This window comes from Medicago truncatula, chromosome 2 (assembly GCF_003473485.1).
Source record: "Medicago truncatula cultivar Jemalong A17 chromosome 2, MtrunA17r5.0-ANR, whole genome shotgun sequence".
NCBI classification, from domain to species: Eukaryota; Viridiplantae; Streptophyta; class Magnoliopsida; order Fabales; family Fabaceae; genus Medicago; species Medicago truncatula.
The window spans coordinates 6,389,593-6,533,076 of NC_053043.1; the positions used below are offsets into that span (position 1 = coordinate 6,389,593).

Below are 143,484 nucleotides of genomic sequence, written 5' to 3' on the forward strand. Positions count from 1 at the left end.
ATAATGGAATAAATTAGGGGGAAAAAAATCATCAAATAGAAATAATTAAGAATCTAAAATGTTACGTGAAAACAATTCCCGGTAGATGGGTTCAAATCCAATGTATGCCGCATCAAATTTACATATTCCTCTTTACCTAGTCTAGTTTGAGCACCATTTTTCTCTAAATAAACCACTGTCCTATGGTGTAGGAAAATGATATGAAAATGTTTTTTTTTTTTTTTTTTTTTTTTAAATCTAAACTGTTTAATAATGTATTCCTTATTATTTAATGGGTTAATAGTGTTTTTCACTCCAGTAATATAGGTCATTTTTTATTTTCGCCCCTATAAAATTTTTGATTTGATTTGCATCCTTGCAAAACTTTTTTTTTTCGGAAAACACCCCTCCCCTATATGACTGTGCATATTAGCTAACGTGGCATGCTAACTGTATAATTATTTTTATTTTTTATTTTTTTAAGGGTACACGTGGCATTTGTACCTTTTTTTTAAAAAAAATATAATATAAATTAATTTAGAAATAAAAATAATTTAAAAAATTTGAAAATTAATTTTTCAAAATAAAAAAATTCAGGAAATTTTTTATTACGAAAAATATTTTCCAAATTTCATATTTTTTGCTTAAAAAATGAACTTTTTTATTTCAAAAATTTCGTAAAAAAATTGATTTTTTTTTCTAAAATTTTAATTTCAAATTTTTTTTTTTAAAATCTGGAATAAAATTTTTGAAAAAAAAACTGAATTTTTTCTAAATTGCATACAGATTTTTAAAAATAAATATTTTCCATATTTTTTCGAAAAAAAAAAATCTGACTTTTTTTTTAAAAAATTTTGAAAATTAAACTCCAGAATCTTTAAACAAATTTAATTTCGAAAAAAAACAAAATATTTTTTCAAATTTTTTAATATTTGAATTTCAGAAAAAAAAAAACAACAAATTTTGAAAAAACCTTATCGTTTTTTCTCATTTTTTAATTTGATTTTTTTTTGGAACAAAATCTGAATATTTTATATTTTTGAAAATTAATTTTCAAATATTTAAAAAAAAAAACTAATCTGGACAATTAAAAATAAATAAAATTTTTAAAAAAAGCCAAGTAAGCGCCACATATGCACATTTGATGAGTTGGATGGAGGACGGATGTTTTCCTGAAGAAAAAAAAAAGTTATACAATGATGCAAATCAAACCGAAAATTTTATAGGGGCGAAAACAAGAAATGACCTATATTACAGGGGTGAAAAACACTATTAACCCTTATTTAATCTATTGTAATTAATTTTGAAAAATCAATTAACTTTGATCAATATTATAAAAATTAAAAAGTCATAATCATTAAATAGATTAATTAAATGAACCAATTAAAAAATCATTTAATCAAACGAATTATTTAAAAATATATATTATTTTATTTGTGCAAACTGGATATCCTCCGCACGCAACTGTAAAGACTAATCTCTCGACTTTTGTGGAATCCAAATGGACGAAAATTTTTGTCTAAAAGTTTTAACTTTGTTGCATGTCCAAAGCTCGATTTAAACCCATGACATTGGTTAAGCTAAAAGAGATTCATGTCATCTGATTTAAGTTTGAATAAGATCACTCCTATATTGAAAGATCCTTCCATTTATTTCCTTCCAAATGACACAAAAAACTGATATCCACATGATATTAAAATCCAAGCAAGAATGTTTAAAGAACCCACATAGGATGCCAAAATAATAAATTAAATTGGTTGATTCTTTTTGGAAATATTTTTATAGATAAATATATTAAAAAACCAATTTAAATGAATTACATGTGTCATTTAGGTCAAAATTTAGCAGGCTTAATTATAATTTTGGTCCTCTTATTTTAACCCATTAACGAAATTGGTTATATTATTTTAAAATTACTCAGTTTTGGTTTCTCCCCCATAGTTTCAATTTTAATATTTTGAATAACAGTACATACGCATTGATGATGTAGAATGAACAACACCTATAAAATTACAAGAAAATCCTCTATAAACTCCAATTTTGACTTCATAAATTATTCATTTTTATGATTTAATTACAATTTAAGGTCTCTTATTTTTACCCACTCATGAAATTGATCCTCATATTTGAAGATCCACCAATTTTGACCCCTTACCCAAATTTCTAAAAAATTGTGATTTTATATGAATTAATTGACATAACCATGGGCGGTTCTATGGCCCGGCACTCGCCTAGGCTCCGGCCCAATTTTTTTTTCAATTTCTTATGTAAATCCCTATGAATTTCTTATATAAATCCCTATAAATTGGGCAATTTCTTTAGATTTTTTTTATTATTTGCTTGCAATTTCAAATGTAAGCCCCTATAAATGTGTTGCAATTTTTTTTTGCCCGGGCTTTACAATAATCCTAACTCCGCCACTGGACATAACATATGATCGAATGATGAAGAATATCCAGATGGATAATTTTTTTTTGCATGTGATAAATTAAATTAAACAAATGAATAATTTTTAAATTTGAATTTGAAGTTTTTAAAGAGTTTTCTATAATTTTACGAGTGTTGATCCTTAAACATCATTGTGTCGTATGTCATCATTTAAAATATGTTAGATCACTATTATTTAAAATGTGAGAGAGGACAAAATTAATGGATTTTAAAATCAAAGGACCAATTATGTGAACGAATATGAAAGTAAGAGGATTAATATCAAAGTAAGAGGATTAAAATTTTAATCAAGCATTTAAATAATAAATGTAAATAATTAATCCATCTAGACGATTCTACATCATTAAATTGTAAGTCTAGTCATTTAAATATGTCATATCATTGTTTTTAAGAAAAAAAATATGAGGGAGGTAAAAAAAATGGATGACTTTAAAATGAGACACCAAATCCGAGTGAAAATAGGGAATAAAAATTGTGTATTTAATCTAATTTATTAATATAGAAATAAATTAAATTCTTTAACAAATACATCAAATCTAATAATTGTGCATGTGCATATCTTAAATAATTTATCAAACGTGATGATTATCTAAAATAATTTATAAACCAAACACTCCAATTTTGATTTTTTCTACATTACCCTCTCTTGTTTAGCGGGGATTTACCCCTTCAAAATATCAACCAATCAAAATGTAATATACAAATATAACATTAAATGTCAAATAAATGAGTCAATTTTTCTATAAAAAAAAATCAATTTTAATAAGGTAACTTTTAATTTTAATTTAATTATATTTAGGTATACAATCTTAATTAATTTACACTATAGGGCTTGTAACAATTAAAATTTCACATCAAATTCAACCCATCAAGGATGTGTTTGGTAACAAGAATAAGCTAGCTTACAGCTTGTTGGACTAGCTTATAAGCTTGTTTTGATATAATTGGTAAAAAACTTTTTTCACTTGCTTATAACGTTTTTTGAGAAGCTATTTCAAGTGGCTTTTGAGCTTGTAGCTGATAGTTTTTTTATATTTTCTTCCAATTTTAACCCTATTAATTTAATTTAATTATTTTTTAATAAAGCAACATGTTCATGGCTTAAAAAATAACGGCCAAGTTCATAGCTTATTTTTTAATAAAACAACTGCCACGTTTTCTCCTTTAAAAAAAACTATCATACTTTATTTTATTTTTTTAATGAACGCTTTATATATATATTACTTAAAAGAAATGCTTTATATTTAACTATAACTAGCCTACGGTACGTTGTAAAATTTTATATATTCTTGCTTTCATTTTTTTTTTCCACATTCCTCTTATTTTTGGGATTCATAAAAGTAGAGATCAATGAGATTTTGCCGTCTTTTGTACAAAAAATAAAAGCAGAGATCAAAATTGTCTGTGAAATTTTATTGGAGGCTAAAACCAAAAGTTTGAATATTTATAGGGATCCAAAACATAGTTAACCATAAATTAAAATATTAAAAATAAATACATTAGAAAAAATGCCTATATATATATATCAACGTGTCCTTTTATGCCATTTTATACTTATCAGCCACTTCAACAACTAATTTTATCAAACACTTAAATTTTAATAAACCATCTTTTCAGCTATAAGCTATCGGTTATAAGACATCAGCTATAAGCTAGTTTTTCAGCTTTCAGCTAGCTTATAGCTTATTTTTACCAAATACACCCCACATACGTTCATAAATTTTGTTCCATTCTAAAACCTATAACACACATAACGTGCAATTTCTTCTTCATTCTTTTTCCCATCTTTATTGTTCAATTCTTTCGTTACAGAATTGCCGTTGTTTCCAATTATCGTGAGAATCGTTGTCGTCCATTTGATTCCAGACATTGTGAGAATCGGTTTTGTTTCCAAAAGCTATATCCACGAATTGCTCACGAACTAACACCCACCTTATGAAATTCATGTTTGTATTAGCATTATTTATTATTTATTTATTTGACTTTGTCTTCTCTTCCATAGCTTTAACCAACCTCACACCGTGTTCACAATCTCAACAAATGTTCATTTCGGCAACACAAAATTCACCAGGAACAGAAACAACATAACAACACAATATAATGATTTGAATAAAACAAATTCCAAAAGTAAATTTATTGTACCAAAAATAAAATTAATAATCAACGCATTGAAGATTCATTTATCTTAATCAAATGCAAAATATGTGTGATAAAATACAATTTTATATAATCTCAAACAACTCAATCAAACTCAAAACCCAAATAAAAAAGAAAGCATTATTGGAATTCATGCCAAAGTTGAAAGTCACCAATGTCGCATTATAAGTGTGAAACGGTTGCAATCAAGTCACGATAGTAGTGAGAAAGAAACGAAAATGAAAAATCAAATCAAGAAGAAAAATCAAGTCATGATATCGATGTGATTATGGAAAGAACACCGATTCTGACAATGTCTGGAATCAAAAGGACGACAACGATTCTCATGATAATTGGAAACAACGGCAATTCTTGAACGGGAGAATTGAACAATCAAGATGGGAAGAAGAATGAAGAAGAAATTGCACGTTATGTGTATTCTATGTTTTGGAATGGAACAAAATTTATGAACGTATGTGGTGTGTGTTTGGTAAAAATAAGCTATAAACTAGCTGAAAGCTGAAAAACAAGCTTATAGCTGATGTCTTATAACTGATAGCTTATAGTTGAAAAGATGGTTTATTAAAATTGAAGTGTTTGATAAAATTAGCTGTTGAAGTGGCTGATAAGTATAAAATGACATAAAAGGACATGTTTATATATATATATATATATATATATATATATAGAGAGAGAGAGAGAGAGAGAGAGAGAGAGAGAGAGAGAGAGAGAGAGAGAGAGAGAGAGAGAGAGAGAGAGAGAGAGAGAGAGAGAGAGAGAGAGAGAGAGAGAGAGAGAGAGAGATTTTTTTTCTAATGTATTTATTTTTTATATTTTAATTTATGGTTAACTATATTTTGGATCCTATAAATATTCAAACTTTTGGTTTTAGTCTCCAATAAAATTTCACCGACAATCTCTTTTTTTTTTTTTTTTGTACAAAAGGGGAAAAAAGCTCATTGATCTCTACTTTTATGAATCCCAAAAATAAGAGGAAGGTGGAAAAAATGCAAGCAAGAATATATAAAATTTTACAACGTACCGTAGGCTAGTTATAGTTAAATATAAAGCATTTCTTTTAAGAAATATATATAAAGCGTTCATTAAAAAATAAAATAAAGCATGATAGTTTTTTTTTGAAAGGAGAAAACGTGGCAGTTGTTTTATTAAAAAATAAGCTATGAACTTGGCCATTATTTTTTAAGCCATGAACATGTTGTTTTATTAAAAAATAATTAAATTAAATTAATAGGGTTAAAATTGGATGAAAATATAAAAACTACCAGCTATAAGCTCAAAAATTACTTGAAATAGCTTCTCAAAACACGCTATAAGCTAGTGAAAAAAGTTTTTTACCAAACACATCTTATTATATCAAAACAAGTTTCTAAGCTAGTCCAACAAGCTATAAGCTAGCTTATTCGTGTTACCAAACACAACCATGATGGGTTGAATTTGATATGAAATTTTAATTGTTACAAGCCCTATAGTGTAAATTAATTAAGATTGTATACCTAAATATAATTAAATAAAAATTAAAAGTTACCTTATTAAAATTGATTTTTTTTATTGAAAATTTGACTCATTTATTTGACATTTAATGTTACATTTATATATTATATTTTGATTGGTTGATATCTTAAAAGGGTAAATACTCTCTAAACAAGAGAGGGTAATTTAGGCATCACCTCCAATTTTTGAAGGGAAACCAATCACTTAGTTAATCCATATTAAGCACCAATCACTTAATTAATCCATATAAAGCATTTGTTTATATAATGGAAACTACTATATGAATTCAAACTTTCCCTAATAAACTTATATCAATAAAATAAATGTGTTGTGGATTCAAGCATTAAACCTCTAAAAAATGAAATCGAGGGATCTATGTGAATATTGAAGTTTCTGACGTTTTCCTTATATTCGATATCTGTAAAAAAAAACTCTATTTAGACTAAAGACATACATACTAGTGAGGATTATTTGGTTTTGATACTAGTGAGAATATGCATAAGTTTATTTGAGTATATACTCATGTCTTTTTAATAAAAGAATGAGAATCCAAAATTCCCAAACATATATATATATATATATATGAATCTGCCAAATCAACTAATATAATAAGAAATGTTTGTGCATATCAAACATTTTTTAAGAAGCAAAAATGATATTTAATATTAAACAAGTATCATCCCAGTATAAAGGTTTGCTCAACATTGTTTTATATTATGGTATTCATACGAAGTTTATAAAAGTTTTTGTTATTGTTTAACAATGATTAATCACCGTCGAAATTTTTATGAGCCACACCAATCACTTACTTAACGAGTTCAAATCTCAAACTAGTTGAAGAACCAAACTCTCCATACTCATTGCACATAATATATATATACTTTTTTTTTTGTTGTACAATATAAATCATATTCTAATATATTTGTCTTGCTTATTCTTGTTTTGTTGTGTTTGCATATATAATGGTGTTGAAATAGAAAAATGGAAACGCTAACATTTGGCTAGAAAGTGTAAACGAAAAGAATGATCAATATATGCGATTTGTTTTGTTGAGAAAACCGTGCTTAACGTATACAAAAATTCTGTGGTGTATTTTGAAGTTTTGTTAGATATCGATACTCTAATTCCCTGTAGATATAATTAGTTTAAAATATTCAAATCTATTTTAAAATAATTAAATGTAAATAAGTGACACGACTTTAGATGATTGAACGATAAGTATATACCAAATCAAACTTCAAATAATTCAGGTATATTATTAAATGAAAATAAATTGCTGAAAGTTGGTAGCGGTAGAACTTAGAATATTTTTCTATTGCAATGTCATAATCTAAGTAAGAATCGTGGCCATTTGGAGAAAGAAATAGAAGCCTGAATTACTTGCAAACCTTCCTAAAGAATTATATTGCAATTGAACTATGACGTAGATATTCTTAAACTAAGCCTTTCTCTCACGATCCCATATATTTTCCAGGTCACGTCCTACGATATATGTTTGATTCCATTTTTATATCTGCATGTGGTAAAAATAAACTATGAAGTTGCTTCGTCATTTTCCCCCACAAATTATACACTAATGTTTCTGTATTTTATAATAAATAGACTACCAAAAAAAAAGTTAGAATATTAACAATAAAAATTATATAGTATTGCCCTTCAACTCATAATGTAAACTAGGATTGCGAGATGAAATGCTAATTGGAATGTTACAATTACCATTGAGAATGAAATATGAAACTTTTTGAGTTAAGGCGAGAACAAAAGTTGTATAGTATTGCCATTACCGACAATTACCCTTTGATTTATACAAACACTACTAAATCTTGTAGTCTCACTGTAACATTTTTTTGCCACGAAATAATTATCACTTTAAAATATCAATTCAGCATTTATTATAGTTTTTCACTAATATACATTTCTTTATTAAATAACGAATATATTAAAATAACAATTATTAATTTTCGCACTTTACACTTTACTCTACGCATTATAGAGGATTCAAATTCACAAGTAAAGCTATTGTTAACTTTTTTAATTAGTTAAGTTTAATGGATTAATTTTAAATGTGTGTATGTTGGATGACACTTAACCAAACATTAATGTACATCTTTTTATAGTTAAACAGAATGACAATAACCATTTAAAAACTCATCTACAAAAGTGAAGAATCATTAATTTGAAACATGTTTAAAGTGTTCTATCTATCGATATCGATATTTGACAGTTGAGTTAAAAATTGTGGCTTAAATGAACATTATTGTCACACGCTATGATTCATTAATTTTCTTATCCTAACCCATATGCAGTAAATGAAAGCGAAGGGTCTTTCATTCTTGTCATCAAGATGTCGTTGTATAGAAGCAAGACAAGTTCTCTTGGATTTATTGCTGTATATGAGTACATATTTCATAGTACTTAATATGGCTGACCTTACAAAGAACTAATACTTCGAATAATTAAGTAAAAAAACGTCTTATTCATGAAGACAAAATAGTTAGGCTGAAACACATATAGTTTGACTAAATAACACAACAAAGATCTCTAAGAATTTCACTAGGAAGCGATAATATTGTGTTATAGACAGAAAACTGTAGATTTTTTTATTTTGGCTTGCACTTTTCCCCCCTATAGTTTGCCAATTGTGCGATTTTGCATCCCATAGTTTTAAACGAGCGATTTTGTCCCCTATAGTTTTCCCTCTTTCTGATTTTATGGCCCCCATGACATTTAGTGCTGGTTTTTTTATCAATTAATGTATGTCGCGTGTGTAATTCCATTTTTAAAAAAAATAAAAAATGATATTTTTCAGATTTTGAGAGAAGGAGCACGTGATTTTTCAGATTTTAAGAAGAAATATCACGTGCCTCCTTCTTTCAAAATCTGAAAAATACCATTTTTTTTTTAAAAATGGAATTACACACGTGACACACATTAATTGATAAAAAACATACATATCAGCACTAAATATCCTAGGGACCATAAAGTCAGAAATGGGGAAAACTATAGGGGGCAAAATCGCTCGTTTAATACTATGAGGTGCAAAATCGCACAATTGGCAAACTATATGGGGGAAAAGTGCAATTAAGTCTTTTATTTTTTTTAAATAAACCATTGCATCCTGTAAAAACTATAGCTTGTCGTATGAAAATTACTAAACTATAATAAACTCCTAACGCGTTTTTCATTTTGACAAGATAAGCCTAGGATTTGCTTATATTTGATTGAAATAGTCAATCTTTTTCACATCGGTATAGATGTCTAATTACTAAACTATAATAATAAACTATGTCTCGAGAAATACTAAGAATGTATAGTTCCATATCATAGTTGATACTCGGAGATAAACTAAGAATTTTAAGATATTTTCACTAATGATAATTTAAGTGAGTTAATTTAACTTCTTTAAAAAATTGATAAAATGATCAAACCTGAATATTTCATCAAACTTTTCAAATTATGGCGAGTATCGTCGTTCTTCCCTCAAGTTTTAATTGTTACAATCAAGTTCCTGGACCTCCTTTCATTAATTAAAACTCTCAAATTATCTTAATCAATTAAAAAAATTCATAATTTGGATCGATTAAACTGTTTTATACAATACATTTTTTCTAATCTAGTTTCGCATCCGTATGCGGTTCAATATTGTGCTTGCGATCGGTGCTCGTTTATTAGAAATGATTAGAGTTAGTTCAACATTTATTGTTTTGTATGTTTGTGTTATCCATTTGGATTGACCTAAACTTTCATATGTGGTTTCTTGAGTCAAACCCAGTGTTTGTATTTCCTTGTTTTTTTTTTATTTAATCAACTTTTTCTTTTGCTTTAAAAAATAAATATAAAGAAAATCTTTTAATAAAAAAAATGAGACTTACGTGGACTTAGTAAAGAAAATCGATGGTATAATATTTCATTAATTTGTGAGATTAAATTAGGCTGAAATTGCTGGAAAAGAGACCAAAATCACATGTTAGTTAACTAAAAATAAATTTTAATACCAAAAGTTTCAAAATATTACTTATTTACATTGTGTGACAAAAGAAAAAACTCTGACAAAGGTATGCACATGTTTACATATACATATTTAATATTGCCCATTCCATTTAATAATCGAATGTCATGAAATCGTTGGCTAGATATACCAAAACATTAAAAAGTATAGACAATATATCGACAATATGTTTTATGTGGCCATTTGTTTAAGCAACGCCTTAGCATATATACACACACACACTGACATACACACGTTCACAAACAAGACAAAGTAAATGGAAGTATACCAAAATTTTACTTGGTCAAATTAGAAGACCAATTTGACCCTTAGCTAGAGTGAGTATCTTCTAATTATATGCCTAAAATCAAGAGGGTTATGACAAAAGCTTAAGGCAAATGGCAATCACTTTCTTGATCTAACTAATGATAGTGATACTTCTAAGTGCATAATTGAATAGCAAAAGAAAAATACTCTTTGCCGTTTGAACAGTATATTAATTCTTTTGCTCGTGTGAATTTAGATTAAGACCTCTCAAGTTTCAAAGTTTGAACCATTTCTCAGTCAAGGCCTGCCTGTAAAAATGCATATTGAGTGGTCTCTGATTGACTGACTCACTTGATTATGAAGCTGAAATATGTGTTCGAGTTTGTCACGGCTTCGTACCTGAGACATTGTGTGAGTTTGGTTGTGCGACCATTCCAATAAAATTGATTTTGATTAAAAATAATTTTGAATAAAAGTGGTTTGTGTTTGGATGCATCCGTCTAAAAGTGAGTTGAAACTTTAAATTTATATGTTAGAATTAATTTTAGAATCAAAAACTACAAATTTTAGTTTCAAGTAGAATCAATTCTAGAAACATAATCAATTTTAATCAACAACAACCAAACATGTCAGATTCTAAACCTCTAGAATCAATTTTGTTTTCTCTAAAAGTGAAACCAAACATACACATTGTCATTGTAGTCATTAAATACTTTTGTTGTCTCAAAATAACTAATCTCTTTGTAAAAACAACCGTTTCTAAATAACCGACATTTCTAATTTTTAATACAACAATATTAAAATTATCTTTTTTAAGTTGTATCACTTAATTAATTATCTTTATTTTATTCATATATTTTTCTTATTGTTTTTGAAATTGTCTCGTATTACACTTCATTTTAGAACGTAGAGAGAATATCAATAATACAAACGAATCTTTTAGTTTAAGTGTATCTTCTATTAGTAATTTAATGGATCATAGATATAAGAATGACTTCATGGTTGGAGAAGCTGAAAAGTTGGGTGAGAAGTGTTGGTCACGAGGGGTGTTAGAAGATCATTTTATAAATTGAACTTAAAGCATCCATACAAGTTAAACTAAACACCACATTTGAACTTAAAATTTTAAAACATTGAATTTATGAGATATTCATAGATATATGATGTTCAACATCCACTTTTTTATTGAGAATTTTACTCACATTTGATATACAATAAAAAATAAAGTTGTCGCTCATCATCTTCTACATAAGAAATTATCTTCTAATATCTTTATCGCAGGAGTCTGATGGTTTTGGAGAAATTAGAACTCTATTTGTTTCTCTAATATTCGTAACTTATCTGCCACCCTAATATCTTGCTTCTCTAGCTCTCCAACCCCGACGATTGCAGATAAATGGATTTGATGGAACTCCTCTAATCAATCTTGTATCATTCTTAATGTTGATGACGGTTGTTTAGGAAATCCTATCAGAGCAGGATTTGGAGGTTTACTTCGACCGTTGGATTGCAGGTTTTTCTGGTTTACATTGCAGACACATCTAACATTCTACTTGTTGAGTTTCCATTCATCATCGGTTGTTACTTGCTAAGGAGATGAACTTTCAAGAGGTTTTCTACTATACGAATTCTCTCCATTGTGTTCAAATCCTTAAAGAGTTAACCCCTATATTTCACAAGTATGCTACGTTGATTCAAGATGCCAAGGATCTCCTAAATTTTGACTGACTAGCTTCCATTGATCACACTCTTAAAGAAGGAAGTAACTGTGTAGATTTTCTAGTTATGATTGGTGCTTCTTCTACCTTAGATTATGTTGTTCACACCTCTCCTCCGACAAGAATATTTAATCTCTTAGTCTTTTTTTATTGTGTTTTTGTTCTATTCTTTTTCTTTTGTTTCTGTTAGCTTTGTAAAAAAAAAAAAAAGAAATTAACAACATTAATTAAATTCGTTTAAAAAGTTAATTTAATGAATTAAAATAACTCTAACCAAATTGATCAACAAAAAGACACATTTGAATACTAACTTCAGTAACGGAATCCACTTTTGAGGATTTTTTTTTTACTTTGGATAAATTAATGGACTATAGTCTATGAGAAATGATATTTGTACAACCATTTTGGTATAATTTTTGTACAACTTTCTCTCTCATATTCACATTATGTTTTTATTCTCTCTCTTCTTTTTTCTCTTTCTATTATTTTTAACAAATGAGAAGAGATAACAATAAATTATCCCAAAGGTTATACCAAAATGATTGTCAAAATATCACTGCTCATAAGCTATAGCCCCATAGATCCACATTCAATTCAAAGACCAAAGTGTACTCGTTTCCTATATATTTGGATTTGGATGATGAGCTGTCCTGTCCATAGTACATGAAGCTAAGATAAGATGTGTGCCTTGTACGAAGAATCATTGTCCTTTTACTTTTACCCAAAAGATACACATTTTTCCTCAAAAGAAAAAAGATATTTATTCAGATTTACCAATGAATGTGTACGATCTAGTTAACTCAAACATCGAATATTCCAAGATTATCTATCGTTAATTTCTCGGTTATAGCTAAGAACTTGTTATAAGTGAGAAGATAAAGTGAATGTGACTTGCATAAAAAAAAAAATGTGAATGTGACTTGTAAGAATGATTGGTTCTTATATAAGAGAACTCGTTGAATTAATTTTAGGTTCTTAAGCAATTGCTATGTTAGAATAAAAAGTTGATAAAGTTGCGTGTGACCTAATCCCATAGAAATGAATTCAATTGTAGTCATAATTTTGGAGATGTCTAGCTATAATTGCATAGTGGACGAATTGACGAATGACAATAAATTAGATAGTCAAGACTCAAGAATCTGGCTAGTGCAATCGAAAATCAGAAAATGACAAGTTTAGTTTGGCTAGATGAGAAAGTTAGTCATAGTTTGTTCGTTTACCATTCGATCTTTGTTTGAGAATTTCACTTGCCACATCGTCCTTTTGGAGAGAGTAATTTTTATTTCAATTTTTTTTATCCATCTAGTTTCTAAGGAGATGAGTCCGATAATTAGGGTTTGTTTGTGAGATAAGTAAAGTCTAACAAAAAGTTATTTCACATAAAAATTGAAGTCAAATTATCCCAAACAATCTGGCGGACCTCAAAAACAAGCTTAATCACGTGGTTAATTAATTTATATTTTAAATTTCGAATATCACAATTGGTGAAAGTTCATCTTGAATATTTTTTTTTGGTCCAATAGAAGGTCAAAGTTCAACAAAAAAACGAAGCTAAAAAACTAGACGAACAATTCTAGATATAAACATAAAATAAATATCATTAAAAAGCAAACGACAAAGCTCACTAAGGGGAGATTCCACATCATAGAAACGACAAAACTCATCAAGAGGAGATTTAACAATAAAGCAACTAAAATAATTCCAAAAATGACTATAATTAGCATTCATCACTTTTGTTACCCTCCTAGCAAGTATGACGAACTTATACTTGTCAATCCAAAGTCAAAAGAATGTAAATACGCCTCACCAAAGAGGAAACTACCTCGCCAAGATTGGAATTATATATAATCATGTCAATCACGAATTTTTTAATCACTCTCCATAACAAGTTGCAAAATATGATTTCTCTAAGGCATACCATGGTACAATCTTCACATCTTCGCTTGAGGTGTATCACATGAACCAATTTTCTTATTGTAGTATTTGATCCAATGCTCGTCTAAATTGCAAAAGAGACCTCCACACCCCGGAGTCTCACTATTCCTCTTGCATTCATCATCACCGTTGAGTTTGATCTAATCATACGTCCTCAGATTAGTTGGGGGTTCACTATATTTCTCAAAATAAATATAGAGACCTCTATTTTAAGAGATAAAGATAGAAAATAAATAATCGGTCTCACCATCAAGTAGGTTCCTGCTGTAAACGAAATGACAAACAATATTTAAACTTATGCGCAATTGTAAAGTTTTGGATGATAGATATTGAATCTATTAATATCAACATTGTGAATTAAAGAGTGATATGACAATGCAACACTTTAAATTCACCATATGAGATGGTATGTTGGTCCTCTTACCCGACAGCCAAGAAAGCTATGTACATATATATTTTGTTAGTAGGGCTTGACATTTGATGGCCCTTATTTAGGAGCACATGAAGGTGCTTATAAATAGTTGTTGTTGTCATTACAAGTCCCACGTTGAAGTCCCATTCCTTTTTAAATTTTTTGCAGAATGTGCTTGCGTGTGGTGTGGGGTGGGGTGGGGTGCCTTCTCTCTATCAATCACTTTTAGATTCCTTCCTTCCTTCCCCCCAGCTCTTTTTTTTTCTTAGGTGAGGTGGGATCCTAAAGCAACGTCCACATTAGTTCCTTTCTCTGAAATTTGCCTCAACACGTGGCGCAACTACATATTATCTGCCCACAGTCCCCTTCCTTACCCATCAATTAACACGTGGACACATATTGTTTTTCTGGGACAACACGTGGATACATATACTGTTATTAATGCATTATTATTATTATATATTCTTATTCTTGGTATATATATATCAATGTTGAGTTAGATATATGATACTACTAACTGTGGTCCTAAAACACTATAGAAAGGACTCTGTTATTAATTGGTGACATTTCGATACAGCTTTCTAGTAGAAGAAAATAAGGAGACTCACTTGTATAAGTTAGATATATTCTTCTTATTAAGGGTGTTGATAAGGCATGTAAGGAGAGTCACACGTAAACAATGGTGTTCATATGCATGTAAACTAATCATCCACAATCCGTTTTGATGGATAAAAATGATATTTGCATATAGTCCATGCATAACCATATGGATAAATATCCGCAATACATATATTTAACAAGTATATCGGCGAGTGTAATTGATGATATAAACTTTTTTTAAAAAAAAATGAATATTATTATATATGTAGTAATCGGCGATTGTAATCGATAAAATATTAAGTTAATAAATATATCATTTTATTATCCCCGTGAGCATAGCTCAGTTGGTAGGGATATTGCATATTATATGCAGGAGCCGGGTTCGAACCCCGGACACTCCACTTCTCCACAATTAAATTGTGTGAGCTCTAGCCACTAGGCTACTTGACCAAAAAAGAAAATATATCATTTTATTTTATCCGTGAATATTTATTAACTTTCTTAATGAAAATAATAATAATAATAATGCGTTCCTATATATGAGAGATAGGATAGGAAGGACCGACAGAGTATATGTGATTTTTTTCTTCTTCTTTTATTTGATAAAAGGGGCATAAGTCAATTTTAAACTTTAAAATAAATAGGCCGTACTATATTATATATATTACAAATTTAACATGTTGCTTTTGGTTTTTCATAATGAGCCCCCCAGTTACTTTGTGCACTATGGTTGCGAGACATAGTTTTCATGCCCACATTTGTGTTAAAATAGACTGAGATATACAAATGATTTTCCTTTTTATTTTCACTTTCATGGATTCGGTGGCCATGCATGTCATACATCCTTTATGAACGGACCCTTATATGCTTTATTTGAAAACCATATGGAAATGTTTATCGTACTTAGATTCGAATTTGGCTTTAAAAAGACTTCAAGAGCCATTGTGTGTGATGTTCATAAACAAAAATTATAATCCACTGATGATATATATATATATATATATATATATATATATATATGGGATTTTTATGTGAGAGTGTTTTAGCAAGTTATAACTAAAAAGTTAATAAATACACCTTAAGGTGTATGTTGCTATAACACACCTTCTAAAAAAACAAGTGGGTGTGTTCTAGCAAATCCTATAGACATTTGCTAGAATACACCCACTTATTTTTTAAAAGGAGTATTTTAGCAAATGAATAACTAAAAAGTAGTTAAATACACCCTAAGGTGTAGCTTTGCTAAAACACTCCCACATAAAAATTAGTGGGTGTGTTCTAGCAAACCCATATATATGTTATTGATGTTCCATATACTATCAGTTCATTTTTGAAGGAATATAATATACTATCAGTTCATAAAAGTCCCTTTTCAGCCACAAATATTCAAACAATAATAGAGATAATGTGGTTGACGTGAAAAAACCATGCAAGTACTGTTTTTTTTTTTTTAATTATTTATAAAGTTCCTTTTTTGTGGGGTATATCTGCAAAGTTTTCAGTTGCTTATTGATCATATATAATTTGTTAAGATTTATTGTTATTTGATTAGACCAAGTGTACTCATCTGATTGGTTGTTTGGATTTATCTCATCTTAATTAATAATTTTTTTTTGGTTACAATCTTAATTAATAATTTGAACTCAATTATTTCATTATAAATTAATTTTTTTAAAAAATTTTTTATACCAAAATTCATAATTTTTTTTTTTACCTATAAATAGAGATTTGGTTCATTTGATTTGGACACAGAAAAAAAACTAAGTTTTTCACTATTATTATTAGCTTTTCTTTTGAAGTTTTAATCTTTTTTTAGTGAAATGAGCCAAAAGCTGTTTGGAAATTAATTTCAATCAAATATTTGTCTGTATTTTGAAGTTTGTTGTCTTGCATTTTAAGTTATTTGTGTGTCGCGTGCTTAGTTTATTTTATTGCATTTTAAGTTAAGAAAATAAAAATAAATTATTTAAATAAATTTTGTTTTTACAAAACACTAAAAAATAAATTGTTAAGTGTTTTTTATTTTAATTTAATTTAATTATAATTGATAATTGTAATTTTATGTAATTATAAAAACAAAAATATAAAATTAAATAAGAATAAGAAATAAAAGATGGTAGGGTAGAGTGTTGAATGAAAAATCATTGGAGAGGATAAAAGTTGAATAAGAGAGAGAAAATGATATGGAATATTAGGAATTGAAAAAGTGGATGTTGAATGTTGTTGAATAGAAAAACTATTGTAAATGATCTTAGTGCTATAAAGGAAAAAAGGTCGAACTAAAAATTAAATAAAATCATAAAAAGTCGCAATCTCTTTTAATGTATACTGTAGTACTTTCTCTTTAATTGGGAAATGGAATAATTATTTATATTTTTTGAAAGGAAAATATTTTTATTTTCTATGTTCCTATATTTTTCACATGTAAAGGCATACTTAACCAGGGTTATAAATATTAGTGATCTTGGTTATATTTGTTACGTAATAAATATTAATATATATTTTATATACACCCTTAATTACATTTAATTTAAGAAATGATACCCTTTAAAAAAAAATGACATTGAATGTTTATCCAATTTAAAATTGTAGCAAATACTGTTCTTTGAGGCAAGGTAATTTTATTACAGGTCAAACAACTTCATTCTCCCCTTCTCACGATGTAGAGATGGGGAAACGTTAATTAGACTTTTACAAACAATTTAGTAAGTGAAAAATCTTAACCAGATAAATATGAATTTTGAAACAGACTCCAAAATTGTAAAATATAGTATTTATTTTTAGGATGGTGTCTTTGATTTTATGGCTATAATTCATGATTTTAGACATTTATGGATGACTGATTTAGTGAACTCTGATGTAAAAGTTTAGGGTTAATTAAGTAAATGGTCCTTATAAATATTCAGAATTTTATTTTTAGTCCTTACAAAATAAAATCACACTTTTTAGTCCCTATAAGATTTTCCGTCAGCATTTTTAGTCCTTATAAAATTTTTCTATCATCATTTTTAGTCCTTGTCAAAAATTTCTGTCAACATTTTTTGTCCCTAAAATACTTAAGAAAAATATCATAGAGACTAAAAAGTGTGATTTTATTTTATTGGGATTAAAAACAAAATTTTGAATATTTATAGAAATCATTTACTTAATTAACCCAATAGTGTTGCCCATATTTTAACTAGGGAAGCACTATGTCATATCTTAATATTTTGCATTGTGTAACTCTACTTTGATTAATAATGAAAAACTATAAACTTCTTTCTCTATAAAAAAAAGAATTTCTTTGAAGCTTTTCGGAAAAGGTTAGTTAGAACTTTATTCAAAATCATTTTAATAACTAACTTTATTGGCATTCTTTCTAGCTTTATTATTAATTGGAAAAGTTTTCAATTTTTTTTCCAACTATCCATTTTTGGATAGAATCTAAAGTGCCCTAAGGGTTTTAAATGATAACTTTTTACAAAAGTTTATATAATCAATGCATTGGAAATTGAAAACTTTGACATTTTTAAAAAATAATTTTTTAATTTAGCATGTTTAAAGAGTGTTCCGAGGACACTCGTTAACAATATTTTTTTAATGGATAGAGGCCAAAATATCATTAGGCTATAAAGAATGAATTTTAATTACTCCATTATCTTTATAGGTAGAAGCTAAAATGTCAATTAAGCTAAGAAAAATTATTTGTGGTTACTTAACTATATCTATTATTTTTTATGGATATAGAAGCTAAAATTTCAATTAGGCTGAAAAATGAATTTTAATTGCTTAACTATCCATGTTTTTTTTTTGGATAGAAGCTAAAATGCCAGATAGACTAAAAATAAATTAATTTTGATTGTTTGACTATACACGCTCTTTAGAAATATCAACTAAAATGCAATGAGGCTCTGAAAATGACTATCAATCAATTTTTTGTGCTCTTGAAATTGTTTAACAAATGACTATAAAGTCCTACTCTCCATAAACTCTCTATTTATTTCTATTTCACTTCCTTCTTTTTTTTCTTTTTTTTAATACCCATAATGGATGCCAAACTTCAAGATGCCACAAAATGATTCCAAAAGATAGCTTGAGTGTGTGTTGCTTATTGAATAAAGAAGATTTTAAATTAGCATGATGAAGTTGTGTTGTTGTTAACCCTTCTGATTGATTAGGGAGTTAAATCACACCCCAATAAATCTAGGAATGCATACTTTTGGCTACAGAAAGAAAATTGTCAATGTTTGTGGAGATCTGTTGAAAAAAAAATGTTGCTTCATTGGGAACAATTCCTATATATATACTCCAAATAAAATTCAAAAGGGTTTTTGAGTATTTATGTATGCATTCAGGTGGGAGAGCGGTTACTTGAGGCTAAAGAAACGGGATGTTGGAGCCATAAAAAATGACTCTAGATGTCCTACATATATAGAAATAAAAGGGGGGTGTAGTTTGAAGACACGGTGTGGCAAATTGGCTTTGGAAATTGGAAGCCTAGCTGACGTGAAGCCTTATATTACCATTGCATGGAGGGATATAAATTAGGGTATTGCTATTTAAGCTTCTGAAATTGCTCTTACGTATCCAAAATTACCTTCAAAATCTCCAACAACATTTAACTGCTGGTTGGGGTATTAAGGTAATTTTTTGGTGCGTGAGATCAATTTTCTATAAATTATGAACGGTGTGTTATACTTCTTGGACTTTGTTTGACTTGCATAATAAGTGTGCAATGAAAATGTTGTATGCCTGCAACAATGATTTATATTGTAATATGATGAATAAGTTATGGAAGAAAAAATAATCATGTTAAAAAACCGCATCTACAAATGTTTTTTTTTTTTTTTTTAAAGTATATCTTAAAATTATTGTTTAAAAAAGTATATGTAAAAGAAATTAGAAACTTATCAATTATGTATTAAATATATCATTGTTGTCAAGGATGATATTTTAGACTATAAGCTTCCTGCCTAACCCTTAAATTATACCAAAAACTAAAAAAATGCATTTTTTTAGACGAGCAATATTACAAAGAGAAATGATATTTGTACAACCATTTTCTAACAACTTTTGTGACAACTTTCTCTCTCATACTCATATTATATTTTTATTTTCTCTCTATCGCTTTGGTTTTTGTGCCAACACATACTTTTCTTTGTAAAAATATGGTTGTCAACCAAATTGATGTTCAAATAATATTGCTCTATCACAAAACATACATGTCAAGCGAATTTCTTTTTGTTTTTTTGGGTTGTGTTTGGAGAGTTCAGTAGTTTATGCACCGAAAAGAATTGCAAAGCTATTGAAATACTTATCAATTTGCTACTCCGGTCTCTATTATAAGATAAACTTTACTTTTATAGTCATTCAATAACAATGTATCTAGACTATATTAGATATTAGATACATTCAATAACAATGTATAGTCTATATTAGGCATTAGATACATCATTTATTGAATGAATCTAAAAAGTAGATTTTCTTTTATAATAAAGACCAAGAGTTCATAGTAATAACCAACATGAAATACAATGGTACAAAAAGGATGAGTTTGTTATGAAGAGAAGTGTGAATAAAAAATTGCACATCTTGTAGATACAACTCATTGGTAGCTGCAAAGACAATATGCATGAGGCCAGAGTTCAAAACCGAGATTCTCCACTTGTCCACACTTGTGTGAGTCTAGCCATTTGTCATTGTCTATCAACACCTCCAAGTAACAATACATCTAATCAAAATGTGTATTACTTGTCAGAATAAATGACGATCGCGTAACTCGAATCAACGAATGTTATTAGGAGGTATGAAGTTAAGTGGATGTGTTTCTGGAGTGGCAGTGTCATCTTCTTTCCACATTTTTATGGTCTTGTCAGCTTCACATGATATAAGCCTCGTACCCGTGACATCATACGTTAAAGCATAAATAGCAGCCTCATTGTCCATTGAACCTGTAAGAAGGGGTTTGGGAAATATGAAACAGATAAAAGTAGTTAGTTATACATGATTGTTAATCTTGTGTATACAGTAGAACTAACTAGCATCAAACTAAACGTGTAAAAGCAGCCAAATATGCAGCATACCAGGTTGTACAATTGTTTGAGAATATTGCTGGAAATTATGACCACTCTTCCAATCCCAGAACCACATACTGCCATTGTCACCTGAAACATGGAAAAGTCAAGATTATCAGAAAAATCGGGACAAAGATTTATTTAATTTATTCCATGAAACATAATCCTAACCAGAAATTTACTTAGTTCTAGGTCAATACCTCCGGTAACCATAACACCCTTATCATTGACAGCCATTGCATCGACAGTAGTTTTCTGTTGAGACCTGCACGTGCAACAAATAATGAAAACACATCAATTCTAGCCTTTTCTGTTTTCTAGCATTTGCACCGGTTGCAGCTTATATATTTTCAATTTTATGTTTACAAGTTTCATTAGAAGCTCGGCTCATTCTAAAATATTCTGATCTGTAACTAATTGAAACCAATTAGAATGGTCACTAGTAGCATAGTCTATATATATCAGATTCAATAACAGTTTACAATTACAGTCCACCTTCATTTTTCTCTTCTACAATATACGGTAAACCTTATAGTTAACGATCCTCCTAATCACACAAGTTTGATAAGAATAAGTTTATGAAATCACACCATATTGTGACGAAAATTTCATTCTGGAAGGGTGAACTTTTTAATATTATCAGCCGATGCAGATGCAAAAGCTTGCATGCAGCCAACAAATAAGAAGGAGTGAGAGTGTGAGACGGAGAAGAAAAAAATGAAATAACAGATTTAAATATAAAAATAAGCCAATCATTCTACAAGTAACAATCAACTGATACTGAACACATACTCCGTAGGATGTGGAACCATTGCCCGAACCGACTGTTTATGGTTTTTAAGAGCTAACATTGTTTTACCTGCAATAATGAATTGTGTAAAGTTGGTAAAAAACACATTACCGAAAACGAGTTCAAGTGCATATATCACAGCACAAGCATAGAAAAACAAGAAGATATGAAAAATCAACAATAAATTACCATATCTAAGGTCCCACATCTTAATTGTAGAATCATGAGAACTGGTGACAACGTGAGAGTCCTATGAACAAAAATGAGCAGAATAAGTCCCCCCAAAGTAAGGAAAAAAGAAGATTTAAAAGTATAAAACTATATTAAGACATGTTTCAAAGCCACATTTGAATGCTGAAGTTTCTCTACACAATTATCATATCAAAAACTTGTGGTCCAAGTCACTCAGATAACCTACATGCCAGTTTTACAGACATGGGTATGTGTGTGTCAGAGGACAGAAACAAAAAATATAGACAACAGGAGAAGAATCTGCATACCGTTGGCCGGATAAACAAAGAGCTGATAGCGTTATCATGACCTGAAAGAGTTTGAACCGGCATTTCACTACGTATGTCCCAGACCTGAATTTGGTATCACCAAAACATAGTGATCACATTTATTTTCTACATATTGGAAATAGATGAGCAGAAAGTACTCCATCCACCTAAATCTCAATATACCATATCAAAACAAGTCCATACCCGGCAAACAGAATTGTGTCCTCCAGTCACTAAAATGTCAAATGTGGGATGAAGAGCCAAGCAATAAACACTACTAAGATGACCATGATAAGAACTAATAACCTAAATAAAATAATATAACGTTCATTAGTGGCTCGATATATCTGATAAGTTCAGTGATTGCTGAAATATTCACCTGAAAATCATGAGGATTTTACCTCATTTTGTTTAAGATCCCAACATTTAACTTGCTTATCATCACCAGCAGAAAACATGTAAGTATGTTTGTTGCTAATAGCAAGGCCTGTAGAGAAAGCACAATGTTATTATTAATCCAATTCACAATTGCTGCCAGCACTAATAAATAATTATACTTTAGCTCCTCACCTCTTACTTGATCACTGTGTAACCTACTAATGTGTGCTTTAGAATACCACTTGCCATGTCCCATATCTGTCCAAATGAACAACTTAGCAAAAATACATCCAAGACTTTGAATAGAACAGAGGAAAAATAATAAACTCAGCATGATAAGCTAATAAACTATTTCAAAGTTCCTAGCTTCATTTATAGCAAATACATGGTAATAAATATATAGTGTTTAACAAAAAAAAAATAGTAGTTCAAAATTTGAATAGGGAAATTAACTGACAGTAGGCATAAGCCTAGTTAAGCAGTTCACAAGCTAACATACATGGAAAGTAATATATCTGTTTTAGATTAAATTGTAAAGGAGATCCACATAATCAATAATTCAACATGGTTCTCCAAGTTTTGAGTCTTATATACAAATTTTCTCATAACAAGCAACTATAACATGCATTTTGTGATCAATTGATTAAATACCTTGATAGTTCGATCTGCAGAACCAGTACAAAACCATGTATTACTGGGATCAACTGCAACAAATCTCATGCATTTTTAAAAATTTTCCTTGATCAGTTTAATCCTTCAGTGGTATCTCGAATGATTTTCGGTCTGAGGATTCTTGTATCTCCCACTTCTGACCAACATAAAGGCGTCACGCAATGATAACTTGTTATTGAACTATATTTTAAGTTACGTTTTATTTAATAAATTAATGTTTTTATTTATATTTTATTTGCATTTTACTACATTTCCATTTGTTTTTGTTTTTTTTTTGCTCAAGTACCTTTAAGGTGAGTAAGTGAGGTGTTTGTGGTTCGAACCCCAATCCCTATATATTACAATGCATTATCTCTACCGACTGAGTTAAGTTTACGGGTACCATTTCCTTTTGTTTTTAATAGATAGATAATTCAAAAGAAACATAAAGAAATGGTGCAAAAAGATGAAAAACACTTCAAAGGTAGAAAACTTGTTGACCAAGCCAAGTCATGGAGCACTAAAGACTTCTTTCAATGATCAAGAAGTGCAAAATTACATATCAACTCTTCAAAATTCATGTCATTTAGTTCCAAAAACGTTATCAAAGATCAAAATAACAATGGCTGTTACAGCGGTAACAACCTTAAGACTTTAATTTTATTGGTTTTTCTTTATAGAATTTGAATGATCACATGTAAATGCCACACATCTCTGCCTTGCAACAATAGGAATATAGGATAGAAAATAAAAGGCATGTGGAAAACAAACCAAAAGCCCTGCAACTACTACTAACACAAAAGTGCCCTACAAACCAGCTCATACAGTATACAAATTTGTACACATACACATTTGTGGACCAGGACGAATAATCTCCAATTTTCTCTCAAGCAAACTATTACATTATGTTAATTTGGATATTTAATGGATTATGAAATAAAATGGAATTAAAGTAAATTATCCATTCCTTGTATTCTTCAAAAGTAATTCGGAGAAGGATTCTTGACAAAAGGATATATACATTTCTTTACCTATTTGTCAAGACTAGAATCATAATTATGCTTGAAGACAATTCACAAACTATATATATAGCAATATCTATATGGCTTTCACTTTGTGTGCTAAATGATTTGGTAGGAACATTCATCTAAATAGTTCTTTTTCTTTGTGGAAAACGAATACAACTCAAGTATGAATCAACTGGCAGAAAAGTTGATCAATTTATCCCTTTCTTCAAATTATCATGAAGATATGCGAAAATTCATCTTAGCTTTCATATCTAAGTATGATTTAAATATTAAGACGGCAACACTGGCCGTTGTTATTGTCATCCTTGGGAGTCTCTATCTTTCGACTTATGGGTCAAACCGAAGGTCGAAGGTCAAGCTCAAGCCCAAGTCCGAACACTTTGACCGTACAAGGTCATGGATCGTAAGAGAAATTCATAGTGGAAAACCCATATTGGATAGATTGAAAGAGGATTTCAATAAAGCTCGAGTAAATCCTGCAACATTAAAACACACTAAGAAAGTTTTGAAGGCTTTACTCAATGAAGAATATCTTGATTTAATAAAGATTCAGGTAACATATTTTACAAGTTCCTTCATACTAAGATTTATTGTTAACAATATCCTAAGTAGGTTACATAATTGTTTTAACACTTAGAAATGACAATGTGATTCATATTCTAACTAAGAGATTTGTTGCAGCAAGCTGCGGAAAAGCTGGAAATGAGTGGAAGTGAAGATTCTGCGGTGGAAGTACTGGAAAGGGCCGTAGAGAAGGCTGAAAATGCGAACAAACCACATGAAGTTTACGAAATTGAAATGTTCCTAGTAGAAATGCTCATCTATAAGGTTGAAAAATCTCAACTTCTCACTATACTCTATCAACATATTTATTTTTTACCGACTGTAGTTTCTCACTTGTCTAATTTTTGCATTTCAGTCCCTTCAAAAAATGACCTAAATGGATCTATACAAAATTTATGTTAAATCTTAGCCTAATAACTTGAAATTTTAATGACCTAAAACAAATCATTAGACGATGATGTTGCAAATGACATAGGGTGTGTACTTTGTTGTGAATTCTTTATCTATTTATGAAAAGAAAACTTCAATTGGCAGGGAGAGCTGGACAGAGCCTTGAACCGTACATGCTTGAAAGATGATTCGCTTAAAGATGCTCGACGCCCACTGTACAAGGTACACGTTCCGTATCATTTCAACTTGCATACCTCTCATCTAAATTATCAAATAATCTCAAAAACCTTGTGCTTTATTGGAAACTGCTATATGCTACTCGTGGATTGTTCAACCTTTGAAATAAGTTGATCGTGATAAACGGTTGATTCTTTGATTAAAAATGTAGAAAAGACTTGTCAAATTAAGTTTTCTCATTGATTCTCTTTTCTTTTTTACAGGCTATTATATACCAAATGAAGGGAAACACGGAAAAAGCCGATGAATGTTGGAATGAATTCCTTACGGTACAAGATCCTCCTTGCACCGGATTTTCTCTTTATAAGTTCAAAAAAAATGTGGAACGACTTCAAAGTGCAATACAAGAATTATCGAGGACGAAGGGACAATAAAACATGTCATTGTGATCATTATATGATAGATAATAGGCTATTTGTTGATTTACTGTTTTTAAGAGTAGTTTAGTTTTTTACTATAATAATGTTTACTGTGAGGTTAATTACGATAAGAGTAAATGTAAAATGTTTACACTGTCAACAAATCACAGTTACTTTATAATTGAAGTCGGGCAGATTTTATAATCTGATAGTTATGATTAATTGACACAGTAAAAAAATTATATAAATGAATTATCTATCCTCTAATATTTGTATGAGTTTGACATAAAAATATATATTTGTGTGAGTTTCATTTTGATGCATTGTCAATGAATCACAAGCATCCATATGTTCGACTTTATAAGTGGTTGTGATTAAAACTTAAAATCAAAGAATATATATGATTAGACAGTTTTGATTAATTGACAGCGAAAAACATTTTTACCACCGACAATGTATATTTCCTCTTTCTTTTTGGGTCACTATGCATTGTAATCAAATTATGCGTATTTGCGCGGTGAGTGTTCCACTTTTACTACAAAACTAGTTACAAACCCGTGCTTCGCACGGGTTTAATAACGTTTTTGATAAAAAAAAATTGAAAGAAGATATGTTAAAACGACGGAACATTATGATTCATCATAAAATATGTATGGGCTGGTTCCAAAGCATTATAAAGATCTGCTGTAGAAAAAGGGTATGTTCTATTTTGTTCAAAAGATTAGGAAAACAACATTATAATTAACATGATACTAATTTGAACCAATGAAGGAACCAACAATGTGTAGATTAACGTTACATAATAGTTAGGTTTATAAAAGAGACTCCAGGTGTCAAAGACTAACTAAAAAGAGATTTTTGCCAATATTTACATCAGACAAAATGAAAAGAACAAATGACATCCCAAAGTCAAAATAGTTTACGATTACAGCCCAAAGCGATACGTCAAAATAGTAGAAGTTCAAATAGTTCAACAGCAAATATCTACTTTAGAACAACTCGAACGTGCAAGTTCTTCGGTGACTTTTCGAGACCAAATATGAGCTTACCACCTTCTATCATCACACGTTCTCTGCAGAAATTGATCCATAGCCCACCCAAGTATTTTTCATAGCTTGCTCTTTCGGCGGTAATGAGGCGACACTTATACTTTCTCTGTATGCGAATATAGTTACATATAATTTATAAAATAAAGGTAGCTTAACTGATTTAAGCTAAAGAAAATGTATCATGACTTCTAATTTATCTTCCTATTATCTTCCTATAAAGTCTAGATAAATACATGTATGTGCATTATATGAACCCCGTTGACCAATTAACATTGTTGAAACAAATGGAAATTAAGCATCACTCCCGCATGTGCATCTATAGCTAGCACCATTTGACATTGATGTCTTCGAACATTTGGTGCAACTCTTATAATACCATCCAAACTGGTTAGGATTGAATTTAGTTGTTTTCCAAATAGTGATGAAGTATGTATCCTAACCCAAATTATGCACATGAAATAAAGAATAATGCAATATGTATTTTTAACTTGTGCATCAAAAAACTCAAAGCATGTTCGTGCATAAAAAAAGTAGACCATGACTAAGTTTATAAATTCAGTAATTGGCCTAACCTGAGGCAGATTGAAAAAATCGTTGTACAAAGTACGTTGAGAAGAAGCCGAACTCTAACTTAAGTTATGACTGATACTTTGACTCTGAGCTTGAGAAGTGTTAAGGTCACAACAACAATTCAAGAAACATGGTCAAAAAACAATCAAATCAGATTGTGAAATTATAAGTTACTCTAATACTATATTTTGAAATCATAATGCAAACTTACTAAGTCTTAAACTTCTCAACAACCGGATAATGTAGGTTGATGAGCAGCCTCGAACCTGACCAATTGTTACATATATTTGGGTTGCCAATGACTACAAAATGGAAGAACTCAATGTAAATAGATGGTAAATGATCAAGCTACGGAGTATTTTTCCCATAGTGTTACATCAACTATATTCCCACTGCATAAGGAAAGACATCTTTCAGGTCATTGTCAAACTTATACAAAATTCTATCATCTGATGTTGACAAATTAGAAAATAATACCTTTTATCTTTCAACACAATGTTCGTACACGGTTTCTTTCTAGTCCCAATTGGTGTTGTCTTGACAATCTCATGAAGAAGCCCGATGATTTCTTAAAAAAAATATTACATCTATAATAATATTATAATCGGAGAAAACAAAGAAATAAATTAAAGCACATAACTATATCATATAAAATGTCAGATTTGAATTTTCCATCTTGAATTTCCTTAAATGACTTAAAACGAAATTCATGAGTAAGAACGTTAGTTAACTTGTCATACTTCTGCACCTTTGTATCAGAACCAAAAACAACCCTAAAGAGATTAAATACAATGTCATTATCAAACACATGACAATTATACAAAGTATAAGTCTTGTTTTCCTCGATCAAAGCCTTTCAATGCTCCAATTATCTATACCGAGTTATTACATGAACTCGATCACCCTAAATTCGAGAAAGAAACCAAAAAATGTAAATAAATCAAAATGTACACTAATAAGTAACATTGATAAATCATAAAGGAAATTACAACAAATCTTAACTAACTCATCTAATCTTTGCATCACAAATAATGAGCTTCATATGTTGATTCTCATTACTACCATTTACAATCCAAGAATCCAGCACTCCAAATCCTATTTTCCAAATGTCCAAATCATTTTTTAGATCCTTAATGTAGTCATAATCCCTTGACATCGAAAGTCCTATATAAAGATACAATAATACATCATTTAATTTTATTCCCTTTGTTCATTCTGATATCGAAAGAAGCTAACATATTCCTATGTGATCAATTTTTGTATCATCAAATCAACCTGATCTTAAATGCACAAATTTCTGAATCATCAACTTTTTGGACGTCAATGATATGACCAAAACAAATTTCACCAATCAACTTTTGTACGGCTCAATCATATAGGAAATAATAAACCAAATATGAAAATTGTTATGGCTTTATGATTACTCACAAAAACTAAAATAACCCACATACATCAATTTTTTTTCAACCACAGTACCAGAAGCCAAAATAACAATTGTGTCAAAACCTTATCATGAGCTAAAATTCAATCATCATGATTTATCAATGTTACTTATTAGTGAACATTTTGGTGTCTTTCAAAAAGATAAGAATTTATATTATATGATATTATATTTGTTACATTGTTGGTGCCATGGAAACATATATGTTTAGTTTTTTCGAATAAGAAAAAGATATGCATAGTTGGTTACAATATAAGGGTGCAAAATATATATATAAGTATAATTTTTCTAGGCATCTAGACCTTTTTTGAAGATAAGAATAAAAATAATCATACACATTATGCAACGTTAAAAAAAATTATACGCAGTAGCGTAACAAAAAAACAGACACATATAAAATATTACTCTAAGCGCTAATATGTGTGTTCGTATATATTTGCGAGGTTGAAGAAAGAAATAAAAATATTTGGTATCATTAAATGATAGCGTGAATAAAAATATTTGTGAGGTTGTGATGATTAAACGATATTGAATTTAAATGTATAAGTGATAAAAAGATAATAAAATTCCTTTGAAAAAAAGGTGATAAAATTAAATGGGACCTCCTTAAAAAAAATTAAATGGAACGATTCCAAAAAAAATTAAATGGAAGAAAAAATCATATTTAAATATAATATTAAAAAATAAAAGAAAAGGTTCCCAGTGTGAGTTGAAAAGATGTGCTTTTGAAATAAATTGTCGAGAAGTAGTTTTTTAAAGTAACATTCAACAACTTTTGGCCAAAGCTCATTCCATTCAATTTTATGCATTAAAAAAAATTACTTTTTGTAGTAAGTACTTAATTGATATTGTGTTTGTGTTTGACCTAACTTCTCCTTAAAAATGTAGAAAAGTTGGAAAAAAGCCGGGTCAAACGATACCTTATTCTCCTACAACGGCAATGTAGAAGCAACTGAATTTGGGACAAAAAATTGAAAAATAGTTAAAAACATAAAAATTGGAAATAAAATATTTGGTATCATTTAATGACAGTGTGAATAAAAATATTTGTGGAGATGTGATGATTAAACAATATTGAAATTAAATATATAAGCGATAAAAAGATAATAAAATTAAATGGAACATCCTTAAAAAATTAAATGGAACGGTTCAACAAAAAGTTAAATGGAAGGAAAAAAAACATATTGAAATATAATATTAAACAATAAAAGAAAAGGTTCCCAGCGTGAGTTAAAAAGAGGTGCTTGTGAAATAAATTGTCGAGAAGTAGTTTTTTTAAAGTAACATTGAACAACTTTTGGCCAAAGCTCATTCCATTCAATTTTATGCATTCAAAAAAATTACTATTTTTTAGTAAGTAAACAGCGTGAGTTAAAAAGAGGTGCTTGTGAAATAAATTATCAAGAAGTAGTTTTTAAAGTAACATTCAACAATTTTTGGCCAAAGCTCATTCCATTCAATTTTATGCATTAAAAAAAAATTACTTTTTTTTAGTAAGTAATTAATTGATACTATGTTTGACCTAACTTCTCCTTAAAAATGTAGAAAAGTTGAAAAAAAAAACCGGGTCAAGCGATACCTTAATCTTCTACAACGACAATGTAGAAGCAACTGAATTTGGGATAAAAAATTGAAAAATAGTTAAAGTTATCAAAAATATAAAAATTATAAAATAATTAAAAAAATTGTGAGGGGCAAAATGGGAAATGTACCCATATAATGGTGAGGTGGCAACAACACAATTCCACCAATTAGAAAATTACAAAAATACCCCTCCTAGGGGCAAAATGGGAAATTTATAGAGCATCAACTTTAATAGTAGTATATAGATCACGACAATTTTCAGCGTTCAACTAGAAGCTTGATTTTGTAGCAGTGGTAAGCGGTATTGATAAATAGCGCGAGGGACACATGGTTGCACGATTCGACTCTAGGGAGTTTTTTAAAAAATATTCATTTTCTTGGTCAAAAAAATATATTCATTTTCAAATCATTATTAGTTTTATTATGGTAAAAAAAAAAAATTTTATCATTTTATTTTGAATGAAGAATTCCTTAAAAAGAATATTGAGTGAAGACTTAAACTCTATTTCTAAAAGAATGAACTTACTAGTGGATGGATACCTATTACCTGATATCATATAAATTAACTTGTAATTAATTGGCGGTGAAATGAGATAAACATAAATATATTTGTAAATATTTTTTGAATCTTAAGATTTTCTTTGCTTTGAACAGAGACATCATTCTCTCACCTCAAATTTTAATTATCCATAAACAAATTACAAATAAACACTTGCAATTAAAGTGCGAGTAATGAGCGTGGGTACGGACATTTAGATGCCCATAAGATATGGGGACGGACGGTAAAATTGTTACCCACAAGGGTATGGGTTTAGATACGGATATTTTTTACAAAAGCGAGTACAAAGACAGGTATTACAGTATCCTGCCCATTGGGGGCCATTGCCATCCTCCAGGAGCATGTTTTGTCTCCTATGTTTATGTCCCAAACATTAACAATTACGTTAATACTCCCTTCTCCTATGTATATTGCAATTTGCATGATCAGTAAGATAGCAATTCTCCACTGTCGGCTAAGGTAGTTTTGGATTTAAGTTGTATATACACGGATAGTATAAAACTTTTTTTTATTGTAGGTGTAACCTTATTTATTAATTTCTTTTTCCCGCTCATTTGCTTTATTAGTTTACAATTATTTAACCTAACAAATTTCATCTAAAAAATTATATCGCACCAATTTCATTCCTATCCTCTTGCCTTTTTTTTGTTTGAAGAAAATATTTTCTATATTTATCCTTATTTATTAATTTTGTTACGTCTGCAGCAATTTAACATAATTTTTTCTCGCTCAATTGCTTTATTAGGTTTGCAATTATTTAATTTAACAAATTTCATCTAAAAAAATGCATCGCACCAATTTCATTTCGATCCTCTTGCCTTTTTTTTTGAAGAAAATATTTTCTTCACTTATTTGATTGATGAACGTTTGTTTTAGAAACTATGAGCATATCAATGATCACGTTTGATGTCTTCTATTTTATACTTTTTTTTCGGCTACCCTAATTTTCATGTAAACTTGGTTATATATACCCGAATTATTGATAGGATTACCGAATTTTGTTTTATAATATTTTCAAATTTCATACATTTTATGAAGTGTTTTATTTTGTCTACTATGGATTATCACGTGTTATTTTTTCACCTTTACCTATTATATATTGCATTTTATTTTTCGTATATCAATCCCTTTACAATAAACTCGAGCGGAGCGCGGGTCAAAAATTTAGTATTAATTAGTCTCATTAGTTTTGTTTTTGTTTTTGTGATAGTTGTTAGTTATTACAAGCATGCCAATTACATTGAAAATGTACAATTATTTTTACATACTAATAATAATAGAGGACCTCATTGACAAAATAAATTATTTCAATATTTGTTAACAACCTCTATGGTGAAGTTGTTAAAATGACTTTTTTGATGAAGTCATTAGAATGACCAATCATAATGCATTTGTGTATTTAATGCATGACACATCAAATTTTACTATGTATATTGTACATTTGTTCATATGGTGTACCATTATAGTTTTACTTATTGCAATTGGGTCCTTAATTAAATCAAAATTCAACAATTTTGTTATTATTTTTTATTCTTAAAACTTATAATCTAAATTGGATACACCAATTCATTCGTCTTCCCCATCGCACAAATTCCTCTTCATCAAAATAAACTGATACGACCTTGCGTCTCTCTCTACTCTCCACACTTCTCAGTACATTCTCTCAACTGCAGCAGTGCCACCTTCCACCACCACCAAGTGCGACGCTTCTCTTGCCTCTTCTTTCTCTTTTGTGCGCGAACCACTCCATAACCTTTTCACTCCGTCCATCACCTGACTCTCCAAGCCTCAGGTTCGTTTTCGAACACTCGACAGAACAATCTGAATGAATGAATCTCCTTTTTTTTAATTAGGGTTTTTGATTTTGGATTCTTTTATATGAATGTAATAGTGTTTAATTGGTTGATTGGTTATGAAATTGGGATTATGATTAATATTTAGTGTTGTGAAACCATTGTTAGGGTTTTGATGTGGCCAAAATTTGGGAATTTGTGATTATGCAAGAGATTATTTTTTGTTTGTTTTGAAATTGGTACTAATTTGTTGTTATTGTTGTTGATATGACTCTCTTTAACAGTTGGTGTTTTTTCTCTTGATATGCCCAAATAAGCCAAATTGTTTTGGTTCATTGTGTAACTCAAGGACTGTTATTTCACTTTTCATATCAATCTTCTAACACAATTGAGCTACTACAAGGATGTAGTGTAGTTATTAAAGCAGACACTAGGTTATAACAAAAAAAAAAGGTTTTCAATGATGTTATATACTTGATTAGTATCGGAGGCAACAATTACGTTGGCATTTAGGGACCTAAAACCTAATGTCACTCGGTTATACCAAAGACAATTTTCAAGATTGTAATAGACAACTTGACTAATACACAGAAAGTTAGTATTTATTCAAAGTTAAAATATTTGCTTAAGACCCCAATATGTATTTGTTTCCATTTTGTGTGATGCTGCTTATGTGTACATTTGGGTGGCCCTGTAACATATACACTGGGGTTTTTGTTTGTTTTCCTAGCACCTCTTTCTTGTCTTAGGAAGATGGTTTTTCTTGTATTAGGAAGATGGTTTTGCTTGCAATAATATAATAGTATGCTGTTTAAAAATAAAACTCATGCTTTGTTAAAATTTTCGAAATTTTAGGGTTGTCATGGAACACCACAAAGATTGTTTGGACGCCGATTCCAGTGAAGTAGAATACACAGATGATTTATACGAGGATGAAGAACATCATAGTTCGTCTGATGCTGAAGATGATGTTGATGGTAATGCTGATGATGATGTTCATGATGAATCAGTTCAACAACAGGGTTCAATCAGCGATGCATTAGTAGGTGACAGGTTGGTGAATGTAAATTCCATTGCCTCTGATGAAATTCTTAAACTTGAATTTGGTACTGTTGATGAAGCGTATGAATTTTATTATCGTTATGGAAAATGCAAAGGTTTTGCCATTAGGAAAGGTGATGTTAGGAGAAATAGTAGTGGAATAATCACAATGAGGGAGTTTGTGTGCAACAAACATGGGTTAAGAGATAAGAAGCACTTCTCTAGGAATGATAGGAAAAGAGATCATAGACGTCTCACCCGAACAAATTGTGAAGCAAGGCTTCGTGTGCATTACAAAGCCAAAAAGGGGAGATATGTAGGGTCTAAATTTGAAGAGGGGCATAACCATGAATTAACCCCAACTAAATTTACACACTTGCACCCACTGTATCGTAAAATCTCTGAAGCAGATAGTGCCCAACTTGATGCTCTTCAATCACATGGAATCAGAACCTGTCATATAATGGGATATATGGTTGCTCAGAAGGGTGGATACGCTGATGTAGGTTTTACTAAGATCTGTATAACTATTTTGATAAAAAGATGCGTGATGTCATTAAAGACGGTGATGTTGCTGCTGCTCTAAAGTATCTTAATGTGAAGTCTTCCACCGATCCAATGTTATATGCTGAATACGATGTCAACATTGATGGAAGAATGAAAAGTTTGTTTTGGGCTGATGGGAGTAGTAGGTCTGATTATTTTTGTTTTGGCGACGTTTTGGCGTTTGACGCAACGTACAAGAAGAACAAATACAACTATCCGTTGTGTATATTTTCTGGGTGTAACCACCATTCACAAACCATTATATTTGGTGTTGCGTTGTTGGAGGATGAAACAATCGAGTCATATAAGTGGGTCTTGAACCGTTTTTTAGAATGTATGGAAGGTAAATTCCCAAAAGCAGTGGTAACGGATGGAGATGGATCAATGAGGGAAGCTATTAAACAGGTATTCCCTGATACATCTCATCCCAAAAGCAGTGTGATTTATCACCACTAGACCAAACCCTTGTAATGTTGTGTCTTTACAAGATACATATAAATAACAAGAAGTATCTTTTGGTTAGCTACTACAACCTAATTAGGTAGTGAAACTTAAAAAATTAAACCACAATGATCAGAAAACATGACCGTATATCATATGTAATTCAGACAAACTGCTGATAGATAAGCATCACAAGAGGAGGGGTATCCTTCATTGGAAGATTTTGGTGGTTATGGAACAGTGCAAATACCCTCTAACATTTGAACAACTTTTGTCCTGGAAGGTCTCAAAGACCTATGACCCTTAATAAATAACATCTGTTAAGTAATCAATTGATGCAATATGATTCTGATATGTTATTATATCTTTCTTTTGATAAATGATCTGTTAAGTTCTTACACCTTGTTATGGTTTTAATTGGTAATTGTCAAAGTAGCCATTATGAGAGCGAAGATGAAAAAGTACAAGGCTATGATTCTACAGCTTCAACGCCAAAAGTTTTGAGGAAAGTAGTTCATAAAGTTGCAAAAACTGAAACTAAAGCCTCCAAGACTAAGTTTACTGCTGATCTTGGAACCAATTCAGCACCTCCACACGTTAAGACTAAAAGTGAAGGCAAGAGAAAAATGGCTAATTTGGAACTGAATCGGGTTAGGAAAAACCTTTTTTGCAAACCTGAAGAGGAAGATGATAACGATTTTTTCCTGAACTATCATCCAGGTAATCCGGTTGGATATGAAGGTGATGATGTTGCTTTTGAAATTCCTACTGTAAGTAATCATTCAACCCTAAAGCATTAACTTCAACTCAAAATCTGTTGTTGCCTAATTTATGAAATGTTAAAACTTGTTTGACAGTGGATGCCAATTACATTCAGACCACCACCAGCAATGAATCTAAATGATATTTGTGCCTACATAGTTGCGTATGTTTTTATGCCTGCTGAAGACTTGAATGGGTAAAACATATCCTAATGCATTTGAATATCATTTTTTTAGTTTCGTTTATATCAGTTTAGTTGATGGTTCTGTTAATTCTCATTATAGGGAGGAAGAACTGATTCGCTCAACTAAAGATGTGTCTGGATATAGGAAAACCCTAAAGTCCCTGATGCCAAGGAGTTTTGTGGATCAGGAGGTAATTTGAACATCACATTGTATTCTAATGGTATATGCTTAAAATTTTGATATTACATTATACAGGTTATTAATTTGGTTGTTTCGCGACAAAACTGGGTGATGAATTCGTTATCCAAAACCAAAGGAGTATGGTATCTCCCCACGTCGTTTGCGGTAATCACCACTACTGATCTTACTAGAAGTTTTTATTTATTTGTACTATTATTAAAATCAATTATGTTTATGTTACTTATGCAGCAATACATACTCGGCTGTCGACACACTCCGCAAGAAGTGTGGAAAAACTTTCAAAAGGATTTCATGCCAAAGGAAGATCATTCTGTTACAAAGGTTGTTTATTCTGTTTCTATGATTATTGCCATATCAAAATTAAAGCATCAACTGAATTATTTTTTTATTTCATTCATATTTTCATTCCTGTTAACGATCAAGGGGTGCACTGGTATCTCATGGTCGTCGATGTTATGGAAAGAAAGATGGTGTTGTTAGACTCTTTGCCTTGTCCTGAAAGAAATTACTTAAGACGTCGGGAGGTTTTGAAGCTGGTATGTATCCTACATGTTTGTTACTTTATAACTTATTATTATGCTTATGTTACTAAGAATTGTAATTTATTGCAGGGTATTTTCATTGAGGAAATGTTGAGTAATGATTCTGTTGTTCATGGTGTGGATTCATCCATTTCAATATCAAACTTCTGTATAATTCAACCTAGATCCCTTCCAACACAACACATTGGATCGTAATTCTCATTCATTATACTTTGTTTATTTCTATTTTTAATCTATGGTTGTTGTCAGAGTCACTAATATACTACAATTTTCCACAGAAATGACTGTGGAGTGTGGGTTGCTAAATGGATGATTGAATGTGCACTCAAAAGTGATTATCAGAATATCAATGTAAGTTTATTTCATGTCACTATCTTAATTATTTCACAAGTTATCCTTTATAACTAGCATAAAAGAATTTATAATTCTTACTATTTTTTCAGGTTGTCACAGCCACTAGGATGAAACTTGCACTTCATTTGGTCAATTCTAGTAACAATATATTGTTCATGGAGGTATTGCCAAAGGCTGCAAATTATTGGAAGGTTCAGGAGAAGAAAAGGAAGGCTTTGGTTAAAGTCTGAGGAATTATGATGTCGTGTCACCAGCTGCGTTTATTTGTTTTGTTACTACCTACTTCGAGACAATTTTACAATTTCTGCATGTTTTGTTTCTATCTACTTCGAGACAAATTTACAATTTCTGCATGTTTTGTTTCTACATGGATAATTGTGATTTCTTTTGGATAGGTTGGTGGATAGAGAATCTAGACTATGTTTGGATAATCCTAATTTTGGATTAACTTTTTGTTTGAATTGTTTACAATTTCTGCATGTTTTGTTTCTATCTACTTCGAGACAATTTTACAATGCCTGCATGTTTTGTTTCTATGTGGATAATTGTGATTTCTTTTGGATAGGTTGATGGATAGAGAATCTAGACTATGTTTGGATAATCCTAATTTTGGATTCACTTTTTGTTTGAATTGTTTGCCCTATATTTCGACGTAAAAATCAGTTGTTTTTACACTAAAACACTAAATAAGACAATGACAACATATATCATATACAGTTTTAACAACATATATCATGACAACATATAAGCATATATTATGACAACATATAATCCTAATGTAGTTTGTGCTTGTGCTTGTGGCTATGTAATTGTAGTGAACAAATAATGAATACCTGAACATTAGGTTGTCTTTGGCTTAATTCTCTTCATCCTGGAAAATAGGAGAGCACCATAAAAAGCTATACCAGTTCCTGCAGAGGATTAATAAGCACATAAAAAGTTTAGTTTCAACAAGAGATATCTATGGTTAAAAAGAAGGAAGGATTTTTATTTTAGTACCTAATGCGTTATTTGGTGAGACAGGTGTTCGCTAAGAACATTACAAGATTTACGAGATTGATTCATTAAATTGGAAGCCATTACACTCAAAAACCTTTTTCTATTCAATATTGCAAGGGAAAAAAGCCACATATAACTAACTATTATGTGAGAAACATACTCATTTACCATCATTTGCTGGTTCCTCATATTTATCAACAAGTAACAATAGTGAAAACGTAGACAAGGACAAAAACAACTCCAACTATATAAAAAATAAAATGACAGATTTGTTTGTACATTTCCTTTGGTTCCACACTATCCATTGATGCTAAAAAGTCATTTGTTTTTCAATTTAGAGTTCTAATTTCAGTATAAAGACAAAAATATCACATACATAATTCGCACAACGAACATGACAGTCGAACTAAAATAGAATATTTACATTTTGTCGCATTTTTTTTAAACGACAATTTTATTCTCGACGAGAATTGCAAGACGCAAAACACTCACGGAAAAAACAAAGAAACAGATACAAATGGCGCCGCAAATATACGGAACACCAACAACCCAAGCTCCCAAAACGATTCTAAATAATGAGGCCGAAGTATACCAACGGACAATAGAAAACCGAAAGCATACCTCTGCATCAAAATCCCTATCACAAGGAGTCCCTGTAACATGCAAACTCCCTTTCTGCTGCCAGCACAGAAACCCAGCACTGCTGCCAACAGCAGATTTCCCCAAACTTAGATAGAATGCCGAATTAAACAGCCCCCAACCCTTCCAAAACCAAACATAATTGGAACACCAAGTAAACCAACCGCAAGGCAGCAGAAGACTGACATTGGCCTGCAAAAATTAGCAGAAAATCGAAAACCACACCAGCAGCACCTATTAACTTCTTCAAGGCCCTTTAGTAGTAAAGGTTGCAGGTGAAACCACCTTTCACTAACTCAAATCAGACTGCAGAAATGCAGACAGATACACAAATGCCAACAAATATGTCGATAACTGCATAAATTACAATTACCCAACTATAAAATCAATCTATAGAAAACAATCAAATAATTGAGTGTAAACAGAAAACTAACCAGCAGAGATCTAAAAAAAACTCAAATTTTACAAAACACAGGGAAACGAAAGAAACAAGAAAATGACACAAATTATTTGAGGAAGAATCCAGTTTGATCTTAGCACTATTGGTGATAATAAATCTTTATTAGTAGCCAAAAATGTTGAATTATCATAACTAAAAATTAATCTCGTAAAATCTTCCACTGCTGTATCATAACAAGCAGCTATAGTCACTTATGTATAATAAATTAATTTTGTTATATGGAAAATATTCTAGTTAACCATGTTTACTATTCCTATCATGCTGATAAGTGATAAGTGATGAATTTATACATGGCCAAAAACATATTCTACAGTTTTATCATTGCTGAGCTCTTATTCCACACACTATTTCACACTTCCAATGTTTGGATCTGAACATTTACGGCGCGTGGAGTGTTACACATTGACTAAATATGTGACCTAAGTTGTGTTTATAAGGCTTGCGCAGTTCTCCTCACCTGAAAAATCGTTTTTTGTGAGGTTGAGTCATGTTAGCAAAAGTAAGGGAAACATAAAAGTTCCCTGACTTTGATACAGAATGCAAGACTGCCAATCATAAGTCATAACAACCCTGGAATATGTTAGACCAGTAAACCTGGTTCTAAAGTAAACGTATAAATAAACGCACAAAAACACAACAATTGATCATAGAGTTCTGCCGATTATTCCTATGTCTTCGACGGTGATCAAACTTAGTTAACCAATCAATTCAAGATAAAAATGCAAGTTTTTGCAGTTATCATAACACTTAAAAAGCCTATTAATTTAACAAAAAAGTGTTTATCAACTTTTAAATGCAAAAAATTGTTACTTTGTATTCTAAAAGAAAAACAAATTTTTTTAATGTTAAACACAATAAACAATCATATTACTTGATGTGGGAACGCCAACTATACCAGCATGGACATGTATGAGCTTGAAGATAATCATTACCTCTGGAACAAACTTGTTAAGTGCCCATTGTACAACATATTTGCTTTTCTTGTTACCCTTGAATATTCAAAAGAGGAACACATGAATCAAAAGATAGACCTTTTTCTTCCAATCAGATTGAGCATGTAGCTTCGAAGACATTGAGCTGCCATTTTCACCTGTAAATTTTCCCCACAAAAAATTACAAATTCATAATATTGTTGAGAGCACCACAATAGTTATTAATAATAAATATCCAATTTGAATAATAGTTATTAATAATAAGGTTCCAATTTTCTAGAAATTAAAACAAAAATGTTGAAAGAAAATCAAGAAACAAGAGGGATAAAAAAAAAAATACTTACTGTTTTTCATTTTGTTTGGATTGTCTCTTTTTCCGGATGAAAGATGAAGCGAAGAAGCAGATCTGACCTGAGACTAGGTTTAACGAAATTGGGAACGGATTTGAGCAAGGATAAAGGGGACACGCACAGTGAATGAGATTAGGTTCGATTCGAGGGTTACTCTTCATATTCGCTTGGAGGTTTGAATCGGACATGAGAGAAGAATTGGATTTCGAATTTGAGATGAAGAACTCAAGATTTTGAATTGGGTTTGGAACGATTTTTGATGATCATGTTTTCGTTTTTGGGATGATGATGAACAAAATGAATAAAATAAGTTTTTGGGATGATCATGATTTTATTTTAAATAAAATAATTTTTTTGAGGGATTTTAAATAAAATAAGTTTATAAATCAAAAGTAATTAATATTTTGTTCAAGGACTTATTTATAATAAAGTAAAATTTAGTCTTATAGTGGTCCATCACAAAGACATCAGCTGACATGGCATTAAGAATTATGCTATTGGCTAAATTAAATGACTTTTTCAAAAAAGTCATTTTCTTGACTACACCATAGAAGCACCCTTGTTATTAACCCCTCAGGTCAAAACACCAAAATAATAACCAACCTATGATTCGTTGTGTTAATTTCCAAGCTGTCACCAGCCCAATATTGCATTCAACATCTCATTGTTCCCCAACTAACCCCTATTTCCATCCATGCATTCGTTGAAGTTGAAGCTCCGTTGTTCAAACTACATTCTTAGAAATCGCAATAGAAGTATGGATGGACCTGTGTTTGGAGCCTCTGACATGCAACAAAGCAGACATTATAGTTTCCTTTAGTTTTCCTGTAGAAAATATCCAATGCTTCAGCCAATTTCTCAGCACCACCAGTATGACACTTTGTTACCTCTCTTGCTCCAAACTATATTCAATCTCCCCATACACCAAAACCAGACCCAATCCTTCTGTCGACGCTAGTACTTGTCGTGTACATAAAAACAACGCTATGATCAATCTATTGTGGTCTGCAGAATTTTAATATAACAATAACACATTAAGTCGATCCAACTAACAAACTATATCCCTAAATTTATAAGGGAGAAATGAAACTTAGCTAATTCGTTATTTGATTCTGAAACATGGAAAACCTGATCAAATATAATTTCAATTAAAGATTAACATTTCAACTTTAACTAAAATTTATTAAAGAGTTTATTGACGACTATTCATTCAATCAAAAAGATGTTTATTAACTTTTATTTTTATAAAAACAAGAGTAATATTAAAATAAAAAAAGGAAACAAAGAAATTGGGAAGACAAATGCCAAAACCCAATAGAAGAAGAAAAACAAAGCGATTTGCTAAAAAATAAACAAAAACAAAAAGATACAGAGAGGAAACCAAGACAAAACCACTACAACTAAAGAAGAACTACCTAAAGAGACAATTGATGACACTTAAAAAATAATTAATAATTAATTCTCTTAACTGTTTTGATTTTTCTCACTTAATTCTTTTTTTTTCTTTCACACCGGTTTTCGACCCACCAATGGTGGACGACTAATCCGGCTCATGCGTAGAGGCATGCGCACTGGCCAAGTGTTGTTCCCCCTGGAAATCGAATCTGGTATTCCCCGGATACGTCCTTTGAATGAGCTTCTTGCCACTGGAGCCCAAACAACTCGGTTCACTTAATTCTAGTACTAAATGAAGGGTTATTCCTTCCTCATTATCCTTTTTCCATAATAACTAGTTAGAAACCCGTGCTTCGCTAACGTATTCGATAAAAAAAAAAATCGAAAGAAGAGATGAAATAGAAATTTTTGTTCCGTGCTTCGCTAACGTTATTGAACCCGTGCTAGTTTTTGTTTACGTCCAACAACTCTTTGTTTAAGACATTTTTGTTCGACAACTTGGAGAACCAGTTAGAGGTTAATGGAATAGAAATAATATATGATGTGGAAAATTTTAATAGAAGTGTGTTAGAGGGTGTGATCTTAACATTTCTTTTTTTAAGAAATTTAGTTTTTTATTAGTCCAAAGTTAAACGATATTCATTCATTCAAATTGATGGAATACATCAGATACAATAACTTGATCAATATCATTAAAAACGTAAATAGTGAATCTACGAAAAAACTCACAACACCCAAGTTAATAGCATACAACGACAAAATACGTACAAATAATATGATAAAATCTAAATCACCATAATACATATTTGCAACGTTGACGCCCAAATTATAGATTGAATTTGTGACTGTCTGAAGTTGATCTTTCAATAAGAACCAAACAAACACCGTACAACAAGATGCGAAATCAAACAACGCTGCACAAGACGACGAACAACACAACGACACACTCAGACGACAAAATCACGAAAAAACACAAAGGAAAAAACTTGATATATGTAGAAAACACTTATTTAAATTGAAAGAAATGGGAAGAAAAAAAAGATGCAGATAAGTGATTTTATCTTAAAAAAATGACCTAAAACCACCTCACCTCGATGAGTGAAAGAGAAAGCGAACTTAGAAAGAAGGTGAAATTTCTCTCACTAAAATATTTAGGCTCGATTTAATTTTTAATTTTGTTTGAGTATAAATTTTATGTTTTTATTTAACTGTCATTTTAATAATTTAAAGATATATTTTATCAACTTCATCCGTGTTAATTACTCCTACATCCTAGTTACTTTTTTCAATAAAATTAATTAAGGAGTACAAAATTCTTTTTTTTTTGCCCTTTTTGAAAGGAGGAGAGTACAAAGTTAGGTTATGAATTAATGTAATAAAATAAATAAATTTTTTTATGTAAGTTGCTCTTGTGAGAAAGGCCACTTAGATGGCAACAAAGTTAACATTCTTGACGAAATTGACAAGTAACCGTCTCTCATTGTGGGTGGGTCATTCAACAACCAACACATGATCAATCAAAATCCCATTCTCCACTTCACAAAAGTAAAATCCCAACCAAATCCATGTCACACAAATCCCCAAAAATAATCACTTTTTTATTATTCCACCTATGGGGAAGCTAATAACAACTTCCAAACCTCTCATTCTCAAATCAAAACTCCTCTGTTTTTCACTTTTCTATCTCTTCACCACTCTTTTTCTTGCTCTTTACACCACCCTCTCCCAATCCAAATGCTTCTTCAGATCATCCCCTTCAGATCCCATTCTCAATTCTCTCTTCAATTACCCTTCTTCTTATGGTGAACATAAATACGCTGTCTCAACCACTCGTTCTACGTGTTCTTCCCCTGTTTTCTTTTCAGGTAATTTACAATGACCCTTCATGTTTTTATGATCAAGATCATAACTTTTTGTTAATGGCTTGTTGTTTATGTATTCAGATTATTGGGATGTTGTCGATGAAATTGAGAATTTTCGGAAAAAATCTCGAGGTAATGGACGTGTTCTTAGGTATATGCAGGGCAATGTTGGTACTTTTGGTGGGAATTTCAGCAATGTTAAGAGGTTTTCTTATTTTAATCATCCAAATGATAGCATTGAAGTTCCATGTGGATTTCTCAAGGAATTTCCAATCAGTGATTCTGGTTAGTTACGTATAAATCATTTGGTTATATCTCAATTTACTTGGAAATATTCAACCATGATGTTTCTATTGGTTTTAATTAATATATTCTAACGAATTTTAAAATCGACGGTCGCCATAATAATCATGTTCGCATCGCGATCTTTGATATTATATAAAATACATGTATGGATTGACGGTGAAGGTAGTAGAACACGGTGAGTCATTGTGATTGCAACACAAGCTACACTTTGGAGCTTCACACTATCACACTGACATTGTGATTTTGCAAAACTCACCGCCAATCCAAACATACAAGACATTGTGCTTCATGCGATTTTAACCACAATCACGATATAGTCATAGATACATAAAAAAATATTGATGTTGTTACATACCTTTTCTTAAAACCCCGAATTTAAGTTTTTTTGATATGGAAAATTGTTATTCAATGAAATTTGCTTGTTTAGGATTGTAATTTGCTTGTTTGTATTTTGATGCAGATAGAATGGCCATGGAAAAATGTGACAAAGTAGTAGTAGTTTCAGCAATCTTCAATGACCATGACAAAATAAGACAACCAAAGGGACTTGGAATCAAAACACTAGAAAATGTGTGTTTCTTCATGTTTGTGGACGATGTTACCCTCAAAGGTTTAGAACATCATGGAATGATTTCAATAAAATCCCAAGAATACAAGATAGGTGTGTGGAGGCTTGTGAAGGTTGCAAAAGATGATTTGTATCAGAGCCCAGCAATGAATGGGATTATACCAAAATATTTAATCCATAGACTATTTCCAAATTCACAATTCAGTATTTGGATAGATGCAAAGTTGCAACTCATGGTTGATCCTTTGTTGTTGATTCATTCACTTGTTATAAAGGAGAATGTAGATATGGCTATATCAAAACATCCTTTTTATGTTCATACAATGGAAGAAGCAATGGCAACTGCTAGGTGGAAGAAATGGTGGGATGTTAATGCATTGAAGGTGCAAATGGAGACATACTGTAAAAATGGATTGCAACCATGGAGTCCTAGCAAGCAGCCCTATGCATCAGGTAACCACTCTTTCAAATTTTGGACACCTAATTACCTACATAGTAATACTTAAAGAATGAAGATTGAAGCAATAAATCTGGTTGAGGATTTGAGATATCACATGCTCCAGCAAGCAAATTAGTTGCCAGGTAAATGCATGGTTGAACACTTGGACTTGCAATGAGTTAAAAATTAGGTGATATGTTAATTTTGTTGAAGCTCTAAATTGTAGTTTTTGTTTCAAATGATTTTTTTTTTTAAAATCCACAACTAATCCAAACTTGTTCCAAGTAAGTTTTTTTGGTCTTATCCTCTGGTTTCTTGTAAAAAAAACTTGATAATCCAAAGTTTGATTGAGAAGTAATTTAAGTCTTACCAAAAATTATTATTGTCATGATTCGAACTTATGTTATCTCAAACAATTCGTTCATAATGGATTATTAAACACTAAACCGAATCCCTTGGTAAAGCATTAAGTAATATAAAACTAATTTTAAATCAACATCAATCTATTTTATGTGCTGCATATTATGGAATATTTAATATAATTATACCACATATACCTTTTTGGCTTCTGAAAATAGAATTCATAGTATTTTATAAGTACCAACCTGGAAGATTGTGAAGAGGATATTATTTTAATAATGAACATGAGAATTTTACGCCACCATTTGATCATAAAAGTATTGTTGCTAGTTTTTGATATTGTCAGTGATCAATTCTCAATTCCTACAAAAGCACAATGTTTATTTAGCTCAGTTGATTAAAATCAAGAGTGAGATTACTTATTCCACCCTTCAACTAACAATACAATGATACTATCAAATTTGAAACTTTTTATTAACTATGTCCATGACTAATACTGTTGTGTGCGCACAAAAGTTTAAAAAGTTTCCTGTTTCAATTGGCTTTGGCAGATGTACCAGACAGTGCATTAATATTGAGGAGGCATGGAGTAGGAAATAACCTTTTCTCATGTCTAATGTTCAATGAGTTGGAGGCATTTAATCCAAGAGATCAACTACCCTTTGCATTTGTTAGGGATCACATGAATCCTAAAATGAAGCTGAACATGTTTGAGGTGGAAGTTTTTGAACAAGTGGCAGTAGAGTATAGGCACAATCTCAAGAGCAGTGATGGGACCACATTGAAGAAAATGTCTAGTTCAAGAAGAACCAAAAGGGCAGCACCAGATTTGTATGTTCATAATGGTAGCTGTTGTGGTGGGTGCCACAAGTATCTTTCTACAATGTGGGGTGATTCCAATGATTGATATTTGATTCACCTAGCACAAGAGTAGAAAAGAAGTCAAAACAAAAACTAAAGCTAAAAGAACCTAACAGGATTAGTATTTTTTTTTTTCTTTTCATAGAAAGTTTATAGGTGAGTTGAGTGTCAAGGTTCGGCGCATAATGTTAGCAGATGTATTTATAATTATCCATCAACGAGGTCTTTAAATTGACAACGTGAGTTGATCTCATTCCCTATAACACCGATACTTCTGATTGAAGGTGTGTTTCAAATATAACATATGTTTGTGTTTGACATTAACGCAACACTAACACATGTGATTACTTTCAATTATGTGGTTTATTCAAGTAATTAATTGTGTAGGCATGTAAGTGTCTGATGTCTATGTCTATGTGACAGTGCTTCATTCTCATGTCATTTTCGAATATGAGTCAACTTATCTCAGTTAGCACTAAGACCATGTACAATGGTTAAACCCATTCAACAACGGTCAACATCCACTTTTTCAATTCCAACACTCTACATCATTTTCTCTCTCTTAATTCAACACTCATTCAACTTTTACCCTCTACAATTGTTTTTTCATTCAACACTTTACCCCACCACCTTTTATTTCTTATTCTTATTTAATTTTATATTTTTGTTTTTATAATTACAATTATCGATTATAATTAAATTAAAATAAAAAAACACCTAATATTTTTTTTTTTGTAAAAACAAAATTTATTTAAATAATTTATTTTTATTTTCTTAACTTAAAATGCAATACAAGAAACTAAGCACGCGACACACAAATAGCTTAAATGCAAGACAACACACAAGTAATTTATTTAGTACGATACAAATCATCTTCAATCACGAAACATTCCAAACTCTGTCCATATGCGCTTCACTAGATCTGCTTGCAATTCGTGATGAACATTTGAATCACGCAACTCGGATCTAGCACACACATGATTTTCAAAAGTGGGTAACACCTCGGTCGAGTATGGTTGCGGTGTACTAGATCTATAATTTGGATTAAAGTTGTTTGGAACAGAGGATGGGTGATTGAAATTTGATGCAAAACCAAAATTAGGCATGTTTTGAGGATATTGGTTTGGAAATTGATTTGGGTTTTGAGGATGTCGGTTGGAAAATTGATTTGCGTGTTGATAATTGTTGGGATTTTGGTAGCTAAATGGGTAATCAGAAGAATTTTGGGTGTTGAATTGATTATTATTGGGATCCATTTTACTAAATAAAGACTAAAACTTCAAAAGAAAATCTAATAAAAAGATTAAGAGAGTGAAAAACTTGGTTTTTTTTCTATATCCAAATCAAATGATCAAAGTCTCTATTCATAGAGGAAAAAAATCACGAATTTTGGTAAAAAAAAATTATTTGCAATTAAATAATTGAGTCTAAAATATTAAGATGATAAAAATCGAAGCAGCCAATCGTAACATACCAAGTGTCCCAGCTTTATCCAAAACACTTTCTCTCTCCAAGTGCACAGGCTCCGCACGCGCCCTGTCGGCGCGTGCATCTCATGCGCTAGCTTTGCCAAACCATAATGCGCCACGTGGCCTGACCGAGACAGAGTTCAACATGTTGATTTGCTCATCACCTCTTTCCTCCACATCATTTTCCTATCATTTTCAACAACCTCATTCCAATGATTCAACATATTGAAGGAGGCTTTCAATAGCTCATTGGACATGGTCTAACACTTTGTTTGGTAGAAGAGAAATGTTGAAGAGAGAGATATCAAAGAGAGAAATAGTAGAGAAACTAGCATTTTCTCTTGTTTGGCACACACATGAAAGAAAGAAGAGAGACAAATTTGTGGTGGGGGCCCACGTGTTTTTTCTTCTCTCCAAAACAGCAGAGAAAGGCGTGGGAAGTTGCTCATTTAAGTATTTTTACTTTTTTTCCCTTTAACTTATGATGTAGCTACGCCTATGTTGTTGTTGTTATATCATCACATGTGACTTTTTTTCTTTTTCTTGGGTTCATTTAATTAATATTAATAAACCATTAATTATTTTATTAATTAAATTATAATTAAGTAAAAATAAAATAAATTCAGTTTAATAATTGAGGCATTTCAATTAATTAATTGAATTAAAATAAAAATAAAATAATTGGATGAGAGGATATTTTTTTCAAGGACATTCTTGTACTTTAAAAAATAATCAACACTTCTCTCTTCTTTATTTCTCTTCTCTCTCACCTGTACCAAACAATACCTCAAATCTACTCTATTTATCACCTCTTTCTCTTCTCCCTTACTCTCTCTCACCTATTTCTCTCTTCTTATTTTCTTCTCGCAACCAAACACACCCTTATCATCAATGTAGTTTCTAAAATATCATTATCTCTTCAATTTAATTTTTAAAGTATATAAATATCATAGCTCTTAAAATATATAAAATTCGTCAATTTAATCTCTACTATTAAGATGTCAAGGACTAATATAACAAATTTGCATATATTTTAGAGTTTGAATTGACACATTTCATATACTTTAAAAATTAAATGGAAGAGGTAATAATAATTGAGACATGCTAACAAATATCATAAAGCCATGCACTCTTAAGAAGTTTAAAAAAAAAATTTCTTTTGTAAATGATGTATTCAACTGATTGAAACATTAAAAGATAACTTTTTTAAATAAAATTTATCAATTTCTTTTTTAAATCATTAGCAAAAACACTTGTTAACGTAACTCATACTAATTTAGAGAAATGATATTTGTACAACCACTTTGTGACAATTTTTTGACAATTTTCTCTCACATATTCACATTATACTCTTATTTTCTCTCTTCCTTTTTCTCTCTTCATTGTTTTTGACCAATAAAAAGAGAGAAAAAAGAGGTTGTCATAAAAGTTGTTTTAAATAGATGTTCAAATATCACTGCTCAATAATTTAACAACAAAATTGACAGGTTATTACAGAGATAAAGACAAGGACACCATTTGATAACCTGTTACATTGACAGGAATGTTTCCTTCCTTCATTCGTCTCTTTTGTACTTGTTCCTTTCCGAATCTTCTCTTTGCTCTTTTTTTTTTTGGCTTAAATTATTGTTGTTCTAAACTCTAAAGAGTGGAAAAAACAATGGAATCATTATGAGAACGATTTCTTTAATACTAATAAATGAAAGGTTCAATAATTCATAGGTAGCTTGGGACGGAGAAAGCAATGAAAACTCTAAAATCAACGTATTATTCACTCTTTGCCTACATACGTCTAGGAGAGAAAAAGGGCAAAAGAAGAGTAATTATAAAACTTGTCTTCAAAGTTTGAACCATAATTCATGCTATTGGTAAAATAAAGCCATAAACCATGTTCATATGCATGTGTGTTTTGCAATTTTCATATATTTATTTAGAATATAGATTGTAAGATTTTTTCTTCATAAGTAAGCATACAATAGTGTAGTGTTAAATATTTTGAAAGATGATTTTGTCATCCATTGCAGTCATAATCAGTTCAAAAGATTAATATTTGCAATTTGCACACGAAAGACACTCGATCAACATAAAAAAATCTTCTTCAAACATCCAGAGAAAGATTAAAGTTTGGTTTGCTACTATACCCTATATGCAAAATTTATTTAGCATTTAATTTTTTTTAAAAAATAAATTAATATGAAAATATGACATGACATTTATTAATTTGATGAGAGATACATACCCAACTAAATTATATGGATATCATTGTGTTCATAAAGTAAACGTCTAGAAGCCAATTCAAACGAAATTGAGAGAAAAACTCAAGCCTAATTACTAAGTCTCAAACAACCCTTTTAATTTTCGTTTCATTCGAGCACAATATTTTTCATAATTTAGATCATAACCATTGAATCGTTTTTTGCCACATATCCTACATCAATGCAATAAAAATACTAAATAGAGATATAAATAGAATAGATCAGGACTCATCATGATCATACCGTAATAAATTGGTAAACAAAATGATGAATGAGGATAATTTTTTTTTGAAAGAAATGTGAGAGGATTCAATAGACTGATTTTCTTACATTAGGCCATGACCACCTATCCTTATTTTAACTACCACACCCTTCGGTCCCAAGCTACAAAAAATCCACCCCTTTTATTCCCATTCTAATTCTAGCTAGTTCTATTAAAAACTCCCACCTTGAACCTAAATTTAATTTTCCATATAAACAGACAAATCAGATATATCAAGCAACAAATGAAAAACATGGCATGCCAACAACGTCAAATTATAGAGCAACAAAGGAATGAGGCAGAGATATTCAAGGGGGAAGCAATATGCAAGCAAAAATCACGGCTTCTCCTAGACGAAATGTTGCTTCCAAGAGGATTGCTTCCTTTGGACAACATTGTGGAAATGGGTATCAACCGTGTCACAGGTTTCGTGTGGCTCAGGCAAAGACAAAAAAAGGTGCACCGGTTCAATGCCATCGGTCGCACGGTTTCCTTTGATACAGAGGTCACGGCCTTCGTGGAGGAACATGTTATGCGAAGGATCACCGGTGTTAAGACCAAAGAGTTGTTTGTATGGCTCCCGGTATCGACAATCTTCATCGATGATCCTTCTTCCAATAAGATCTTGTTTGCCAATTCCTCTGGGATTGCTAGGTCGTTTCCTCTCTCAGCCTTCAATCTCCAAGAAGATCAAACACCGCAACAACATCTACGTCCACAGTCAACAACAAACTTTTTTTGATTTTTTTTTTCTTCCTTATACTTTATTAGGATGGAAAGAATGAGTTGCATGTTTATACACTCACAAATTTGTAATTTAATCTAGTGTTTGTAATATTTTTTAATTAGTTTAGGTATTTAATTAAAATAGTTATATTACTTTTTTTTTACAATTACATTTTTTTGTTAACGTGGCCAATCAAAACTTGATGAATTCTACCTTAATTACTATTATTTGTTGTTTAAACTTGATTAATTCAAATATTATTTGGTGTTTATAACAGTTTTCGGTTTTATGCTTCCATTACCATATACAATCGGCAAGACAATGCATTGATAACCAGTTATGCTCTGAATGGATTTGAATATGCCATCCAATTATGCTATCTGAATGCTAATAGACTTTGCAATGCATTGCTACGATATTACTTTTATGGCTTGATTGGAGTTAATGTCTAATAACTCGCCTTCATAGTATTGGAGTGTCATCAGAAACTCCATCTTCTTTCGCAACGGTGACCGTGAACTTTTGAGAGAGGTTTTGTGAGACAATCTGTTAATTGATCTATAGGGCTAACATGTTGAATTTTGAGTTTCCAGTGTCAATAGAGATGTGTTTCATATACATGCAATATACTAGATTTCGAGTAAGAAAGTGGCATGAGATTTTGCTAAAACAAAAAAGGCGGCATGAGATTGTGACAAAGGATGGAAGGTGTTGAGAGAGATGATCCAAGATGGGTAGAAGTGTTAACATCTCCAAATCAATTTAAAAAACTAAAACCTATGCAACAAAATTGGATATTATAAGATATTTGTTGAATTTCTTTTTGTGAAAACAGATAGAATCTGATGCCGCGTTTATAAATTCTAAAACTTATTTGTTTTTTTTTTTTTTTGGGAAATATTATATATTTATTTGAATGCAATACAAATAATATTTTTTATTGCATAGAGGGTCAAAAGGCTCGAGAAAATTACATCTTAACCTAACGAGGGTAACCCCCGTTTGGTCAGCAACTAACAAGTGCATAATTTGAGCCAGGCACGACTCATAACCCATCATATTTGAAATCATGCTACACCCCATATTGGCCAGTGCATCATCACAAGAATTTGCCTCGCGAAAAGTGTATTGCACTTTCACCTCCAAATCCAATTGTAACAAGCGCCTAGTTTTTTGCAACAAGCCACGACTAATCGGATTAATCGCTTCTCCATTTGAATGTGTCCTAGTCACAGTTAAAGAATCAAAACTCAGCTCCACCGAATTCAAACCCAACCTCCTAGCATACTGAAGACCTTCATACACCCCCCAACGTTGAGCAATATAAGAAGGAACTATTTGGAGGTGTCATTGCTTGAATTTTATGCAAAACATCTGATGGCAGCCACTGCTCAAGCATCAACCAATTCCAATCACTATTCACATATGTTAAGTCTGCAACCTTTGCACCTAATAATTCCTAAAGGATAACGATACTTAGTTCGGAGATGTTCATATCAGAATCAAGCTTATTTTGTTTCCAAGCATCAATATTTTTTCCATTACCAATTGACCAAAAACTATTACGCACTATTTCTGGCCAAAGTTTCACCATCACTTTCCACAAGCTTCGAGTCTGAAGACCTAGCTGAAACTGAATCATTGTCACAAAATCAGTATCCCTTTGATATTTGCCTCTTAATACATCACTCCATACGGACTTCTCTCTGAATAAACTCCCCAACACAATTTCATAAGACAAGCCTTGTTCATCACATGAAGTTTCCTAATGCCCAAACCACCATGGCACTTTGGTTGAGTAATAATATCCCGACTAATCACACGATGGCGTCTACTCGTCTCCGTATCACCCTATTTAACAGCTCGTTGTATTTTTTTCATCTCTCCAATACAACTTTTAGGACTAACAGTCGTCATCATGGGATAGATAGGGACTGCTGCAAGTACACTTTTGGCCAAAGTCACTCTACCTGCAAATGAGAGGTGATTAGCTTTCCATCCAACAAGTTTACAGTTAAGCTGGTCAATTATATACCGAAAGTCATTTTTCCAAGGAGTTCTACCAAGAACGGCAATACAAATAACTTAATTTAGTTTAGTTTCTGTTAAAACAAAACTTATTTATTAATATAATTTACTTTCTGTAAAATAATTTAATTTAGTCTGACAAAAAATTAATAATATTCAACTATTTATGTTGAATCATTATAATGATCTAATTTTTCTATCGATTAGTCCTATTATTGCATTGTAATTTGGGTTTCCAACACAATATCACAATTACACAACAAGATTTGTGATGAGGTTACAGAAAATATATCAACATATTTAAATTTCAGCATTTATGTAAAATCTAATGAAAAAGCTTGACAATGTTAAGCACAATTCAACAATGTATAATTTTTATTTTTTTTATTACAACAATGTATAAAATTCTGTTTGTACATGTTGCCATGTTCTATACTGTCAGCAGTTAATTACAATTTACAAGTTACAAAACTTTCATCTGAGTTTCACCCTTCCAAAGAACACATTTTACCTTTCATTTAGATAAGGTCACTATGAAATAGTAACATTTCTTGTTAGAATATCATTTAAAGGACTTTTACACTGAACATAAAAAATTGTTCAACAATGCACCTAACCATTTTTCTATGAGATCATCAATTTTGAAGCAGAACCTTGATATTTAGAAGACTCTGGTAATTTTCAATCAATGCCAAACTTACTCGGTTATCTCCTTTAAATCAGCTTTTACTTCTTTATCCCTGTTAGAACGAAAATACCGCACCCCGAGGGTTTTGTAGTCCCATACCATTTGAGAAATTTCATCTTGAGGAATACTTAAGCCTTTTTGCTTAATATATCTGAGCAAGTCACAGAAAAATTTAGGATTATCAAGTTTTATGTACTCTTGCAACACCCTCTCATGATCTGGTATCCAATTTCTCGGGAACGGAGTATAATCACAAGATGGAATCAAAGACATATGCGAAAACTGAACACCTTCAATCGCATCAACCAACCCCATCCTCAAAAGATCTGAATACTCAGGTGCAGAGTTGTTGGTACTCTCCCTTAGTGGCCGGCTGAGATTTCGTGAAGCTATTCCGTACACTTTGGCACGAGACTTCAGCCTATACCTAGCAGCATACAATTTAGCCAAAGAGCTGCGAACCACATAAGCACAAAAGCCAACAACTTTTTTACGATTATCAGCATATTTATACCAATCAGCCATGGTCTCAAGGAACTTATTCATCTGAGAGTTCGTGTGAGCTTGACCTGAATACAACATAGGATTACACGGAAGTGGCTCGGGGTCTTTATCGCCCTTAACAAGCTCAAGCTGCCTAAACTGACGAATACATTGTTGTAAGCTAGCAGTAACCGAAAGCAAAGTTCCCACACCCTTCTCACTCACTATGTTACCTCCAGAACCTGTATACCTCAAAGTTGGATGTATCACCCTTCTGCATATTATATGATCCAAGAATTGAATACCCCTTGCAATATGTTCAATCTCCAACTTGGAATTATCTAACCTTAACCCAAAAGTATTCTCACAAAACTCAACAATTTTCTTCCTAATTTCAACAGCATCCTCTCTAGGACCCCTAATTCCAATCAAAAAATGACCACCATATCTTATATAATCCATCTTCCTAGTTTTTTCCTTCCCACTTGACGGAACAAACTCAGGCCAAGCCGGATTATGACAACCATCGTCAATCGAATACTTCCATATAGAATCAAACATACATGGCCTAAAAAACTCAACAATCATTTCTTCTACCATATGATCCAATTCATTAAGATAAACATTAGCAAGCAATGGACTTAAAATCCCACAATGACCATAACAAGGTACCTTAGCAGCTTCCTCAGGAGCAAAACTAAAGAATGTTCTCAACCAATACGGATCCGGTTTCGGTTCATTCTCTTTAAGAATCCTCTTCCTAGTAGCTTTCCTCTTCTTATCTTTCTTCAACTCCTCCCTTTCCACTACTCTCCGCGGCACACGACCCATCATCGCCGATTTTATCAAACTCAAAACTTTCTTATCTCTAGTACCCTTTTCAACACATTCCATCACAACATCAGTATCAACTTTCTCAAAAATCTCACTCAAATCACCCTTCAAAAACCACAAATAACCCGCGAAATTACTTCTAATTGTTCTTATAACCGTATGCGCATTTCTCCCCGGTCTAAAAGCGTGTGATTTAGGAGAAAACTTAGGTTCAAAAACTGGTTCCAGAACATTCAACAAAACCTCTTGAACAACCCTATCTTGAAAACAAGGCTCATTGGATTGTACAAAAGCTTCAAGCTTTCGTTTTGATAACGGTTTTGAAAACTTTTTGTCGTTTGGGGAACGAAGCAATTGATGGGTTTTGTCATTCCAGCAAAAACGACCACGAAGAACAGCGTTACGAAGGGAGAGAAGATCACGGAGGATGGAGGTGTGAATAGCATTTCGGGGAGGGAAAGTTCCGGTGAAATGAGCACATGAGCGTTGATAAGCGAAGACCCAAAGATCGAAATTGGAGAGATAACCAGTGAGATTTGGGAATGAAGTGGTTTTTGGGGAAGAGAAGGTTTTGACCCAAAGATTGGTGCAGATTTCGATTGGGTCTTGTTTGAGGAGGGATTGTGGGTCTTGGTATTGGTCTTGGTGGAGGGTTTGGGTTGTGGTTTGAAGGGAACGAGTGAAGAGGAGAGAGGGGAATGGTGAGGGTTTTTTGGGTTTGAGGTGGTGGGGGTGAAGGTGTTTGATGAAATTCCTCAATGACATGGTTCTGGTTTTTTTTTACATTTTGGGTGGGAGAGGAAGTGGAGGAACACTCAACAATGTGTTTAGGGTGGATTGTTTAGTAGGGGTTTGGGATGGAACCATGGAGGGATAGAAAATGAAATATAATTTGTCTCGTTTTGTTTCCTGCGATTTAGATTCTATGGGAGTTTTCACATGTCTTTACCTGTCTACTAACTTTGCTGAAATTAATTTGTGCTGAGAGATTATTTATTTTGAAATTAAAAATAAGTCAATTTTGTCATTGTAATTTTTCCACTTACTAAATTAGTTCATGTACAATTCAACTATTTTTTTAACAAAGATAGCTATGGAGATCGATAACGGAAAACAAACACATGTAACTGGATGGCCTTAGCATACTGACACTATTTTTATTGGTTGGAAGATATCATATGAGGTTGGGTTAAACTCAATTGTGACTGCGCGCATAAAAGCTCAGTTAGTCTTTCAGGATGTGGCGGACTTCTCCGTGATAGCAATGGAAATTGTTTGAAAAGTTATACTTGTAACATAGGTTCATACAACATGCTACATGAAGAGATATGGGGCATGTATATTGGTATGGATATGGCTCGGAAAAGGGTCGGATTACACACTTACAAGTGGAGAGCAACTCCAAAGTTTTGGTCGACGTGGTAAATGTTTCATCAATAAGAATGTCCCTACCTTGATTCGGTGCATTCATGATCCAAAAAAACATGAGTTGGCAAGTTCAAATCAACCATACTTGGCGTGAAGGAAACAAATCGGCTGATTGGCTAGCTAATTTTAGTGTATCTTTGGACTTCTTTGATTTACATATTATTGAGACTCTCCTCTTAGAGAGCTTCAATGTCTTTTTTTTTTTTTTTTTTTATGATATTTTTGGCACTTGCATGTCTCGAAATGTTCGTTTAATCGCTTATTTTTTCTTCTTGGATTCTGCCCTCTTCTTGTACCAAACAAAAATAGTTTTTATGGTGTGACGTCTATGTGAGGATGCCACATATGCATTTAATGGACAATTCATGTTCTCCAATAGAAACACTTAAATGATTAAAATGAATTTGTGTTAAGCATTGGCCATTATATTTGTTCTACCTTTATTATAGTGTGAGCAAATATTAATTGAGAGATAAGTTAATTGTTTCAACCAAAAATTAAATTCAGATTCTTCTAAACGGTTTATCTTTTGATATAGTTCATCAACCAATTCACTTTCACCTTAATATTTTTCTCTATGAATCAAGGATGACCACCTTAAATTTAGCACTGCTACAATTACTAAACTATATATTCATGAATCTTGGGTGCTCTTAATTACATTTTTTTTGAATATATATACTTTTGCAAAAAAGAAGGTCGAAATATATCTTTATGGTGACATGGATCCGACTTGTGTGGCACATCGTCTAGAGCGCCGTCCCTAAGATGATGCATTGCATTGCATGCACGGAACAAAAAGTAAACTCCACGAAACTTCAACTAAAATGACTTTAAACATGGGAGTAGTATTTTTGTTCTCCCCAACGATGCAAATTCACATGCCCCTCTTAGGCTTGTGCCCCTTCCGCATATTTTGCCAACAATCACACCCACATTTCCAGCAACAATTCTATGAAATTATACCCTTCAATAACAGACATCTCTCCCTCTAATTAATATTGATTGATGTGCACACCCTTAGAGTATATGTACTTATTTTCCCTTAAAAAATGTATGTACATATTTTAGTAAGTTGTTTTTCTTTTCTTTATTAACAAAAGTTTAAACGAGTTTGTTCAGAAGCATTTACAATTTACCAAGGTTTAATAGTATATTAATTACCATCAACAAGTTCAGCAGAATTTAATTTCACATTTGTTTTGTTACTTGTTTCTTGGTTCTTATGTTGTTTATCTGTTGTGGCAAGTGTGAGGTATATTAGAATTCTCATATTTGATGAAAAAATTAGTGTTAAGCAACATATAAGTGAAAGATTCATAACTGAACGCCTTAAGATTTTATTGCTCTCAGCCAATGTGAATGATCCCCAAGATTTCCCTCGTGAACCAACATTCCCATCCCCGTCTTTTTCTTGTTTCTTTGGCGCGTCCATTGTTGTAATGGGTTAGGAGAATTAGCACAAGGGTAAAGCTACTAAAACTCTCGTTTTAGGTCCACCAACAAAAAATTATTTTTCAATAAATTTTATAAGGCTACAACAAACAAAAGGTTCGGTAAATTAAAACTTGTTTTAGGTCTTATTTGTTATTGAAAATTATTAGGCCGACTATAGGGTTTAGAGAACCCCTTGTGCACGGAGTTTTTCAATATCTAACATACCCAATTCACCATTAAAAACAAAAGCAGTTGTGTAGATTAATTATAAGTTTATCTTTGTCAACTAAATCAATCTTATATATTTCTATTTTTTTTGTTAGATAGACGAAATGAAAATAGTAATTGGAAATTCACACACATAAATAGTTTGAACCCTGACCACGATGTCCACATAGTGATTTCGGCAATTTTTTCGATTGAGCACGGACTTGTAGACAATCTTATATATTTCATATTTTACCACAAAGAATATAAAGAAAAAGAAAATAGACGGACCAAAAATTACAAGATAGAGGCAAATATTCTCACTTTTACATTCTGACCAAGTGCATAATTAAAGAACAATGAAAAGCTTGAAGGTGCATGCATGCATATCAGTGTAGAGGCCACTCGAACACCAGAATATATATATGGATAAGAACCAAAATCTTCAGTGATTTATATATTGCTACTATAAGTGTTTTTAATCTCTTAAATCTTATTGTTCTCTATTACAGCATCAAAATAAAAGTAAGAAGAAGAGAAAAAAGGGAAAACAATAGTGTCATCAAGGAAGTGATACACTACAATTAATGCAAGAAGGATTAAGACACAAGCAATAACCAAATTTGGAAAACTTTCTTTGCTCATCTTTCACTGTAAATTGCTTAAATACATATATATGTATATATATAAAATATATATGACACCTTATTCCTCAAGGTTCTGTTGAAGTGAGATAACAGTGAAAAGACACTGAATTGGGTTGATCATTGTGACAAGGCGAGGAACCAGAAGGAGGAACAAAACCCTTTGGAAGCATAACCGAAAAAGGTCGTGAGTTCACCATGTTCTTGACAATCTTCTTCTTGTGTTTCCTGTGTTTCTTCTGCTTCATCATGTTCTTATTCTTGTTTCTGTTCATTTTCCTCTTCTTGATTCGTTCTTGTATGCTCAAAAACATTGGAGGGTCAGCGTTCTTGAGGTAGAACACTTGATGGTAATGAGATAATTCAGTGTTGGTTGAAGAAGGGTTTTGGGATTGAATCTCTTGGTTGTTGTTAGAGGAATTTGGAGAAGAAGAAGAAGCAGTGTGAGGAATCATGAGGAAGAAGAGAAAGAACAGTGTTATGAGTATGCACTTGAAAACTTGATTGAGATTGTCCATGAGAATGAAGAGGCTAAGTTTTGTGGTGCATTTGAGTGGTAAATGAAGAAAGTTATGGAAGTGAGGTAGCACTTAGATTGAGAATTAACGGGAATTCCAATGAGTTGTTGTGGCTTTTTAGATGAAAAAAGTAAAAGCAAACAAGTTTATAAGATTGTTGAAAGAAATGGTCAACTTGTGTGGGATCTTCAATATGGAAAGTTGAAGTTTTTTTTTTTCCTACACATGGGGATATGGAATTAAAAAAATGTTTTTTCCTCTACGTATTATCTATTCAAAACCAAGGACTTAATTGGGATCAAGATAGTTAGAGTTGAATTGAATTGGAGTGTTTGAATTTGATCTTGGTTGAAATAATAACTGATAAGACTATAGATGAACTTTGGAGTACTAAAACCTATTTTCATTGAAAATTAAAGGGTTAAAACAAAAAATAAGAGTACATTTGATTTGATTTCATTTATACACATGCAAACCTTCAAATATGCTTAGCCCAAGATCCTTACAAAAATTGGTTTATGCAAATTAAGATGAAAAATAAAACTAATGCTTACAGCTGCGAGATACATTAAGCTTGGTGTGAGTGTGACAAATTAAATGATGACTTGGATAAATTGCTGTTTAGATTTCAATTGGGGATTAAAATAATGTATTAGTTCATTTATGATTTATTAAAGGGTTAAATATGTTTTTGGTCCATATAAATATGTTAAATTTTCGTTTTAGTCCCTCTAAAAAATTTCTTTAACTTTCAGTTCCTAAAAATTTTTCTATCTTCACTTTTGGTCCCTCTTTTAAAGTAAACTCATATGTAAAATTTAGGAAAAAGATAGGTAGACATCCTTTTTTATACACCTCCCATGTACATCTCATGTGTTAGAGGTATTTTAGTAATTTCACATCACATCCTCACCCATTTTCATCTCTTCTTTCAATGGCCACATGTCACAAATGTGTGTGGGTGTAAAAGGGTGTATGCCACCTATGGTGGTTTATGTATAACAGCTCAATTTATACTTTTGAATAAAATTTTATAAAAAAAATCATAATATTATCAGAATTTCTCCAAAAATAATTAGAATTTCTTAAAAAAATATGAATTTTTATATTTTTCACAGTTAAAACTTCATATTTAATTTATGTTTGGTTAAAAAAGTCTAATTTTTTTGGGAACTTTTTATTACAATATTCTACACATTTCTGCACAATTTCGTTAAAAAAATTACAACGGTTAACTTAAAAATAGGGACCAAAAGTAGTGATTGAAAATTTTATAGAGACTAAAAGTTGAAGAAATTTTTTAGAGGAACTAAAATGAAAAGTTGATATATTTATAAGGACCAAAAACATATTTAACCCTAATTTATTAAAAATTGATTAAAAAAGTCTAATGTAGGTTGGATCCATTTGATAAAATTCATCAAACTCAACCATCAAAAATAGTAACAAATTGGGTCCTTGACTACTAATTCCAATAGCACCACCCATCTTCACCTTGGTACTCTCTAAATCAATTGGCAAGAAGCAAGGTCAACATCTAGCTTTTTCTATACAATAGTGCATTTGAATCCATGACCAAACTCAACGTCTCCAAGAGCAATATGAATAGAAAGTTTGCTTGATCCTAACAAATTTGTCACAATAATACAATTTTTTTTGGCACCAAAAGTTAAAGTTCACTAACTACTTGTAATATTTCTGAATGTGGAGAAATAGACTTTAATTTTTGGGTCTATCTTCACAAAATAATATTCCAACCTCTCTTTTGATTTTTCAAGTACCAAAGTGAAACTTCACATTAGTGACACCATATGACCATACTCGATAATACTAATAACAAACCACTTGAGGAAAATGATGAGAAACATCAAAGGTGCATAAGACAACGGCAAATACAAAAACAACAATATGCTGTAATTTTTTAGAACTATTCGTGAATGTAATAGCTTTTAGTCTTTTTTTAAAAAAAATTATCCAGTAACAATGATGGCTAAAAGTAACACATTTGAAAGCTAATTACAAAATAAACAAAATTTTGAATGTCTTCAAACTGGACTGCCACTAACATGCACTTGATTGAGGTCCTTAATAAAGGGAAACCCTAAACTGGACTACCTTGAATAACTCTGTCCATTTTTGAACATCTTTCGCCCTATTATTCAAATTAATCTCAAAGTTTAAAGGGTCATTGTTGTGATGTTTGTTTGTGATTAGTTTGGTGCTAGAATTTGTTTCTAGAGTAGGCCGTTTTTTTTCTCTTCATAATGTTATTGGCTAAACCTAATCTCTATATGTCCATTTCTTTATTTTGATTTTTTTTTTTTTTTTTGCATGTATAGATATGTAAGAAAGCCAAATTTGGTATGTTGTTGCTAAATCGTTCCCTCCTAAATGACTCATAAATTGCCACGCATATTTATTTTTTGTTATTTCTCTTTTTCATTTCCACCTTGATCCAATCAATCATGTAAAAGAAATAGGGATGTTCGTAAAGAGCATTAAATCCTCATTTATAGTTTCTTTTGTAACTTTGCTGTTTTGCTGATCCATTGAAAAGTTTGACTGCTCTACTAGGTTTGCTAGCTGGATTTGATTCCTGGTTTGTTGGTTGGTTCACTCGGTTTTTGAACGAATTCACTTTTTATGTTGGTTCAACATCCTTATCATCTTCCGGTACCACCACAACTTATGGTTTCTTTTTTTGAAAGAGCCCAATCTTTCATCACTATGTCTTGTATTGTACTTTGTATTCTCTATGCAAACCTTCCACGAGTATTAAAACGATTACCTTGCCCTCAATTTGATGTGTCTCATCTTGTTCGCAATGAGATCAACTCTTTCTTTGGCTTCAAAAATCTACACTCCTAGAACGTTGTCTCAAACCAAAATGAATTACATACATATTAATATAATCGTTGAATCAAACAAATTTTTATCTCAAAATTAACCAAAATAACCCGCAGACGTCCTAGTAGCCACTCATGTACACTTTTTTGTTTTTTTTTTTACAAAACTAAGAAAAACAAAAGGAAAAGAAGAACAAAAACACAAAAAAAAAAAAAAAAAACTAAAGTCCACGGAACCAAGTTTCCGCAGAGTCTGAAGCTAAGAGAATAATCCTGTCAGAGAGGTGGTGTGAACAACATACTCTGCGGTAGAAGAAACATTAGTCTTAACTAGAAAATCTGCACAACTGTTTCCTTCTCGAAGAGTAAGATCAATGGAAGCTAACCCGTCAAGATTGAGGAAATCCTTAAAGTCTTAAATCAACGTAGTATACTAATGAAATCTAGAATTTAACTCTTTAAGGATTTGAACACAAATAAATAACCAACACAAACTATATAAACCAGATATTTATAACAAAACACCAAAGTTATTTTGTGTTTGTTTACGGTAGTAGAAAAATAAATTATTAAAAACCCAAAACAACTTATCAACTTTTGATTTTGTTTTGAATTTAGATTTTAAAATATATAAAAATGAGTGAAAATAAATAAATAAAAGATGTAAGAAATAATAATTAACCGGAAGCGTGAAAGTAAAAATGGAAAGTAAGTGAATGGGAAATAAAAATGTAAATGATATACGAACGAAGAAGAGATTGAATACATCGTAAACGGTGATCTCATTCTCATTAAGACACTGATTGATTCTTGTTGTTGACGCGTTACATTCGATATGCTACATAGCTTCTTCTTCTTCTTCTTCATACGCAATCGAATTCTCACCTAAATTGTTGTTGTTGGTAATTTGGATCTGATCGGATCCAGCTATGTCCAAGTCTCTACCCTACTCCAGAAAAGACGTTGACTATGATAACGCCAAGTTTCGCCCTCGTTCTTTCTTCAAGGTTGGTTCCTTCGCTATTCAATTCTCTTATTATAGATAGATGAATTTTGTTTTTCTGTTTTACGTGCTAGATATTTTTGTTGTTTGAAGTTGAGAATTACAGGTTTCAACTTTAAAAATAAGATCAAAATGCGCTTCATTTATTAATTCAATGTTTTTAGTTTTTGGGCATTTCATAATTCCTTACTGTCACAATTTCTTAGTTGTTTGCTATGTTCTAGAATATTCTGAGATAGATATACTTGTTTCAATGTCAACTTTTGCTTTAAACTTGCTCAACTGTATGCATGACTAACACGAAATTGTTGTGATGAAATGAGATGATACGAGTCTCTTTCAGCTTAATTAGTAGTCTCAGGTTCAAATATGATTCCTGAGAGTGCAACGGCTTTAAACCGATTTAGGTTCAAATATGACCTTGAGAAATTAGTATTTGTAGCTATGCGTGTCAATATCCGATTTTATCACTTTCTTTCTTGATATTTAAATTTTACATAGTGATGACATGTTGTATTAGTTTGAGGTGTGATTTTTTTTATTTTATTTGGAGAATTATCCTTCTTGTATCAAATACGTTTTCTGTTTTAGTTGTTGGATGACGTAATGGATTGGAGTCTCTTTCAACTTAACTAGTAGCCTCGGGTTAAAATTCGAGTCTTAGGAATGCACCAGATTTAGAACTCTCTGGGTTAAGATTTATCACTCATATCTCATATGGTAATATCTACCTCAAGAAATTAGCGTATGTTTGGTTTGAAATATTTTCACCACCACCGTGCAACTTAAGGGTCTTTTGACATGAAAATGAGAAGCAACAGAGTGGAGCTTCTGCGTTGTTGTGGCTATTCACCATGATTTTGCATACCGTGATACGTATCCAAACACATATTTAGTACATATAGTTGTGTGCGGAGATATCCGATTTGTACAAAAATATAGAAATGTGCATAACTAAAGCCTGCCAATAATCTTTTTTTCACTTCCCTCCTTGAACTTTTAAATTATACCGAATGCTGATGTCTTGTGTCAGTTTGAGATGTGATTTATTTGGAGTATTATCCTTCTTGCATTAAATATGTTTTATGTCGTTTACTGACAATTAAAAGGAAAGAGACTAATGTTTGCTACTTTATTTTTCAGGTTATTACTCAGAGCTTCCTCACCAGTAACCGAAAGCGTGATTGTATTAGCTGCAGTACTGGGAAGTTTCTGTTCTTGATATTGATCTTTGGTGTAACATACCTTGTGTTGACTCATACTCCAAGTCCAGGCCGTGTGGTTTCTCGAGATCAAGTATTTGGAATTCAAAATAATGAAACAGATAACAGCAGTAATAGTGGTGCTGGAAGATTAAAAAAATTCTGGAGACGGGCGCCAAGACTTCCTCCTCAATTACCACCTGATACCAAAGTGAGTAATAATAACCATGTACCTGCAACACTAGATGACAAATCGTTGTGGATTACTAGGCAACAAAAAGTCAAGGAAGCTTTTACTCATGCGTGGTCGGGCTACAAAAAATATGCCATGGGTTATGATGAGCTTATGCCAGTTAGCCAACATGGAACTGACGGATTGGGGGGATTAGGTGCTACGGTAGTGGATGCTCTCGATACAGCTATGATAATGGGTATTGATGAAGTTGTTGCCGAAGCAGGATTGTGGGTTGAAGAACACCTTTCTGAGAGAATTAGCAAAAAAGGTCAAGTAAATTTATTCGAAACTACAATACGGGTTTTGGGAGGGCTTTTAAGTGCGTATCATCTAAGTGGCGGGGAACAAGGAACGAACGTAACTCATGCAGGACCTAAACCGTCTGTTTATCTAGAAACGGCTAAAAATTTGGGCGACCGTCTTCTATCTGCTTTCACATCAAGTCCAACTCCTATTCCATTTAGTGACGTTGTTCTGCATGACTCGTCAGCACATAATGCTCCCGGTGGACTGAGTAGCACGTCAGAAGTTTCCACATTGCAGCTCGAGTTCAATTATCTCAGTGCTGTATCTGGTGATCAGAAATATGGTTTGGAGGCAATGAAAGTCATGGAACACATAAAGACTCTTCCAAAGGTTGAAGGACTAGTCCCTATCTACATTAGGTATGGAATTAGATATATTTTATTTAGTGTATTAGTGTCTGGACATTAATTTTCATTTGAAATAATTCTTGATAAATAAATCTTTCAATTTGTTTGTGTTTGATTGCTTCTTTTATTGCCCTATTTTTTTAGTCGCTTTCAGGTGTGGATCTTCTTTTCTTTTCTCAGTAGATCTCTACTAACATTTAGATATTTCTATTGACTAAATGCAGCCCTGATTCTGGTCAGTTTAGTGGAGAAAATATTAGACTGGGATCTCGTGGTGACAGTTACTATGAGTACTTACTTAAAGTATGGCTTCAGAGTGGAACTAGTAGAGATAGCAATTCATCATATTTATATGAGATGTATAAGGAAGCAATGACCGGTGTTAGGCATCTTCTTGTTAAGAAAACAGTTCCAAATGGACTAGTTTTTGTTGGAGAATTGCCTTCTGGATCAAATGGTGGTTTCAGCCCAAAAATGGATCATCTGGTAGGCTATATTTCCTAATTTTTAAGTTTGTAATTGCATGAAAGTTATTTAGTTCTTTAGTTGATTGAAAATATCATGGAGTAGAAATAAAGCAAAAGTACTGCACTTGCTATGTATCTGTCTGATTGTCCTGGCTGAACTATGGATGATTATTTCTTAGACGTTATCGGCTCGTATTTATATTCATGAAGCATCAGATTTGTTTTGTTATTGTTTCTGATATTATAATATTCCCAACCTATGGATGACTTTTAAACCACGGACGTCGCAGAGACCTGTGTCACTGTACTGTAGTTTATTATTATATGTCCTCATATTGTTAACTCATGCATTGCGATATATGTGGTTTAAAATTCAGTCCAAAAGCACTTAAAATGTCTCAATATTATGTTTTACGCGCGAGGAACTGGATTTTATAGTTATAGGGAAAGCATTTTGGTTATTTACAAATTGATGACGAAGTCGTATTACATTTTGCCACCTTAGGGTGTCATGATTGTACTAAAGATCGTAATTGAATAAAAATTGAGCCGATTTTCTATGATTGGTGTTACAAAAAAATGGTTGGAAAATAAATTGATGACGAAGTCGTATTACATTTTGCCACCTTAGGGTGTCATGATTGTACTAAAGATCGTAATTGAATAAAAATTGAGCCGATTTTCTATGATTGGTGTTACAAAAAAATGGTTGGAAAATAAATAGTACTACCATCATATACTGAAAATGTGATACTGTGAAATATTTACATTTGCAATATCAGCATTTTTAGCTGACATTCTACTAGCAGTTTTGTCTAATAGAAAAGGATGTTTACCTCCTGCATTTTAACAGATTATAAATGTTAGTTTGTTACTGCCCTCATTTTTATCTCACCAAATTTTAGTTCTGCACTTTGATCATAACTGTTAGAATATATGAAATTTTTTAGAATATCTTGATATTAAGTCTCACCAAATTTTAGTTCTGCACTTTGATCATAACTGTTAGAATATATGAAATTTTTTAGAATATCTTGATATTAAGTTAGAATACCTTAGTTTATCTCACAGGATTAATTTCATATCTTGCAATATCTTAGATTTTTTTGGAAGATTAGTCTCTATATTTTGGAAGATTAGTCTCTATAATTCTTATTTATTAACTTGATATTTTCTCGATTTTCCTATTTATTAAGGATTTGGAGTCTTGTATTAGTATAAATAGCTCTTTAGTGCCAAGTCTTTTGCAATAAATTATTATTGATCATTTTAAATCATAATCATATTGCAAGTCTTTTATTCTTTCTCTTCTCCCTCTTTCATCTAAAACTCAGAATTTCAAATAACTAAGAAGCATCTGGTTAATGTTGTCATTCAGGTGTGTTTCTTATCTGGAACTCTTGCACTTGGTGCCACTAAAGGCCTTACAAAGAAACAAGCTATGGAAAACAACATGCTTAACTTTGAAGACCTAGAAAATTTGAAGCTTGCAGAAGATTTGGCTAAAACATGCTTTGAGATGTACTCAGTGACTTCAACTGGCCTGGCTCCTGAAATTGCTTACTTTCATACTGAGGTTAGTGGGGCTTCTATGACATTTTGAACTCATTAAATGATACTCCCCCTGTCCTTTTTTGTAAGCCCCTTTTAATGTTTTCGCATATTATAAAAAAAGTATGTAACCTATTTAATATGTCTATTTTATGTATAGATATACCTAAAATACCACTTTGTATATGTATATAGTTAACCTCAACTTCTCATATTCCAAGAGACTTGGTGGTATTAATTAGAGGTTTATTGGGAAATATGCAATAGATGTATCTAGTGATCTGAAAAGGTCTTATATTTAGAAACAATTTTTTTTCTTTTCAAAAGGCGCTTATAAAAGGGATTGAGGGAGTAATAGATCTCATTCAAAAGCAGCATGAATTTCATTTTTCTTATTCTGCGTATGTGAAATACTTTTTTTACTCGGTTTATATGTAATTAGAATGGAGAAATAACATGTAGCCTCCGATGTATGCTTTTGATACCCAGGAATTTTCTGAACAAGGTCATGATGGAGGAAATAAGAGCTCAGAATATATTAATGACATCATAATAAGACCTGCTGATCGTCATAATCTCTTGAGACCTGAGACTGTGGAGTCGTTCTTTGTTTTGTACCGCATTACAGAAGATCTAAAGTATGATTTCCCCTTCTTATGAATAAGATTACTTAATTTTTTTTATTTCATGTCACCGCCATACTCAAGAAACAGTGAATATGGGCTTAATTTTTCTTTTTGAGATTTTTCTAAAATAATCATTTGTTTATATTGTCTTACAGATATCGTGAATGGGGTTGGCAAATCTTTGAAGCCTTTGAAAAGTACACAAAGATTGATACTGGTGGCTATAGTTCTTTGGACGACGTAACCATTATTCCTCCTCCTAGAAGAGATAAAATGGAGACTTTCTTTCTAGGAGAAACACTTAAGTATTTATACTTGCTTTTTGGGGATAGCTCCCATATTCCATTGGACAAATTTGTTTTCAACACAGAAGCGCATCCTATACCAATCAATTTGAAGAAATGAGTTTTGTTCATTAAAGGCATTCAATAGACGGTTTTTAGAAATCCCCATTGTGTTGGCACAGTGTGAGATGCTTCTTTGAAGTTACTCTGACATCTCTGAATCTAAGCAAGAGAGCTGCTGGTTGTAGAGGAATTAATTAGCTTGGTTCTCGGGGAAAATAGAAACTATCCAATATTATTTGAAACATACAGTACATCAGCAAAATGCTGCAGGAGGCTGTCACTGAATTATATGACTTTTTTTTTCTTGGATTTACAACCAGGCTTCTTGGTGAGACTGTAAATTTTGTTTCAACAATCATAAACCAAGAGCAGCTTTTGTAATTAAACTCTATGATTTTTCAATATCTTGCTGGATTCTTGGCATTTTCAAAAGTTATTATACTATTGTCATCAAGTTCCTAAATGTTCTACTTATCTTCCTATCTACATTGTTAACATCATGAGTTCAAATTGTCACTATCACTGCCAAGAAGAAAGAGATGATCACCATCTCTAATGACATCAATGTCGTCTATCTCTGCATTCTCTTTATTAATTACTTTTGTGGCGTTGAAGCCGCCAAATTTTTCACCTGCAATTTTGCAAGTTAATAGTTAGAAGTAGAAAGTAATAGCAGTACAGAGTTCTACTGTTCTGTGTTCAGATTACTGCATTTGATTTTGGAAGTGTCTCTCTTTCCTTTCCCTCAGCAAAAACCATAAAAAGAAAGGGGAAAAAAAACTGATATCGCTCTCTTCATTCTCTACAGCGTGTGTGTATGCGTGTGTCAAACTAATGTTCCTCAGTTATAGGGTTCAATGCTTACCAGCAATTTTGAGCAGCTCTTCTAATGAATCAGGTAGGATTATCAGTTTTCCTTGTTGTCCATGTGAGCTACTTCTCCATCCACTTGGCGAATGGATTGTTACCCTCTTCTTGATGAACCTTGCCATTTCTCTGTCACTTGGACTATTGGAATTTCTTGAATTGGTGTCTGTGTACACTTTCTCTAATGGGAAGTTGATAGTTCTAATACCATCCTGTCTACTGTTTCTGGTTGAGCCATTCTTGCCAAAGTTAAGGATTTGTGGCTCAACAATCTCTATTCTATGTTCGTCTGATTTCTTCTCGCTTTCATAATACATTGTATGGTCAGAAATGCTTTTGTTTTTTAGCTGTTGTACTAAAGCTTTTTGTGTCCACCCTATGGTATTTGGGTTCTTTGATTTTGCATCTCTTTCAATCAGAATTTCAACAATGTCTAGTTTCCCCTTATGTACAGGCAGCACAGCGGCATGGAGATCTCTTTTGCCATCCTCAGGTATCATGTTATTAGGGACTGAAACATCATTAGTCACAATATGCAAATTATTCTGTGAGTCTCTGATATTTATGTTCTCTCCTTCATGCATTAAGGAATGGCCATGTAAATTATTTGTAGACTCTTGAGAAGAGCTTTCTTTTGTGTTACCTAGCAATTTATATAGAACCAATCCATGATCTGTGTGTGGATATTCAGAGTCAAATCCTTCACGCTCCTTTAATCTCTGTAAAATATAAGATCACAAATGATTAGGATTAGCAACCTACTATCATTGACGAGGGGGTATATGATTGGTAAATATAATTTATACAATATATTCCCCATGTTTTGAGTTTAGAAGCTTTGAGTATCTTAATTACCATTAAAAGGTTATTCATCACAATCTGTGCATCTCCTGGATTTGCCTGTAAAACATTCATTAGGGATGTTCTGTTGATTCTTAAAATCTGAGAAAGCTCCGTGGTTCGAACTGTGAAAGGCTGTGGTACATGATATAAAACTCCAATCTCTCCAAATGCTTCTACTGCTGTTGCTTTGTCAAAAACCACCTGAATTGTAACATGTTTTGAATAAGTCATATTCAGTTGCTTCATTGCATAATTGGATGAAAGAAAAAACATGTTTTGTTTGAGTATTATGACATACTTGATCATTCCCATCGATGCAGTGAACGAGATTCTGCAACAAATAATCATTTGAAAAGATTTTACAAAAATTATTAGTAGACATTCTTTAAGATTCATTTATGGTTACTAAACTATCCATGCTTTAGTCAACTCACCACTGCGCCTGAAACCAGTACATAAAGGTCTGTAGGAGATTCATTTTGCAGTATCACATCTTCTTTTGGTGGGAAATACTCAGCTTCCATTTCTGAAACCTATATATTATTATTAGAGTTACTTGGGGTCAGATGTTGAAACTCTAGGTCTTCATCATCTTACTTTTCACTTAGCCAGAGAAGAGACAAAAAGTGAAAAAAAAAAAAAAGTGATGTGGGGTATTACCAGTTGGAAAAGGAAGTCATTGGAGACTCCTTGGAAGAGGTAGACCTTCTGCACAACAGGAAAAAAGAGATGGTGTGCGATGCTTGACCGAATCGCCTTTGGAAGATCATTTAATGCTTCTTGCTGCTTCAGTCCTTCTGTTTTAAACCTCAAACAAATGTGTGCCAACATTTGATTGTGTACGCGACGTGGCAGATGATTTCTTGAAGCAAACTCAGAAGCTGCTTTGACTGTATCCCTCTGTGACCAAAATGAATCCTCTCTTATTAAGAGGGGAGAAATAAATTTCCTCTTTTCTGAACGAGTTTTTGTTTTAGAAAAGACACAATTAGCTAAAAAAAATAACTTATGGTTAACTTAACATGAAACTCGAGAGGATTGTACTAGGTGTGCTATTTCAGATATACTTGTCAATTGTGGGACCTAGTCCTACACAGTATTTGAAAGTAACTTTTTGAACATTGATTTGGATAATAGCTTTGAAGGGCATTGCTGAATCATGATAAGAGTTTAGTCCAACACATGTATAATATATAACTATTCTAGCATGTGGCTGGCACAGGAAAATTGAGCAGCAGTAGAAGAAGCTTAAGATTGAAAGTACTTACAAAATTTTGGGTGCGGCTGGTCCAGTGAACTACAAGGTTAGTCATGTTTCCAATGATGTATGCTGTTAAACCCAAGTTGAATAGCATGTAAGTGATATCAAACAACATCTCTATGGTGTTCTCTGCATGTAAATCTCCATAGCCAGTGGTAGTAAGCGTGACGATAGACCAGTATATTGAAGTTACGTATCTGTCCCAAAGGCTTTGTTCTTTAAAATTTGGGTACATAGCACCTATCCAAGTTCTTTTGGAATCAGGGTACATATCTGCAATTAGATAGTTAAAGCATCCTGCACAGTGCACTGCAAACAAGGTTACCTGAAAAATTTTGAAAGAGGAAATTCAGTTCTTGGATGTGCCTTGAAATTGTATAGGAAGTAGGGGAGTTTATGAGGTTTAATGGCTTACAGCAGTGAGCTTTGTACACCTAACCCAGAAGTAATTGAAGCGAATGTCCTTTTCGAGTCTGAAACAAAGCAAAGGTGCAAGTAAGGAAGAAAGCACTGAAATATTCTAGTAAATAGAAGAATTGATGAAAACAGAACCATGAAATTAAATATAACATGCTGGCAAACCTTGCAAACAGAGAACTGACTCGTCTCAGGCGCCATAATCGCAACATGTTAAGAAGTTTGAAACCAAGCTCACTGTCATAAGTAGTGAAGAGGAGACTAATGGGCTCAAGTGGTGCTGTTGAGCAGATATCCAAAACAAACCAGGTGGACATGTAACTACATGTTGTGTAGAAATTTGAAAAGTAAGTAGGGATTTTCGACATTCAATTTAGTTTCTAAGGAAGAAAAGTTTATATCTATATATATCACCTGGTTGCAATTTTCTTTGGATCATCAATGAGAAGAGAAGAATGACTATCGTGGTATGCAACGAAGAATGTAAGCACGATGTCGATGGCGAAGAAGCCATTGACAATGTTGTCTATGATGAATAGTCCATTTTGCTTATACGTCAGAAAGGCAAACTCAAAGGGGCATATCCAAGCTGAGTATATGACTAGAACAATCAGTAACAACTCCCAAAGCCTGTAATAAGTTATACATGAAAAGTTGAGAAGATGCAGACACAATATTCACAAGAGTTATGTTATATTGTGACTATGTAAAGAGTCATCACCTATACTGAGGATTGAATGGGGAGATTATGTATTTTCGTAGTCTAGTTTCCTGGTTTGTTCGGGCGCCAAGAGATGGTAGAAGATCACTAGACAAAAAGCTGCTATGTGTATAACTTCCCATTTCCATTTCGTCCAACCAGAACCTCTGGAAGAAGTTTTTGAGACCGGAAAATGACATGTTATGAGTTTAGAAATTGAATCCTCAAAGCTTCAAAAGAGGTATAGTAGTTAAGTTTTTCACTTCATGAGGTAGAAACCTATGGACTTGGCCATATTTATAGCCAGACTTTCAAATAAACTTTTTCATGTCTTTTCCTTGTAAAGCTGAAATAAAGGAATAAACAAGAAGCTTATGCGTCTAATCTAATGACAAATTAAGTTTATAAATGAGTGGTAAAAACGTGGAGGGGAAATCCTCCACTATGTCTCAACAAATAAAGCCTGTGAAGAAATGGAAGGAAAGAAGATGGAAGAGTCTTGCTAGTGGCAGACAGAAGATTTTCTGATATATGCATTTGGAGACATTTATGTATTTCTAAGAGAAGGTACAAAGAAGTTGCAAATGGTGTTTCTTGTTCTATATAGGTTGTTCTAATGGTGGTTTTGGTGGTAATTCCATCAAATGAAATGGTGGTGGAGATTATATATAAGGAATTTGAATATGGGCCCTTACTTTGAAGGAACAAATTCAGTATGAAACGTATTGGTTAGTGTTTACATTTGAAATCTTAAGATAGACCAGACAACTATAGCAGAGTTAGCATGGATTTTTTTGTTAGTATCACATGTGGACCAATGAGGTTTTTTTAGGGGTTGCAATACACTAACACTTGTCTAAACCCCACTAACAAAAAATCACTATCATTAAGCTGCTGATTATCTTAATCCACATTCATATATTGATTAATCTCCTTAATGTGTCATGTTTTTCTCCTGACTTGTATAGGTCGACATGAAAACGCAACTGATTAGTACCGACCTTTCACACTTGATTAGAGAGTTTCTTTTCTCACCCTTCCGGGGAAAAACGATGTTTTTGCCCTCGAAAAGCATAATTACAAACAAAAAATGAAGTTTTTTTCTCGTTTGAAAGTATACTTCCGAACACATGTGTAGTTTTTTTTTAGAAAACATAGCACCATTCAATTAAGGCCCATCTGGCCCACATATGATTAGTTGATGTTCAATTGTATATTGATTCTATTTTGTGAGGTTATAATGTTGATAAATAATATTGAATTACAAGTTTAAGATAAACATGTGTAATCAAGAGTTTATTTTCTATTCTCCATTCATTCATTGTTGCCTTCAAGCCACATGTTGATGAAAAGGAATTATATATAGTTTGTCTGATGTTTGAAGTATTTGATTGAAAAGAATAAAGCACACAAAAAATTCTGACTTTTGATTAGAGAAATTCCAAGTAATGAGGTATTAAAGTTAGTATAAAATACAAATGTTGAATAAGAATTCTCTGAGATCTTTCACTTGTTATTTTAGCATGTGAAAGTTGGCAATTATCTGGTCCCGTATGAATATCTCACCAGAATCTTTCCAAAAGATAATGGATTGGAGAGCTAAACCCACTTGCTTGGGGTACAATACAGAAGTTGTGCCAAAAGAGAATTATTTCAAAAAGCAGAAAATCTGCAGCCAAACAGGATTGTTACTCTAGGATAGGGTAAACCCTCAAAAGTCCTTTCGGATGAGTCCAACTATCCTTGGTCCAAAGTCGAGACTAATCCCTCAACATACTGAGATTCATTTAAACAGTTGACCTTTTCCAACCGACGTTCTTTAAGCGCACGGACAATGAATATAATGTTTGTCTCACGAGTCTTTTTTGAAAGAAAGTTGCAGATACTATTGAGCATTATTTGATATCCTGGAACCGGCAAGAATACATAAGCACTTACATCGGCAGTGGAATTTGAACTCAAAACTTTATAGGATGTGAGCTGAATCCTTACCAATTCGATTAAACCTAAGTTGGCATACAAAATGGTATTTAGCAACGAAAATAGCAAGTAATAAGTGATAATAAGTTATGATTGATGTATTAATTGTGCAAAAGATGAAAGTGGGGTTGTGGCAGTGTACTGTTGTTTCTTATGGTTGCACCAATATCATGCATTGAAGCCCCACCTCGTGGGAAGCATGTTATGAAGGTATACAATTAAAGGTACAACAATGTCTAAGTTCACATGGACTAACTAATCAAAGGAGTGATTTTCAAGGTTGTTTGATTAGCAAGGAATAATATAAAATCTTGATAACATTGTGTGGTTAAGGATTACTGTGTGGAACTCTCGAGTGTGGTTTAGTTCTGTGAAGGCTACCCCATGAATCATGATGAAAAATACAATCTGCAAAAGGTTCAGAAGATGTTGACATGCAGGGCCAAATCTCTCATCAATAATATGTCATATTAGCAGATTAGTATTTCTCACCAACCCTCAAGCATATACTGTATTATTGGTCACAAAATGTGGTATAGATTTTTCATTAGCAGTTCCACTAGGGCAAAGTGCATTTCGGACATTTTTCATCTTAGATATCTTCTGCGTGCAACTACAAATATTACTTATGTAAAAATTTAGAATAAATGTTCAGATTTTTCTCTTAAATGGTGAACTATAATACATATTTGTCAAACACTGATTTCAAAGTCAAACCCATTTTTGTAATTTGTCAAACATTGATTTCAAAGTCAACCCCATTTTTGTAATATCTTCGTGAATATTCAACATTTCTTGTGAAAACTAGCAGTAGAAACAAGCATAAAGAATAGGTAATTCATGGGTTTTTATCAAAATGAAAAATTAGATTCCTCAACTATATCACCAAATTAGAATAAACCCTAGACATGTACAAGAAACCATGGAGGAACAAGTTGAAATTTGTTATCGTATTTCGATTAAGATAATATTTCCATTTAGTTTTGTGTCCTAGGTTAGTGATAGAGCAGTATTATTTGTGTTAGATGATAGTGTATTGAGTTTATGTCATTGGACTTTTTATATTTCTAAGTTAGTAGTCTAATCTAGTCTTATGATGTTTTTACTATATATTCTTTTTGTAACCCTTATTTTGATAAGTTGTGTTATTCACATTATTGAAACCCTACTCTCTTTCTCCTTTGTCTATTTTGTTATCTCTATTTTGTTAACATTTCAAACATCACAAATCCGGCATCATATATAGACACAATATCACAATACACTCAAACCAATTGTCGATTAGGCGAAGATAGAAACGGAAATCAATAAAAACATTCGATTATGGGTTTTTATCACAATACACTCATACGATGTTCGACAATTTTTTAGTTGTCAAGATAACTTTTCTCAAGTTGGTAAGTATGTGGTGACTTAGAATATTCTCCTTATTGTAAGGACTTTTGTGAAGGTGAGAAAAACACAAGAAGGGGGGTTGAATTGTGTTGGTTTTTTCTTCTTTCTTTCTTAAGCTGAAAACACTGATCAGAAGCATATAGAGTTCTACTTCTGAAGTGATGTTCATAACTACTTGCAGCGGATAAACGGAGAGAGAGAAGAAAGACACAAATGAATTTTTACAAGTTCCTTCCACAAACCGGAAGTCAGTCATGTCCCTCTTGCACTTCCAAGGAGAGTTCACTAAAAAGTAATATCTGATTACAATTGCTCACTGCTAAACTTAGCAAGAAACTTCCTATGCTCCTGAACACAATCAAGAGACTTCTATTGCTCAAGCACAACTGCAAGAGACTTCTGAATTCAAACAGAATTACAAGAAAAATGTTTGAGGTTGAACACTAAATATACAATCAGTGGTGTTCACAATACAAATCAGATACAGACTCTTTAGACTCTAGAATTTCTAAGATATGAGCTTTGATAAGAAATTCTAAGTAAATTGTGCATGCAAAACAATTTCAGTAGAGTTTTGCCACTTGTAATTCTTGGTATTGTTCTATTGAAACTCTGAGTCTTCACTCCTTTATATAGAGGTGTGAAAGAGACGTTGAATTGCCAGCACATTCAAAATAGAGTCGTTTGAAGCTTTTGATCAATCACCAATGATCATTTGCCTAATATGGTTGTTGTCCTAAGAAGGATCAATTTCAAATGCATTCCCATTGTGAAGGAACATCGTTGCAGGCAGAGCTATTTTTCTTGTCTTGTAGCAGAGACAAAACAGAGTAGTGGAGGTAGTGGTTGCGCACTTCGTACAAACGTACTTTGTCAACGCTCTTTTGAGGAACAAGCATCCAATGCGTTCAAATCCTTTCAAAATAGTCGTTGCTTCACTTTTCCAGTCTTCTGCAATCCTTAGACGAGGTTGAATCACATTAAACAGCTTTTGAAGCCTTAAGATGCATCCTCTGATGAACTGCAACTTATGGTGATTTTTAGCTTCTGATAAACTTGCTTCTGATGACGTCATCACTTCAGGAGCACTTTGTCTTCAGGAGCGCCTTATCTTCAGGAGCAGTTTTCTTCAGACGCTTTAAGCTTCCTTTGTGTTGATTCCTTTGCTCTTTAAGGGTTAATGTTAAACACATTTTGTTCCAACATTGTGTCTGTATTACCATGAGTGAAAATGAAAGTTGTTATATTTAGATGGACTAAAAACTTGTTTAACCTATTAACAAAAAAAAAACATATTTAACCTTTTTTAATTTGTTTGGAGAAAAACAAAAATTAACTCATCATAAGCATATTCCTCAAAGAGAAAACCCTAATCTACCATTGTTATGAGTTTTTGATGTCATTTTGTCGCTCACCCAAGGTCTAAGGAGAATCACATAATAGAGGGGAATCTAATCTTTACAAAGGAGGGGTCACTTGCAAGATTTAGTGTGCGTTGGATATCTCGTAAGTATGCTAGAATCACGGTGACTTAACTTTTTTATAGGTAACTTTTGAAAAAAAAACACTCTAAATCATTGTATTATGTCATACCCACCGTGATATCAAACATAAGCTTAAAGAGACATACGGAGGTGAGGTGGTTTTGGCCTAGTTAAATTTGTCTTTCCCATTTTTATTTTTCTATTTATTTGTCTTTCCCATTTTTATTTTCTATTGAGCTTTTATATTAATTTATTGTGTCCTCTTTTTCTCCTATTTTTTCTTCTAAAGCGTATGAACCAAATCCAATCCTTAATAAGGATTTTGCCTTCGGTATCAATTAGGGTCCACCTTTTGTGTGTGTGCATTTGCCTTGGGTATCAAATGGGGTCACTGTTTTGCTCCCAAGCTATGCCCAAAGGAAGCCCCATTTGGTACCCTACCAATTCCACTTATAATTTAACATATTCTTTTAATAAAACCCCACCACAATTGCATGATTTTCAATACATGGTGCTTCTTCTTATTTCAAAGGATAGAGTGAAGATTTTCTACATTTGTTTTTATTGTATGAGAAAAAAGTAGTTTGATAAGATTTTTCAATGAAACTTAGTCTAAAGAAATTCAATGAATATAAATCATTAAAGCACAAAACTATACCTCTAGCATTTTGCTGAACATTTGAGACAGATTAATTTACTTCGAAATGCTGACTAAGAAAGTCGAGCTTTCACAAGACAAAATGTTGTGAAATATGGCAAAAATAAATGAAAAAGTTTATGACGTGGCTTTCAAAAAAAAAAAGTTCCAATGCACCCTTGTCCACTTATTTAATTTAAGAATTTGAACCTTTTTTAAACTTTGTTCACTCCTCTCATTTTTATGGTGTGCCTTATTCGTTTATGACGTAACAACAGTCATTTTGTGAGTGACTTGAGTTCGATAAGTTGTGATACAACGAGTATATGAAGTACTTTTAATAATCCTAAGGTATAATCAGTAATATAACCAACTTTAAACGAATCATGGCTAACTCCTCTATTAAAAACAAAAACTAATCATAGTTAACTAGTAAACAATTTTCTTTTTCTAATGTTAACCTTCAGTTACTATAGGAAGTGGGCTCTGATAATTTAAAGTTCATTCGAAAAGAAAGTAAAATCTGATCAAGAATTATTTCACCTTAAAATTGAACTCAGACTCCCATAAACAATTTATTATTTGGTGGAGCGCTCATTAACCAACTAGTAAACAATATTGAACTAATTTAAATTAATATCTAACTCCATCTAACACATGATAAATGATCCGTAAAAAAACAGATGATAAATGGAATAGTACATCTTCAAATTAACTATTTAAAGTGAAATAGATATTAGTTTTTTTTTAAAACATAAATAGATATTAAATTGATGTTTCGATTATCTACCAAACAAAAAAAGATTGATCGATCTTTCAAATACCTTAGACATTAATTAATCGTGTTTTTTAGAGCAGTTAATTGTGTTATTTTTATGTTATCGATATCAAAAATTATATTAAAATCCTTTTTTTTTTGAAGGAGTATTAAAATCCTTTTTTTTTATACTATATTAAAATCCATTTTGAATACTTAAAAAATATTTCAATGTTTTTTTTAAGGATTAAAAAATATTTTTAATGTATTTTTTACAATCAAAAAACATTTTAATGTTAAAAATCTTGAAAGAGTCCAATTTAATATTAAATCAACATAACAAGATGTTTATTTGATGTGATCACTACTTCTAATTATTACTCCATAGACATTCTTTATGTTAAGAAAAATTGCACTGATCGAGTGTTCACTACTAATGTCAATTAAATAGGAACACTACAATAAAGAAAAATGGACGGAAACTAACAAGGAAAAGATAATATTTGTCCTATGGTTATTGATAGAACAATGACAAATTCTTGACAACAAAAAAAAACAGTGACAAATTTTTGCTCAAAAAAGAATAATGACAAATTTCAAACAAAGACGACCTTTCAAAAAAAAAAAAAAAAAACTCAAACAGGACTTGGTCTAATATGGTTATGGAAAAGGGTTCTTCCAATTCATTATAGTTATACGTATCTATCCCCAAAATATTGCAATCTTTTGGCCATCACTATCAAGGGGTCTTGTTTAATTAATCAATACTCCAAGAATATGGGAATTTTAATTAAATATTTATCTCCGAGATAACCTAAATTGAATAAATTGGTTTTTTTTTTTTTTTGAAGGATGATTAAATTGGTATATTTAACACACAAATTTTACATCAAAATTCAACAATTTATACGGCTAACAAGATTTATATGCCATGTTAATCACCTTCAACATATGATTAATGATTGTAATTTCTTTTTTGACAAGATTAATGATTGTAACTTATTAATCATCAATTAAACGCAATTAATCATAATTTTTAACTTATTAATTTCTTTTGCATTACCACAAATTTAGAGTCAAGGTTGATAATTGTAACTTATTTATCTAATATTAATCATCAAAAACTCATTTGGCATGATGATATTGACTTGAGATCTTGGAGTGCGTTCCTTCTTAATGTGTCATCTTCGATTCTCCTCAATATCAATTTAGGTGGGTTATTTAGCTTCTTCAAAAAATAAAAAAATCAAAATTGTGCTTAAATATACATGTTTTCTGAGTGTCAAATATACATGTTATTCATTAACCATTGTTATGAATTCGGTAACTCCAAATTGTTGATTCAAAATCGTGCCACAATTTTACCGAAACACAAATACAAATTTTGAGTCAAAACTTAACAATTTTCCACCTTGACTCTAAATTTGTGGTAATGCAAATTTAAACATATAATCATTTTGCTCTTTAACCTTGCATTGACTACTCCTTAAGACAAAATCATCAAGTCCAAATCCTTGCTTGAACCTTGATCTACACACCACCTCCACTTGCATCTAACCACTCGGTAGTCCCACAAGCATCCAAGTCTGATTCTTCTCCTTGCATCCAACTACACTTTATAGTCTCACAAGCTTTCACCTTTATCTCTTCAAACCTCGGAATATCTTCCGCCCTCTTGAAGATCCTTGCACTCAACTACACTCGAACTTTTAGGTAGTTATACAAGTCTACGCCATAATCTCTTCAGCTCCACGTAGTGATCAAATCTGTCATCCTGTAGATTCACTTGCCTCCAATTACCCTTGGTCTTTTCAGTTAATCCCACAAGTCGTGTTATACATTCGTCAACCCCCAAAATGCCTTCCGTCATGTTGAAGAATTCCCTTACTCACAACTAGATCATATCACCCAAAGTCTCCATAGTCATACAATTTCGGTATCTTCAACTTGTCTCTTCTTAATCTCACTAGTGGAAGGCTGAATATCAACTTCCAAACGTTTAAATCCATTATGCCTTTCATTTTGTCATCACCACTTCTAAGGCTGAACTTGAGTATTGTTACCTCCACCTCTCCAGATATAACTTGACCTTTGAAAGCACACATCACCGCCATAACATCACCATCATGACCTCCTCTCTTAACCCTTTACCTTCTTTGATTGTGCTAGGTTGTCTGACATCACCGCCTTACTATTCAATGTTTCCATACAATTTCGTTGAACCATGTTTGGTTTCATCTCCAAGATGTAACCTTTGGTAACCATGATGCTCACTTGTCAAGTTTCTCCCTTGCCTCACAGTGGGTGCCGATTGTTGTGAATTCGGTAACTCCAAATTGTTAATTCAAAATTGTGCCACAATTTTCTAAATAGTTCAACGATTTTGCTAAAACACAAACATTGTTAAGTCAAAACTCAACAACCATAATTTAAATTCAAATATACACTTGAAAATTGTGGTTAATGACGATCAAATTATAATTAATTTTGTTGAATGGATTCTTAATGAATTGCAACATTTGTTATATTATATTGATTAATCATCTACTCAACGTGATTAATCATCTATTTAAAGTGTGTTACCCATATAAATTGTTGTCACATTTTAATATCAAATTTGTGTGTCAAAATATATTTATCATGTTGATTAAAGTATCCATAGCTAAAGTGGTCATTGCATACTTTCTGTCACTTTCTAGCGAATGAAAAACTTGAATGTGCAGACATACTAGATCCTTTAGTAGGATTGTTCATAATTCCGTTCAAGAAGTAAAATCGAATTGAGCTATTAATGTTTGTCTAGAATCAAGCCAATGCACCTTTTTTGTTTTGTGTTTTCGAACCAAAACCACATTTCACATAAAACTGTACCTTTTTCAAACCAAAACACATTTTCATGTTTTTTTAGATAAGCCAAAATACATTTTCATTTATTCACCACGAGCTGTGCACATGATATGGTTGGTTGACTCTTGGTTCTCGGAAGAGCCTTCAACAAAAGGGTGTTTCGAAAATACATTTATAAATATACTTTTGGACAAAACTTATGTACAGTATCATATGTGATGTTTTTACTGTTGTCATATTAAAATGTAACATGTGTACTTTAATAATTAAATTAATTTAGAATTGGATAACGAGTTAACACCGCTTCTTCTCAGTCCTTCCCAAGACAGTTCCGTTCATTCTCCAAAACCAACCTCCTTCACCATGAAATTAGAACTGCAGCTTCGTGAAACCAATATCTCATTTTGTATCCACCACCATAACCAACACGTCAACGAGACCACACTTACAACATGGTAGCAACAAAGTTACTGATTTGTAGATAGAGAAAGAACATACACCCAAAAACTACATGGTAGCAACTTTTTGCATTGAATTTGTCAGGCTACAATCACTTTTGCAAGAACATACACCCCTGCATCGTAATGGATAAATTACCACCATAATTGTTGTTCCTGAACACCCCTCGACACTATCAGAAGTTTAAAACAACCAAGACATATATGAATTTTGCGGAGACACACACCTCCGCTGTCATCCCTCCGAAACCCATAAATGAACGAACTCTCCATTGTACGTCTTCTCCGTTTTCCTCCTCATGTTTCTGATGGTTTTGTTGTTGACGGGGTTGAAGTAGGTTTTTAATGTGATTGATCGGCTATGCAGGAGGCAGGTGAGTTGAGAGTTATGTTTCACAAAGATAACGGTTACACTCACGGAGTTAAAATTATTTAATTAATGAAACAAACAGAATACGTGTTTGATTTTAAGTGGATTACAGTAAAAACAGTATCTATGGCAATGTACATAAGTTTTGTCCTATATTTTTTCCTCTCAAAAAAAAAATTCGGCAAATAATTTATTCTTGTTCAATACCGATGATACATGAATTTTGGTTGTTTCATTTTTTCCCTCTTAAAATAACACACTTATGTATACTATTTTATCCTTTTTTATTTTAATTATTAAAATGGTTAAATCTTATTACAAGAGTCGAGGGATTAATTTTTACAATTATCACAAAAAATATGCGATTCACACCTAAAAAAGATACATTTATTAATCTCTCCGAAGAAAAAAAATACATTTATTATTCTGTTTTTCTTAATGGCAAAGACTAACTTATGTCTTTAAGAAACATGTCAAAGAATTTAGTATAGATTTTTTTTTTTAAAAGTCATGCATTCAACATGTTAAAAGTCAAACTATTGTTTTATTCAATGTAAAATTTTCACTTTCAGTTCTCTTAGTATGTGTCTTGAGAGTGATTTCGTTAAAAAAAAAAAAAAAAATCGAAGCAATGCACATAATTTTAATTATTAGTGGGTGCAATCGAAAAAAAAATTAAAATTATATTAAAAATTGAAAGTGTCATTCTTTTTGGAACAATTGTTTTAACACATGTGACGGTTATAATGGGATAGTCAAAAAGAGGATAAGCTTGTTTGGTAGTTTGATTAAAGTGGTAGTAATACGACATAATTTAGTATCAATTTTGGGGAGGTCGACTGCCACTACAAGTGCTTAATTGAAGGAACTTTGGAATGTTATGGTACGTGGTTGCCTTTATTTCTTTTCCTTTTCTCATCTCCCTCAAAATATTTATATCGGACACCTTACTTATTCGTTTTAAAGATGAATTCTATACAATAAATAATTTGACAAAAAAATAGTGAAGAAAAGGGAGAGTGAAGAAAAATAGGAGAAAGAGAATATAATGAGAGAATTTTTAAAGCATTAAAACATTTTAATATGGGAAACTCAACAAATGAATGTTAAGGTCTTTTGAGTAGTTTAGACAACTTTGAAAAATTCAACAAATCACTTCTCTTTTTCATAAAACTACTCCCAAAATAAGCAAAAATATTAGTCTATTCATGCCTCTCAAAAAATCTCAAACATGGTATGGTATGAACGTTTCCTTCCTCTCATATTTCCTTCCCATCCTAAATCTCGTATAGAGCGGAATGCCTTAATTGCAAGTGAAGACGACACGTGAGAGGGTTTTGAGGAAAGTGAACAGGATCCCTTTCAAAATATATTAGAAGGTGTAGACGTTGATTTTGACAATGTCTTAAATAAGATTGTCTCTAGTGTAAAGAAAACCTACGAAAACCAAAATAATAAGAATCATGAATCAACAAAAATAAAAAATAAAACCTAAATTACATTTAAATCTTCTAGTTGTTCAAATTTTATTTAAATTAAATCTTCTAAAACAACATCAATCCAAAGACTTAAACAAGAGAGCATATATGAAGTCTTTTTTTTATTAAGAAAAAAATCATTTATATTAAGAAAAAATAATCATTGTTATTAAGTAAAAAAAATTGGAGATCTAAAGTCATTACTTCATTTGCCTATGCATCATGCATACACTTATTGAAAGATTTTAGTTCTATAAAAAAAAATCAGCAAGGTAGGGTTATCTTCTCTCTCTCTTCTTTTTCCTAAATAACTTTTCTTCAAAACCCTACCCTTTTAAGTCCCAAATTAATAAAGGCAATGGGAAAAGGTTTTCAACATCACATATGAGCAGAGTATGTATATGAACAAAATACTAGTGGAGAAGTAGGATGTGTTCAATGAATTTGTTTGGCACGTTCACATGCTATAGTTGCTATAATAGTCAAAAAGGTTTTAACATCTAAACAATTACGTATGTATTAAACTATAGGTTAAAATTAAGAATTTGTAAAACTAGGCTGTAACCCTTTCAGTGGTAAACGTTAATCAAACCACATAGAGGAGAAAGTCAATAAACTTGAATAATATTGAGAGCTTTCTTGGATGAACTGAAAATCGCTTACTTAATTAGGTTCTTCTTTTATATGTTTTTTTAAGGGTTCTTTTTAATGCTATTATTATTATACATTTTATATATACTATATAATACATCAAAGGAATACAAACTTAATAAACCAATGGTAAAAAAGTTGATGCACAAAATCACACGGGAAGATATTCTTGTAAAAGAGTGATATATTGGCCAACATAGCCCACTAATGAATAATGATTGACATTTGGGACCAAAATTGGGGACTAATATTACTTTCAATTGCCGTCAAGGAGAGGTGATGCTAGATGCTCTTCTTAACCCTAATATATAACCTTGTGAATGATTTTCAAAGCCAGCTAGTTATTGCATTTCCCAGTCATTTCATGCATGTGAATCGTTTTTGTTGTTGTACTCTATATGCTTTCCTTTTTGGTCCACATCAAGTTGTGGTTTGGAGGACTAAGCACTTATCCTATTTCATATACTATCAATCCTAGATATTGAAGAATATTATTACCAAAAGTAAATTGCAAAATGTCAATATTTTAATCATGATTAGAGGTCCTAGGACAAACCACGTAGTGCCAAGAATGTTAGTATAGATTATTAAGCTGTTATACTATACTAGTTAAGGTTATTCCTTAATATACTGAGAGTAGTACTATACTAGCAAAGGTTATTCAAGAGAGATAGAAGAGTCAAACTTTTATTTTCAAAAGAATATAGTGGCAAAACTCACATGCATAGAACTAAAAAATATTGAATGTTCCTATAGTTTTTATCATTAGAGTTGTATTTACGTGAGTTGTGAAAAGATATTGCTAATACTTTTTTTTGAGAGGAGATATTGCTAACACTCTTTCTCTCAACTCTCAAACTAGTATGTTTCTCTCTCAAATCACTTGATAATTCTACTTAAATTCATCTCTAATTTCCTTGTCTCTAATTTAGCGATAAAATTATATGCGACTTTTATATTTTTCTTCTCTAAGTTTCAAATTGTAATTTTATTTTTCTGTAATGGATTGGCAATTACTATTTCTTTGGCATAGAAAGAATTACTTAGACTAAGAGATGACTGCATAATGAAATAAAAGCATAGTCTTCTATCTATCTGTAAGGAGTTAGTTTGCCTCAAGGACAGTGCCAAAAAGCCCAAAACTAGTGTGCCAAAAGGAGTTTTTTTTTCTTAAAAAAAAAAAAAAAAAAAATTGGTTTGTTTTTTGAATTCTGCTATTCAGCCTGCACATTTCGCACCCTGCAGCCATTCCGAAAATACTCATGTGTTAGTTAACTAACGCAAGTATAAAATTATGTGTTAGTTAACTAACGCAGCGTGACTTAAGTAACGCAAGTGTAAAACTCTGCCTCACGCTAAGTATTAATACATGCGTGAGTTAACTCACACCGCTAGTTTACAAATTCTAAAAGTTGCAATTTTAGCTTATATAGCTCACGCTACTTGTATCAGCTTATATACCATATTCTAGCATAGAAGAAGGGAACAGAATAGCAACATGGTGAAGAGAGGCGGCTTCATTTTGGCTTTCTTAATATTGTGTGTGTGTGTCTCAACTCTCAAGAGATTGTGATAGCATTAGGAAGTAGCAGCAGTGTATTTATATTGATTAATCTTTAAAGATGGTGCCACCTTGGGAAGTCTTAAAAAGTTGGTGAAAATAAAATAATATGAAAAGGCAGAAGGATCGGTCGAATTTAATGTGTGATACAATAGAAAATAGGTGGAGTCGGTGTGTTGTATGACTAAACGAGACATTGAGACAGCATGCAATGGTTTCAGTTCTGGCTCTCATCTCCCCACCCACGAATCCTTCTAGCCATTGAACTAGCGTGTGTTAACTCAGGCATGTGTTAACATCCTGCGTGAGTTAACTCATGCAGCGTGACTTAAGTTGCGTATGTGTAAAAACTAAGTTCCTTATTTTTACACTTACGTTAGTTAACTAGCGTAGGGATATTTTGGTCATGACTGCAGGGTGCGAGACTGCGAGTGAAAAGTGCAGGAGGAAGAGTAGGATTCTTGTTTCTTTACCAAGAACTTTACATTGGGTTATCACACATTTTACTTGTCAATATAATTTTTTGACTATTACTTTTCCCACCATGCCTCCTCCTCGCGCACCCTGCAAAATTTACTAAAATATCCCTGGTTCGGATTACATAATTAAGAACATATTGTTAGTGACTTCCGGAAACAGAAATCAGGACCAGATGTTATGTAATTTTATGTGTCTTTCTTTGATGTCAAGAGTCTCTGTTGACCGTTATATGCAGTGGCGGAGCCAGGAAATTTATGGAGCCTGGGCGAAAAATTAATCGTAAATTCACATGTGACATAATATATAAACAGTCATAAATCGATTTTTTTTTTTTACCTAAAAAAAATCAAAATAAATGAAGTTTATCATTTTATCAACAAAAGTACAATTTAAAATAGGGTTATTAATTTAAATTAACCACGTAATATACGTGAAGTCTGAAAATTGACCCTGTAATTAAATAACATGTATTCTGACCATGTAATTCGAGATTTTTATTATTTATAACCTGTAATATACGCGAAGTCCAAAAAAGCAACTGAGAGATTGAATTTTTTCATGATTTTCCAGCGACGAGTTAAGAACGTTAAAATATGGCTTTAACAAAAAAATTATAAATTTTCGACAAACGACAAATTAATTATGAATTTTTAAAGTGTCAAAAGCTCAAAAAACAAAACAACAGAAATCTCGATCTATAAATCAAATTTTGAGCTCATTATTTGCAAAGACATCTATAAAAATACATAAAAGGGATTTGTAAAGTTTCATAGCATTTCGAAATCGTTTAAATTTATTTTGATTTTTCAACTGAAACGTGCAAAATTGAAATTTTGTTCCGCGTAAGCATATACTCACAAGTCAAATTTAGTTCCCTAATTTTGTAGGCATGACTAGAACATGATAAGAAACATTCACAATGAAATTTTGTAAATTTTAAACGAGATACAAATTAATTATAAATTGTTTAAGAAATTCATAATTATGAGGGAATAAAAATTCATAATTAATTTATCCCTGATCGAAGAAATTTAATTTTATGTAAAGCTATATTTTAACGTGCTAAACATGTAAGAAAAAAATAGTGAAAAAATTCAACATTTAGGTCACATGTTTAGACTACACGTATATTATAGGGTGGTCAAAATTAAATAAGAAGAAATTCAAGTTACAATGTTAGAGTATATATTTTGTATTTTATTGGGTCATTTTTCAAACATAAAGTATATTAAAGAGTCAATTTGAACAATTAACCCGTTAAAATAAGAGAGATGAAACTGTCAATAGTGTGCCAAATAAAATTCCAAGACCTATTTACGTGTGACAATTTTCAGATTGCCCAAATTTTTCTTTTTATAAATGTGTTAATGAGCTTTTTGGTTGAGTCTAATGTGCAAAAATTATCGATCGAGCCCGGGCGACCGCCCGGGGTCGCTACACGGTGGAACCGCCCATGGTTATATGAACCCCACACAAGCTGCAATGCATTGCAATTGCAGGGTTCCTATGAACGGTCAACAATGACCATGACACCATCGACACCCCTAAATAACTAAAAAACATTTGAAGAAAATGTAAGAAAAGAGGTGATGTGAAGAATGAAGGTATTTGTTGAAGATGGAAGCCTATTTATAGCCTAAAACAAGTCCTAGGTCATTAATACGGTCAACGAAAACGTGTTAGTGGTTGTAACCGTCCAAACCCGCATTAATGGCTCTAAATCTTTCCCGATTTTATATTCCGGAATGTCCTTAACCCTACAGGAAGTGCAACTTTTCTCTTGTTCACCATCATTATCGCATTAATCCGGTAAACATATTCCAGAAAACAGATGTGCATTCCGGATTGTATATTCCAGAATGCATCAGTCATGGCCGGTGGTCTGCACCACACGTTTTTGTCGAGGGTCGAGTAAAAAAACATGGTAAAACGCGTTTTTTTACTGCATTTATGGCCTCCCAACCGTTTTTGACCCACCCCTCCCTATAAATAGCATTCCAAACCCCACTATTTCTCACACCATCCTCTCCCACTCTCTCCTCCTCTTCTTCCTTCTACAGCCATGGTTTTCCATCGTTGGCCTTTCATAGATAAGGGCCTCGTTGAAAACTTTCAAGGTTTGTATGAACGGTCAATGAAGATGGAACTGCGCTGCAATGAAGTGCGATTCATCTGAAGATCATGTGGGTCAATGTGGTTCTTAGCTTGGCCTGTCTGGGCGTAAGTTTGAGCACCCCCCATCTCCCTCGGGGGCATTGTTTTCTTCTTCCCGCCCTCCTCTTCCCTCCTCCTCCGGTTTTTCTCCAATAGGCAAACTACTGGTATGTCCCATCATATACCAGTGGTTAGGCTCTTAGGAGATTAGAATTAGGCTCATAGGAGATTAGAAATAGATTTAGGATCTTATGTAATAAGCTTAAAAAGCTTGAAAATTATTGTAATGTATTGTTCATATATTAATAAAATGAGTTGTTTTTATGTTTCTGTCTTTTTATTTCTGTTTTTTATTTTATTCGCATTTTATTTTACGAATTGTAAAGCTTAAAATTGAAAAACTTCTGGTAAAACAAATCCGGAAACATCTGCAAAATTCGAACAATACATTCCGAAATACGAAATTCGAACGAGGGGTAAAATTGAAAGAAAAAAAAAATAGGACGAACAAGGAAAGGCATAGGGTGGAAAAAATAATAGTCTAATTTTTTACCGTTAATCTACGAGCGATTCTTTATCCACTTCTTTCTAGAAAAGGTTACACATTTGCAAAAATAAAATTTTGAACTGGATGTCACTTCTAAATTTTGTTGTAATATTAATTACTCATTTTACCTTTAAATATAAGACTCTTTTGTCATTGTCTGCCCTTTTTCATATATGTGGAACTATGAGATATAATATTAACTTAGTGATTAAGGTAGAGAAGTTAAGGAGTTAAGTGATAATAAGAAGGCGATAATTCTATACTTACCATGCTAACATATTAACATTGTCATTCGAAGCAATAAATGTGTGAGAACAATGGATAGTTAACTTGAATTAGATTAAATCTCAAATTTAAGACAATTGAACTTTTTATAAATTATGGGGATTTTCCTCATCTCTGTTTCCCCCAACAATTTATTTTTACAATAACTTTTTACCAATTGATGCTATTCAAAAACTTATTATTAATCTTTCAAAAAAACACTTATTATTAAAGGTCAACTACTAGCCTTGGGTCTTGGGTAGTAAAGTTAAACTCAACCCAATTCCTTGATACACCCCCGGGAAAGAAGAAAAAAAAAAACTAGCCCTACTTCATTCATGTTAGGAGAACAAATTTGAAAGCAATGTTGCCATCATGTAAGGCTATTCTCAACGCATTAGAGTTGCATGTTTCCATTGTTGTGATTTCATTTGAGATATTAGAGTTTTTGGTGGACAATGTGTTAGATTTAATTGGATATGTTAATTAGAATTATTTTACTATTCTTTAAGGTTGTTATAAGTTAGTTATTATTAAATCGAAGTTAGTTATTTTAGTTATATTTTAGATCACTATATTAGATGAATCTTAAGCTCATTGTATTAACTTCTTCGTACTATTATTTCCAAAAATCAATTGAGATTGTGTTAGCTGCAGATTCTCTATGATATCAAATTTTGCAATCAAACTCGCGCCAAAAATTTCATCAATGTGCATCTTCAATAGATAGCGATTTTAACCACTAGATCAATCAACAAAATAACAAAGGGTTGAATTACTACGATGAATATGAATCTCCAACTTGAGGTGGACAGGGTTCATCTTGCCTATCTTCTTCATGCTAATGATGACTTATAATTAAATTTTCTACTATAGGTAACTACCACTATTCCAATTTTAGCACAGCATATATTGTTGCTCAATCAAAATAATATCTTATCATGATTCATGACTGATACATTATGATAATCAACTCTATCACCAGATCACATCATAATGGAAGAGTAGAAAAACATGATTTCTTCCACTCTGCACAATGAGGAATCACCCTGTCCTCATTCAGTCTGGTTAATCAATCACAAAAATATTTGAAAGTAAGTATTCATCATGTGCACCTAGCCAACCAATCCACTTGGTATTTTTGATAGTGGTATGTAATAAACTAGTGGCTACAGGCTATTACCATGTCAGTACAATATTCGACCTGAGCTAGGATCAATTCATTCTTGTCAAGCATGCGTGTTTAACTTTGTTGATCGATCAACCAACATGAGTGTGCTATTAAAGTTTCATTTTCCCACACGGAATGACCTTTAAAAGCATATTATTTCAGCATATGTTACTAAGTTTTTATAATGTGTTTAACTCATCCTTACAAAATCGACATGAGAAGTGTCTCTCGCAGGAACTAGGAATACATTTCAAGTGTGGCTAAATAAGTAGCAAGTAGCAACCAAAATAATGATAGATTTTTAATATTTTATACTTTAACGACTGAATTTTCGGGCACTATTTTTGTCGCTAAAAGTATTAGAGACCGATTTTCACTTTAGCAACTGAATTTTCAGTCACTGTTTCCGCCGCTAAACATATTAGCGGTTGATTTTCATAGTTTAGCGATGGAAAATTCGGTCGCTAAAAAATATCATGTGTGGCTATAGCCACATGTAGCCACACATGGCCATTAGCTAGATCCTCCCGGACCGCCCCTGGTCTCTCGTTACGTTTTTTCAATACAACCCTTCACATCCAACACTTTTGGATTTGGTATGTTGCTCAATTGACCGGCTTTAATACTATATTATATTAAAATTTTATATTGGATCATATTCTTACAAAACTGACTTTATTAGATTAGAGGTTAGGGGTACATCTCTTTATAAACTTTAGTTAGATTTTTATTTTATTTTTACAAAATCTCTAGCTAGACCTTATTTTTAATATATATTTGAGACTTGGTTTTTCTTATATTTAATTTGGGTATATTTCATACGAAATGATTCAGACCTTGCATTTTTTTTCTTAAACTTTTGTCTTCCTCATTAATTATTAACTTCTAGAAATCATTGTCCAACCAGAAATATATTTTTTAATGGCCTCGAACCCTAAAGCTTTTCATGTTATAATTTGTTTTCTACGTCCTTCCCCACGAATCAGAAAGGGACTCATTCACATCATGACCATGATCTTGAAGTGGACTGCAAAATGACTAACTGTGCTTGAGAAAATGGTACGTACGAGGAAAAATCAAAAGACAGAGACACCACTTACTTGAGGAGATAGCACTAATATCAATGTGTTAGATATACTTAGAGATTTGTTAGAAGAATGGTGATAGGTAAACCACCTTAGGTGACATACCATCTCATGAGAAACTCTTCTATGGACACAACTATAAATGATAAATATTTAGAAACATTCACATCAAATGGAAAAATTTTAAACAAAAATAATTAAATCACATCAATCAACATCATTTAGTTTTATTCTCTTTTAATTTTTGCATTTGATGTAAGTGTGTCTAAATATTTATCATTTGTAATTATGTTTATAAAAGAGTTTCTCACCATCTCATACACCTTCTAACATATAAAAAAAATGCATAAAAAATGCATAAAATACCTAAATATTTATCATTTGTAATTGTGTTAACCAGCGATGTTGCCTCCGGCGAGAGAGATGGCGAGAGGAGATGTGAGATCTGACATCAAGGACGGCGGAGATGAGGACAGGGAGCGGCGGAGATGGGGCGGAGGTAGGAGGCTGAGTGTTGGAGAAGAGGAGAAACCGTGAAAAGCTACATGAAGGAGAAGAGAGAGTGGTTGTGAGATGAAATTCCTAAAATATCCCTTGCCACATGAGCAGTGGTACAAAGGGGTGTATACCAAAAGAGTTGTCTATTTATCATTTTCCTTGTTAGAATTGATTTAAGCCGGTTAGAAGTTATAGTAATGATTAGTGGAATTTCTTTATCTTAAAGTGTATCCTATTATAATTGTATCATATTCTTCATTCTATTATATCTAAACAATTTATCTTTCCCCAATTTATTTTCTCTTAGTTGAACTGAACTATGCTTCTCAACATAATACTCTTATGTTTCTATATATAAGCTCTCTTCACTTTTTTCATATTTTCTAAGAAAAGTTGTTGGTACAATTAATCTGACCATTTTATATATTAATATTATTAAATTATTATTTATTTGTATGTGTATTAAATTCAACTTTTCATATTTCAAGAAAAGTTAATAGTATTAATTAAAGGTATGTTTAGAAGAAAAAAATGCATCTAATCATTTGGAAAGAGGTTTATATTTAAAGATAATTTTTTAGTCAAATGAATGTTTATATATAAAGACGGGAGGGAGTACACAAGAACTTTTAAGCCAGTTTTAAAGGATCTTTTAAGCCACTTTAGATGTGATCTAAATCATCCTGACATTGAATGTGAGAACCATCTCAGTAGGTTTTACACCCTCTTAAAAATGTAATGTTTAAGTTTTTTTTTTTTTTTATAGATCAAGAGCAAAATGACATTAAAATGAATAGTATCCAATTAAATTGGAACCCTAATCTTATTTGTTGCAATGTTTAAGTTGGTTGTTTCGTAACCTATGAGCAAAATTAAATTATAAACATTCACAAAATTACATCATCAGTCGTTTATGTTTAACTCTTATTTCAGATTGATCTCTGTTGATAAAAATATTGGTAAAAACATCTTATTTTCCTCTCGGCTGATAACCATCCATTGACAAAAATCTCTAGTTGATTGATCTCAACTATTTCTTAAATAAAGTTCATAGATGTGTCTCGGTTATTCTTAGCTACTTCACCATATACACATATACTCCATGGATTTCATTTTGTGTATATTACAGATATGTTTCTTTGATAGCCATTGTTTATGTTGCTAAATATGTTGATATGACCTATTATTAATAAATTAGCTTGGACAGTTAGAATTATCAAATGTGAAAATAGAACTAGATTGTAAACTAGTGGTTGATAGTATATATGATAAGAATAACAACCAGGTAGAATTTGGTAGTATCATTGATGACTGCAGGTCACTATTACAACAATTTACAAATTTTAAGATAAGTTTTGTTAGGAGAGAAGCGAATATTGTCGCTCGTAGTTTCGCTAGAGTGTCAATATTACAAGCTCGTCACCAAGTCTTTAATTTGATTCCATCTTAAATTCCAAATTGTGTGATGAATGAAATGATATGAGTTTTTGTTGGTCAAAAAAATTAATTGATTATTGCTCCTTAATCAGGATCAGTTACTAACATATCTTATAACCGTAGAACATTAAGTAAAAAAAACACTATAATTAAGAATACACACCAAAATAAATCAACGAAGCAAATTACAAGTGTGAAAGAGAGAACAAATATATTTGGAAGTTTCAAACTGATCCAACATGAGTGGCACAAACAAAACCTGTCCATCTTAAAACATGAATTATTGAACCGAAAATGTACATTATATGCATGAATCTGTAAAAATATTTAAGACATAAACATAAAAAATAAAAATAAAAAAAAATAAAAAAATATAAAAAATATAAAAAATAAAAACGTTTGGACTTGTAGCATAATTCATAAGACATTCAACACTGACAAGTTACATAAACATGCAGATATACACATTTAACCCATGAGCAATAAATACATGCTTGAACAACGACAGACCTATAAGACCATTTCATATACTCTATAAATGTGTTCAACGAAAAAAAGGAGGAAGAGAAAACAATAGAGTGAAAACATACATAGACACTACTGCTAATGAGCGTCGTATACTGGGTGAAGTCATACATGGGAGAAAGGATATAAATATACATAAAAGTATCAATAGTTTTTAAAACGTATGTAACACCTTTTAAGATGAATCTTTCTAAGAACCGGTTTAAAATATATTTTTAAGTTGGTTATTAAAAAAGCCCACCTAAAGTGTATGTTTGAAATCAGTTTTATATCCGATCAACTTAAAATGCTGAGTGCTTTCAACCTTATTGCAAGAATGTTACCGCGTGCTTTACAAGAATGAGTTCCGTTCGGTTCATAATTCAATTGGTATTAGTCTATCTATCTGTCCGATTGTGTATAATATGCACAAAGCCTAATAGTATGAGTGTAACAGCGTTTATTGAAAAAAGTTCATAATCTCTCGTTGAAAAGAGATAAGGTTTAAAGTAGTTTATAAAGAAATACATACCCACAACTTAGAAGTCAATTTTACATTGGAGGAAGTTTTACATGGTCACAAACATTTCGGCACATCACTTAGGCATAGACTCACAAAAATGCATATCACAATACTAAAAAAACCAAAAATTAGCGAGTGAAATTTTAGAGAGGGAAAACAGAAAATCACTCTCTAATTCCGCCACTTAATTTTGAAACAAGGAAATTAGTGACGAATGTCGCTTTGTTAGTCACTAATTTTCATTTATAATTTTGCTTTTTCTAATAGTGTCAATTAATTGTTCAAAAATACATATTATTTAATTATTTTTTCTTTCTACATTTACTCAAATATTTTTCTTTGTGCCGATGAGTTTACTCAAATCTAAAGCGAAGAATTAGGCTATGTAGGAAATCACTAATATCAATTAGTAGCCACATGTTTGGATATGCAACATCTAATGATAATTACAACTCCCATCTATCTCGCAATCTCTTTAATTTATATGCTTATGTGTTAATCCTTTCCCAAGAGACTAGAATTCAATTTTTCACTCAAGTGTCTCAAAATGTTGGTATACAAGTACGACCAGCAATAAACGTGCACAATATGCTTAAAATGTGTTCATAATATAAGATAAGGAAAATGTTAACTAGTGCCTTCAGGGTACTAGTTAAGAACCTTAAATAATAACTTTTTATAAAAGTATGTGTAATCAGTACATTGGAAATTGAAAACTTTTAAATTTTAAAAGAATAATTACTTTATTTAGCATGTTTAAAAAGTGCTCTGGAAACACTCGTTAACAAGACTCATGAGATAATGATCCGTATAATTCAATTTTTGCTCAATTCAACAGATCCTCTGCATTAGACAAATTCCGGTCTATAAGCTTCTGAAATTTGTGGCAATTGCGCATGATATGATCATGCATATATTTTTAATTAATGCTTTCAATATGCATGGAGTATATGTTATCTTTAGTGGAAGCATTTACAAATGCAAATTAAACCTTTTGATGGAATGGAAATAAAGTGACCCCGTGTCATTGTTTCATTAACGACTGAGATGTATGATATTAACATGGTGTTTTTTTAAGGAATCTTAATAGAATACATGTAGTACTAGGAATTCAACCCGTGCATTGCACGGGTTTGTTAAAATACAGTTAAATAATAAAACGGTAATATTGATTTTTTTTTTTTGGTTACAGGTAATATTGATTTAAGTACACTCAATTTTGGTTTAAAATGTTTTTTTATAATTGAAAAAATAATGAGCATTTTGTTTGATAGAATTAAAATTAGAACTGGTTGTTTAAATAAAAGTTGAAGGTTTAATGACCCTAAGAAAATAAATAGAGGTTTATAGATATTTTTATCGTACAACCTTAAATACATTATATTTGATAATTTTTGTATGTTTTTCTTTTGTTATATAGAAAAGGTGCATGTTTGTAAATTTTATTTTATTTTTAATGAATATATTTTCTGTTTGAGAAAGACATGTAAAAGAATTAAAAGGCAATTATATTTTACCTTCTTTTTGGTTGAAAAGGAAATTGCTCTATAAAAAAAAGATTAAAAGGAATTTAAAAATTAAAAATAGTCTGATCAAAAAAGTAAAGAAAACCCCAAATTTCAAGGAATCATCCTGAGTGGCGGATTTTGTCCAAAAAATTAGAGGGAGGGACAAATACTAACTAAAATATTATAAGTTTTTTTTATCATGAGCTAGTTCAAACTCTAAATATTATAATTTTTTGGCTTAATTGCATGTGCGGTCTCTTATGTTTATTTCAGGTTTTAAGTTGGACCTTTACATTTAAAAGTTTTAAATTGGACCCTTATGTTTTAAGAGTTTCAAGTTGGTCCAAAACTTTAGTCGATTGGAATAAGTTAGTATCTTCCTTCACTTAACCGTTTAAATATTCGGATTGACAATATGGATGATGAAATTAGTTTTAAGCCATTTTTTAAATTTTGTTTTATTAGTGAATCATTTTTTTCATAGTCACAAACATAAATGAACATTGTTTGATCAGAAACATGTAAGAAAAATGGATATTGAAAATAGAACAAATTTATATTTAAAAAGATAAGATAGTGGATACTTATTGAGAATAGACATGATTTGTTAAACCCTGCTACATAGAAAAAACACAAAAGAATAAAACTATGAAATTGAGAGCATGGACCATTTTATTCAGTATTAGATTTTGTATGAATATAACACACGCATTGATGCCTCTTCATCAATCAAGACCATATCTATACTAAGCGAGGTTGTTCGAAAACCTCAAGTTGATACATTTTTCATCTGGTTAAATAAATGTGTGAATTGAAAAGGTGCTCTAAATCATAGAAAGTGGCATGTAGTTAAAACATTGTTTGCAAACGTAAGGTTTCAATCATGAATACAAAGGGAACTTCTATAATCAATATATCTTCTCTAATTTGCATCGGTTTCAATCATTAAAAAATGTTCAGAAAAAAAGTTTTCAAACTTCCTAAAGTTGAAGTATATTAATGTATCGGTTTTTGTTTTTATTTTAGAATTAATTTGTATCACTATTTCAATAGAAAGTGGCAAGGTTTTTTTTTAGTTTTGACAGAAAGAGTGGGAAGGTTTTAATACAATAGAGATTGAGAATGAAAGTTGGAGCTTTTTTTTAGATATGCCAAGATCGTTTTTATGAGACAATTGATCGTTTTTTTATTTTATTCCTCTACATAGTGTATATAAATATATGAAGACCAAACATAATACTTGAATTAGAAATAAATAAATTGTGCTATAAATAATTTGAATGAACACTATTAGCAACATATGGGTTTTAAAATTGTACCAAACTTACTCATTCCTTTGAAATGGTAGAGAGTTAAATTAATGGAATTTTTCTTCATCATATATAGTAGCTGAATCCTAAAAGAAACAGAAACTTAAAAAAGTACAGCATCAAGTTGCAATACAAATGAGACTTATATTTGGAAGTGATTGATGCACGCGATATGCATATTTTCGGCTACCCAAAAAAAAACGGAAGCAAATACATTTTTGATACATAAGTACTGTAAATATTAATGTTTGGTATGAACCGATTTTATTTCAACAAATGTGAAGCAGTTGCTACATGATAACATTGACATTTGTTATCTCACAAATGTATGGAAGCTGAAAAATGAAGCAATTGAATAGGGAAGGTTGGAAATTTTTTGTACAACTTTATTGGATTAGATAGAAACTAAGAGTGTACGAATCAAGAAAAGAGACGCCACAACAACACAATTATAGCTTAAGGATGACTCAAGCTTAGTAAACAAATCAAGTTTTTTTTAGCGGTGTCATGTTATCACAATGCTTGCTGAAGAAAAACCAAAGCTTACATTAGAAAATAGAAAAGAAAAAGAAAGATTACAATAGAGTATAGATAGATAGATAGATGAATAGTAGGATATAGTGAGAGAATATGAATCCAAATTTATAGTTGTAAAACTTTAGATAATAATTAGAACGGTGGAGCTGTTAGGAATATGTATCAATCCAACAAATTGTAACTCATTAGCTTTAACAAAATTGAGTGCTTAGAAAAGAGAGAGCCACATGATGAATGCTTAGAAAATTAGTTAGAAAGGGAAAAATTGGTGAGGTGACACATAAGCAAAGTGTAGTTTAGAATACATGTATACTAGGTATATAACCCGTGCGTTGCACGGGTTTGATCAAAATATAATTTGCCCATGAACCATACCCAAACAATATTTTTAACTGGATCCACCAATTTTCCCACATTATCCATCCCACCTTGAAATATAATATTGTTTCTAATATTTTAAATGCACCATATTGTTGCCAATCAAACCAATTGCTTAAATTTCTTTATATGACTTTGTTATAACAAAGCTCTAAAATGTTCTCTCGTATTGTTATGTATAGAACCTAAAAACAAAATTAAAAGAAAAACAACGTCAATCTTGTTAAAAATAATAATGTGCTCTCTCTAAAAATAAAACACAGCAACAATCTTGTTAAGAAAATAATGTGCTCTTTCAATATATAATGATACAAAATTGAAGAATATCATCCAAAAGTTGGTTGAAGAAAGTGATAATGGTGATCCAAAACCAAAACAATACCATCGAAATTTATACACAAAAGGATATGACCATAGCCCCTAATTAAAATTATAACCAACCAATTTTCAACAAAAGTGTAAAGAAGTTTGTTGTGAAATTGATATTAATAGAAGGCATGGTGGAAACATCCCGGGATTGACTGAAAATGAATGTGGCATAAGTTGTAGTTATAAACGGTGAGTGGGAATTATAAAAAAATACACTTTAAATTTTTCCATTTTGTAGGTTATAATTGAAGGAATGTTAAGATACATCCAATGATGATGGTGTAAGAAATTACAGAACATTTGAATAGTTTGTAGGTGCATAAACCGTTACTATTAGATTCTTAAAATATGGCTATAGAAAAACAATGATGTTTATGCTCATTAACCCATTGTATTCTAATGCATTGTATAATTGAGTTAGCATTATTGTGAAGAAAAAAAATGTGAGAGGTTACGTATTAGATTAGTTTATTAAATAGAATGATTAGAGAATAGAAATTAAACCCTTTGTCACATAGGCACAATCCTAGCATTCGAGATAGTCAAGTTTAGTTTACAAAGAGAATAAGATATAGATAGATAGATAGATAGGTAGGTAGATGCTCCAAAGATGCGACACTCATCTTGTTCCTTATCTCCTTAAACTTGTCATGCTTCACAAATTTTGCTGAAACGTCTGCTTCATATATAGCAGTAGGACAATGTAACGGTTGTAGTCTCCTTTTATTTACTTGATCTCGTGATTCCTTGTCTCAATGTGTTTACGATAAAATGTCACAATATTTTTTTAGATATGTAAAGTTTCATATTGTTTAATTTAAGTTTAACAATTAGATTGGAGAAAAATATGACAACTTATAATTTTTTTCTTGATTTACATTGTATTTCAAATGGTTCAAGTAAAAAATAATAATTTATTTAAGACCTAATAGGTCTTTACCCCCTATATATGAACAATTTCTTGATTTACATTGTATTTTAAAAACGAATTTTATTTTTTTTCCAGAATTTTTTGTTTTTGTTTGGCCTATTAGGGGGTAAATCAAAAAAATAATTTTACAGGGGGTAAATCAAAAAATTTATTTTACAGGGGGAAAAAACCTATTAACCCTTTATTTAATATGGTTCCTAATCTTCACACATTCTTTCCCCATAACTTATAATATATTAAAATAGACCTCGAAATTATTTGTTTACAACTCATCAATTATACGCTACATGATTATCTCACATTCTCATTCTCCTTTTCTTTTCTTTTTTTAACTCTTTCTCGCATTTTCTACTCTCTATGACTTTTTTAATGGAGGATAAATAATAACTACAGATATATTAAGAAAGGATGATAAGTTTTGTAACTTAAACTTAGATAGAATAAGAAAGGGTGAGAAATTATTATACTATATGGGAGAATGATTTTTTAGAGGTGACGCATATGCATAATCATAGCTTAAGAATAATGAGTCATATTTAATTTATAGGAATATCTTTGAGGTACCATGTCATCACAATGCTAGATCAAGAGTAACTCAAACTTACTTTACAATATAAATATAGAACACAAATATATAATTGATATAAACACTTATACATTCAACCTTAACCTCATACTTTCAAATATATAAAATCCATATAAACTTTCTTAAATTAAATCTAAAAATATTGCTAATAAATTTATTAAACCTTAATTAAAAGAAAACAACTAAATGGCAATAATGCCATTTAATTATCCTTAAAATAAAGTAATAATAAAACTTCCCCAAAAGAATGTGAGTATAGTTAGACAATTTCATAAGATGCACCCAAATTTACTCTTAATTGTAGGAAACTCAATTGATGGAAAGTATGAAGGTCAGCCAATTCCATGATCAAAGGTTAAATTTCCATGTAAATCATCAAAACATAATTTTGACTCTCCAATTTCATGAAGATCAAGAACATTCCATTAGAATTTTGAATAGATGTGTGCTTCTACAATTAGTTACCTAGGCCTTGAATAGATGTGTGCTTCTACAATTAGTTACCTAGGATACTTGATCTTATAAGAACCTATTCAATTAAAAATATAATAAGAGTATTTTCACTTATTACAAAGACACGGATACTTGATCAAATTAAACTAACACCTATGGATAAATATTCTTACTTTCTCTTATTCGACCTTTAGGATTTTTGGTGTTGAGAGTTTTGAGTTTCTTGTAAGATCCAACCAAATCCTCCTCCATCTTATGGCAATTAGTTGAGAAGGAAAAATCTCTAATAGTTATAGCAACAACCACATGTTGGCTTGGAATAAAAATGAATAAAAAAATATTCATTTTTTATGCATTTTTAATATGTTTCCTTCCACATGTTCAGTGAACTCTTGATCTCATAACAATGTTAAATAAAAAATAATAATGAAAAAATACTTTAATTTCAATGAAAAAAATACAATCACCATTTCATATATGAAGTGTCCTTTCAACAAAACTCTCTCTTATTCAAAACCTGTGTATTTGAAATCAAAAAAAAAATATCCATTAGAGAATACGAAAAATTATAGAAATATTAACACACACACACACATAAAGCTTGAAGAGAAAATCAAAACTATCAAAAAATGAAATGGAAGAAGAAATGAAAAGGATAACATAAGCAACATATATATAAGCTTAGAAAAAAATGAGGAGCTTTATAGTAATAAATTTGTGTGTGTAAGAGGATTGATTAAGAATATGAATAATTTTAAAATGTAACCCCTCAATATTAATAAAATGGATTATAATGCATTCATTGTGTAACTTGCATGAAGTGAAGTAAATGGAGAGTTTTTGTAACTGATGGAAAATGAAAGATAGATAGTAAATAAAATTCATATAAGAAATAAGAATTATTGGTGAGGTGACACATAAGCAAAATGTAGCTTAGAATGAGAGAGAATGCATGTAAAGAGATAGTTAGAAAAATAGTTAGAAAAGGGATGTTGGTGAGGTGACACATAGGAAAAATGTAGGTTAGAATACATGTAGGAAAAATGTAGGTTAGAATATATATATATATATATATATATATATATATATATATATATATATATATATATAGATAGATAGATAGATAGATAGATAGATATAGATAGATTGAGATTGAGATTGAGATTGAGATTGAGATTGAGATTGAGATTGAGATGAGATGAGATGAGATTGAGATTGAGATGAGATGAGATGAGATTGAGTGATTTCCTTCAACAAAAAAAAAAATGTAGTATTAAGTGATATTTTCTTTATTTTTTTGGTAGAGCATTATAAAGAAAGAATAGTTTCAAAATCCTTTAAAAAAATTCCAATGCATTTTTTAAGTTCACCTACATATCATCAGTGATGAGTTGTTTGGTCCATTAAAGAAAATACTCGTGTATATCATTTTTTAAGCTTCAAGTGCAGGATAATTTAAATTAGATAGTTTCAAGCATATCTTGGTTTACCTAATATAACAATTTTTTTTATTTCTTGTTTAATGAAGATATTTCTTGTTTGGCTATGGTGAACGTTCACACATTCTATTTATTTGCAATTTGGTTTCACGTTAGTTGGATTATTTGTGTTGTGCTCGGGATGTACGTTCTTTTACTAATTGGTTATGTTATTATCCTTCATAGTCTGTCCTTTAATGTCTATTTTACTTGTATCACCTTTTCGGGTTGCTCTTTTTTGTTTACTGGGTTAGATTTTTGCCTTTCAATTTTATGTATTTCCACTTTTAATTTAATGTATTTTCTTTAGCTTAAAAAATATTGAAATTATTTTCATTTTCAATCATCAAAATTAAAATAATTTTGTCTGGCCAAATAATCATTTTGACAATTCATCTCTCCTTTTAATACAAAAACAATTCATCTGTTCACAAATGTAATTGTAAAAACTTTTTACAATCCATGATCTGGAAGGTATAATATATGTGGTTGAGGATTGAGATGCTGCTGTGTGTTTTTTCCTTTCAAAAACTAGGTTTCCTCAAGACATAACACAAATGTGAATGTCTCAACCGTTTATACATAAAAATATTAGAATGTTTGAACAGTAAAAAATAATATTTATCAAACTGGTTTAATGATAAACCACTTTTATAAATGGTCTATGGTAGATTAACATTTGAAAATCACTCAAAATACTAATGTTGCTTTTTTGGATGAAGAAAGTAATGATCATCTTTGCTCTCATGAATGAGAAGAAAACCTAGCTGAGTAGCTGATGTTGGTTTGACAAAAGTAAAGAAAAACAAATATGAGTTGAGTTTTGAGGCACATATCATTATTGTTTTTCTCTTCTTTTTTTAATGATATCGATCAAGTCATTGTCTCATTGGTTAGAACGAGAAGAAATGTGAACTTCAATTTTTAATAGGTATTGAGACTTGTTATTGGAGTTTTGAGGGATTTTAAAGTGTAGATCTCTTTAGACCAACTATTAAAATATTTTACCTTATAACTTGTTTATTTTGGAAAACTAATTTTTAGCGAATCACATAGCCTAAAACTATATAGGGATATAACTAGGGTTGGGAATAGGTCAGGCCGGCCTACAGGGGCCTACGGCCTGGCCTGTTTTGGCCTGGCCTGGCCTGGACTGTTTAGTAGATAGGCCTAGGCTTAGGCTTTTTAGAAAGCCTGTTTAGTTAAATAGGTCAAGCTTAGGCTTCAAAAAAAGAATGTTAAGCCTAATAGGTCGGCCTATTAATACTTATTTATTAAAAAATATTTTTTTTATATTAAAATAATTGCATATATTAAAAATATAAACATCTTTTTCTCTATCTATTAGTCCCTTAATAGGCTTTGTTGTTATAGTCTTTTATGTAGGCTTTAATCTAGTTGAAATTTACTTGTAGTAAAATAGGCTTTTAAGTAGGCTTTAAGACATGTTTAACCTATTTAGTAGGCCAAATGAACTAACTATTTGATGGCCTTAATGTGAATTAGGCCTGTAAGTAGACTTTCATGTCAGTCCAGGCTTTTAAATAGGCTAGGTCAGGCCTAGAAATACGGCCTACGATAGGCCATAGGCCAGGCTCAGACTTGTGATTTATTTCGTAGGCCAGGCTCAGGCCTATCAAAGTCTGGCCTGGCCTGACCTATTCCTATATAACTATGTTTTTTAACATAAGTACTTTTAATAAAAACGTGGAGTTGGTGGAAATGTCAAAACTAGGGGTAGGAGTACGAAGCTTTACCAAAATGAGACGCCAAGACCTACCAACAACTTAAATGGACCATTATCTCAAATCAAAGCCCAAAACAACACAATACAAATTTTGTTGACTATTATTTTTCTCACCCATGTGTTTCTCGTGCACCCTATTATTTAAAAAAATACTCTTTGCTTGAATTATACAATCTGAATTGTTGATTTTTTTCATTTTCCCTAAACAGACAACCCAAATATTTGAAATATTACAGTTCAGATTATATAATCCAAAAAGTTCCTGAAGGTGGGAAACATTTCAAATTATGAGTGATGCTAGCTAGCAACACTCTCTTTTCAACACTCTCTCCACCACTCACTTTCTTATTGGCTTAAATCATGGTGGGTCTCACATTGGAAATAGGTTTCACTTAAAATGGTGGGTCATACATTAATTTCACCCAATAAAAAAATGAGTGTTGAAAAGAGCTAGCATTGCTCTTTAAATTATGTATAATCTAAAATCTTCATATATGTATGTTTGTCCAGAATTTGATAGAAGTTCACCATTTTTTTCACCAAACACTAAAAACACCTCATATTAGGCAAAAACATGATTTAAAGTAGCAATCTAGTCATCAAGGGACATCATACACACCATTTTCATCTGAATGCAAAGGTAATATGACTATAAAACATTTGCCATTCGATTTCTATGTGTTTTCGTTTCAAAGACCTCAACCAATTTCTACTGGTTGAGTTCAGAATATGCAATATAGGCTCGGTTCAAAAGATGTTGATTACTACATGAAAAGAGCAGTTTTGGCAATTTATTTTACTGTAAATAAACTTTATGCGTCCACTTCCAAGAAAAGTAAATACAAGAGGTGCATCAAAGAATGGTAAAAATATTGTACGGTCAACAAAACAATCACCTTCACTCTGAGAGTATTTTGACTCACGTTCCAGATGCACAGGCTTTACAGACCAAGTCAACAGGCTCAAATAGGAAAAGTGGCCATAAAAGTAATATGTCTCTTAATCCTGACCCACCTCATGGATTATTATTTGATAATGTAAACGGTACCGCGAAACATAGGAAATTGTATCAATGTAAGACTATTATTACTAGTAATAATGACTACGATTCTTACAAATGAAATTACATGTGTGGGAGTGTTGTTGTGTACAAGTGTAAGTTATATGTCCCACATCGGATAAAAGAGTAAAGGTTGATCACACTTGGGGGGGAGGGGGGTGTTGTTGTGCACAAGTGTGAGTTATATGTCCCACATCGGATAAAAGAGTAAAGGTTGAACACCTTATAAGTAAGAGGACTCATAAACTCATTGCCTTGAGGTTTTGGGTAAGAGTGTGGTGTCTCTCTTGCTTGTGCGGTTGTTCTAGTCTCGATGTGGACGGTCCCCCGAGCTCCCCTCGTGACCCAACAGTGGTATCAGAGCACCGTTCGACAAAGGGTACGACTGAGGGAGCTGTCTGTTTGTGCAGAAAGCAGCAACGACAGTACAAGCGTGTCGGTCCGTTTGCGGAGAAACCAGCAACAACGATACAAGAGGACCCATAAACCTATTGACTAAAGGTTTTGGGTAAGAGTGTGGTGTCTCTCTAACTTGTGTGGTTGTTCCGGCCTCGATGTGGACGGTACCCCACGATACAAGAGGACCCATAAACCTATTGCCTTAAGGTTTTGGGTAAGAGTGTGGTGTCTCTCTAACTTGTGTGGTTGTTCTGGCCTCGATGTGGACGGTCCCCCGAGCTCCCCTCATGACCCAACGGTGGTATTAGAGCCTCGGTTCGACAAAGGGTACGACCGAGGCAGGCAACCGATCCGTTTGCGCAGAGGGTAGCAATGGCGGTACAAGTAGTGTCGGTTCGTTTGCGGAGAAACCAGCAACGACAATACAAGCTAGTAAAAAACTTCCGCTTGAAGGGGGAGCATGATGAATTGATGGACTCACACTTGAGGGGGAGTCTTGTGTGCAAATGTGATGTCCCACATCAGATAAAAAAGTAAAGGTTGAACACATTATAATTAAGAGGACCCATAAACCCATAGCCTTAAGGTTTTAGGTAAGAGTGTGGTGTCTCTCTTGCTTGTGTGGTTGTTCTAGCCTCGATGTGGACTGTCCCCCTGATTCCCCCCATGACCCAACAAACTTGTCATGTTTCTTTAGTGGAACATGAAACATAAACACTAGAAGTACTTTCAGTTGCGTATTTTCTTAAAAAAACACCGAACAAACCAAATCAATTAAAATTGCATGGATTTGGTTTGGTTTTGTATTGTATTGTTTTTAAAAGTCAACTGAACCAACTAAATCGAGTGATTTTTCTCTTACGATTCAGGTTGTTTTTAACCTCAAAACCGAACTTAATCGCATGGTAAACACCCCTACTTATAATTGGTAAATCTTATTGTAGATCTACGCATATAATCAATCAACCCACTTATTTTACTTGTATTTACTTATTCTTTCTTCCTTTAACTTTTATACTTATGCTTGTAATTGCATCTTAGTTCTCAAAAATCAATTGTCACACCTAATAAAATGTTTCAGAGGAGTTAAGGAATCACGTTTGAAAGACAAAGTTCTTTCTATGCGGGATCTATATAAACAAATATCAACTCATAGATTATTATTTGATAATGTGAACGATACGGCATAGAAAATCAAATGAAACTCATGCAATTTTAATTAATTTGGTTGGTTCGATGTTTTTGCAAGAAAATACGCAATTAAAAGTACTACTAATGTTTATATTTGCATGTAATTGTCATGTTTTCTTAGTGGAACATCAAACATAAACATTAGTAGGACTTTCAATTGCGTATTTTCTTGCAAAAATATCGAACCAACCAAATAATTAAAATTGCATGAGTTTCGTTTGATTTTGTATTGTTTTTAAAAGGCAACCAAACCAACCGAATCGAGTGATTTTTTTTCTTACGATTCGTATTGTTTTAACCTCAAAACCGAACATAATCGAATTGCAATCCTAATAATTGATAAACCTTTTTGTAGATTGATAAACCTTATTGTATATCTACACATATAATCAATTAAACCACTTATTTTACTAGCATTTACTTAGTTCTAAAAAATCAATTGCCACATCTAACTATTTTTTTAAGGAGTTAAGAATCACATTTGAAAGACAAAGTTCTTTCTATGCGGGATGTATATAAACATAGGTTAACTCGGGGGCTATTCGGTTACTACAGGTTACAAGGTGCTCACTTCTCAGGAATCCCCCTATCCTGGACGCTTCAGATAACCTGATATGGCATTCTCAGGTGTCATTGAAGGTTTCCATCCTAGCGTGGCGCTTGCTTCGTGACAGGTTGCCGACAAAAATTAATTTACTAAATCGTGGCATTCTATCGGCCACAAACACCTATTGTTCGGCAGGTTGTGGGCAGCTTGAAAGCGCTCAACATCTATTTCTTCATTGCGATGTTTTTGGCATCATTTGGCAACAGGTCCGTTCTTGGATTGGTGTTGTAGGTGTTGATCATCAAAGCCTTCGTGCACATTTTTTTCACTTTACTAATTATTTAAGTTGCGCAAGGGCTCGCAAATCATTTTTACATTTGATATGGCTTCTCCATGTTTGGTTTGTGTGGAATGAGCGTAACAATAGACATTTTAATAGCTCTCACACTCTCAATACGGAGCTTATAGATAAGATTAAATTTCATTCATACTGGTGGTTGAAGGCTAATAATGCCGCCTTTATTTTTGAGGTGGTTGGACTCGTTAGTTTGTTTGGGTATCAACTAACTGTATGCTTGTGTATCCGTTTTCAGAACTCTGTTTTTCTGAACGTCCTCTATAGCACGACTTGTGCTTTGTGAGAGTGAATATAAATCCCATTTTTGATTCTTAAAAAAAAAAAAAAAATAGGTGAACTCGTGGATTATATTTCTATAATAATGTGAAAACTGTACTAAAGTGTGTCTTCATACGGCGGTGGAGTGGGCCTGCCGTGAGACCAGGGTCACAGAACCCGTAAAATAATGAGTTTGCCCCTTAAATAAACATTATTGTTCGTACTATAATGTACACAAATAAATATATTTTTTTAGGAAAGAAATAAATAATTGAATAGTAGGTTTTATATCATTTATAAATTCCTCGCAAAACACAAAGGAAAAATCATATTTTGGTCTTTTAACTTATTAACATTTTGATCTTTTATTTTCTTACGACCTCTCAATCTTTAAATTTATGGTCTTTTATTCATATTTACATATGAATTTTAGATTTGCTTGAAATGCATATTCAGATAAATCAAAAGAACAAAAATAAAATTTAAAAAAAATGATCTAACCTTTATCTGAAGTTAAGTTACGGGAAAAAATGTATAATTTAGCAAGAAAGAAAAAATAGTTATATCATTTAAAAAATTTACAATATGTATACACAACAAAATTTTTATGCCAACATCACACTTTCTTTTATAACAAAGAATCAAAAGTTATTGACAAAGAATATTGATTTACACTCTTTTCTAAAATAATAACAAAAAAATTGTGTCCCCACACTGTACATCGCAACAAACTTTAGACAAATATCAAAGAATTATAAAACCAAACTTTATTTTAATAAAGTGATTTTAACCTAAGCTAAAGAGGAAAAAATACCATATTAATAGTACTGCTACTGCTGAGAATCTTAGATAAAAGGACACACTCACTCTTCCAACTCTCTTTACCTTTGTGTTCCTCAAAAACAGAGTACACACTTCACTCACGTATCAGAAAACTTTACTAAGAGAAAAATAAAAGAGTATTTCTTTAGCGTGAAAATGGCTTGGAGCTCCACAAGAGTGAAATGGGTCTTCAAGTTCATGCCTCTAATCCTACTCCATTTGGTTCTCACAACCACTGCAGAAGATGGTAATCTCCTTCTTCTTACTTTCTTTGTTTGTTGAGATCTGACATTTAAATTGCTTCTTTTCCATATGTTATATGATTTGTGTATTATTCTATGATTTTGGTATATTTCTATTGTGTGGTCTAGTTTCATAGTACAAAGATGAAATGCTAGTAATTTTAGTAGCTATGATTTTAATTGGTTTCTGGGGTAACATCTCTAAGAGTTTAATTTAAGGATATACCAATTATAGAAAGAAGAGAGTGATTTTTGAGGTTCATGCTTAGATTTTTGTTTTAATATTAGTGAAGCCATTATAAATGTTGTGTTCCATATGAAGTCAAATTAGCACATAATTTTGAACACTAATCCAAAGTTTTGGTCATCCCATTGTGTTGTTTTGTTTTCAACCGACTTATGTATCAGGAGTGGAGTTAAAAAATGGACCTAAGAGGAGTGAAAGTAAAAATTAAGAATACTTTAGTGACAAAATAATTGAGAAGTTGGTACTGGTTGTGGTGTTTATTAAAATATTTTTTATGTAGTGTTTATTAAAATATTTTTTATGTTTATTTATATCTATTTGCTCAAGGTGGGTCATATATACATAAAAAATATGATTTTGTGTACAAATATAAACATAAAAAATATTTGAATAACTGAGTAAAAAATCATTTAAAGAGCATCAACATAAATTCAAGGTGGGTAATCATATATACATAAATTCCACCTTGATTTTGTGTACAAAATTACATTTGACAGTGATATATCTATCCATTTACTCTAGAATCAAATATAAGACAAAAATAAATCATATTTAATGTTATTTAAAAAGTACATTTTAATTTTGTTAAAAGAAAATACATTTTAATTAATTGTTATGAAATATATTCTCATAAAAAATTAAATTAATAGAACTAACTAACTTTTTAATTAAGTGTATAAGTATTTGTTTACTTTTACATAAATATGAGTATAAATAGTTAACATTTTACTTTAATTATTTAATCTAAATCTAAACTTTATAAAAGAAATGACAAAAATGCTAGTAAATGTCTTAGGACATAGCTTAAGAAACTTAAAAAAAAAGTAACTTATATAAAAAGTGATGTAATTTTAACTTTAATCAGTGTTTGATTTTGTTTTCAAGATCGATTTTCCATTTATGTATTTTTTAAACAATGTCATTAGAACACTAAAACACGTGTTGGCATACTATATAATTCAAGAAATAAATACCATACCATATTATAATCACCGCAAAACATCGCCATCTTGCAATTATTGATAAAGTGTAAGAACCAAAAACTTTACCCTAAAAACATGCAGATCAAAATAGTGTGTAGCTTCTTATAGGATGGCCATAGTAGGACGACTAATAAGAGAGGAAAATCATACCTAGAGACGGGAGATGTATGAAAGAAAGCATATTTGGTTGGTAAGCCGTAAGCATATGGGTCCCAAACCAAAGACTTTTTTCACATCTTAGTCCAACTTCTAGGGATATGAAATGATAAAATTACCTTATTAACATAGTGTTCCCGCCTCTAAACACTTGCCTTTTTCCCTCCATTCTTGATCAAAGTGTAAGGACCTTTCCGTAAAGAAACACAAAGCTCTACACACTTTTACCATTATTGTCCTTTATGTGTCATTAAACCCTAATCTCTATCAATGTGAAAGAATGGTCATTAAACCCTAAATTCTATTAATAATCAAGTTAAATAAAAGAAAAACAAAGGTAAGAAAAAGTAGTTTTTATCTAATTGACTTATGGTCAAAGAAAAATAGATTAGAAGAGGAGGGAGGGCATGTGTTGGGACCCACGTGCTCAACGCGTACAAGACCACAATTTGTTCCCCATCAACATCATTTTTGTCGTATTTTCTTCATTGGAATCTCTTCCCATCATGTTTCTCTTGGTTTCTTCCCATAATACATTGAGATGTCATTTTTCAATGCTAGCTTATTTTGTTCCCATTTTTTGTTTACTACTTATGCCCAGTGTGGCATGTATTGAGACATTTTTGAAATGTTTCTTATTTTGTTTCAAAATTTATTACTCCGATGTGGGCTTTGATGCCCATTCTTTGGATAAGGTAATCTAAATTACACTATTGGTTAGTCTATTATTGGCATGTTGCGCCAATATTGCTTTCAAAGAGGGGGCAGATGTTTAATAAACTAGAAAGAAATAGTTATGCAATTATGGGTAAAGATGCAATGACAATAAAACAAAGATGATATTTTGTTCAACATAAATGTTGATTGTTACAACAATTGGCTTGAATTGCATAATTTGTATTTGGTTTGAATTGTGGACAAAACCTTTACTACAATGATTTTGCTGCTGGCTTTGTACTCATTGAAAATCTTTTCAGCTGAAAATGTGGTCCCTTTACACGTCACAATTGCTTTATTGTCATGTTATGCTTGAACTTGTTATGCTTTTTTTACCTTGCGTGAATCAGTAATTGCTATTGAGTTATTGTTTTCGATGCTCATGATTTATACAATTTTCACTCAAACATTTGTCACCTTTTTTTTTGGTAAAATTTGCACCTTCCTTTTTTTTTTTATTGGAGTCCAAATTGAATGACACACTTAAGAGATAGTTGAATTTGAAGGGTAAGTATAGAGAGTATTTAACAAGACTCAGCGTATATCGGGCTGAGTTTGGGGTGGTGTGGGGTATAGTACATAATTGTATATTGTCCTTTTCACTTGTTCTATTAACCTTTTCAACTAAGTTTTATCCTTACTGCATTTTACTTTCTCATTTTGGAATTGAACCATAGTTGACTAGTACTAGTACTATTGGGTCATCGAATCACCTTAATTATTGCCAAAGATTACGGTGCATTTTTCATACGTAAATAATAAATAACATTTTACATAACTATACTAAGATTTTCATTATTTTATTTTAAAGGGTTAGTTGCAAATGGAGATTTTGAGGTAAGTCCATCAAATGGGTTCCCTAATGAAGCAATAATAGAAGGACCAAGTGAAGTCCCAAACTGGAAATCAAACGGCACAGTTGAGCTAGTAGAATCAGGGCAAAAACAAGGTGGAATGATCCTCATAGTACCACAAGGTAGACATGCAATAAGACTAGGTAACGACGCAGAAATAAGCCAAGAAATACCGGTAGAAAAAGGTTCAATTTATTCTGTCACATTTTGCGCGGCTCGCACGTGTGCACAACTTGAGCAACTTAATGTGTCCGTGGCATCTGCATCACAGACAATAGATTTGCAGACATTGTATAATGTTCAAGGTTGGAACCCTTACGCGGTTTCTTTTAATGCTGATGAGGATATGTTTAGGTTGGTGTTTAAGAACCCTGGTATGGAGGATGACCCTACTTGTGGACCCATTATTGATAACATTGCTATTAAGAAGCTTTTCACTCCTGATAAGCCCAAAGGTATATACTATCAACTTAATGCACATTATTGTTTATCTATGTATCTATCCATGCATTTATACTTTGCTGAAAATACTTGTGAGCTCTTTTAATGTTTTCCTGCAAAGTCATTTAAAATTTTAATGCACTAAGATATGCTATAATATTTTTTGGGTAAACAACAGTTTTGGTACTCTTCTAAAAAAATGGTATTTGAATGTGTGACTCATTGTCGCAATAGTCTTTAAATGTGTTGAAATTGCAAACACATCTCTAGGGTCTTTTTTGTTAGTAATTTTATAGGTAAAATTTATCATTAAAAAATACTTTTGATGACTAAATTGACTATATAAAAACATATTTAAGGACTAAAATGACCAATATAAGAGACACTTGTTGATGTGTTTGCAAGTTTAATAATGTGACAGGATACACTTTTGCGGCCCAAAATGGTGATTTGCCCAATATTTTTTGGATTTAATTGATATGCATAACATTGTCAATCATAATTCAAGAAAAATATAGAATCAATTGTAAAATTTGTAAAATGTAGGGACTAATTTGCAAAATTCTAAAAATAAATAGGGACTAATGTGTAGATTTTGTTGACATATAAAGACAAATTTGAGATTCACATGTATAAAGTAAAGAAGGAATTTCAAGTTCTTGCCATTTAGGGGGTATTTGGAATACTAAAATTTGTTTTTGACAAAATACTCGATAAAATTCCTTCATTTTGAAAATTCTTAAAATTTATCATTCAAACAATGAAATTTACATAGGAATATTTGAATATTGTGAGGGACGAAATTGAGTATTATTCTACAAGATAACAATCGCTTTATGAGAGTCACTGTTATTAAAAGGAGTCACATGTTTTGTAAGCACCACTTTTGTACTACAAACCATACTGAATTTATTAGAGCTTTACTGAATGGTGATTAATCTTGGGTATGTTGAGATTTACAGACAATGCAGTAATCAATGGCGATTTTGAAGAAGGTCCGTGGATGTTTCGTAATACTTCGATGGGTGTCCTACTTCCAACAAACCTAGACGGAGAAACTTCATCCCTACCCGGTTGGATAGTCGAATCAAACCGAGCCGTTCGCTTCATTGATTCCGATCATTATGCAGTTCCAGGAGGAAGGAGAGCCATTGAACTTCTTTCAGGAAAAGAAGGCATCATATCCCAAATGGTTGAAACCAAAGCTGACAAACCATATACCTTAACATTTTCATTAGGTCATGCTGATGATAAATGTAAGGAACCTCTTGCTGTTATGGCCTTTGCTGGTGACCAAACTCAAAACATTCATTACACACCAAATTCAAATTCTACATTCCAAATTTCTAACCTCAATTTCACTGCCAAGGCTGAAATGACTAGAATTGCATTCTATAGTGTTTACTACAATACTAGAAGTGATGATATGAGTTCTCTATGTGGGCCTGTTGTAGATGATGTCAGGGTTTGGTTTGCTGGGTCCAATCGGCTTCATGGGCTGGGCTTTGTAAGACTTGGACTTGGGATTTTGGGTCTAGTTTTGTTTCTTGTTTAAAGGGGTTTCATTATGTTTTAATTTATTTAAATGTTATTAGTAAGCTTAATAGGCTCTTTTCAATTGGGGGGTGTAGGTGAAGTCACATTCTCCAAAATTGTTGTATTGCGAACTCCCTTTTAAGTTTATATAGTTTATGATGATGTATTAAAAATGAGAATGAAAATGTGTAGTTGTAATGTGTCATTCATGCTTCTTAGTGGGTAAGGACTCTTTTCTCTTTCACTATGTAGCAGACAATACGACTAAAAATGAAAAAAACTTATGCAGAAAAAGTGAATCTTCAATGTGCAAAGTGTATCAGTTTTCATTATTTCACTCAAGATTGAATCAAACTTCTAAAGAGGAATGTGGTGGCTGAAGTGCATATCAAATCCAACTTACTATACTTTGAGTGACCTCCAAGTAAGATTTTTGTGAATTTATATTTTTGTGTCGCTATAATTGACTTTCCTTCAACTTTTATATCTTGATCATTATTTCAGGGTTTTTTCTAGATTACCTTCGAAGAATGGTGGGTAATTTACCCACCAACCAATGAAAATGAGCAATTTGTTGGTGGGGTCAAGATAGTTCATGGATACCACTTAAAAATGTGCTTATGTGGCTAATATGTATTGGTTGGGGTAAATTACCCACCATTCTTCCATGGGTACCCTAGTTATTACCTTATTTCAGATATATGACCTACTTGACCTCTAATTGTTAATTTCCACCCAGTTATTTGATAGCAATAAAAATGAATAGTGATTCCACACGTATTTTCACTTTTAATTAATTTTATTTGTAGTGACATAGATTGGAATCCTGATTTCACTATCATTAAAAGTATATTATCTAGTTACCAACATGGTGGCACATTTGATAGAAAACTGAATCCAATGATTCCATGAACATTTGGTTAAGATAAAAGTAGAATATCTAGTTAGTAGTGTAATTCTTGAATTATCATGGTAATGGTGTTGGGCTTGTTAGGTTGTTGAAAACGGCCTTAGAAATTAGAAATAAGAAACTACGTACGTGCCCTATAATGGTTGAGTAATTTGTCTAATCTGATATATGCTATGAAAAACTAAATGCCCTACAATGTTGACAGTTTATGTTTGTTATCATTGACTTTGTTGAAATCGATACAATTTAAATCTAAAATCGCTAAAATAAAAAAGGATGAACCTGCGAACAAAATCAAAAATCTATATTAATCGCATAAAACGGCAAAGTACATATGCATACAAATATGACTATATTTAAGTCTCCGGAATACTCATGTCTTCAGATCTGCAACATTGACGACGCAAAAGTCATTGATCAGATCTGCGCTTGCTCAAAGTTAATCTTTCAACCTGAATCAAATCAACACCGCACTAAGATCGGAAATCAAAAACACACCGCACAAAGACGGGGAAAAATAAAGTCACGACGAAATCACAAAAACAAACAAAAGAAAACTGAAAATATGTGGAAATCACTTATTTAATTAGAATATAAGGAAAAACAAGAAGAAGAAATGGCTGAACTATAGGGTTTGAGTAGGGGTGGGAATAGGTCAGGTCAGGCCAGGCTTTGATAGGCCTGAGCCTGGCCTACGAAATAAATCACAAGCCTGAGTCTGGCCTATGGCCTATCATAGGCCGTTTTTCTAGGTCTGGCCTGGCCTATTTAAAAGCCTGGACTGGCCTGAAAGCCTACTTACAGGTCTACTTCACATTAAGGTCATCAAATAGTTCATTTGGCCTACTAAATAGGTTAAACATGTCTTAAAGCCTACTTAAAAGCCTATTTCACTACAAGTAAATTTCAACTAGATTAAAGCTTACATAAAAGCCTATAACAACAAAGCCTATTAAGGGACTAGTAGATAGAGAAAAAGATGTTTATATTTTTAATATATGCAATTATTTTAATATAAAAAAAAAATATTTTTAATAAATAAGTATTAATAGGCCGGCCTATTAGGCTTAACAGTCTTTTTTTAAAGCCTAAGCTTAGCCTATTTAACTAAACAGGCTTTCTAAAAAACATAAGCCTAAGCCTATCTACTAAACAGTCCAGGCCAGGCCAGGCCAAAACAGGCCAGGCCGTAGGCCCCTGTAGGCCGGCCTGGCCTATTCCCATCCCTATGTTTGAGAATGAGAGAATAGAGAGAGAAAAAAGATCATATTGTTGAGTTAAGCGTAATTATGGCTGTATTTGGTAACACAAATAAGCTAGCTTATAGCTTGTTGGACTAGCTTATAAGCTAGTTGGATGAAAACGTGATGTGTTTGGTAACAAGCTTTTCTCATGAGCTTATAACGTTTTTTGAAAAACTATTTCAAGTAGCTTTTTAGCTTATAGCTGATAGCTTTTTATAATTTTTTCCAATTTTAACCTTATTACATTAATTTTAATATTTTATAAAAGAAAAATAAACTACCCATGTTCCCATGTTTTTATAGTTTACTGCAACCAACCTACCCTACCCACACGATATACTTTTTTCTATTTTGTTGTTAACTTTTTCTTTATGACATTGCTTTTAATTAATGTAGTATTTAATTTTAATTATAATATAATATAATAATAAATAAATTATGAAGCTAGTTTAGTTTTTTTTTGAACAAGTTAAAATGAGATATATTAACAAAGAGTTTTGTTCCCTAGCACAAGAAGTGTCAAAGGAGACAAAACAAGGTTACAAAATAGTTCCAATCAAACCACAAAGACATGAACGAAAAATACATCATACATCAGCCAATCCCTAAACAAGCAAGGGGACGCTGCCACCACAAATGATAACCAAAAGGAAAGCACACATTTTTTAAAATATTAAAAAAATAAAATTTATTGAGTGAAAAATGTCAATTGAGTTCATAAAGCACATTTATCATCTTGAAGATGAAAATAAGTTGAAATATTAAAAAGAAATATATTAGGAAAAAAAATCATATATGTGATTTATAAAGAAATAAAAATAAACAAATATGTACTTTTATGTCATTTTATATTTATCAATCATTTCAACAACTAATTTTACCAAACATTTTAATTTTAATAAGTTAGCTTTTCAGCTATCAGCCACCAACTATAAGCTAACTTTTCAACTATCAGCTAGCTTATAACTCATTTTTGCCAAACACACCTTATGATAAAAAAAACAAGTTTTCTAGTTTGGTAGTTTCCTTCTTTTTATTTGATAAGTATTTTATCATTCATTTAATAACATTTACCATTTTAGATACCAAAAAAAATATGTTTGATGGATGATTTGCTTGAAACGCGTATGGGATAAATTTGGCTTTTTGCAATTAAAATGATTTTTTTTATTAATTCTCTATTGCAATTAAAATGAACATTTTATTAATTCTCTATGTGTCATTTACTTTATTTAAATTTATATCTTTTGAAACTTGTGAAGCATGTGAGTTTTCTTCTGTTAAGAAACAATTGACTCTAACTACTAAAGTTTTCAATTAATATTTAAGAACTTCTGTCCAAGTTGTTTTAGAAATTTATTATTGATGGCTATTTTCAAAAATGAAAAGTAGTAAAAAAGGAGATTAAATTCATAATTAGTTAATGAGATAAAACATTTATTTTACAACTCAAATGATTAATTAAATTTAAATATTCCATCAATGTAAAGTCTCTTATGTATTCAATAATTTTCAAAGAAAAAAAAATCTAGTCGCATTTTATAAGGTAAATAAATATTTATTTAACAATTTGAAAACAAATGAGAGGTTTACAAACATTGTTACATATTCAGATCTTGCAAAACAAACCAATGAAGGTACATCAACTTTAACAATTGCACAAAATCAATTTGTTGATCAAGGGTGGTCTTGGCGATGGTTTATCATTGACAAGTGGAGGTGGTGATAGTGCAACATAGAGAAGAGGTGGTTGTACATAGACGGTAAAACATTCTTTTGGCAACATATGTTCAGTCTTATTGATGATCCAACCACATAATGGTCCCTTGTTTAGACTTATTTGCACTTATTATCCTCGTATTTTAACAAACTCATGTAATTGGTTGTTTTTTTTAAAATCGAACAAAGTTGTCTATATACTATCAATTATTTTGTACTTTTGATCCTAACTCTAATTTTGCCCCAAAAATACGGATTTGTCCAATTTTTTTCGTGATATGGCCAAAAAAAATATTTATGTGGCAAATCATATCTAAAAAAACAATTGTACATGTCATCATATTAATATTTCTTTATTCAAAAATCCATTTAAACCAATTAAATATAAAATGTTTAGATTTAACAAAAAAAAATATCTGCTCTAAATAGAAATTCAGAATTACTAACATTTTATTCATCTCTTCTTTCCAACCAATTATAGTTCATATTTTCCAAAGATTCATCATCTATAAAATTAAAATACCTAATTTATCTTCAACTCCAAAACTCTTTCATCTCTTTTCTTTAAATAGATTCACTTCCTCCTTTATCATACCAACATCATCGTTTCAAAACAAAGAGGAGGAAAATTTGATGAAGACAAATTTGTAGAGAGAGAGGAATTCGAAGATTTGGGTTGCAATTAAGCCTAAGTAATAACGTAAACCAAAGAAACAAACTGCCTGGGTGAGGTCCTAGGACAGCCAAAACCAAACAAGAAAAACAATACAACAACTATCCTCCGCCCTAGAGGTTAACCCCCAAAACCAAACCAAAACAAACAGCATGAATAAACAAAAACAGATAGCCCGCCCCTTACCTTAAACACAAAGGAAATTCAGCCTGAAAACAATGATTTGGATTTCATCTTCATCAGACAACTAGATTCGGATTTAGATTTCATCTTCATCAGACAACCAGATTCGGATTTGGATTTCATCTTCATCTTCTCACAAATCAAAAACTATGATTTCATATTCAGATTTTGGTTTATGCTAATCATGAGACATGAACCTCTTTGATGCTGCCCATTTTCCCTCTTCGATTTTAGATTTCAGGTTTTTTATTTTGGTTTGTTTTGATTTGGGATAGATGTGAGATAAGAGAGAAGGGAGATGTGTTGGCGTGTGATGGTTTTCTAGGTATGAGTTTTATCCCTAGGTTGAAGATGAAGATCAATGAAGAATCCTTTAAAAAAAATATGAACTATTGATAAAGTGTATGAATTATTGGCGATGTTTTACGATTGATTATTATATTGAAATATATGAATTTGTCAATATCGATATATTATAAATATACGATTAAATGAAATCATTGAAATAGTTAAATTTATCAACAAATCTAAGGTAACAATTAAATGATATACCTCTAAAAGTTGCAAGATGTTTTGTAAGGATTTCTCTAATCAAATATAAGTTGTGCAAGTCGTTAGTTTTCCTTTTATGTTTCATTCTTAAAAATTGAGATTTATTATATGGTTTGGTTCAACTTATATAAAAGAGGTTATTTACGTATAAGAATTATCTATTTATGTTTTACTTATGTATAGATAGAATCAATTCATTCGAAACTAAATTTTTCTACCTTGACCCAAACAATCATTTATTGTACCCGTCAACCAGGAAAAGATAATTTGTTTTGGATATAGTTGAGGCTTTGTTTCTTTAGTTTAAATTTTGTTATGAGAATTTCTAGAATTTAGTCTTAATTTTATTTAAATGGGTGCATCACTTTGACTTAAAAGAATAATTTCTTACGTAAATTAATAACTAAAATAATATTTTCTCTGACCATGACAATGAACACTTATTAGACATCGAATCATGATTGTCAAAGATGAATATAGACATATTGTGTTTTTTTTTTGTTTTGAATTAGATGTATTTATGATTTAAAATAATGGAAAATTATCTAAGGGTGTTTTGGGGTTTGAGGGGAGGAATTTGAGGTTAGTGGAGTAGATAGAAATCTTCAACCGTTTTTAAATGAGTGTTTTTATAGATTGATTTTTTTTTTATTGAATTTAATTTTTTTTATCCAAACCCTCCAACATAATGCTTAGTTCCATTTAGAAAAAATTTGTTTCATGAAGAAAAATAAACTCCTCAAAACTCCCCTCTTTCAATCTTTTTGTTCCTTACACTCTTTGAGAAGATAATCATCATATATATGTTTGGTATTCATGAAAATCATATTTCAGATGTATCACATAAATTACATTTCACATAAAAGACATTTTACGCAAGCCACGTTTCACATAAATTACATTTTACACAAGCCACACTTCACATAAATCATATTTCAAATTCCCTAAAAAGAAATCATATTTCAAATAATCATATTTTAGAGAAGTTACATTTTACACATAAATCATAGTTCACATATATCTTATGTAATATAAGTCACATCTGAGATAAATAACATGATCATGTCATCAAGATTGATTATAACATGTAATTAAGATTGATTTAAATATGATTTCTCACAAGACTTTTTTTTTTCTTTTTCCATACCCTGGTTATTTAATGAGAGAAACTTTAGCTTCTCTCTAAGTTGCCCTTCTTTTTCAATCATTAAAGAGGGGTGATTTTAGGTCATTTTTTGACATAGAATCACCCCTCTGCACATTTTTCCTCATTTCTTTCGATCTAAATAAGTGATTTTCACACATATAAAGTTTTTTCTTTTTATCTTTTTCGTGATTTCATGGTCTGAGTGTGGTGTTGTGTGTTCGTCGTCTTGTGCGACGTTTGATTTTGCATCTTGTTACGGTGTTCGTCTGGTTCATAATGAAAGATCAGCTTCAGTCAATCAAATATTCAATCAATGATTTGGACGTCAATGTTACAGATCCTGAAACATGAGTAATCTAGTGGTTTAAATTTTATCATATTACTTGTAGGTATTTTACCGTTTTATGTTTTTAACTTGAATGAATATCGTTTTGTTTTCGTAAAAAAAATAAAAAATTAGTATTTATGTTTTTATAAGATATTTGTTTGTTTTCTTTTTTGATGAAAATATTTATTTATTTTCAAAAACATAAACAAAAAATCCACAATACAAACGGTAAAACTTATAATACACACTCTATTTATTCATCATATCGAATCATATCTTTTATCTATTTAATATTTATTATATCTTTCTATAATTATTTTATCAACTTTTTTATTTTCACTAAAATTATCTCTTTCTTTGTCCTTACCTCTTAGACAATGCTTCCTTTAAAAAAATATATATATATATATATTTATATAACTATTTTGGAATTATTTATAAGACAATTTTCTTTCATAGTCACATTATGTTTTAAGGGTACATTTGATTTGCTAAGCTAAACTGAATATAACAAGATAAAACAGAATAAAACAAGACATAATAATATATGACTCAAACTTTTTATGATATTGAATAATATATGATTTTATACGATTTTTTTATAGACAAAGGATTATTTTAATATTTTATACAACTTGTACGTGGGATAAAATGTTCTGTCTTTTGCCTCTAATTTATCTTGTCATTGAAACAGTTTTACAAATCAAACATTGCACAATAGAGTTGTCTTATCTTATCATTTATCTTCTAGTAGATCAAACATACCATATATCTAGAAAAGAAAACAAAAATAACAATTGTTCTAATTTTTTTAAGAAAAAACTATTGTTCCAAAAATGGTTATACAAAAATTATTAAAAAAAACCTCTTAAACAATATTTTTCTCTCATCACTCATGTGTGTTTGTGCTTGTGTTTTATCAAACGATATGATCAAATAAAGTGATCCTTATCATGGAAAGCTTATTATTTTTTCAAACAATACGATCAACTAAATTGATCTTTATAAAAAAAAAAAAAAAAAAAAAGGGAAAGGCTAAGAAAATTAATTCATTGATAAATACAGTATAATGATATTTAACGTAAGCTTTTACTGTGTGATTAAATTAAATGGTATAAACATAAAAAAAATAAAAATGCATATTCTAAAACAATTATCTCTTCAATTTTCGGATGGAATCATTATTGATCATATTTTATTTATCTTTTGATCAAATTATAAATTATCGTGACCTATTTTTCCTAAGAACCCGAAGGTTGACACAAAAAAAAAAATACCATTTTCTTAAAACAAAAGTTATTGCTATTTAATTCAAAAAGAGCATGAATATATTAAAAGTTTAAATAGAAAAACGATTAAGTTAGTATACGTTGCCAATTAAAATAAAAACATATGAATTGTTATATTTAATTGACATGACAACACATATTTACATATATGTATAAAATAAGGGAACTTCTACGGTAAATCCGTAAATTAAGGTGTGCCGGTACTCTTAATTCAAAAATTTATAAATTAACTATAATTTTTATGAAATAAAAAGCTATTTGTTGATATTTATATTTTAGAAAATATCATTTCATAAGAAAAAAACATCATTTCATTGTTTATAAAAATCATACTAATTTTCTTTTTTACATATTATTGTAAAAAATAATCAAAATTCTCTATTACGAGTACTAAAAATTCAGAAAAATAAAATTTTATTTCGTCGATGTTTTTGATAAATAAGATTTAATTATTATAATTATAGGTGATATAAAACAATTTTTCTCTTCAAAAAATAACACATTTAACTATTAATTTAATGATTTGGTGTACCAATACACTATATCTTTGAGTGTACCATAGAATTTGCCATAAAATAATATCATAATGACGTAACATTCTAATTAAACTCTAGAACAATCAAATATTTAAATTTAGGATTTAATAATTAATTATCCTGAAGCAGTTATATTTGAACGGTTTGAACAAAATTCCAAAAAAATAAAATATGTGCAGTAGAATATTCAAATCCAGTTTCTCTCTCAAAAAAATAAATTCAAATCCAGTTTCAACAATTCTTCAAACTTGATTAAATTGTCTTTATGCAAAATAGTAAAAAAGTAAAGAAAATTAAAAGAATTTAATTTGGAAAAAAATAAACGAGGTAAAAAATATTCCAAAAGAAGGAAAAATCCGTTGATTATTTTCGGAAGCGTGTACGCGACCGAAGCGAAACATAGACAAGTTTCACTATAAAATGACGCGATCTGAGAAACCGAAAGACTGCGGAGAGAGAAAGAACAGAAAAGAAAGAGCGTGGTGAAATTTCTAGAGAGAGAGAGAGAGACACAATTGACCATTCTCTCTCCTCAATGGAAACCGGCGAACATGTTCTCCTTCCAGCCACCGCCACCGCTCCAACCGCCGGCGGCGATTCCACCGCCTCGTCTCCTCCGCTCGGTGATTCTGTTATCATCATGACTCCCGATCCAGCTATTGACGTTGATGATGTTGCTGAGCCTGAAATTCATGCTCTGATTTCTGATGAAGAGCATGATCATGAACGTGAAATTGAAATTGATCATGATTTCGATCATGAGAACGAGCACGAGCTTGATCAGCGTGATGATGGTCAGGAACCCGATCATGTGGCTGAAACCGTTGTTTCATTGGATGATCTCAAGCTAAAGATAATTAAGCAGGTAAACCCTAGTAACTGTAATTGGCTTTTGTTGATACTGTCTTGTGAAATTGAATTGATCGAATGAGTTGAAAAAATTGAGAGAAAATGATTGTTGAATTAAATTAAGCTTTTTGAAATTGAAACCGTATTTTGATAGGTTTGCTTAAAAACCTAATAATTTTGTGTTTTTCACATTTCTAGGGTTTATGTTTGGTTATTTTCGATGCTTGTAATTTTGTCCTAAGTTATTACTGTTGAGATAAGTTAGTAAACTGTTTGTGTTGAATTTTGAAGGTGGAGTATTATTTCAGTGATGAAAATCTGCCCACTGATAAGTATATGCTGAGTCTGGTCAAACGGAACAAGGAAGGGTTTGGTAAGTGATAAGTTTTTTTGGTGTATTCCTATACTTTGATATGAAAGTGTATTGCCTGAATTTATTGTGCATTGTGCTGTTATTGGGTTACTGTTGTAGAAATGTTCATTTCGGAGTTTTTATCAAAGTATAACATAAATTTTTTAATTGCTGAGTAGAATTTGCTGGGTATGAAATGGGGAATAATTTGGGTCATGTTGTATTTTTTAGTAGATCTTAATTGAAGGTAAATGTTGGATTAGATATTCCTCTTTCTAGGTTCCTGGACTTTTAAGTTTTGCTTATATGAATGTAGTTGTGAAGTACTGATAACAAAGTTGCATTGTCAGCATGGTTATTGTGTATATTCATTTCTAGTGACAAATTACATGTGTGCAATTATTATTATCTGATGTATGAGTTACTCAGTTACACTTATGGGGGGGATAATGGATGTTCATTCGTCTGCTTTTTGAAAGATGATAGAGAAAGAGAGCATATTTATCAATGCTATTGGGCTTAGTTCCATTTGCAATTTGCAATTTTTTTCACAAATTCTGTTAAAGTTCATGATAGGAAAGCTGATTAGTGATTTTAAATGAACGGGTGCTTCGATGGTGTAGCATGCTTTCGTGATATAGACTAAACCATTTATAATATAAGCAATGATAGTATCATTACAATAAAGTTATAATAACTATGTAGTTCTTTTTCTAGAATAATATTCAACAGTTACTTAATTATATGAAAACCTAGATGAAATTTTGGCAGAATGATAATTGTTATTTAATCAATTTTAAAGCATTGAAAGCAATATCTAAGTAATGCACAAATACATATTTCTGCATGCATCATATGGACAAGTTGTTTCTTGTTTGCTTTTTGACTAGAATGAAGCATCTATGCTGTCATTCCTATTTTTTATTTTTATAGTTATTGTTGTCTTTTCTCCATAGCTTTGTTTATGTATTGTTATTTTATTTATCCTATCATGTAATTCATAGTAATTCTGTTCATGCAGTTCCTATACCAGCGATTGCTTCTTTTAGGAAAATGAAGAGGCTCACTAGAGACCATTTATTTATTGCTGCTGCACTGAAGGAATCTTCACTGCTTGTATGATTCTTACTTCCTTGTTCTGTTAACATGTAATGCATTGCAACCCTCTACTTCTAGTCCTAAAGAAAAATTCCTCTCTTGGGAACTGTAGGTTGTTAGTGGTGATGGGAAAAGGGTTAAGCGGCTCAATCCACTTCGTTTCAATGAAGTTAAAGATCATAAGGTATTTTCTTAAAGGAACATGGTACTTATTTTAATCTCTTATGTGTTATACCGAGTCTTATTCTTGGTCTCTAGTTATATACTGTTTTGGCAGAGAATTTGCCGGAGGACCATTCAAGGGAGAACATTCGGCAAATATTCCAAATAGCTGGAAAGTAAGATGTCTTCCTTAACTCATCAATTTTTCCCTGTCTCGTGTAACTAAGATGTTATAGTTGTTTTCTCTAAATTTCTAATCATGTGACATTATCTTCTAATATGCAGTATAAAAAAGTTAACCATAAATGACCCGCGTTCTACTGCAGCCTCTGCTAAACATATCAAGCAAGACAAGTTTATTGGTAGCAAGGTATAGAACTAACTTTTGTTAATAACTAACCATAATAGGTAGCGCTCTTAATTTTTCATTGTATTGCTGCTTCTACTAGAAATTCCATTTTGAGGATTTGAATCCACATCAATGAATCTACAGTTAGGGTGCCAAGTCAAAAGTTGCTTTCTCAGATGATGTTCATTAACTATTTAATGGATCTCTAAAGTCTACTCTTCTTTAAAAGATTGTCTACCCCTCGTTTACCCATGGACAAGGGGTGAATGAAACTTCTTGTTGCATTGACTCAATTTTATAGGGCGAATGAAACAAAGTTAATCAATTTCTAGTTCCAGCCCTAAACTAAGTAAATGGCCACTTTGTAAATAATTATGTTCTAAAGTAACTAGTTTTTACTTCACATTTATGTACTCTTTTTTCTGTTTCAGTTCGATAACCATTTGTGTGTTTGATTGGGTGTGAAATAAAAATTATGCTGCATATAGGTCTCAATCGTCTCATCACCTTCCACCTCAATTTTGTTATACAATAATTTTATATATTACTTTTTGTTGGTGATGTCATCTGCGGGAACATTAGTAGTACTGTGGAATGTTTAAATTTGCCATGAGATGACTCACGTTAAAGAGATACTATCCTTGGGTTAACTTGTTAGCTTTTCTGGTCTACGTTTAAAATGCTCGTCTATAGATATACGATATCTATCTTGTTTTGGATCCTACATGTTATATTCTTCTTTGCCGTTGATGCCTTTATCTCCATATCAAATGTTGTTTTCACACCATTATGTTTTACCTCTCTGTAGTTGCATGCTCTTGTGGAATATGAGACTATTGAGGGTGCTGAGAAAGCTGTGAGTATCAGTTTATATGTTTTCATATTATCATTAGGCCTTTATATCTGGATTGTTTGCTTAGTCTGTGGTGACAATGCTGATTTAGGTGGCAATGTTAAATAATGAAGAAGACTGGAGAAATGGCATGCGAGTTAAATTCCTCAGTCGGATGGCGGTTAGTTGCCGTTATCTTTTCTCTTTTCTCGTTTGATAGATTGATAGTAGTTGGATGTTGATGGTCATTTTATGCTTCAGGTGAAGTATGTACAAAAAAAACAACCTTTGAAGGGATCTAATTCTGAGAAGAATGGCTCTAGCCATGTATCTGAGAAAACTGGAGACGAGGAGAATCATGGCTCACATGAGCATCGTGAAGATATGCCTGTGGTAGAGGTGTGTATTTCATTTGTTTTTCATGCGACAGTTTGGATTTATGGAGCATTAGAGCAAATTAGTTGTGTTTTGTAGAATATCAATAATTACTGCTCGCCTTGTTATGAAAAGCAAAAATTCCAAGTTTGGATATGTATTGTGACATATATCATGATTCCTTGTCTGTCGTAGCTTCAGAATCATGTCTTTTGTGCAACTTTTTGTTATCCGATCTAGATCTTGAAGTCCGGTCTATGAGTTTTTGCTCATGATTTTAGGCAAAACCAGTATTCACCTGTTTATTTGTGATTCTAAAGCCTGCATAATCAATATATGGTGGAAGCAACACATGTGTTACTTTGGGAATAAGTGCATTGAAATCCATTATTTTCAATTATGCGTTGGAAAAAATCTCTCACAAACAGGTGCTAAAACAGGTTCAGATTATTCAGCCAGCTTACATTTGTCTTTGTTGCTTACCTGTCATTACAGGATGGGGAGCATGTGTCAAAGGATAAAGGTGGGCAGAGGAACTCTAAACAAGGAAGATCAAGAAAGCAAAAATACCGTGCTACAAATGGAATGGGTATCTTCTTATCCATATATATTCGGGGTGTCATTTGATAATGCTATTATTATTTGAATCCCTTTTCATTCTAATAACTTGCTGCATTGTTCCAGGCCATGGAGGTACATCATCTATTCGAACTACCGAGCCATCAAAACCACCTCCTGGACCAAAAATGCCTGATGGAACACGGGGTTTTGCTATCGGAAGAGGTCGCCCTCCTGTTCCTGCATCGAATTAGCAAGATTGATGCCAGATAATGGACTGTATTTGACTGTATTTTTAGTATAAGTGATGGACAATTTTAAATTGGGGGTCCTTATGTGTGTTTGCTTGAGTCAGGGTTTAAGGGTTTGTTGGACTGTTAAATTTTGTGGCTCATTCTGGTGAAAAGTAGTGTTGGTGGAGCTCAAAACATTTTAAGATTATTAGGCTGGGAAATATGAAACTTTTTTTTTTGGTAGTCCTCACCATACGATGAATCTATGTAGCAATATTTCTGTTGAAGTGGGTGAAATCCACTTGTTTGATATTGATTGAAATGATGGTTGGCATTATCATCGTCGTTGTTTAAACTGCAGGACCTTAACTCGTCTCCAAAGTAGAATTTTACTACACATAGCAATGAAATTAACAAGGCAATTTAGTTCTTCATTAAGTAAAACGTTTCTTGGTGATGAAGGGAAAGGAAGTTTACCAGTTTGTAGTTTTGTTAGACGGCCATAGTAGACAATGAAATCTCAAATCATTAGATTTTAATAGTGGTTTACATATTTTTTATTTGCCATATTTTGAGGATTTAAATATGAAGTAGTGAAGTTTGTTTTTTCTTTACGTGTTCCCTTTTTGTTGGAATTGGATCATCCCCTGCCTTCTTTGTGCAGCCTCCTCTCCATCCAATGGTTGATTGACATAAATGAGCAAAATAACAGAACCAGAGAAAAAAAAAATGAATAAATGACTTAGATTTTGGCAGAATAAACAGTATGAGAGAAATTGTTGTAGATGATCCAAATCCCTTTCTGTTCGGCTTCATTGAAAATATTGTTGTTGACTGCCGCCGTTCGAAAACCCGAACTAGGAAACAATGTTGAGTTGAAAATATTGTTGTTAAATGCATGCTCCGTAAGTTCAGTTTAATATATCAATCATACGGCTTTTTGTTCGGAGAAAGAAAAAAAAAATCACATGGCTTACATCTACTTTTGGATACATTTCCTGAGATCTACTTTCTTTTTGCATATTCGAGTATCTTAAATTATTTGTCACTTATTACTCCTTCCATCCCTATATGTAAACATTTATTGAAAAAAAATTATTTTTTAATATAACCTCTCTTTCAATTTTCTAGATGCATTTATTATTTTTTTTCAAACATAACCCTAATTAATACTACTAATTTACCTTAGAATATGAAAAAATCAAATTTGAAAACACTACAAGGATAATTTAGTAATATCTCCACACAAATGAACATATTATTTAATTACATTTTCTTAATCTTTGTGAAATTTGCAATGAGAGTTTCCATTAAGGGACAGAGGGAGTATTAGATTTAAATTAGTTCAATCTTTGCGGCTTGTGTTTTTTATGACAAAATTTCATGATTATAGATAATGTCAAATTTATTTAACTTAATCAATTATAAAAAGCTGAACGACAGAGAGAAGCAACAGCAACAGTTTATGTCATGCCAGATTCAACTAGCGAACTGTAGCACACAGTATTTGTAGCAAATGGGAACAAAACACAACTACGAGAAAGAAAAGAAAACACACAAGTACACAAGGTATTGTCCACGTGGAACGTGTGTATCACACATGTCCATTGATTTGGCAAGGTGTTCAAAAGAACAGAACATAGTGTAACCATAGAAGTTCTGCTAGTCATAGAAACAGCAATACTAGCTTGCATCGAAAGCACGTTTGGTGCCAAGAGTCCACGTCAGCAAAAACGGTTTCAGGTACGCGATGATATCAAAGTAGTAGCAAAAAATAAAGTCGCAATCAACTACCGTCTTTTGACACTTTCCCTCCATCCTATATATAAAAAAATGAAAAATTCCCTTTCTCCAGAATGGAATATACTCGCGCCCATTACATTCTATATTTCATTTCATAACCGTTTTCTTCATTCTCTCCTCAGATCTACTTTCTCTCTCTCTCTCTCCATGACTTCTCGTTCTTGTCTTCTCAACCACCGAAGTCTCTCTCTCCGTCTCTCTCGTATTCATCGCCTCTCTCTCCCTTCTTCTTCTTCTTCTTCCCTCGTTTATTCTTCCTCTTCTCGCTTGGATTGTACCATCGTTAAGGTACTCTTCTTACGATCTCAATGTTATTTTTCTTTATATAGATTTGTTATTATCTTGCGTGAACGTGAATTGTGTTTTATTATTCATTCATTGTTTAATTATTTTATTCTTCTATGTTTTGCAGTTACAATCATCCGTTATTCAACAATACAGCTCATGTGTTCGACGAAATGTTTCTACCGGTGCCTTCGATGATGTAAGGTTTATCAAATGAGTGATGCCTTAGGTTTCAACAAATATATCTATATATCTTCACCATTCACTTATAATTATACTATCAATATTAGCTACTCTAATCTCATAGATCATTAGGAGAAAACATTCATTGTTAGATCTCTCCATTAATGATCAAGTATTCACGATTAAGTAACATTATAAATTTGTTTATGAACATTAAATTACTTTTGATATTGATTGATCTATCTTAATAGTCAATCTATGTTAATTGGAATATAGGGCTTACTTCAACAATTTATGAATTAATAACTTGTTCGCAAATATTTAGTTTTGAGGGATATCAATTTTAAATTTAAATGCGTCAAATGAATTAATTGGATGATCAATGTTGACATTTTACTTTTTAACTGTATTGAGAATTTAGTTTAAAGGCATTTAGCAAACAAGTTCTTTGGATTATTTGACTTATTTTCAGGGTTTATATTTGCAATTTAACTTGACGAAACCTTGAAGGCTCTAGCGAGTCATTGCTTGTCATGAGCTTTGATTTATCTATACTATTGCTGATTGCTGATTCAGTGTTATGACATTTGTTATGTTTTACAGGATTCATTTCATTTTCCGATATTCGATGATTGGAGTCCTGAAGAGAGTACGTCATACGCCTCATCCAGTGACGGCGAAGACTTTGATGGTGACATCTTTCTTACCCCAGTGCATGATGTTGATTTGCCTTCTGCTTCTGCTTCTGCATCAAATAAGGACGCTTTAACGGTGGCTGCTCATCGGCTTGTAACCATTGGGAGGGGACACAAGAAACATAGGCAAGTATGTTAAAAAACTTGTGGAAATGGTTTTGTTTTTTATACCCTTTTCAAAGGAATATTTCATATATTGGAAAACTAAACTAATAGTATTTTATAGCATTAATATGGTTTATAGAAATTTGGTGTGATTTTACCATGCTTTGCCTCTAAGGAATTTATTTTAAAAATAATGGGAGTTCTGCCGCATGTATTACATTTATGTATAGTACTGCCACTGAAAATTTACAAAAAAGCACAACAAAGATGAAAATTTGGAGATTAATAGACATCAAAGTGTAAGTGACCTAAATGAATTGAGATTTCATTAATTTTATGTTGGATCTTGAAATGCATCTTAAGGGATGGTGCGTGATTTACTTTTATGTCAGCTATTACTTGAGTTGAGTTATTTTTAATATATCGATTGTATTTCTATTTCTGCGACGTCACGTTAACCCAATTCACGTTTTAATTATTTTCAGCATCAAACTTGGCATTTTCATCACTATGGGGCTTATAATCGGCATGACAGTGCTACTTTTATATGTAGATTGGTGTGTGTGGAAAATTGTTAGACTGCCGTTATCACCTTTTTACCTGACCCGTCCATTTCTCATATCAGCCATTTTGGTTTCTTTTGCTGGCTATGTTTTTGTCCCAATTTTTCGTCATTTTAAAGCTATCCATGTTATCAAGCAACAATGGCCTCTTAGACATCACTTGAAAAGGAGGACACCCACGTTGGGTGGTTTATTTTTTGTACCTATTGGTATAATTGTTGCTAATGTTATCGCCGATACCTCATCTATAGAAGTGTCTGGGGCATCTGGTGTAACAATTGCATTTGCAGCAGTCGGTTTACTTAGTGACATATTAAACCTCACCAAGAATCATTGGAGAGGTTTACCGGCATTGGTAGAAGTTTTCTCGGAGGTGATTATTCTATTTTATGTTACAATTTGAAGCATTATTTTTTGGAGCTTCAGTGTGCTAGCTAATTGAACCATTGTTCTTTTGACCCCTAAAAAAGTTCTATCTTGATCACTCGTACTCGTAGATAGTATTGCTCCACCCCCAGTATATCTTAGATTAAGATTGTTTACATCCATTTCTTTTTGATAAATCTGCATTTTGATACTACACAGGTAGCTGTTGGAGGGTGCTTTTCGTTTTGGTTGGACATCACCAGTATATCTTCACCTTATGGCATGTATACCTTCTTGTTACTAATCTGATCAACATTTTTCTGATGGTAACTAACATATCTGTTCTCATGAAAAACACTTTATTGGCAGTTGTAAATATGACATTTTGCCCCATTTGTGTTTGAGTCTTACAAATAATGAAAAATAAATTATATGAAGATTTTTTTCTGCTTTCAGTTAAACACACTAGACTAGTTTTAATCTTTCTTGTCGGCAACATTAAGTACTAACCTTACAGCAGCCATTGATCGTTCTGAAAATTCTACTTAATGTTAGGAATGTAATAGGAAAATTTTAAGTAGGGGTATTTTGCTTTGAAATTCTAGAAGAGGATAGAAAAATTATCTTTATGCAGTTTATAAGAATCTTTTTGGACTTTGGATGCACCCCAATCCCTTAACACATGCCCTACCCTGCTTGACATATGACTACTAGAAAAATGTCTTTATAAAATCACATGGAAAACTGAAACGTTGTAGTCTTGTTAGAACATTTTTAATGTACAATTCCTGTTAATTGTAAAATACAGATGACGATGCCCATAAATGAAACATATTGTCTATTTACTTTTATAGGCCCCTGGACCTTCTCTATTTCTCTTAACGTGCACTCTTGACTCTCCATATTATGGGTCTAGAGAACTTATGTGCTAACTGTGAGTTACCTTTCTCATCCCGGGTCCTATCAGTAACAAGTGGTGCCAGAAGAAGGGAAGGGAAACCTGGAAAGAAGTAGGGAAGGGGCTAACCCAATGGTGACGTGGAAAAGAGGGAATGAAGGAAAATGTTGCATGTGCATGCATTGAGAGGGAGGAGAATTTTGAAAAGGGGATTACCAGAATAGGGGATATTGTGGAATTAGGAGTCTTCCTCTCGGCCAGGGTTCCATTTTTACTTTTATCATTTGCATTTCCATCTTGTATTGAGCACTTATTCATCCTTACTATAGTCATTTCTATTAATTAGGCAACGAATAATTTATTCCTCTTACTTCCCCTCTCTTCTTTACTTACATGCAGGAAGACATTACTCCCACTACCACTAGGCCTTGTGTATTTGGGACGATATTACCAACTCTTGACCTCATGTTGTTTTGTTTCCATGGGACATGGTGTTAAATTAGCAGATTCTCTTGATGGACTCGCTGGAGGCACTGCTGCATTGGCTTTTATTGGAATGTCAATAGCTGTACTTCCAATATGTTCTGGTTAGTATCATTTTTTTAAGTCATCCATAGACTTGAAATATAGTATCTTCAGGGCAGATATTACTTTTTCAATTATTCCAGTTCCATGTTCAACCTAAAAATATAGTATCTTCAGGGCAGATATTACTTTTTCAATTATTCCAGTTCCATGTTCAACCTAAAAAAGAGAATATAGTATAAATAATGTAATTTTAGCTATCATGTTGTTGTCTTGAAGCCTTGCACTTGAACATGATAATGCAATAGGGATGAGAGTATATGAATTAATAAAATTGGTCCTCTTGAGACCTTAATTCATGAAAATGGTCAATTTTTAGTACTAGTAGAGTATAGATAATGAATTATTAATTATAGCATGAAGTTTGTTTTTGATACTTTTGTGATTGATTTGTAATTATTTCTAATCAGAGCTTGCTATATTTGGAGCTTCAATGGCGGGATCTTGTGTTGGATTTCTTCTACACAACAGATACAAAGCATCTGTTTTTATGGGTAAGACAGGATCTTTAGCCCTTGGTGGTGCATTAACTGCAATGGCTGCATGTACTGGAATGTTCTTCCCGCTACTAATTTCCTCTGGAATTTTCATAGTTGAGTCGTCATTAGTTATTCTTCAGGTTTGTTCCATGCTTGTAATACTTCCATATATTTATGTTATCTGATTTTTACTTTCCTTTTTATTTCACGAGATAAATGTTCTATAGTGTCCATTTGAGAAATGTACTCAATGGCATTCCTTTTTTTTTCTTTTCAAATCGGCTTTATTAACCACATTACGACGAATGCATGTGATATGATATGACTCTAGCTTGCTCCATGAGACTGCAAAATTATGAAGGAACGATGGGCATTTCAATATTGAAACACTACTTTGAGTCCAAATTTAATTGGTGTTCTCTAATTTACATAGGTTATTGGTAGTGTGAGAAGGAGCAGACAGTAATATTCATATACAATAGAGTGGTGGTTGGTGAGGGATTTTACTAGATGGACCTGTCAGTTTTAGAAGTTCAAATTTAATCTGTTTCTCCTTTTTTTCCGCAGTGCACATGGCCTAAGTATGATATCATTTCCAAAAACAATTATATGGAGTATGTTTTAATTTACCGGTCGCAGTTCAAATTAATTTGTACTATTTTTTTCCATATCAGATGGCATACTGGGGTAGTACCAAATAGGTACTGTAATTGGGTGATCAAATTATACGTGTGCTACCTGCCGGTACCTTGGTAAGGAGTAGGACCCTCTCTATTTTTCAAAAGAAATTAAGGGCTGAGTTACCCAAGGTTTGGTATATAAAACTAAGTTCTAGAAAAGGTGACATGCATTGTGTATTTATACACTCAAAACATTAGTAATTTACTCTCCATTTCTATTGAGAAATCGAGAGGATTCTTATCCATCGATAGGGATGTCAATTGGGACTTGTCAGTGTGGACTCCCCGGTTTTACCCCGTTTGGGGATCCAAAGTCGAGGAATTTTCCCCCACAGGGATGGGGTGGAATGCTCCCACGTGAGCACTTCAGGGACGGGGATCGGGGAAGTGCCCCCGACTCCGACCAAAATACTATAATACACTTTAAGCATAGTTTTAATTTTATATCTTGGTTTTTGGTATTTTCATATGATTTAAAATATATATATATATATATATATATATATATATATATATATATATATATATAAAGTTAGAAAGAGAGATCAGAATTGACAATCTTTGAACTCTTAACAGCTCTCAATGCTCTACCTCTCACATCATCTCCTTCACCGCTCTCAACGTCTCATCTATATTGTGTGGTGGAGGGATTTGATGGGATATGTGGGGACGGGGATGGGAAAAATAATCCCCCGTGGCAGGGAACAGATTGAGGCACGGGGGTGGGGAACGGAAAGTATCCCTGCCCTATTGACATCCCTATCCATTGCTAATGGATGGTTATTGGTTGGTGTTTGAACATTAGGTTCAAATCCATCTATTTTGTGTATAAAATGACCATGACCTGCCATTTTTTTTTTAGAAGTGACTTGCCATTTATTTAAACTTTAATGTCTGCTCTTTTTTTGCTCTAATCTATCCTTCGATACCTAATGGCTCTTAGCAAGTACACCTTTACCTTGTAGTAGTGTATGTGAGTATTACGAGTAACAGAGTGTACTTGTTCTGCGGCTAGAAACCAGAATTAAAAGATATTATCCGTTGTCATTTTCAGGAAGATAATTCCAAATTTTAATAGCTTGCTTTGTTTTCTGTTTCAGGTATTGTACTTGAAGATAACAAGGGGTTTTCTGGGAGGAAGTTGGCACTTTTTGAGAGTGCCACTTTTTTATCGCTGCCTCCATTTGAGCAGGTTCAGGGAACCAAATATTGTACTAGCTGCATATCTGATTTCATCTGTATTGGCTTTGCTTGGCGGATATGTTGGTCTTATTTCAGCATAATAACTTCCGAGTCACGTGAAACTTCTCATTCTTACCTGATTTAATAGCAGCATATATCCTCGTTATGTTGGTCTAGAACACCAACCAATACAAGAGGGTTTGTTTTACACACCCATTTTCACCTAGTGAACTTAAGAAGATTGGACCATCATGACAAAGTTAAAAAATAACCATTGAGAACCCAAGTACATTGACAAGAAACATATTAAATCTTGACCATTGAATTTATTTATTTTTTAACTTCACCATAATGGTTCAATAGTTTAAGTTCACCGTACTAAATGTCACCTTAATTAAAAGTACACTTTTGGACATTGGTGGGATAAAATTTTGACTTTAGCGTGGTCTTGGAGGAATGCTTTGTGTTTGTTTAGAAGTTACTTTAGGGCATTTGGCCCTCCTCTATAAAAAAAAAAAAAGAAGTATACCTTCTAAATGTTGAAAATATTATGTTTCTCATCACCGTTGCGGTATAATATTTGCAACACATAGGATGGCTCAAAAAAAATGTACTAGAGTTTTGTATTTCCGCATGATTTGTTGTAGACATGTTTAGAAACTAGCATGAAAAATTCAGGAAATCCAAATAACATAAATATGTACATGCTAAAAAAGTATGTTTAAGCTAATTTTTTTATATATAATATCATCATATATGGAATATATTTACAAAGTTTTATAGTATTCAAAATGCTTCATTTTATTTTCTTTTTTTTTTTAACGAAAATATTTAGTGTATGTTTGGTTTCACTTATGTAAGAGCCAAAATTGAGTCTAAATATTTAGTCATATATACCCCTTATTAATACTATACTTATTTTGATATCTTTATTACTTCAACAACTTTTCTTAATACCTGTGATTTTTGTAAACTACTCATGTAAAAAGAGACGGAGGGAGTATAAAAAAGAACCCAAAAAAATCACGAAAAAAGTTTTATATAAAAGGTGAAAGGTAGTAATTACGATTACTTTGGTGATGTCTTGCTTTTAACGTCACATACATGACAAGTGCGAAATTAATGAATGTCAGAATTATTTGTTGAACTTGGTTTATTTATTTTCAGGCCAAATGCATTATCAAGTTTTAAGTTTAACGTTTATATTAAATTAGTCCTTTTACGGTTTGTTTGGTGCGCATGATAGGAGACAGGATATGATAAAATTATCCTATCCAATTTAAATCCATGGTTTGATGCACCAATAAGATATGATAAATTAAACCTATTACTAATCTTATCCTATTCACGCTTTGTAATTCTAATCCTTAGTTTTTGTTGGGTTAGAAACCTTATAGCATATGCTTACCACCAGACGCGATTATTATTTTCTTTACCTCCTTCGATTCCCAATCCAGCCTCCTCATCTCTCGTGTACCTTCTTCTTCTATGTAGATATAAATTTTTTAGCTTTCCTTTCTCTTTTGCTTCTTCACTACCATTTTGATTGATATAATCATACAGTTTTTTTCAATCGCTCATCATCATGACCTTTTTTTTATCAACAAATTCAAATTTTTCAATCGATACAAATACTGTTTGTTCCTTTCAATCCATATTACGATTGAAAGGAAAAAAAATCACGTTAATTGAAATACCCACAAGATTTGTTCTATTCCTTTTAATTTAATTTTGGTAAAAATGTTAAATTATGATTCTGTATCTTTATCATCAATAACAAAACAAGTGTACACCAAACATATGATATGATAAAATCATGTCATCATCTTTTATATCATATGTGCACCAAACACATAATAAGTGTATATCTTGTCACTCTTATATCATATCTTTATCCCACTTCTTATCATATCATGCCACTATCACATCACGCGCATCAAACAGGCCCTTAGTATTTTTAGTTTTAAAATGGTCTTTTATGTAAGTAAGATTGAAAAACTAGTTCTTTGGGTGCGATTGATTTACTAAAAATTAAAGTGCATGATAGGATTGTACAACTCCAACTGTACAGTGTTTGATTTTTAAAATTGTTTCAGGGACAGGATAAACCGGAGGTAAGGGACAAGACAAAAACTAAAATAATATTGTGTCCATCAAAATCGTATAAGACCAAAAGTTATTCAATACCATGAAAAAACAAAAATAAATTCAAAATAATGCAAAGCACATGAACTACCGGCAATGACCTAAGGCAGGGTGTGTCCAAGAACTTCATGAAAAGGAGTGCTACCGGTCAGAGGATGTTCAGCAGGAAGTTGAACTATAATTTTGTTAAGAACCAATACAGCAGGAAAAAATGGTCCTCCAAACCCTTCATGAAATCCAACTGCCATAGCAAGAGCAGCTAGCTGAATGAGAAGATGGCATTCCACCTCATCCAACCATATAGATCCAAAAAAAAAATCCTTGTACAAGACGCTAAGACAGTGAATTAATTATTTGATCTAAAATTTGAAGATGATGGTGTCGTAGTTGCCACCCTTCTTCTCTCTTTGCACATGATAGAAATTTTGTATAGTTTAATGTAGTGTGAATGGAACACATGTTTACTACATACGCGGAACCTACGGCGCAATCTCGCATGGCACGAGTTTGAGTTTATTGCTAGTTTCACTTAATTTTCTGTGCAACATTTCATAATCGTTTTCTTTATGTATTACGCCACTAAGATTTAAATTTTGTTTTATCCTAATTTTTTTTATATTGAATTGAAAGCCCCTCGAGGTAGAATCCATTTCCCCCCAATACCATATCCGTCGTTTAGCTTTTGACATGTTAGCAGTTAGCTACTTTTACAAATTCTATTATTGATGATGCATATGTGGTAATCTATTTTAAAAGAGATATACTATAATTAACGTCTTAATCATATGTCCAAATACCATTTTCCTAATCTAATCGGTTTACCCACTAAGCCAATCACACATTTGTATCTAAATAAATTGTCCTTCTCATAAAGAAAAACACCTTTTAGAATGATATAAAAACATCCCAAAAGCTGAAAAGTGCCATCTAAATCAATTTGGAGTCTTTTTCATTTTATTTGAATGTCAATAAACACCAATATCCACCCACTGTCCAATTCAATGACCTCTCACATTCAAATCAAATACACAGAACTTTTACAAGACCGCCTACAACATTTCAAATTCAAACCCACCAAATAGTCGAAAATAATAATTTCAAAGTCAAGACATAAAAATTTAAAATACAAAATTAATCAATAAACATGGTGGTAACATGCAACAAACAAGGGCATTCTGGTCATTTCACAAGCTCCTCAACCCCAGGCAATGAAGGATACCTTGTGCAACGCTTAGACAGAAAAACCCTACAATCATCTTTAGGACAAATGGTAGGCACATACACGATCTCATCACAACCGTCCGTTCTATCTCTCTTGAAATCAATCAACGATGTGAACATAGCAATGAAAAGCACAAGATGATTCAAAGCGTACCTCTGGCCCACACATTGGTGGGGCCCAGCTCCAAATGCTAGAAAGTTTCTTTTAAATATTTGATCCTCTTGTCTTTCTTCTGAAAACCGGTCTGGGTCGAACCGGTCCGGTTCAGTAAAACCCTGAAAAGATGACTCGAATGCTGACGGAAAAACTATTGCACCTTTGGGAATCGTGTAAGATTCCGTCAACGGAAACGGCTCTGCCGCAACATGCGGCACCAAAGTCGCTGGTGGTCGGTAACGAATAACCTCACGCGCCACCGCTTGCGTGTACTTCATCTCCCTTAACTGCTCCGATGTTATCAGTGTATTCGACTCCGGCGACCAGATTCCGGCGACTTCTTCTCTCACTCTGGCGAGAACCTCTGGATGCGAATCCAGCAATGTCACCGCCCAAAGAAGCGACGAAGTCGACGCGTCTTGTGCTGCGAAGAGGAAATCGAAGAGATAACCACCGATTTCAGCGTTGGTGGAGAACGGTGGCACTGTTACTCCGTTCAGCTTCGATTCTTCAATCTCTCTTAAAGTATCCTGCATCCAGAAATCAATGAGACACGAAGGCTCTTCACCTTTCTCCATCTTCTCCTTACTTGCCGCCGTGCAACCCCCTAGGGTTCCGGCGAGTCGGTCAACGGCGAGTCTCGCGTTACGGAACGCAGTTCCCGGAAAGTCAAACGGAAGCTTCATGAGACCAACATTGAAGAGAAAGTAATCATGTTCAAATCTCTCTCGGGCTTTGAGGCCCAAATAAGGGCCCACAAAAACTGTCTGAGACGTTTCCAAATTCATATCACGAGTAAGTACACGGATTGGAAAAGACTCATGGGCTTGAGCATGGGATTTGTGAAGCCATGATTTAAGATGTTTGAGGATAATAATCTGCTGTAGCTCGGTGTATGTAGAAAGAGCCTTAGGAGTGAAATTGGGCGCGATTCGACGGCGGAGATTCTTGTGTTCTTGGCCCATCATGTAGATAAGATTGTGTTCACCAAAGAGTTTCTTACCAAAAGGATGGCCCACAAGATGGAAAGCGTTGGGCTTTACATTGGAGAAGACTTTATGAGAGAGTTCAGTGTCTCTAATGAAGACTATAAAGAGTCCAATGATGTAGTTAGCTGAAAAACCTGCTGATTTGGATAAGGTGGATTGAACTTCCCAAAATTTGGTTGGGTCACGAACTAATGAGATAGCGTTTCCTATGAAGGGGAGAACCAAAGATGGGCCTGGGATTGAACGTTTTTTGTTGAGGTATGAGATCTGTTCAATGAGGAGAAGGAAAAGGATGAAGCATATTAGGTATGGGATTAATTGGTTGAAAGAGAAAGAGGATAATAATAGAGGAGCATTCATGTTTGGTTTTTTGATAAGGAGAGTGAAGGGATTGTTGAACTTAAAAACTAAACAAAACAAGTGTTGTGTTGTTGTGATATGTAATGCGAGGATAGAATAAAATAGGTGGGAAAACTTTAAGGTCAAAATTGATGACTGTGTGTGGGTGTAGAACTTGAACTTGATTATTGACAAGTCAAATATGAGTTTTCAGAGGTGGTAGAGGCAGAACTTTAGATGTTGTAGTAGCCAAGCTAATCGAGAAGACGGTGAGGATTGGGGAGAAGAAGAGGTGGTGGTGGCCTGATGGGGTTAAAATCCAGCTAGGTCAAGGCAGGCCATTAAGTACAACACATCGTAACCGACAATAATATAGGACGTTTTCTTTTGGTAAATTTTTTAAGAGTTTTTTTTTTTTTTTTTAAGATATGCAAATTTGTATTTATGTAAAATTAAAAATAGTAAATTTATTGATAAATTTTTTGTATTTTATATTAATGGGAATGCTAACAAATATCTGCTAGATTTTCTTCTTAAAAAAAACATATATTTTCAAGATAATACATCCTCTAGTCATTATTATAAGCAAAATTTGATATTTTAGTTCATTCAGTAAATAATATATGTGGTTTATAATATAGAACACATGCTTCATTTATCGAATGAATCTACAAAATACATTTTTGCTTAGTAAAAAATTATAAAAGAAAATATTACTTTGGGAAATGGTATGTTTTAATTCTTTGAAATTTGAGTGTTCTTTTCAAAGTCAAAGATTTATCTTTTCTTTTTGTTTTTAATTGTTTAACTAAAGTACAAATTAACATGACTTTATATTAATATTAAACTTTTTAAAAGTACAATATTAAACATGTTAAACAAATGGAAAATATTTACTTGGACATAAAGGTTTGAGCGTTAAATTTATACACACATACACAATTGAAAAAAAGGTAGAAAGAGAAAATAATTAAATAATATTTATTTTTTAAATAATGAAATAAAATGTATTTTTATGTGTGTTAACTTAAGTGGTGTGCCCAAAAGCTTGTAACTATACAAGACTTTCTCCAAACAAACATACTCTCTCCGATCATTATTATAAGCAAAAAAAAATAAAGTTAAATATGTTTTTGGCCCCTATAAAATTTGGACCTTTTAAGTTTAGTTCTTACTTAATTTTAATAGTTCTTTTAGTCCCTGGTTTTTTTTTCCTGCACTCAGTATTAGTTCCTCAATTCAAATTTGTTTAATTTATGGTTAAACTCTTGAGTTTTTGAACAATTTTTTGAAGACGTGTTGAGAACATTAATAAAAGCTCCTCTGCAAAAAAAATTCGTAAAATTTGATTTCTACGTCCAGATTTTGTTAATTTTATCTTTAACTTTTGTTGTTTTAAAAAATTCATATTTAATTCGTTTCATGTTAAAAAAATTCTAAGTTTTAGTAAATGAACCTTTCATAGTGTTCTAAAGGTGTCTCAAAAAAATCGTTCAAAAATTTAAGGGTATGTTTGGTGCACATGATAGAGAGACAGGATATGATAGAACTATCATATCATGATTCAATCTGTTGTTTGGTGCACCAATAGAAAATGATAAATTAAATCAATTTCCAATCATATCTTATCCACCCTTTGTTATTTTTATCCTTAATTTTTGGTGGGTTAATTACCTAATAGCATAACAACATCGCACACGCGCATCTTTTATTCTCCAATCACCCTCTTTCGACTCCTCCCTCTCCAATAATTATGTGTCAATCGATTTCAGTTTGTTTTCTCCATCTCTCTCTCTACTCCACAGCCAGACTTCCTATTTTAGTTTATTTTTTTGATTAATTATCTGAACTCAATTTCATATTCTTGGATAATCTTTGCATTTTCTCGTACAATTGCAAAAACAAAATTTTCACCTTTATTTGTGAATCGTTGAATACTGATTTGTCTAAACCCAATTTGATATTATTGAATTATGCCCTTTTCTGGTAGAATTGTTTTCTGGTACAATTGCAAAACAAAAATTTTAACTTTATTTTATGAATCGATGAATAAAAGGACGTTTTCACCAATTATTGAAATTAGTGGCATCAGTTTGCTTTTGAATGTTATTGGTACCTTTGCGGCATGGATTTGCGAATGTTCTTGCTGCGTTTGAAGTTTTTGAAATGGCTGAATGTTCTTAAGTTTAATTTTTGTCTGGCTTAGCAAAGGTGTACCAAACACATGAAAAAAATTAATTATATTTTTCTATTATTTATCATGTGTGCACCAAACATGTGATAGGATAAATGTTATAAAGTCATTATCATATCATATCCTTATCCATCTTCTTATCCTATCATGTGTTTATAATATCATGTGCACCAAACGGACTCTAAGTGTTTAAGGATAATTAAACAAACTTTGTTGTAACATGGACTAAAATTAGAAGTATTTTTTTCTTGTAGGGACTAAAAAACCTATTAAAATTAAGTAAGAATTAAACTTAGAAGTTCCCAAATTTATAAGGATCAAAAACATATTTAACCCAAAAAAAATAGATCTATTAATTAATTAATTAATGTATTTGATCTATATTATAGATCAAATACAAAAATTAATCAATAAATCTAAAAATTAAATTTTTACTTATAACAATGACCAAACAGAATATATTCAAATACATGAAATTTGGATGGATATCGAACTTTTAAACAAAATTAAATTTGTTTCTTAAAAAAGTATAATATATCATTAAATAATTTGATAAATTTTTTTTGAACAAACTAAATAAGTTGATAATGGATATGTATCAGATCAAACTTCAAAAGTATTACTATTGTATTCGTCTTTCCTTCTTCCATTTCAATTGCACTGCTCATTTGTTACTTTTTCTTTGTGCCTAACTTAACTTCATTATATTTTACTTTTGAAGATTTGATATCTATTAAGTATATATTTATTTCTTAAAAAAAAGTATATATTTATTGGGAATTTTTTTTTTTAGATCTTATAAGACCCAAGATCTCAGTTAAGATCGTTATCTTAAGTAAGACTTCACTTTTTTAATATTAAAAAATTAAAATATAATGATAGAAAATTATTGATAGTTGATTAGTAAGTCTCATTTACGAAATTTGTATGAGAGGTTGGGTTTGAAGGATTGAGTGATTATTAAATATTGTTGTTAAAAATTATAAATCAGTGATGTGTACACATGAGACTCATTTAAGTATCAAAAAATTAGTATCTCCATTGTATATGCTCTTGTATGTCCTTAAAGAGTGTTTGAGAAGCATTTGTTATCATTTCTCATATTTTTATTTGATTTTTATTGTATATGCTCGTAAGTTTAGTTTTTTTTTTTATTAGATAAAAAAGGACTTTAATAATCTGAAGTTTGATCTAAAACAAATATAATGTGGTCAAGAATTGTTCCACATAAAAATATAACTTAGATTCTTATAAACTATTTATTTTTTTGTTGAGCATATTAACAATTTAAACTCAAACACTTGGCCGGTTATCTAGTTGTAGTATCTCTTAAAGCCAACTTTTTTAATTATGTTTAAACTCTTTAATTTTTGAATGATTTATTGCATGCATATTTAAGTATTATAAAAAGTTTGTTGTAGTTCCTTATCTTATCTTATGTTTTGAAAGATGTCTCGTATTTTCTACGATAGTTTTAGATCGTCATACGTTTCTCTATTCTATGATTAATTCTCATTTGCATAGACATATTTTACATATTTTCCATGCGTAAAATATTTTTCTAAAGACTAATTTTGAATCTATTTTGTGATGGAAACATATTTTACAAAGTTTGGGTCATAGCGTGTTTTTCAACTACTTTTTGCGTCATTTGG

The 143,484-nt window shown here is 31.7% G+C and overlaps 14 protein-coding genes and 2 long non-coding RNA genes across 22 annotated transcripts; 9 read left to right on the forward strand and 7 right to left on the reverse strand.

Moving 5' to 3' along the window:
* Positions 1–13,628: 13,628 nt before the first annotated feature.
* Positions 13,629–14,657, reverse strand: LOC11445871 (uncharacterized). Of its 2 annotated transcripts, none has more exons than XR_005644068.1 (2): positions 14,408–14,657; positions 13,629–14,244 (listed from the first exon to the last, which is right to left on the reverse strand). It is a non-coding gene; the product is annotated as an uncharacterized lncRNA (long non-coding RNA). The 2 variants fall into 2 exon arrangements; XR_005644067.1 differs by having other exon boundaries at positions 13,629–14,247.
* A 5,863-nt stretch (positions 14,658–20,520) lies between these two features.
* Positions 20,521–22,891, reverse strand: LOC11445628 (protein pleiotropic regulatory locus 1). Its single transcript, XM_039830087.1, has 7 exons — positions 22,543–22,891; positions 22,339–22,422; positions 22,028–22,088; positions 21,841–21,907; positions 21,249–21,313; positions 21,058–21,138; positions 20,521–20,925 (listed from the first exon to the last, which is right to left on the reverse strand). Exons 2-7 carry the CDS (start codon positions 22,399–22,401, stop codon positions 20,759–20,761), a joined length of 504 nt encoding a protein of 167 aa, XP_039686021.1. The 5' UTR covers positions 22,402–22,422; positions 22,543–22,891; the 3' UTR covers positions 20,521–20,758.
* Positions 22,892–24,483: 1,592 nt separating this feature from the next.
* On the forward strand, positions 24,484–26,149 carry LOC11438868 (uncharacterized). The gene is made up of 4 exons (XM_003593878.4): positions 24,484–24,948; positions 25,077–25,223; positions 25,494–25,571; positions 25,790–26,149. The coding sequence occupies exons 1-4, from the start codon at positions 24,559–24,561 to the stop codon at positions 25,958–25,960; spliced, it is 786 nt and encodes a 261-aa protein (XP_003593926.1). The 5' UTR covers positions 24,484–24,558; the 3' UTR covers positions 25,961–26,149.
* Positions 26,150–32,733: 6,584 nt separating this feature from the next.
* LOC120578128 (putative protein FAR1-RELATED SEQUENCE 10) lies at positions 32,734–34,949 on the forward strand. Its single transcript, XM_039830303.1, has 2 exons — positions 32,734–32,940; positions 33,797–34,949. Exon 2 carries the CDS (start codon positions 33,804–33,806, stop codon positions 34,566–34,568), a length of 765 nt encoding a protein of 254 aa, XP_039686237.1. The 5' UTR covers positions 32,734–32,940; positions 33,797–33,803; the 3' UTR covers positions 34,569–34,949.
* A 353-nt stretch (positions 34,950–35,302) lies between these two features.
* LOC120578158 (uncharacterized) lies at positions 35,303–36,493 on the forward strand. Its single transcript, XM_039830435.1, has 5 exons — positions 35,303–35,739; positions 35,827–35,927; positions 36,016–36,106; positions 36,172–36,326; positions 36,484–36,493. The coding sequence occupies exons 1-5, from the start codon at positions 35,377–35,379 to the stop codon at positions 36,491–36,493; spliced, it is 720 nt and encodes a 239-aa protein (XP_039686369.1). The 5' UTR covers positions 35,303–35,376.
* A 1,920-nt stretch (positions 36,494–38,413) lies between these two features.
* LOC11440828 (uncharacterized) lies at positions 38,414–40,630 on the reverse strand. Of its 2 annotated transcripts, XR_003008990.2 has the most exons (3): positions 40,388–40,630; positions 40,044–40,201; positions 38,414–39,005 (listed from the first exon to the last, which is right to left on the reverse strand). It is a non-coding gene; the product is annotated as an uncharacterized lncRNA (long non-coding RNA). The 2 variants fall into 2 exon arrangements; XR_003008991.2 differs by having other exon boundaries at positions 38,414–40,201.
* Positions 40,631–43,271: 2,641 nt separating this feature from the next.
* On the forward strand, positions 43,272–46,444 carry LOC11437815 (probable hexosyltransferase MUCI70). The gene is made up of 4 exons (XM_003593881.4): positions 43,272–43,653; positions 43,732–43,935; positions 44,417–44,977; positions 45,875–46,444. The coding sequence occupies exons 1-4, from the start codon at positions 43,401–43,403 to the stop codon at positions 46,228–46,230; spliced, it is 1,374 nt and encodes a 457-aa protein (XP_003593929.1). The 5' UTR covers positions 43,272–43,400; the 3' UTR covers positions 46,231–46,444.
* A 3,724-nt stretch (positions 46,445–50,168) lies between these two features.
* Positions 50,169–51,078, forward strand: LOC11437816 (uncharacterized). Its single transcript, XM_003593882.4, has one exon. The coding sequence runs from the start codon at positions 50,415–50,417 to the stop codon at positions 50,910–50,912; it is 498 nt and encodes a 165-aa protein (XP_003593930.2). The 5' UTR covers positions 50,169–50,414; the 3' UTR covers positions 50,913–51,078.
* A 726-nt stretch (positions 51,079–51,804) lies between these two features.
* Positions 51,805–55,883, reverse strand: LOC112419501 (nuclear intron maturase 1, mitochondrial). Of its 2 annotated transcripts, none has more exons than XM_024777379.2 (2): positions 53,579–55,883; positions 51,805–52,867 (listed from the first exon to the last, which is right to left on the reverse strand). In XM_024777379.2, exon 1 carries the CDS (start codon positions 55,693–55,695, stop codon positions 53,623–53,625), a length of 2,073 nt encoding a protein of 690 aa, XP_024633147.1. In that variant the 5' UTR covers positions 55,696–55,883; the 3' UTR covers positions 51,805–52,867; positions 53,579–53,622. The 2 variants fall into 2 exon arrangements, with proteins under 2 accessions (XP_024633147.1, XP_024633146.1); XM_024777378.2 differs by having other exon boundaries at positions 53,627–55,882.
* Positions 55,884–58,444: 2,561 nt separating this feature from the next.
* Positions 58,445–59,259, reverse strand: LOC11441311 (uncharacterized). The gene has a single exon (XM_003593884.4). The coding sequence runs from the start codon at positions 59,162–59,164 to the stop codon at positions 58,715–58,717; it is 450 nt and encodes a 149-aa protein (XP_003593932.1). The 5' UTR covers positions 59,165–59,259; the 3' UTR covers positions 58,445–58,714.
* A 3,471-nt stretch (positions 59,260–62,730) lies between these two features.
* On the forward strand, positions 62,731–68,568 carry LOC11438869 (mannosyl-oligosaccharide 1,2-alpha-mannosidase MNS3). The gene is made up of 6 exons (XM_003593886.4): positions 62,731–63,017; positions 64,157–65,115; positions 65,328–65,589; positions 66,949–67,146; positions 67,611–67,759; positions 67,903–68,568. Exons 1-6 carry the CDS (start codon positions 62,940–62,942, stop codon positions 68,150–68,152), a joined length of 1,896 nt encoding a protein of 631 aa, XP_003593934.1. The 5' UTR covers positions 62,731–62,939; the 3' UTR covers positions 68,153–68,568.
* On the reverse strand, positions 68,389–72,975 carry LOC11445629 (potassium channel KAT1). 3 transcript variants are annotated; one of them, XM_024776364.2, is made up of 12 exons: positions 72,204–72,974; positions 71,897–72,112; positions 71,648–71,803; positions 71,481–71,538; positions 71,073–71,390; positions 70,465–70,722; positions 70,239–70,337; positions 70,103–70,135; positions 69,817–70,005; positions 69,605–69,680; positions 68,960–69,472; positions 68,389–68,725 (listed from the first exon to the last, which is right to left on the reverse strand). In XM_024776364.2, the coding sequence occupies exons 1-12, from the start codon at positions 72,380–72,382 to the stop codon at positions 68,592–68,594; spliced, it is 2,229 nt and encodes a 742-aa protein (XP_024632132.2). In that variant the 5' UTR covers positions 72,383–72,974; the 3' UTR covers positions 68,389–68,591. The 3 variants fall into 3 exon arrangements, with proteins under 3 accessions (XP_024632132.2, XP_024632131.2, XP_003593936.3); XM_024776363.2 differs by having other exon boundaries at positions 68,960–69,680; positions 72,204–72,975; XM_003593888.4 differs by having other exon boundaries at positions 68,960–69,680; positions 70,465–70,704; positions 72,204–72,973.
* A 35,384-nt stretch (positions 72,976–108,359) lies between these two features.
* On the forward strand, positions 108,360–113,815 carry LOC11445630 (uncharacterized). The gene is made up of 3 exons (XM_003593895.3): positions 108,360–108,642; positions 111,552–112,049; positions 112,998–113,815. Exons 1-3 carry the CDS (start codon positions 108,552–108,554, stop codon positions 113,588–113,590), a joined length of 1,182 nt encoding a protein of 393 aa, XP_003593943.1. The 5' UTR covers positions 108,360–108,551; the 3' UTR covers positions 113,591–113,815.
* An 8,769-nt stretch (positions 113,816–122,584) lies between these two features.
* Positions 122,585–127,315, forward strand: LOC11441312 (la-related protein 6A). The gene is made up of 11 exons (XM_003593897.4): positions 122,585–123,017; positions 123,293–123,374; positions 124,375–124,469; positions 124,564–124,635; positions 124,710–124,789; positions 124,899–124,983; positions 125,771–125,818; positions 125,907–125,975; positions 126,056–126,193; positions 126,665–126,758; positions 126,854–127,315. The coding sequence occupies exons 1-11, from the start codon at positions 122,688–122,690 to the stop codon at positions 126,979–126,981; spliced, it is 1,221 nt and encodes a 406-aa protein (XP_003593945.1). The 5' UTR covers positions 122,585–122,687; the 3' UTR covers positions 126,982–127,315.
* A 1,175-nt stretch (positions 127,316–128,490) lies between these two features.
* Positions 128,491–135,335, forward strand: LOC11441857 (phospho-N-acetylmuramoyl-pentapeptide-transferase homolog). 2 transcript variants are annotated; one of them, XR_003009516.2, is made up of 9 exons: positions 128,491–129,051; positions 129,176–129,247; positions 129,835–130,052; positions 130,517–130,967; positions 131,180–131,244; positions 132,258–132,445; positions 132,854–133,062; positions 133,597–133,674; positions 134,703–134,820. XR_003009516.2 is itself a non-coding variant. In XM_003593898.4 (8 exons), exons 1-8 carry the CDS (start codon positions 128,794–128,796, stop codon positions 134,883–134,885), a joined length of 1,644 nt encoding a protein of 547 aa, XP_003593946.2. In that variant the 5' UTR covers positions 128,497–128,793; the 3' UTR covers positions 134,886–135,335. The 2 variants fall into 2 exon arrangements, 1 of the variants encoding a protein (XP_003593946.2); XM_003593898.4 differs by lacking the exon at positions 133,597–133,674 and having other exon boundaries at positions 128,497–129,051; positions 134,703–135,335.
* Positions 135,336–137,857: 2,522 nt separating this feature from the next.
* On the reverse strand, positions 137,858–139,975 carry LOC11437817 (cytochrome P450 710A1). Its single transcript, XM_003593900.4, has one exon. The coding sequence runs from the start codon at positions 139,654–139,656 to the stop codon at positions 138,109–138,111; it is 1,548 nt and encodes a 515-aa protein (XP_003593948.2). The 5' UTR covers positions 139,657–139,975; the 3' UTR covers positions 137,858–138,108.
* Between the last annotated feature and the right edge of the window lie 3,509 nt (positions 139,976–143,484).

What these genes read in the sequence shown, in the direction of transcription:
- LOC11437817 (XM_003593900.4), bottom strand. Translation starts at nt 139,656, where the DNA reads ATGAATGCTCCTCTATTATTATCCTCTTTCTCTTTCAACCAATTAATC.
- LOC120578158 (XM_039830435.1), top strand. Translation starts at nt 35,377, where the DNA reads ATGGTTTTAATTGGTAATTGTCAAAGTAGCCATTATGAGAGCGAAGAT. An exon ending in CCTGCTGAAGACTTGAATGG is followed by an intron (nt 35,928 to 36,015) that starts GTAAAACATATC and finishes TTCTCATTATAG; the next exon opens with GGAGGAAGAACTGATTCGCT. An exon ending in GGAGTTTTGTGGATCAGGAG is followed by an intron (nt 36,107 to 36,171) that starts GTAATTTGAACA and finishes TACATTATACAG; the next exon opens with GTTATTAATTTGGTTGTTTC.
- LOC11441311 (XM_003593884.4), bottom strand. Translation starts at nt 59,164, where the DNA reads ATGGACAATCTCAATCAAGTTTTCAAGTGCATACTCATAACACTGTTC.
- LOC11437816 (XM_003593882.4), top strand. Translation starts at nt 50,415, where the DNA reads ATGAAAAACATGGCATGCCAACAACGTCAAATTATAGAGCAACAAAGG.
- LOC11437815 (XM_003593881.4), top strand. Translation starts at nt 43,401, where the DNA reads ATGGGGAAGCTAATAACAACTTCCAAACCTCTCATTCTCAAATCAAAA. An exon ending in ATTTCCAATCAGTGATTCTG is followed by an intron (nt 43,936 to 44,416) that starts GTTAGTTACGTA and finishes ATTTTGATGCAG; the next exon opens with ATAGAATGGCCATGGAAAAA. An exon ending in CAAGCAGCCCTATGCATCAG is followed by an intron (nt 44,978 to 45,874) that starts GTAACCACTCTT and finishes TGGCTTTGGCAG; the next exon opens with ATGTACCAGACAGTGCATTA.
- LOC11445630 (XM_003593895.3), top strand. Translation starts at nt 108,552, where the DNA reads ATGGCTTGGAGCTCCACAAGAGTGAAATGGGTCTTCAAGTTCATGCCT. An exon ending in CACAACCACTGCAGAAGATG is followed by an intron (nt 108,643 to 111,551) that starts GTAATCTCCTTC and finishes TTTATTTTAAAG; the next exon opens with GGTTAGTTGCAAATGGAGAT. An exon ending in CACTCCTGATAAGCCCAAAG is followed by an intron (nt 112,050 to 112,997) that starts GTATATACTATC and finishes TGAGATTTACAG; the next exon opens with ACAATGCAGTAATCAATGGC.
- LOC120578128 (XM_039830303.1), top strand. Translation starts at nt 33,804, where the DNA reads ATGGAACACCACAAAGATTGTTTGGACGCCGATTCCAGTGAAGTAGAA.
- LOC11438868 (XM_003593878.4), top strand. Translation starts at nt 24,559, where the DNA reads ATGAATCAACTGGCAGAAAAGTTGATCAATTTATCCCTTTCTTCAAAT. An exon ending in TAGAAATGCTCATCTATAAG is followed by an intron (nt 25,224 to 25,493) that starts GTTGAAAAATCT and finishes TTCAATTGGCAG; the next exon opens with GGAGAGCTGGACAGAGCCTT. An exon ending in CTCGACGCCCACTGTACAAG is followed by an intron (nt 25,572 to 25,789) that starts GTACACGTTCCG and finishes TCTTTTTTACAG; the next exon opens with GCTATTATATACCAAATGAA.
- LOC11441857 (XM_003593898.4), top strand. Translation starts at nt 128,794, where the DNA reads ATGAAAAATTCCCTTTCTCCAGAATGGAATATACTCGCGCCCATTACA. An exon ending in CTACCGGTGCCTTCGATGAT is followed by an intron (nt 129,248 to 129,834) that starts GTAAGGTTTATC and finishes TATGTTTTACAG; the next exon opens with GATTCATTTCATTTTCCGAT. An exon ending in CGTCATTAGTTATTCTTCAG is followed by an intron (nt 133,063 to 134,702) that starts GTTTGTTCCATG and finishes TTTCTGTTTCAG; the next exon opens with GTATTGTACTTGAAGATAAC.
- LOC11441312 (XM_003593897.4), top strand. Translation starts at nt 122,688, where the DNA reads ATGGAAACCGGCGAACATGTTCTCCTTCCAGCCACCGCCACCGCTCCA. An exon ending in ACAAGTTTATTGGTAGCAAG is followed by an intron (nt 124,984 to 125,770) that starts GTATAGAACTAA and finishes ACCTCTCTGTAG; the next exon opens with TTGCATGCTCTTGTGGAATA. An exon ending in AATTCCTCAGTCGGATGGCG is followed by an intron (nt 125,976 to 126,055) that starts GTTAGTTGCCGT and finishes TTTATGCTTCAG; the next exon opens with GTGAAGTATGTACAAAAAAA.
- LOC11445628 (XM_039830087.1), bottom strand. Translation starts at nt 22,401, where the DNA reads ATGCCGGTTCAAACTCTTTCAGGTCATGATAACGCTATCAGCTCTTTG. An exon ending in CTTTGTTTATCCGGCCAACG is followed by an intron (nt 22,089 to 22,338) that starts GTATGCAGATTC and finishes TTTTGTTCATAG; the next exon opens with GACTCTCACGTTGTCACCAG. An exon ending in ATGGTTCCACATCCTACGGA is followed by an intron (nt 21,314 to 21,840) that starts GTATGTGTTCAG and finishes TTGCACGTGCAG; the next exon opens with GTCTCAACAGAAAACTACTG.
- LOC112419501 (XM_024777379.2), bottom strand. Translation starts at nt 55,695, where the DNA reads ATGTCATTGAGGAATTTCATCAAACACCTTCACCCCCACCACCTCAAA.
- LOC11445629 (XM_024776363.2), bottom strand. Translation starts at nt 72,382, where the DNA reads ATGTCATTTTCCGGTCTCAAAAACTTCTTCCAGAGGTTCTGGTTGGAC. An exon ending in CCAAAGAAAATTGCAACCAG is followed by an intron (nt 71,804 to 71,896) that starts GTGATATATATA and finishes CACAACATGTAG; the next exon opens with TTACATGTCCACCTGGTTTG. An exon ending in GTCAGTTCTCTGTTTGCAAG is followed by an intron (nt 71,539 to 71,647) that starts GTTTGCCAGCAT and finishes GCTTTGTTTCAG; the next exon opens with ACTCGAAAAGGACATTCGCT.
- LOC11438869 (XM_003593886.4), top strand. Translation starts at nt 62,940, where the DNA reads ATGTCCAAGTCTCTACCCTACTCCAGAAAAGACGTTGACTATGATAAC. An exon ending in TTGCTTACTTTCATACTGAG is followed by an intron (nt 67,147 to 67,610) that starts GTTAGTGGGGCT and finishes TTTGATACCCAG; the next exon opens with GAATTTTCTGAACAAGGTCA. An exon ending in CGCATTACAGAAGATCTAAA is followed by an intron (nt 67,760 to 67,902) that starts GTATGATTTCCC and finishes ATTGTCTTACAG; the next exon opens with ATATCGTGAATGGGGTTGGC.